Raw genomic sequence first — 139,674 nt, forward strand, 5'->3', positions numbered from 1 at the left:
CCCCCGCCCCCAACCCACCCACCCTGAGGGCTGGGGAATCCTCACCCGCCGCAGTGCGCATGGGGGCGGGGCGGGGAAACCGGCTCAAACCGGAGTGGGGTTTGCCGAGGAGGTGGCGGGGGAGGGAGCGAGAGCGGGGTCTTCCCGAGGTTCCCACTCCGGCCCCCGCCGTTGCCTTAGCAACCGGGCGCGCGGGCCGCAGTGCGCGGGCGGCGGCGGCCTCGGGGAAGCCGGGTGGCTCTGCGCCTGCGCGGGGCTCCGCGCCTGCAGCCGGGGTTCCCCCTCGAGCACCGGGGGGACGGCGGGGGAGTAGAGGATGGGCGCGGGGGAGCGGGTGCTGGGGAGGAAGAGACCGTGGGGGAAGAGACGGCGCGGGAGGAAAGAAGGGGAGGAGGGGTGGGTGCCGAGGAGGGGGCGGTGGGGGAAAACGCAATGGGTAGGGACTATAGGGAGGGGTGCAGGGAGAGGCGAGCCTGGGGATGCGCGCCAGGGAGGGGGTGACGGGGGAGAGCGTAGAGGGAGGGGGACGACAAAGGCGGAGGGGGATGGGAGGGGGAGCTTAGGGAGTAGAGAAGGGATATGGACAAGGAGAGGGGTACACTGGGCCAGTGGGGGCGATGGGAGGGGGAGCTGGGAGACACCTTAGGCACCTGCAGTCTCCCGCCCAGCAAATTGGTCTGCGAGGGTGGGGGTTGCTGTGCCAGAAAGTCAGGATCTTCGAGTCCGAGCTTAAGGTTTCCAGATTTAGAAAATAAAAAATAAAAAAACAGGGCGCCCACTTAAACTTGACTTTCAGATAAACGAGCAATTTTTTATTATAAGTATGTCCCATTCCGTGTCCTCTACTTTATCCCGCAGCCCTAATCTGGGCTATTGTCGTTCCCCCCCACCCCCCAATTTACACACCACCTGTCCCTATCCTTTTCGAAAGCTGTGCGGACCCTCGCGGAAGACGCCTTTGTCTCCCGCCTGCCTAGCGCCCCACAGCCCGGCATGTGGGGTGTACCCCCGGACCCCGTCATCCCCTCCCCCAGCCATCTGCCGTCCTCCTGGCCTTGAACAACAGCCTGAAGTCGAGTCCGGGCTAGGCGGGGGAAAGCGCAAAGGTGCAGCACGCACCCTCGGGGATTTTCTCAGCGCTCGTCACCCCCCACGACCTCCAAACCCTCCGCTATGGGCCTGGCCCTGCCAAGGCCACATCGCCCCGCGGGTCCCAGACACCCGCACCTTCTCCTTCTCCAGGAACCTCCAGGACTCTGCTTTCGGGCAGCCTCCCTCACTCTCTGGGCACAAAAGCACACAGGCACGTAGTAGGTGCTCATGAAAAAAAACATTTGAGGGTGATTTTACGGAGGCAAGTGCAGGTAAGGGAGTGTTGCATTTCTCGACACGGACAACTGCGTCCTCATCCCATGGGGACATATACCCTCTCTGGGCCTTTGTCCCCTCCAACAAAGCAATTTCCCTTTTATCCTTCCCTTTGGTTTCAAAAAGTGTAAGATAACAAAACACTTTGTTTTGTTATCAAAACGAAATCAAAGGGGGAAAGGTCAGCCCCCCAGGGGTCCCTGGCCCTGGGCTGCCCCCAGCGTCTCCCCCAACACTTCCCCAACTTGCCACGTTCGCTCCTTTTACTTATTCGCCATCGGAACAGTGGAACATTTGCGCCTCCGGCCTGGCTTCTGCTCAACCGGCCAGGAGCTCGGTCCCTGCGGATCATTTTCCCCAGGGGCATATTATTCCGGAAACGGGCTAAGCGGTCCCGGGTTGGGGACACGTCGGCTCCTGTGTTTTTAGTTTCGCTGGCCTAGGTGACCCCCCTGCAGAAGACGGCTGTGGATCTGCTGTGCCGTGTCTTGGAGGCATTTCTAGGGCGGCTAGCTGGGCAAAGGGTGGTGCTGTCCCTTTATTTGGAGCTAGGTAGCTCCTGGGGTGGTGCTGGGTCGGGAGCGGCCCTCTCCTCCCATCAGCCAGGACCAAGTTGCACCTGGCCCCTCATTCCCAGGGGCGGAGAGAGGAGAAGATGAAAGAGCAAGCAAGTTCACACCAGGGCTTGAGGGCAGTGAGAACAGTAAACCAGGGCGACGTGCCCAGAGAAGGGGCGACTCTAGGGAAGAGGCGACCTTGGATGGAGCCCTGAAGAGCCCTGTGGGAACAGGGGGTGAGGAGAGCCAGGGAAAGGCGATCCCGGCCCAAGAAACCGCAGATGCAAAGGCTCTGAGGCTGAACCGGTTAGGGGGAGACGCTGGGCGTGTCCAGAATGTGGTGGGCGGTCCAAGGAGACCGCGGAGGGATTGGAACAAAGGGTGGGCGTTGTGGGGGGCAGACCGCGTCGGCCTGTGAGGAGTCAGGGTGCTCCTCTTGGTTCAAGAAGAGAAGGGAGGTGGGGGGAGGGCGGTCATGCGGGACAGGGACGTGACCTGTCACACGGGTGAGGACTGAAGTCTGTGGCTGCGTCAGGGAGAAGGACTGTGGCGGGGACAGGAGGAGCCGCGGGAGTGGGGAGGATTTTCGGGCTCCACTGGGCGATTGTGGGGTCCACGGGGCGTGGGGGAATCCCCTGATCATGGGTGTCCTTGTCACCTCTGCAGCCTGACTCTCCTTCACTGTGTCTGACTAAAGCATGGGTCGCAGCCTTCCCCAACAGGGGCGGGAAGTCCCCCCCGGGGAGGGTGTTGGGTGGCACCCCTTGTCCTCGGCTCCTGCGAACCCACCGGCTCTCTGCCTCCACAGTGCAGACCCGAAGGCCTCCTCCCCTTTGTTCTTTTTCCCTCCACACGGTCACGGTCACACCGGCGGCTCCCTCTGAGCGCATCTCACACACAATGGGGGTGGGGGGTGCGCTCCCAGTTTCCCCTCCCCTCAGTATCGGCGTCCCCGAGCCCCGCCCGCGCCACGGAATCCCGGCCTCCAGACCCCGCCCGGGAAGCTCGTTACCTTTCCAGAGAGGCTCCCCGCCGGGGGGCTGGGGAGGGGGGAGGGCTATTTTTAGAATGAATGGAAGAAAAGAGAGGAAAAAAAACAAAAAACAAAAACCAGAATGGAGGTTTGTAGAAGCCTCCCTGCTTCCAAGAGGAACCCCCCTCCCTGTCCCCTGCCCCAGACCAAGGCTGAAGGTGGGTGGGGGTTCAGAGACGGGGCGGGGCAGGGGACTTCGAGGAGGAACACGGTGGTCTGAGCTGGAGCCACGCTTTCTGTTGGAGGGGGCAGCTGAAGGAGGACAGCAAGACATATCCGGCGGCCCTACGGACTCGGAGAGCTGGAGGGACCCCGGAGGTGGGCACTTGTCCGTTCGCTGAAGGGAAACTGAGGCTCAGAAAGGGGCTTGGCAGGGCCGAGGTCACGGGAAGGGCTTGCCCCTGGACTTCTCCCTCCCATCCCCTACCGAGCCAGACCCCGGGAGCCACATTGTTCTAAGGTGGCAGAGTGACCTTCACAACTCTGCCACCCAAGCCCGGGCCAGTCAGGCTCAAGAGGTTCCTAATCGCGCAGGTTGGGGGGAGGGTGTCACCAGCCCAACAATGAAATAGAGAAGTTTTCTGTGGTTTGGTTCTGGCCACCCAGGCTCCCCCTTCCTAGCTGGGACCTTCCAGCCCGGTCAACGTCGCCAGCTGCCCGAAGCCTCTGGGTCCCCCGATCCTCCCCAGTGGCGTGGTGGGGAGGCTTTAATTGTCTGCCTTCCTCTCTCCCTGACTCTCTTCTTTCCCGGAGCTGAGAGAGCGGCCCCCCAGAGTGAGGGGAGCAGCCCTGTTCCGTGCTGCTGGGACACTGGGCCCTGGCCAGGGGCTTCCGCTCTCCGGGCCTCAGTTTCCCCGTCTGTAAGATGAGCACCTTGGGCCAGAGGCGGCAGAGGGTCCTCCCATCTCTTTGACCGTTTTCTAAGATTTGCTGTCACGCCCCTGGGTGGAGGGGGGAGAGTGGGCTTTGGCGAGAGACCTGGAGGGGGATTCCATCCCTGCTTTAGAGGAGACGCCTTGCGGGGGGGAGAGCCCGGGCTGTGGCCGCGACGGACTGCCTCCCTCGGCCTGCGGGGTCCGCGCCCCCTCCCCGGGCGGCGGGGCGGGGCCCAGGTCGGCGGGGAGGGGGTCGGCTCTGCGGCGGCGCGCGCACACCCTCCCGGCTCACACGCCCTTGCCCGGCCGTGCACTTGTCTTCGCGCTCGGGCAGGGCGCAGGGACTCCGGCTGCGGCGGCCGACTCCGGCCGGTGAGTGGCAGTGGGGGGCACGGCGGGGAGCGTTCGGTCCCGGCGGCGGTCCCCTTCTCTTTGGTGGGCGGATTGGTCAAAGCTTGCCCGACTCCGGGAATTCAAAGGGGAGCTGCGGGAGGAGGGGGACATCCCTTCTTCAACCCCCGCCTCCAACACCGATCCCGGGAGTCAGCTCCTGACCCCACCCCCATGCCCTGTGAGGAGGGGGTTCCTGCTTCCAGGTCTGGGGATGCGCAGACATCCCCCTCCCTCCGCGAGGTGAAGGTGGGGACATGGGGATCCTCCACGCCTGCACCCTCCTCAGTGGTGGGGGGAAAGGACCGCTGGTTCCCGTTGCCCCCTCCTCCCTCTCTGTCCCCTCAGGTTTCTCCCTTTCTCCTTGCGTTGTGGCGGGGATTCCCTGTGCTGGCCAGGCTGCGCAGTAGGAGGGAACCCCCCACCTGCCAGCCTACTGTGCGCTGGGCTCCGGGTTCCTGTTCTTTTCCCTAAGCTCCCTCCCTTCCCCCCTCCCCTCTCCCGGACAGGAGGAGGGGCTGAGGCCCAGAGAGGGTTACCACTCGCCCAAGGTCACCCAGCTGGGCTGGGGCAGAGCAGGTTTCTGGTCAGATCCACGAATCCCGGGACCCAGCTGGTGAGGTCAGCTTTGGGATCCTCTGCCCCCGCCGCCGTTTAACCCTGAGCGTGGGGTGCCAGGGCCCCAGAACTGGGGGGATTCCTTACTTTCTCCAAGTTTCTCCTCCGGCTAGAGACCCAGACAGGACTGAGCCAAGAAGCCCCGGCCTCGCTCTCTTCCGGGGCTCCCAGATCTCACCTCCTCTTGTCCCCCGTGCGCCCCCCCTCCCAGCCTCCTCAGGCTGCCCAAGACCTCATCAAAGGAAATCCCTGGGGGGAGGGGGCTTATAGATGGGGAAGTCAAAGCTTCTGGAGCCACGGAGGAGATAATTTTTACTCCGACGCAGCAACCCGCTGAGTGACCTTGGACAAGGCCCTGCCCTCCCAAGGCTAGGGTCAGCACCAAGTCCCCCTGGCTGGAACAGGTGGCCCCTGAGCCATCCAAGGTGACCATTGCCCCGATCCCAGGTCCTGGTGAGAGAAAGGGCAGCTGAGGGTTTCCCCTTCAGTCCTGTTCTGGGGTCTGGCATTGCCCCTGCCCACCATGGGGTGTCCTTTTCTGCCCTCTTCTCCAGGATCGGACTTGGGTACCATGTGCTTCTATAAGCCCTCTGCAGACAGCACTAAATAGATGGAGGGAGTACGCCAAGGGAGCTACAGGCTCCCAGGGCAGCTTCAGAGCTGGGGAGCAAGAGTTCAGCTGGTCTGCCAAGCGAGGTGGTTCACAACTGTAATCCCAACACTTTGGAAGGGCGAGGCAAGCTCAGGAGTTCGAGACCAGCCTGGGCAACGTACTGAAACCCTGTCTCTACAAAAAATTAAAAAAATTAGCCAGGTGTAGTGGTGCACACTTGTAGTCCAAGCTACTTGGGGGCCGAAGGTGGGAGGATCGCTTGAGCCCGGGAAGTCAAGGCTGCAGTGAGCCATGTTCATGCGACTGCACTCCAGCCTGGATGACAAAATGTCACCTCCCTGAATGTCACCCACCTAGATCTCCCCATGGAGAAGGAACTAGGGGCAATGTGAGGGGGTGAGCAGGAACAGCATTGGGAAAGACAGATAAAGCATTCAGTGTCTAGCTTCTGGAGCCCAGTGAAAGGAGGAGTGGCCTTAGGGAGGGGACATGGAAGAGGTGGGGCTAGCCCAGGGCCCCATTGGAGTGATAAAGCCACTGATCTTAAGCTTCCTGAAAGCTTAGGAGATGACCCAGCTCAGCAACACCAAGCCAGAGTGCAGATCTGCTGTAAAGACCATTGTACGTAATAGGCTGAAGCAGGTGAATCACCTCTGGCCAGGAGTTCGAGTCCAGCCTGGCCAACACAGCAAAACCCCATCTCTACTAAAAATACAAAAAGTAGCCGGGCATGGTGGCAGGCACCTGTAATCCCAGATGCTTGGGAGGCTGAGGCAGGAGAATTGTTTGAACCCTGGAGGTGGCAGTTGCAGTGAGCTGAGATCACATCACTACACTCCAGCCTGGGTGACAGAGCAAGACTCTGTCTCAAAAAAATAAAAAATAAGAAAGACCACTGTAGTCCGGGAGCTGTCTGCACCCTACTCTTTTGGGTCCCCGCCTCCACCCCGCACCCCCTGTCTGATCATTACAGATCTCAAAGGGACAGGAAAGGCAGCAGCAGCCACCCTCTCTCCCAGTCAAGTGGTCACCAGCAGGACTGAAGGGGACAGCCCCTTTGCAGTGGCTCGGCGAGGAGACCCCTGCACCCTAGGGTGAGTGAATCCCAGACTTGGGTCGCCTTTGGGGGTGGGGGTGGCTCAGGGGTTGGATAGAAAAATTGGTAACTGGGCAGGCTAGGTGGCTCACGCCTGTAATCCCAGCACTTTGGGAGGCTGAGGCAGGTGGATCACTTGAGGTCAGGAGTTTGAGGCCAGTTTGGCCGACATGGCGAAACCCCGTGTCTACTAAAAATATAAAAATTACCCGGGGATGGTGGTGGGCACCTGCAATCCTAGCTACTTGGGAGGCTGAGGCAGGAGGACCACTTGAATCCGGGAGGCAGAGGTTGCAGTGAGCCAAGATCGCGCCACTGCACTCCAGCCTGGGCAACAGAGCAAAGCTCTGTTTCAAAAAAAAAAAAAAAGGTGACCTGAGGAAAAAGTGCTAGCTTTTGAAATAATAACAAGCTGGGTACAGTGGCGTGCACCTGTGGTCCTAGCTACTCGGAAGGCTAAGGTGGGAGTATCAAGAGTCCAGGAGTTCGAGGCTGCAGTGAGCTATGATCACGCTTGTGAATGGCCACTGCACTCCAGCCTAGGCGACAGAGTGAGACCCCCATCTCTTTAATTAAAAAAAAAAAAAAGAAAAAAGAAAAAGGGCCAGACGTGGTGGCTTACGCTTGTAATCCCAGCACTTTGGGAGGCCAAGGCAGGCAGATCACCTGAGGTCAGGAGTTCGAGACCAGCCTGGCCAACAGGGTGAAACCCCCATCTCTACTAAAAATACAAAATTAGCCAGGCATGGTGCTGCATGCCTGTAATCCCAGCTACTTGGGAGGCTAAGGCAGGAGAATCACTTGAACCCAGGAGGCAGAAGTTGCAGTGAGCCGAGATTGTGCCATTGCACTCCAGCCTGGGCAACAAGAGTGAAACTCCATCTCCAAAAAAAAAAAGAAAAGAAAAGAAAGAAAGAAAGAAAAAAAATAATAATATAATTATTATTATATCATATATATCATGATGATCATAGCAAGGACTATGCTTTCTAGAGCCTCCGGGGAGTTACTGTCCACTTTCTTTGATCACTGGAGTTGGGGAACCTATTCAGAGAGACCAGATGACCTAGAAGTGGGGTGTTGAGCCAGGTTGGAAGAGCTCTGTCCCACCACTCCCGCCCCCGCCCCCCACACACAGCCTCTACCTCCCGGCTCTCGTGGTCTCGCTGGAGACAGCCCCCAGGGTAGGCCAGCTCTGTGGAAGGCAGCTCCTGTGCTCCTTTCTCCAGTGAACTTTTTTTTTTTTAGTTTTGTTTTGTTTTGTTTTGTTTTGTTTGTTTGTTTTGAGACGGAGTCTGACTCTGTCGCCCAGGCTGGAGCGCAGTAGCATGATCTTGGCTCACTGCAACCTCCACCCTCCACCCCCCGGGTTCAAGCGATTCTCCTGCTTCAGCCTCCCAAGTAGCTGGGATTACAGGCATGCGTCACCACGCACAGCTAATTTTTGTGTTTTCAGTAGAGACGGGGTTTCCCCATGTTGGCCGGGCTGGTCTTGAACTCCTGACCTCAGGTGATCCACCTGTCTTGGCCTCCCAAAGTGCTGGGATTGCAGGCGTGAGCCACTGAGCCAGGCCTCCTTGGTGAACACTGACTGACATCCAGGGTCAGCACTAAGCTGCCCATGGGGGTGTGGAGAAAACAGAGGTGGTGGTCATTTAGTCAATCAACAAACACTGAGCAAGCTAGCTACTGTCTGCCAGGCCCTAGGCTGGATGCTGGGATGCAATAAGGACAAAGGCCAGCCCAGGTCAGCCCTTGTGGAATTTCATGGGGCATCAATTAAGCAAGTGTTTTGTGCTGGATACAGTGACTGATGCCTGTGATCCCAGAACTTTGGGAGGCCAAGACAGGAGGATCACTTGAGCTCAGGAGCTTGAGACCAGCCTGGGCAATGTAGCAAGAACCCATCTCTACAATTTTTTTTTTTTTAATTAACCAGTGGGGTGGTGCATGCGTGTGGTCCCAGCTACTCTGGAGGCTGAGATGGGGGGATCACTTGAGCCCAAGAGGTCGAGGATACAGTGGGCTATGATTGAACCACTGTACTGTAGTCTGGGTGGCAGTGAGACTCTGTCTCAGAAAGAAAGCGAGAAAGAGAGAAAGGGGGCCAGGTGTGGTGGCTCATGCCTGTAATCCCAGCACTTTGGGAGGCCGAGGTGGGCGGATAATGAGGTCTGGGGATAGAGACCATCCTGCATGGTGAAACCCCGTCTCTACTAAATACAAAAAATTAGCCAGGGGTGATGTCGGGAGTGCCCGTAATCCTAGCTACTCAGGAGGCTGAGGCAGGCAGGAGAATCGCTTGAACCAGGGAGTTGGAGGTTGCAGTGAGCCGAAATTGCAGCACTGCACTCCAGCCTGGCGACAAAGCGAGACTGTCTCAAAAAACAAAACAAAACAAAACAAAAAAACAAAAAACAGAGAAAGGGAGGGAGGGAGGGACAGAGGGAGGAAGGAAGGAAGGAAGGAAAGGATGGAGGGAGAGAGAGAAAAAAAGGAGAGGAGAGGAGAGGGGAGGAGAGGAGAGGGGAGGAAGGAAGGAAGGAAGGAAAGGATGGAGGGAGAGAGAGAAAAAAAGAGGAGAGGGGAGGAGAGGAGAGGGGAGGGGAGGGGATGAAGGGGAAAGGGAAAGGGAAAGGGGAAAGGGAAAGGGAGAAAAGAGAGAGAGGGAGGGTAGGAGGGAGGGAGAGAGAAAAAAAAGGAAGGAAAGAAGGAAGGAAGAAAAGAAAGAAGAAAGAGGAAGGGAGGGAGGGAAGGAAGAAAATTGTTTTGTATTAGGAAGAAAATAGAATATGAGGATGTATTAGTGACCAGAGGAGCAGGGAAGCCTCTTGTAAAAGTCAGAGAGGCCTCTCTAGGGCAGTGATCATGAGCTGAGACTTGAAGGAAGAGGAGGAACTGGCCTGCTGACAGCTGGGGGAACAGCATACCCAGCAGAGGGAACCACATGTGCAAAGGTCCTGAGGTGGGAATGAGCTTGGCGTGTTTGAGGAACAGTGAGGAGGCTGCTGTGGCTGGAACAGAGTGAGTGGGAGAGAGGAGGAAGATGAAGGCAAGATCAGCAGGTAGGAGCCAAGCTACAAGGAACTCAGGGGCTGCGGTGAGGGTGTGGACTTCACAGCAATGGGGAACCATGGCAGGTGTATGAGCAGGGGAGAGGCATGGTCTCAGGATTTTCAGAAGCCCTGTGGCTGCTGTGGAGAGCAGGGCAGGAGTGGAGGTGGCAGGAGCCCAGAGTGGAGGCCCAGGAGATGTCTGGTGGTTTCAGCTGGGTTGGTACCAGGGTAGAGCCTCAGATGGAAAAAAGTGGGCACATTCTGGGACTGGGTTGGGGATGGAGGATGAAATGTGGCCAGGTTTCCGTCTCATGCCAAGGAGCTACTGTGAGAGAAGGGAGCACTCATTGTGCTTGGGGAAACCTGGGAAGGCATCCTGGAGGAGGTGCTCTTTGGGCTGAGTCTGGAAGGTCAAGTAGAAGCTTGCCAGCAGATAAGGCTGGGGTCATGTGGGATCTAACTGCTCAAATGCCAGGGGATCACTGAGCACCCAGAATCTGGGGCAGTATAATCAGATTTGTAACCAAGAAAGATCCCTATAATCCCAGCACTTTGGGAGGCCAAGGTATGAGGATCACTTGAGGACAGGAGTTCAAGAACAGCCTCAGCAACATGGCAAGACCCCATCTCTACAAAAGGAAAAAAAATAGCTAGGCATGGTAGCACACACATGTAGCCCCAGCTACTCAGGAGGCTGAGGTGGGAGGATCACTTGAGGACAGGAGATCAAGGCTGCAGTGAGCTCTGACTGCATCACTGCACTCCAAACTGCTGCGAGACAACGGGAGACCCTGTCTCTTTTTTTTTTTTTTTTTTTTTTGATACAGGGTCTCACTCTGTCATCCAGCCTACAGTGCAGTGATGCAATCTCAGCTCACTGCAATCTCCACCTCCCAGGCTCAAGTGATTCTCGTGCCTTAACCTCCTGGGTAGCTTGGGACTATAGATAGGTGCCTGCCACCGTGCCCGGCTAATTTTTATTTTATTTATTTATATTTTCAATTGTATTTATTTGTTTATTTATTTATTTATTTATGAGACGGAGTCTTGCCTCGTCACCCAGGCTGGAGTGCAGTGGCGCGATCTCGGCTCACTGCAAGTTCTGCCTCCCAGGTTCACGCCACTCTCCTGCCTCAGCCTCCCGAGTAGCTGGGACTACAGGCGCCCGCCACCACGCCCAGCTAACTTTTTTTTTGTATTTTTAGTAGAGACGGGGTTTCACCGTGTTAACCAGGATGGTCTCGATATCCTGACTTCGTGATCCACCCGCCTCGGCCTCCTAAAGTGCTGGGATTACAGGCGTGAGCCACCACGTCCAGCCTTATTTATTTATTTATTTATTTATTTTGGAGACGGAGTCTTGCTCTGTCGCCCAGGCTGGAGTGCAATGACGTGATCTCGGCTCACTACAACCTCTGCTTCCCAGGTTCAAGCGATTCTCCTGCCTCCTGCCTCAGCCTCCCGAGTAGCTGGGATTATACGCGTGCGCCACCACGCCCAGCTAATTTTTTGTATTTTTAGTAGAGACGGGGTTTCACCATGTTGGCCACGCTGGTCTTGTTTTTTGTTTTGTTTTGTTTTGTTTTTTTTGAGACAGAGTCTCGCTCTGTCGCCCAGGCTGGAATGCAGTGGTGCGATCTCAGCTCACTACAACCTCCGCCTCCTAGGTTCAAGTGATTCTCTGCCTCAGGCTCCCAAGTAGCTGGGATTACAGGCACCTGCCACCACGCCTGGCTAATTTTTGTATTTTTAATAGAGACGGGGTTTCACCATGTTGGCCAGGCTGGTCTTGAACTCCTGACCTCATGATCCACCCACCTTGGCCTCCCAAAGTGCTGGGATTACAGGTGTGAGCCACCGCACCCGGTTATATTTTTTCAATTTATTCTTTATTTTAGTAGAGACAGGGTTTCATCATGTTGCCCAGGCTGGTCTTGAATCCCTGAGCTCAGGCAATCAGCCCAACTTGGCTTCCCAAAGTGCTAGGATTACAGGCATGAGCCATGGGACCCTGTCTCTTAAAAATAAAAAAAGATTCCCTCTAGGTGGGGGGCTCTGGGGGAGGTTACACCTGAGTGAAAGAGTTCAAGAGGTGCTTTTGAAATAGTCCAGGTCAGCTGGACGCGGTGGCTCAGGCCTATAATCCTAGCACTTTGGGAGGCTGAGGTGGGTGGATCATGAGGTCGGGAGTTTGAGACCAGCCTGGCCATCATGGTGAAACCCCGTCTGTACTAAAAATACAAAAATTAGCCGAGCGTGATGGTGGGCACCTGTAATCCCAGCTACTCAGGAGGCTGAGGCAGGAGAATCGCTTGAACCCAGGAGGTGGAGGTTGCAGTAAGCGGAGACTGTGCCACTGCACTCCAGCCTGGGCAACACAGTGAGACTCCATCTCAAAAAAACTAAACCAAACAAAAAAACAAAAAAAAAAAGAAATAGTTCAGGTAATGGTCAGGCCAGTTGCAGCTGTAAGCATTCATGGAGCACTAGTGCTGAACCTCATGCCACTGGCCTCCAATGAGGCCATATCATTGCCTTGCAGAGGAAATGGAGGCCTAGAGTTAGAAGTCCCTTGTCCACAATCACTGCCTTCATTCCTGTGGCTGCCACCACAAATGACCATGAGCTGGATGACTTACAACCACACAAAGTTGGTCAGGCGGGGTGGCTCACGGCTGTAATCCTAGCACTTTGGGAGGCCGAGGCGGGTGGATCACCTGAGGTCAGGAGTTTGAGACCAGCCTGGCCGACATGGTGAAACCCTGTCTTTACTAAAGATACAAAAATTAGCCAAGCGTGGTCGTGGGTGCCTATAATCCCAGCTACTCGGGAGGCTGAGGCAGGAGAATCGCTTGAACATGGGAGGCGGAGGTTGCAGAGAGCCAGGATCTCACCACTGCACTCCAGCCTGGGTGACAGGAGCGAAACTCTGTCTCAAAAAAGAGAAAAGAAAAGAAAAGAAAAAAGAAAAACACACAAAAAGTTGTGCTCTCACAGTTCTAGAGGCCAGAAGTCCAAAATCAAGGTGTTGGTGGTGTCGCCTTCCCTCCGGAGGCTCTCAGGAAGATCCTTTCCTGCCTCTTCCAGCCTCTGGTGGCTCCTGGTGTTCTTTGGCTGTGTCACCCCCACCTCTGTCTCTGTTTTCACATGACCTTCTCCCTGTTTGTCCATCTGTATCCTCATATGGGCTTCGTATTAAAAGAAACAGTTGTTAGATCAGAGCCCACCCTAATCTACCATGAGCCCCTCTTCATTGGGTGGGCCAAAGCAGGTAGATCACTTGAGGCCAGGAGTTGGAGACCAACCTGGTCAACATGGTGAAACCCCGTCTCTATTAAAAATATAAAAATTAGCCAGCTGTGGTGGTGCGCATCTGTAATCTCAGCTACTCAGGAGGCTGAGGTAGGAGAATTGCGTGAACCCAGGAGGCGGAGGTTGTAGTGAGCCGAGATCACACCACTGCACTCCAGCCTGGGCAACAGAGTGAGACTCTGACTCAAAAAAAAAAAAAAAAAACAAAACCCAGAAACCAGTTATTAGATCAGAGCCAGAACTAACCCACTATGACCCCCTCTTCATTTAACTACATCTGCAAAAACCTTATTTCCAGGCCAGGCACAGTGGTTCACGCTTATAATCCCAGCACTTTGGGAGGCTGAGATGGGAGCCTCACTTGAGTCCAGGAATACGAGAGCAGCCTGGGCAACATAATGAGACCTCGTCTCTACATTTAAAAACAAAAAGAAAAGAAAAAGAAACAGGAGAATCTCTTAAGCCCGAGAGATAGAGGCTGCAATGGGCGTGATCGTGCCACTGCACTCCAGTGTGGGTGAGAGAGTGAGACCCAGCTTCAAAAACAAAAGAAACAAAACCCTATTTTCTTTCTTTCTTTCTTTCTTTCTTTTTTTTTTTTTTTAGACGGAGTCTTGCTTTGTTGCCCAGGCTGGAGTGCAATGGCACAATCTTGGCTCACTGCAACCTCTGCCTCCCAGGTTCAAGCAATTCTCCTGCCTCAGCACCCCCTAGTAGCTGAGATTACAGGCGCGTGCTACCATGCTCAGCTAATTTTTATATTTTTAGTAGAAACAGGGTTTCACCATATTGGCTGGGCTGGTCCTGGTCTCTAATTCCTGACCTCAGGTGATCCACCCGCCTCGGCCTCCCAAAGTGCTGGGATTACAGGCATGAGCCACTGAGCCTGGCCAAAAAAACCCCTATTTTCAAATAAGGTCCAAGGTTCTGGGGAGGACTCAAATTTTGGGGGGTCACCATTCAAACCAGTCCACCTGCGTAGCAAGACATTGGGGTTTGGAGTCAAACCTTTGCTCCTCTATGGAGCTGCCACAGTGGGGAGAGAGGGGTTCCCTGGAGCAAATTTATGGGATCGGTTGGACCCACTGGATGTGGGGGTGGTAAAGGAAGGAGGCTAGAGCCTTCTAGCCTGAGCGTGAGGAGGGAGGGGTGCTCATGTCTGAATGGACAGGATGGGACAGTCCCAGGGTGGGGCCGCTGGTGGGCATGACAGGGGCTCCCTGACAGCCTTGGATGCTTTTTGGGGACTCCTTGCTTATGATGGAGCTGCTACCCTGCCTGCCTGTCACGCCCAGGCTCCCACCTCCTGCTCTAGGGCTGAGAACACAGCAGGCAGCCCATGGGGAGAACCGGGAAGGATCAGGCCCAGTCCCTCCCCTCCCATCCTGTGCCCCTTTTTCCTCCGTGTTCTGTCTGCAGGGCCCTTGTGTATTTATCATATCAAAGCCGGTCTTGTCTTCTGGCCTGAAACTGGGAGTCTGGGGGACTTTGTGTGTCTTTACCACCACAGTGTCCCTGCCTTAGAGTACAAGTCCTGCACACAGGAGGTGCTCAGTAGATGCTGATGGAAGGAATCCCAGGTCCCTGAATCCCGAGAGCTCAGGAACAAGCCCTCTGCGACACCTGCCCCAGCTCCCACCCTGGTATTCCCACTCCGCTTCCTGCCCCTGCAGTTCCCAGGAGCCCGAGGGAGCCAACACTCCAGATCTTGTTTTTTTTTTTTCTTTTTGAGATGGTGTCTTGCACTGTCACCCAGGCTGGAGTGCAGTGGCGTGACCTCGGCTCACTGCAACCTCTGCCTCCTGGGTTCAAGCGATCTTCTGCCTCAGCCTCCCGAGTAGGTGGGATTACAGCGCCACCACGCCCGGCTAATTTTTTGTATTTTTAGTAGAGATGGGGTTTCACTATGTTGGCCAGCCTGGTCTTGAACTCCTGACCTCATGATCCGCCTGTCTTGGCCTCCCAAAGTGCTGGGATTACAGGCGTGAGCCACCACGCCCAGGCTTTTTTTTTTTTTTTTTTTGAGACGGAGTCTTGCTCTGTCAAGCCCAGGCTGGAGTGCAGTGGCGCGATCTCGGTTCACTGCAAGCTCCGCCTCCTGGGTTCACGCCATTCTCCTGCCTCAGCCGCCAGAGTAGTTGGGATTACAGGCGCCCGCCACCACGCCACACCCGGCTAAGTTTTTTGTATTTTTAGTAAAGACGGGGTTTCACCGTGTTAGCCAGGATGGTCTCGATCTCCTGACCTCGTGATCCGCCTGCCTCAGCCTCCCAAAGTGCTGAGATTACAGGAGTGAGCCACTGCACCTGGCCACCTTTTTTTTTTTTGAGATAGAGTCTCACTCTGTCGCCCAGGCTGTAGTGCAGTGGCACAGTCTTGGCTCACTGCAACCTCCACCTCCCAAGTTCAAGCGATTCTCCTGCCTCTCAGCCTCCCAAGTAGCTGAGATTACAGTTGCCCACCAACACACCCGGCTAATTTTTTGTATTTTTGGTAGAGACAGGGTTTTGCCATGTTGGCCAGGTTGGTCTCGAACTCCTGACCTCAGGTGATCTGCCCTCTTTGTCCTCCCGAAGTGCTGAGATTATAGGCATGAGCCACCACACCCAGCTCAAATGATTTCTCTTCTAAGAGACTTCCCTGACCACCCTAACTCAAGTCTCCCTGTCCTCGTTCTTAGTTCTTTCAACTTTTTTGGATCTCTTCCTGATACTTCTGATACTTTTTTTTTTTTTTTGAGGTAGGGTCTTGCTTTGTTGCCCAGGCTGGAGGGCAGAGGCATGATCACAGCTCACTGTGGTCTCCACCTCCTGGGCTCAAGCGATCTTCCTGCCTCAGCCGCCCGAAGGAGCTGGGACTACGGGCACATGGCTCCATGCCTAGCTAATTTTAAAAAAATTTTTGTAGAGACAGGGTCTCGCTATGTTGCCTAGGCTGGACAGTACTTTTGTGTATCTAAAATTCTCAGTTTTATTTCCCTTTTTGGAGAGGGTTGTCCCCCTCTTCTAGAAAGCCAGCTTCAAGAGGGGCACGGTTTGTATCTCTCTAGGGTGCTGCATTCCCCAGCACCAGGCTCAGAGAAGGGGCTATGTGGATATGTGAATGAATGAATGAATTAGTGAATGAATGAATGAATCAGTGAATAAATAAATGGCTGAATGAGTGAATATCTTACCCTTGCCATCCTGACACTCACTGGGGCCCAGGTTCCAGCTTCCATCCAGGCAGCCCGGGCTGGGTCCAAGATTTCAGTGGATGCACCTGTGGAGGGGTGCTGGGGATGGAGGTGTAGGGAGATGCTCGTGTGGCCAGGCCACTCCCTGCTCAGGCCACTACCTTTGTGTCCCTGAGCTCCTGTGAACGTCTTCCAGTTCTCTTGCACCCAGACCCTTAGACACTGCCCAGAGACCAGAGGCCCAGCCCTCAGGCCCCCTGCGGAGGGGCTTCCTCTCCAGCCGCCTCCACCATGCTTGACGTTTGCAGAGGACACAGCCTGTGCGCAAGGCAGTTTCCCAGGGCATGAGTCCCGGGGGCGTCTTGGCTGCCTGACAGGCTCACTTGCAGGCTTCTTGGGTCTCTTCCAGCCAACCATGGGCTGATGAGAGGCTCTGCCTGGAACAGAGACCCAGACAGCCCCCACCAGAAGTCCCACCTCCATCCAACCTTGACTCCCATTCATGCTGCCAACCTTGTCTCTGAGGGGTGGGATTCCAGCAGGTGGCAGGACTGACTCAGGTGGGAGGCAAGGCCGTTGATCACCAGATTGATTGTCCAAGTTCCACTTCTTGATGGGGGCAGTCCCCGATCCCTCAGGGCAGGTGAATGCAAAGGAGAACAAGCACAGGTCTTTTCAGAGGGAGAAGGTGGGTACAGGGGCTTCAGGGCGTGGGCAGGGATGCAGGGGATTGGGGGCAGTGGAGTGCTGTGGCTGATGTTTTTGTGAATTTCGGGACAGTTACATGTTAGACTTGAATTCAAAAAGCATCTGGCCGGGCGCGGTGGCTCACGCCTGTAATCCCAGCACTTTGGGAGTGGATCGCTTGAGGTTAGGAGTTCGAGACCAGCCTGGCCAACATGGTGAAACCCCGTCTCTACTAAAATTACAAAAATTAGCCAGGTTTGGTGGTGCATGCCTGTAATCCCAGCTACATTGGAAGGCTGAGGCATGAGAATTGCTTGAACCCAGGAAGTGGAGGTTTAGAGGTTGCAATGAGTGGAGATCGTGCTGCTGCACTCCAGCCTGGGCGACAAAGTGAGACTCTGTCTCAAAAAAAAAAAGAAAGAAAGAAAAAAGCGTTCGATGCTACAGCCTGTGCAAGCAGACCAGGGTCAGCCCGTGGGCATGGTATGCTTCTCGTGGCTCAGGGACTCCTGCAAGGACTGGGTTGAGCTGTCAGGGGCCAGGAGCATTGAATGTGGTTCAGGGATGTGCCCAATCCTGAGGGAGCTGTGGGTGGCTCCAATGTTGTGCTTTAGAAAGGGGGGCTCCTGGTGGTCCAGGCAGGGGAACAGCAAGTGCAAAGGCCTGGAGATGGGAACTGTGGCGAGGGGAGACTGAGAAGGCTTGGCTGGAGGTTGGAGTGCTGGTGAGTCAGTGGAGAGATGCAAGAGGGGTGGCTGGTTCTCAGGTGTGGCTGAAAACCTGCCCCTTCGGGGTCCCCACAACCCCTTTCTTGCTCTGCAGTGACTCTCAAAGCTGCTTGTGTCTGGTCAGATCACTCGTAACAGCCCCCTGTTACAGATCCTATCCAACCCCGCCTGGTACCTCTGTGGATCTGACCGGGACCACCCAGGCCTCTATTTCCTGATTGTCTCAGCCCTGGGCATTGTCACCACGGCCGGGCCTTGTGCAGAGCAGTCTGGACAGGCTGGGATGAGGAACGGGCTCTCCAGGGGAGGGAACAAAGGTCCTGTCTGAGACTCTGAGCCATCACCTGGCCTCTCTGTGACTCACCGCCACCCTCAGCCCATGCAGCTATCCCTCATTCATGCCTGCCTGCCTGCCTGCCTGCCTGCCTGCCTTCCTTCCTTCCTTCCTTCCTTCCTTCCTTCCTTCCTTCCTTCAGTCCAACTGTTTTCTGAGCTCCGCAGAGGAAACACAGAAGACAGCCTCCCTCAGGAATAAACACTCAGATGTTCCTGACCTGGGCCAAAGCTCTGGGCTGGGAAGAAAACAGATGGAGGGTGTGGGAGAGAGATAGGAGGTGGGATCTGCTGGCTCCAGGAAGCCCCCAGGCTGGTGGGGGACAGAGCTGAACACAGTCACCCCAAGCCTGGTGGGAACAGGGTGAGGCAGAGGCAGAGGCAGTAAGACTGGAAGAGGAGGAAGGAAGAGCTCCCTACCCACTGGTCCCCAAAGCTCCCTGGAACCGCCATTAACTTTGAATGAATGAGTCGGCCAAGTTCAGCCTGGGTGCTGGGGGAAGGAGCACAGTTTTGGGGACCCCCAGCCCTGGTGATCCCAAACTCCCTGGGGCTCTAGCTTCCTGTCATCCTGGAAATGGGTGTTGGAGGTTAGGACTGGGTGGCCTGATCCAGACGGGCATCTCTCCTCCCACAGAAGGTGGCCTCTAACCGAGTGCCCCAGCATGTACCCAGTCCCACCCCTGGAAGGCCCTACACCTGGCTCCCAGACACCCCCCAACTTGCAATCACCCTAGTCCCCCTCAAGGCTCCCCTATGCAGAGCTAGACCCCGGAGGAGGTCGTTTGAGGGGCAGGCATTGAGTTGCTTTGCAAAGTTGTCTTTCAGCTGATGCTTACGGGGAGGACAGTCCCCAGGCGTGCAAAGGTTGACAGAGCGGCTGAAGTTTGGGACCTAATTTTGGGGAGGGGGTATAGTTAGGAGGTCCGGAGGGCTGTTGGGGGCGGGGGTTGGAGCTTCACCAAGGTCCTCCCCGTCGTATGGGGCAAGAGGGGGAGTTCGAAGACCAGCCGCATGCCGGGGGGTTGCAGGGGGCGCCGGGGAATGTGGGATCTTTAAATATGGGCGGGGCTTGCGGGGTCGTCGAAGGCGGTGCCAACCTGGGCTCGGCCAATCGGCGGCGGCTCCCGCGTCGCACCGCCCCCTTCTCTCCCGGCCCGGGCGGGCGCTCGCCCCCCGCCGGGCCCGTGGACTGGGCGGCGGGGGATGCGCCTGCCGCCGCCGCCCCCGGCCCCTCCGCCCCCGGGCCCCGCGCCCGCTCGCTGCTGCCCGCCCCGTCCGCGACCCCGGCTCCGGCTCCCGACTGGGGGTCTGCGGCCGCGCGGGACCCTCTCCCCTCCAGCCTTGTCCGCCCGCTCGGGCCGAGCCCCGCAGGTACAGGGTGGGATGGGTGAGGGTGCGGGAGGATCCAGGGTCTGCAGCTCAGGGAGCCCAAGGAGGGAGGCACGTCTCGGAGGGGGATGCGGTTTGGGGCAGGGGCCAAGAGGGAGGGTCTCCGTGCGGTCCGGAGCCTAGGAGACACAGGAAAGGTGGGGGGAATGAATGCATGTACATTGCCCGAGTGAGTGAGGATCCACGCACCCCCATCCTGGGAGGGGGAGGGTGCAGGGTTCACTTTGGGGGAGGGCAGAGCTGTGAGTCTCCAAACTCCATAGATAGGGTTGGAGGTCGGGGAGCTCTCAGGGATGGACAGTGACCCGCAATGACTTGGGAATGGGAGGGAGGTGACCCACCACTGGCCCCTGGATCCAGGGGTTGGGGCACTCAGGGAGGGGTCAGGAAACCGGGTCTTCCATCTGTCCCCGGACAGAAGTCCCGGACCCAGCTCGGGGCACTGCCCGTGCTGTTCTGGAGGGCTGGCCAGCAGATGGGAGTTCCCGAGGCTGGGGTCTGAGCGGAGAGGCTGATGGAGATGCATCAGAATGGAGGGCCCCCGAGGGAGGCAGCCTCCAGGAGAGCAGGCTAATTGCACCCTGCTGGCTGCTGGCAGGCTCCTGGCGGGTGGTGATGGGGGGATCGGGCGGGTAGCCAGCGCCTTGCTGCACTGGCTCCTGGGCGGCCCATGGGACGGGAGGGCAGGCAGTGTCTGTCTGCCCTGCAGAGCTAGGGCCCTATGATTATTGGGGGAGGGGAGGGGAAGGGAGGGGTGGGGGTGGTGGCGGGAAGGGGGATCCTCGGAGACCTTCCTCAACCTCAGCAGGGACACCCGGACTCTGGCTGCGCCCGCTGGGGACCCACAACAGGCCCACATGTCCCAGAAGTTTCTGCTGTGTGCTGATCTGGTTGTGGTACCCGGAAGCCCCTGGGTGTGCATCTGGGGAGCAGGGGCGGTCTGCCTTGGGGATTGAGGGGCAGGGAGCACCTTCTCTTGGTCCAGTTCTGAAGAACAGAAATCAATGGCATGAAGCTCTTACAGACTGCAAAGCATTTGCCATGCGAGATCTTACTCTGTTCTGGACACCAACCCTCGTAGTGGGGGGGTGGGGGGGAGGCACCATGAGGAATCTTTACAAAGCAGATGGCCAAGGAGTGGGCAGTAACTTGCTCCCTGGCAGGGGTACCTAGGGCCCCTTCTCAGTGGCTGCCTCAACCAACCTGTCATTTGTAAAAATGCTCACTGGAGGGCCCTGGGGGCCTGACTGGGATTCTGTCTCTTCCCATGTCCTGTTGGGTGGGGAATCTAAGGAGCCATCAGCCCTGCTCCCTGCTACCCTCATCCTCTCCTCAAGAGCTCTCTTGGGTCCCCCCAGGCACATGAGATTCCCCCAGAAGTGTGTGTCTCCAGGGAGGGTGTGGAAGTGGGTCTCTGCTCATCCCCCCCACCCCAGGCTTCAGGGAAGGGAGCTCTCATGACCAGACAGAGTAGTAAAAGTAAGGCAATATCAAAGACCTTCCAACCCAAATACACCCCGTAGGATGTTTGTTGTTTGTTAGAGATGGGATATTGCTAGTTGTCCAGGCTGGTCTCGAGCTCCTGGGCTGAAGTGATCTCCTGCCTTGGCCTCTTGAATAGCTGGAACTAGGTGTATACCTAGCTAATAGGGTGGTATTCCTCACTTGGCAAACCCAGGGCTGTTACCCAGAAAAACATACCCTTTCATGGGCATCCAAACCTTGGCTGAGGGTTCCCAGGGGCTCCTGGGTCTCTGGGAATCCCTGAGGGTCCCAGGGACTCCAGTGTTAGGCCCAGATTGCAGTGGGGGAGGGGATGTGTACCCAGGAATGGGGAAGGCCCAGGCACTCATCAGTTCTGTGCTCCAAGCTAGTGGCTTCTCGACGGCAGGACCAGGCCAGTTCCCCTCCCAGAAAGCAGACCCTGCCACCTGCCACGCCTGGATGGCACTAATTTAGTCCCTGCCTTTCCTGGCTGGGTGACCTTGGGCAAAAGGTGCTGAGCTTCTCTGAGCTCTGTCTCCCGTCTGTAAAATGGGAACGGGAATGCCACCTTGCTCACCGGTGGTGATAGGGATTAAATGTGATCACCCTGATCTCAGGCTCAAAGCATAGTAAGAGCCCGGTCCACAGTAATGTGGTGGGTGCCGGGAAAGCCCTCCACCCCTCCACCCCTCCACCCTCTTGGAAGCCACCTGCCATTTCTCTCCTCCTCCCCACCCCCTCCCTGCCCAGGGCACCTTAGGACGCGGCTGCCAGGCGAGGAGGAACATGGCAGACACACGGCTGAATTTGGCCCATGCGTCGGGTGGCTGAGTCACATCCCCAAATTGCATCTTCATTGGTGCGTTTCGGAAGGTCGTTTGCAGAGGCCCTCGGAGGCCTACACCCCCTCTGGGTTCTGTCTGCCAGGCCACCCGCTTCTCATCCCTGTGCCCCCCATCCCCAGCTGGGGAAGTTTTCCACCCTCGGGGATGGTGGAAGGGGTGCCTGGGTTTTCCTGGGCCCCCTGGAGGAGGGCAGGTTCTGGGGTTCCTGTGTGCACCCTAGTGCAAGCTCCCAGCCCCACCTGGTAGCCAGCGGATGTTCAGGCAGTGGGCAGGGGTTTGAGCCTCGGAGCAGAAGGCCCACCTAAGTATTTGTGAGGTTACGGAAAGATCAGGGCCAAGGTCAGCCTCATAAACTGTCAAATGCTGGGCCCACGAGGCCAGGCCTTATAGACCGTGAAGTGCTGGGCCAGCAGGAGGTCAGGCCTGATAAACTGGGAAGTACTAGGCCACATGAGGCTAGGCCTCATAAACTGGGAAGTGCTGGGCCTGCGGGAGGTCAGGCCTTACAAGCTGTGAAGTGCCTGGTCACAGGAAGCCACAGCCTGATTGATGTGATGGGTGAGGGTGGGAAGGGGTGGGACAAGTTCTGAGACTCATGAGGTCACCTGACCATAGAAGGAATGATTTTTTTTTTTTTTTTTTTTTTTTTGGAGACAGGGTCTCACTCTGTTATCCAGGCTGGAATGCAGTGGCATGATCTCAGCTCACTGCAACCTCCACTTCCCAGATTCAAGTGATTCTTGTGCCTCAGCCTCCCAAGTAGCTGGGATGACAGGTGCCCACTACCACGCCTGGCTAATTTTGTATTTTTAGTAGAGACAGGGTTTCACTATGTTGGCCAGGCTGGTCTTGAACTCTTGACTTCAGGTGATCCACCCACCTTGGCCTCCCAGAGTGCTGGGATTACAGGTGTGAGCCACCACGCCCAGCCAGTTTTGCCATGTTGGCCAAGCTGGTCTTGAACTCCTGACCTCAAGTGATCTACTCGCCTCAGCCTCCCAAAGTGCTGGAATTACAGGCATGAGCCACCGCGCCCGGCCACGAAGGAATGATTCTTGCACTCCTGTGTGCTGACACCAGTATCCGGAGACACATCGTGAGGGACAGACACAGTGTGGGGGGTGCCGGACAAAGGCATAGGTGGTCCTGCAATGTGTGCGGCGGCCAAAGTCACCCATGTCCAACCCAGCAGTGTAGCTCATTTTTTTTTTTTTTTTTGAGACAGAGTCTCACTCTGTTGCCCAGGCTGGAGTGCAGTGGCGTGATCTCAGCTCACTGCAGCCTCCACCTCCCGAGTTCAGGCGATTCTCCTGCCTCAGCCTCCCAAGTAGCTGGGATTACAGGTGCCCACCACCACACCTGGCTAATTTTTGTAGTTTTAGTAGAGACAGGATTTCGCCATGTTGGCCAGGCTGGCCTCAAACTCCTGACCTCAAGTGATCTGCCTACCTCAGCCTCCCAAAGTGCTGGGATTACAGGCGTGAGCCACTGCACCCAGCCACTGTGGCTCATCTTGCTGTGTCCTGGAATGACGATCTGTTAGTCTGTCACCCCCAGTGGGGGTGGGAAGTGTCCTGCCTGTGCACACAGCTGCCCCCCAACCCTTCTCCCAGGCCTGGCACATGGGGGACCCCTAGTGCATGCTGTTGTGACCATTTCAAAGGGGATAACACTTGGCCCTCCACCCACCCCTGCCCAGCTTGTTGGGAAAATCTCACAAAGGAGCCGGGTCCGGAATCTTCCCTGCAAGGAGAAGGTGTGTCTTCAGGCAGGTTTGTATTATTATTATTTTTTTTTTGAGACGGAGTTTTGCTCTTGTTGCCCAGGCTGGAGTGCAATGGCATGATCTCAGCTCACTGCAACCTCCGCCTCCCGGGTTCAAGCGATTCTCCTGTCTCAACCTCCTGAGTAGGTGGGATTACAGGCATGGGCCACCACGCCCGGCTAATTTTTTGTCTTTTTAGTAGAGACGGGGTTTCACCATGTTGGTCAGGCTGGTCTCGAACTCCGGACCTCAGATGATCTGCCCACCTTGGCCTCCCAAAGTGCTGGGATTCCAGGCGTGAGCCACCGTGCCCGGCCCAGGCAGATTCTTTCACAACATCATGCCACAGTTTCCCCATCTGTAAAACTGGCCAAATCCCAGGACCCACTTCTTGGCAGTATTAGGATTCAGGAGAACATTTACATAAAGAATGGAGCCTGGGACCGGGCACAGTGGCTCATGCCTGTAATCCCAACACTTTGGGAGGACGAGGAGGAAGGATCACTGGAGCCCAGGAGTTCCAGACCAGCCTGGGCAATGTAGCAAGGCCTGATCTCTACTAGAAATAAAAATAAATCATCTATGGCCATACCACCCTGAACACTCCCGATCTCATCTGATCTCGGAAAAATAAATCATTAGCTGGGGGTGGTGGCGCATACCTGTAGTCCTTGCTACTTGGGAGGCTGAGGTGGGAGGATCACTTGAGCCCAGGAGTCCGAGGCTGCAGTGAGCTAGGATTGCCCCACTGCACTCCAGCCTGGGCTACAGAGCAGGCAAGGAGTGCATTCGAGGGTCTGAGATACTGGGCTGGGCAGGGCAGGGGAGAATCTGACAAGTTGGATCCAGAGTCTCAGACAGCCTCTCAATGCCTTGGTGAGCATGATGACTGTGTCACCATCATTGAGGTCCCTGCTCTCACACATGATGCCACAGGACATTGCTCTGTAATCACACAGGGTGCTTTTCAAATAGCCTGGCAGGGAAACAGGCTAGCCTGAGATCATAGAGCCCAGCCAAGCATGTCTTATGTCTTACAAAGCCCTGCAGAATCGATTCTAGATCTTGGAGTTAAAGCCTGCATTGCCACACTGTTTGGAGATCATGGATCCCCTCCTGGAATCCATTTGGTTTCTGTTTGGAATCTGTTTGGAGATTATGGATCTCCTCCTGCCCAGGCAGGAGGGAGCCTCAGGATCTCTGTAGCCACAGCCAGGGTCCCTAATGTCCCATAGGGCACAGTGCTGGAGCCTACAAATGCAGGAGGCACGGTGAGGTGAGGTTAACTCATCCAAGAGTCTGAAGGTTGGAAGAGGATGAGCTCAGATGAAAACCACCTTCTAAGCATACCATTAGCCACCCTATCCTCCCAGGCAAGCCCGTTGGTAGATTTCATCTTCCAGCGTTCAGCAAGTGTTTCCTGAGCGTCATCTGTTTGCTAGGCATTGTTCTAGGTGCTTGGATACACATAAAGTCAGCAGGCAGGGCTCTGGTAGGGGGGCATTCCAGGCAGAGGGCACAGCCTGTGCAAGGTATCAGAGAAGGATGAACTTGTTGGAATCTGGTGATTGGGAGACCATTGTGGCTGGAGGGATTGGGTCTGGGGAGAGTAAGAAGGACGAGATAGGTGGGAACCAGATACAGACGGCCCCTTGGCCATAGTGAAGAGTTTGGTGTTTTATTTTATTTGTTTTTGTTTTTGTTTTTTTTAGAGATCGGCTCTAGTTATGTTGTCCAGGCTGGATTTAAACCCCCAGACTCAAGTGATCCTCCAGTCTCAGCCTCTGAGTAGCTGTGATTACAAGTGTGCACCACTGGGCCCAGCTCTGGAGTTTCTTTGTTCTTTTTCTGTTTTTTGAGACATAGTCTCACTCTGCCACCCAGGCTGGAGTGCAATGGCATGATCTTGGCTCACTACAGCCTCTGCTTCCTGGGTTCAAGCGATTCTTCTGCCTCAGCCTCCCAAGTAGCTGGGACTACAGGCATGCACCACTACGCCTGGCTAATTTTTGTATTTTTAGTAGAGACTGGTTTTCGCCATGTTGGCCAGGCCAGTTTCGAACTCCTGAACTCAAGCGGTCCTTCTGCCTTGGCCTCCTAAGTAGCTGCAATTACCAGAGCTGCACCACCATGCCCGGCTCTCTGGGGTTGATTTTTTCAATGAGATGGCACTGGGGAGCCATGGCAGGGCTTTGAGCAGGGGAGGGATTCAGGCTGACTCAGATGTTTCTGGGATGGTAAACCCACGTGTCAGCAATCTGGGCCACTCCCAAACTTAGAACGTTCTGGGTTGGCCGGGATGGTCCTTGCCTTTCTGGTCAGTAAGCTGGACCCTGCTGTGACCATGTCCCTCTGTGCCCTTGCAGGTCAGTGCAGGAGCCCAGCCGCTGAGCCATGCCGGGCCCCGGGCGGCCTGCAGCGAGCCCAACCCCTGCACCCAGGTAGTCATGAACAGCCATAGCTACAATGGCAGCGTGGGGCGGCCGCTGGGCAGCGGGCCGGGCGCCCTGGGACGAGACCCTCCGGACCCTGAGGCCGGCCACCCCCCACAACCCCCACACAGCCCGGGCCTCCAGGTGGTAGTGGCCAAGAGTGAGCCAGCCCGGCCCTCACCCGGCAGCCCCCGGGGGCAGCCCCAGGACCAGGACGATGACGAGGATGATGAGGAAGATGAGGCCGGCAGGCAGAGGGCCTCGGGGAAACCCTCAAATGTGGGCCACCGCCTGGGCCACCGGCGGGCGCTCTTCGAGAAGCGGAAGCGCCTCAGCGACTATGCCCTCATTTTCGGCATGTTTGGCATCGTCGTCATGGTGACGGAGACCGAGCTGTCCTGGGGGGTGTACACCAAGGTAGGCGTGGTCCTCCCCCAGGCACTCCAGGGAGGTTCTACCAAGCCCGCCTAGCTTTCTTGACATGGGGTTGGGGGTGGCAGGGCCCCCCGGGAGATAGGGAGTGTTAGGGGGCTCCCGGAGGTGAGGGCTCCCTGGCCTTCTGCATACCCACCTCCAGGAAGGTAGCAGGGAGGCTGCACATGGGGAAGGAAGGTTCCAGCCCATTCCCTGGCCAGGTGTCAAGGGGCTGCACCCTGGCTTAAGGCGGAGGGGGGCTTCCCCCCAGGACAGGGGTTCCCCAGAGTGGGCCTGCTCTGGGGAGCAACAGAAGATCTTCCTCCCCTTCCGAGAGTGAGTGCGTCCAGGTTACAAGCCTGGCTGTGGGTTCCCTCATGCCACCTAGAATGTGTGAGGATGGAGAGAGATCAGGGCTGTGTCAGCCTGTAAACTCTGAAGTGCCGAGGCTGGATGAGGTCCGGTCTTGTGAACTGTGAAGTGCTGTGCCCAAGTGAGGCCGGGCCTCATAAACTGTGAAGCACTGGACACATCTTGCTGTCAGCCCAGTCCCCAGGAATAAGGACAGGAGAGCACCGCTTCCTGAATACAGCACATGCTGCACGCCCAGCCCTGATAAGCTGTTTCACACACAGCAGCCCCAGGACTGGGGAACTAGCAGAAATTCAGGGTACAGTGGGAGAAGCCACTGGGAAGAGCCCCATTTGGCTGACTCCCATGCCCGGGAGCCAGGGTAAGGGGATGGGAGGGCCGCCGGCCCACCGCCTCCAGCGTCCATCCGGCTGTGTCCTCTCTCTTTACCAGGAGTCTCTGTACTCATTCGCACTCAAATGCCTCATCAGCCTCTCCACGGCCATCCTGCTGGGTCTCGTTGTCCTCTACCATGCCCGGGAGATCCAGGTCAGTGCTGAATACTGCAGGAAGCAGCTCCTCTCCTCAAACCCCAGATCCCCCCACACCAGCCCACCTTAGACCCCATCCCCTCAAAACATAAAAGGCTTCTGGTAGAAAAAAGATCTCCATAAAGACACACAGTTTCCATCATTCTAGATTTCCTTGAAACACACATCTGTGTTTTAATTTTCATTGATTATTTACAAAAAAGAACAGGTAGTGAGAAAGTGAGGGGCTGAGCTGGGACTCTGGGACACACAGGTTGTTTCCAGGCTGGAGTGCAGTGGTGCGATATTGGCTCGCTGCAACCTCTGCCTCCTGGGTTCAAGCGATTCTTCTGCCTCAGTCTCCCGAGTAGCTGGGATTACAGGCACATGGCACCACACCTTGCTAATTTTTGTATTTCTAGTAGAGATGGGATTTCACCATGTTGGCTAGGCTGGTCTCGAACTCCTGACCTCCAGGGATCCACCCATCTCAGCCTCCCAAAGTGCTAGGATTACAGGTGTCAGCCACTGCTCCTGGCCTATTTGTTTAGTTTTTGAGACAGGGTCTCACTCTGTTGCCCAGGCTGGAGTGCAGTGATGCAGTCATAGCTTTGACCTCTTGTGTTCAAGAGATTTTCCTGCCACAGCCTCCCGAATAGCTGGGACTACAGCTGCGCACCACCACACCTGGCTAATTTTTGTATTGTCTTGTCAGTGTCTCGCCATATTGCCCAGGCTGGCCTCAAACTCGTGGGCTCAAGTGATCGGCCCACCTCACCCTCCCAAAGTGTTGGGACTTTACAGGCATGAGCCACCATGCCCGGCTGCACACGCATGTTGATAACAGCACTGTTCAAAGTAGCCAAAAATCACACCTGTGATCCCAGCACTTTGGGAGGCCAAGGCGGGTGGATCACTTGGGGTCAGGAGTTCAAGACCAGCTTGGTCAACGTGGTGAAACTCCATCTCTACAAAAATTAGCCAGGCATGATATCGGGTGCACGTAATCCCAGCTATTTGGGAGGCTGAGGCGGGAGAATCACTTGAACCTGGGAGGCAGAGGTTGCAGTGAGCTGAGATCGAACCATTGCACTCCAGCCTGGGCAACAGAGCAAGACTCCGTCTCAAAAAAACAAAAATACAAAGTAGCCAAAAAGCAGAAACAACATCCAAATGTCCATCCAGGCATGAATGGATAAATAAAATGTAGTGCACCTGTACAATGGACAATTATTCAACCTTTTTTTTTTTTTGAGACGGAGTTTCACTGTTGTTGTCCAGGCTGGAGTGCAATGGCACGATCTCCAGCTCACCGCAACCTATGCCTCCTGGGTTCAAGCAATTCTCCTGCCTCAGCCTCCCGAGCAGCTGGGATTACAGGCATGTGCCACCACACCCAGCTAATTTTGTATTTTTAGTAGAGACGGGGTTTCTCCATGTTGGTCAGGGTGGTCTCGAACTCCCAACCTCAGGTGATCTGCCCTCCTCGGCCTCCCAAGGTGCTGGGATTACAGGTGTGAGCCACCGCGCCCAGCATAACCTTTTTTTTTTTGAGATGGAGTCTCACTCTGTTGCCCAGGCTGGAGTGCAGTGGCGTGATCTTGGCTCACTGCAACCTCCGCCTCCCAGGTTCAAGTGATTCTCCTGCCTCAGTCTCCTGAGTGGCTGGGATTACAGGTGCCCGCCACCACGCCTGGCTAATTTTTGTATTTTTAGTACAGATGGGGTTTCACCATATTGGCCAGGCTGGTCTCAAACTCCTGACCTCAGGGTGATCCTCCCACCTTGGCCTCTCAAAGTGCTGGGATTACAAGCGTGAGCCACCATGCCTGGCCTATTCAACCTTAACAAAAGAACGAAACACCGAAACAGCAGAAATGTATTGTCTGAAAGTTCTGGAGTATAGAAGTCTGAGATCAAGGTGTTAGCAGGGTTGGTTCCTTCTGAGAGCCATGAGAGATAATCCGTCCCAGGCCTCTCTCCTAGCTTTTGGTTGCTGCTGGCAATTTTGGGGGTTCTCAGCTTAGGAGATGTGTCACTCCAATCTCTGCCTTGAGGATCACATGATGTTCTCCCTTTGAGAGTGTCTGTGTCCAAATTTCCCCTTTTTAAAATAAGAACACCAGTCATTATTGGATTAGGGCCCACTGCAATTAGATGATTCCACTTTTTTTTTTTTTGAGACAGAGTTTCACTCTGTCACCCACACTGGAATGCCGTGGCTTGATCACAGATCACTGCAGCCTCGACATCCTGGGCTTACACAGTCCTCCCACCTCAGCCCCCAGGTAGCTGGGATTACAAGCACTTGCCACCATGCCCAGCTAATTTTTAAATTTTTTGCTTTTTTTGTAGAAAGGGGGTCTTACCATGTTGGCCAGGCTGGTCTTGAACTCCTGGGCTGAAGCGATCCTCCCACTTCAGCCTCCCAAAGTGCTGAGATTTCAGGCGTGAGCCACTATGCCTGGCCTGATTCCAGCTTAACTTCATTTTAGCTAGCCGACCTCGTTACAATGACCTCATTTAACGAGATGACCTCTATAAAGACCTTATCTCCATATAAGAGCACATTCAGAGGTACTAGAGGTCAGGATGCCAACATATCTTTTTCAGCAGAACACAAATCAACCTATAACAACTTCTGATACTGAACATGGATGAACCTCAGAAATACGACGCTCAGCAGAAGAACCCAGACATAAAAGGCCACAAATCGCATGCTTCCATTTATGTGAAATTTTCAGAAGATGCAAATCCGCAGAGACAGAAAGGAGATTAGTGGTTGCCGGGGGCTGGGAAAGGAGCGACTGCTAATGGGGACAGGGCTCCCTTTTGGGGTGATGGAAGTGTTCTGAAATTAGATAGAAGAGGTGTACTAAATCCCACTGAATTGTGCACTTTAAATGGGAGAATTATACGGTTTGTGAATTTCATATATGTATACTTGTTTTTTTTTTTTTTTTTTGAGATGGCGTCTTGCTCTGTCACCCAGGCTGGAGTACAGTGGTGCAATCTCAGCTCATTGCAACCTCCGCCTCCTGGGTTCAAGTCATTCTCCTGCCTCAGCCTCCCGAGTAGCTGGGATTACAGGTACCTGCCACCACACCTGGCCAATTTTTGTATTTTTCGTAGAGATGGGGTTTCACCATGTTGGCCAGGCTGGTCTTGAACTCCTGACCTCGTGTTCCACCCGCCTCAGCCTTCCAAAATGCTGGGATTACAGGCATGAGCCACCGCCCAGCCTGTTTTTTTTTTTTTTTTTTAAACACAGGATCTCGTTCTGTCGCCCAGGCTGGAGTACAGTGGTGCAGTCAGAGTTCACTGCAGCTTGTACCTCCTGGGATCAAGGAGTCCTGCCTCAGCCTTCCAAGTAGCTGGGACCACAGGCACAGACCACCATGCCCAGCTAAATGTAAAACCTTATATATACAGATATATAAAACCATACATATATAAAGACAGGATTTTCCTATGTTGCCCAGGCTGATCTCAAACTCCTGGGCTAGAGTGATCCTCCTGCCTCGGCCTCCTAAAGTGTTGGGATTATAGGTGTGAGCCACAGACCCGGCTTTTTTTTTTTTTTAACTGTAATTCAGGCTGGACACAGTGACTCACGCCTGTAATCCCAATACTTTGGAAGGCCGAGGCAGGAGGATCACTCGAGCACAGGAGTTCGAGATCAGCCTGGGCAACGTGGCGAAACACCGTCTCTACACAAAAAATTTTTAAACAGTTAGCCAGGCATGGTGGTACACATCTGTAGTTCCAGCTACTTGGGAGGTTGAGGTGGGAGGATCACCTGAGCCCAGGGAGGTCAAGGCTGCAGTGAGCCATGATCGCGCCACTGCACACCAACCTGGCGGACAGAATGAGACTCCCTCTCAAAACAAAAAACAAAAAACAAAACAAAACAAAACAAACAAACAACAAAATGGAGGCAGTATGGACGGTAACATAGCAAGACCCCCTCCTCTTAAAAAAAAAAAAAGGCCGGGCTCACGACTGTAATCCCAGCACTTTGGGAGGCCGAGGCGGGCGGATCACGAGGTCAGGAGATGGAGACCATCCTGGCTAACACGGTGAAACCCTGTCTCTACTAAAAATACAAAACATTAGCCAGGCGTGGTGGCGGGCGCCTGTAGTCCCAGCTACTCGGGAGGCTGAGGCAGGAGAATGGCGTGAACCCGGGAGTAGGAGCTTGCAGTGAGCCGAGATCGCGTCACTGCACTCCAGCCTGGGCAACGGAGCGAGACTCTGTCTCAAAAAAAAAAAAAAAAAAAAAAAAGGAAGGAGTTGGAGGCTCCAGTGAGCTATGATCCCGCCAGAGCAGGACCCGGTCTCAAAAAAAAAAGGGCGGGGGGTGGGGGAGGGGGCGTGGCCGCATTCCTGATGATACCTTTTGCCTCCAGCTCCAATATGATTGGTCCCGGCTCCATAACTGACAGATGTTATGTATCTTGGCGCTCCGCTCACCTCCCCTAGGACTGGCCCTGGACATGGCCAGGGTACCCCATGGAGGGCGAGCAATGGCGCTGCAGGGTGTCCTTTATGTCAACGCTTTGCCGATGTGCGAGCGGAGGAGGCCCCTAGAACGCGCGGCCGCCACATTTTAAGGAAGTGACTTTTTTTTCTTTTTCTTATTTTAGAATGACTTTATTGCTTCTTATTTTTAAAATGACACGTGAAAAAGGAAAAAAAAAGATACTTAAGAGTTATACACACGTTCAGAAAGAAGAGAAAAGTACAGTGAAGGGCTGGGCACCCACACCTGGAATCTCAGCACTTTGGGAGGCTGAGGTGGGAGGACTGCTGGAGCCCGGGAGTTCAAAACCAGCCTGGGCAACAGAGCGAGTCCCCATCTCTGCATTAATTTTCTTTTTCTTTTTCTTTTTTTTTTTTTTATCGAGACAGAGTCTCACTCTGTTGCCCAGGCTGGAGTGCAGTGGCGCAATCTTGGCTCACTGCAACCTCTGCCTCCCAGGTTCAAATGATTGTGCGTCAGCCTCTCAAGGCTGAGATTACAGGCACCCGCCACCACACCTAGCTAATTTTTTTTTTTTTGTATTTTTAGTAGAGACGGGGTTTTGCCATGTTGCCTGGGCTGGTCTCAAACTGCTGGCCTCAAGCAGTCCTCCTGCCTCCCAAAGCACTGGCATTACAGGCAGGAGCCACTGCACCCATTCTGTTTCCACTTTTGGAGGTTGTGAATAGTGCCGTTGTGAATGTGTCTGTCCAAGGGTTTGCTTAAACACTTGTTTTAGTTTCTCTTGAGTCTGTCTAGGAGTGGGATTGCTGGGTCATTAGTAACTCTATGTTGAACTTTTTGGGGAACACTCATCTGATATTTCGTTCGAATTGTGGCCAGTGCTGAGAACTAGAGAGTTTTGCATACGAGGTCACGTTTCTGACTTCTCTTGGAAAAATTTGAAGCTGGTGCGGTTGCTCACACCTGTGATTCCAGCACTCTGGGAGGCTGAGGCAGGAGGACACTTGAGGCCAGGAGTTTTAGACCAGCCTGGGCAAAACAGGGAGACCCCATCTCTACAGGAAATTTAAAAAATTAGCCAGGCATGGTGTTGCATGCCTGTAATCCCAGCTCCTCAGGAGACTGAGGCGGGAGGATCACTTGAGCCCAGGAGGTCAAGACTGCAGTGAGCTGTGATTGCACCACTGCACTCCAGCCCAGGCACAGAGCAAGACCTTGTCTCCAAAAAAAGGAAAAAGAAAAGAAAAATCCTCGCCAGGCACAGTGGCTCACACCTGTAATCCCAGCACTTTGGGAGGCCGAGGCATGTGGATCACTTGAAGTCAGGAGTTTGAGACCAGCCTGGCCAACATGGTGAAACCCCGTATCTACTAAAAATACAAAAATTAGCCGGGCATGGTGGCAGGCACCTGTAATCCCAGCTACTCGGGAGGCTGAGGCAGCAGAATTGCTTGAACCCGGGAGGCAGAGGTTGCCAAGATCGTCTTCATGGTGCATGAGCCAAGTGAACCAGGATTGCGCCACTGCACTACAACCTGTGCGACAGAGTGAGACCCTGTCTCAAGAAAAAGAAAAAGAAAGAAAAGAGGCTGGGCATGGTGGCTTACGCCTGTAATCCCTGCACTTTGGGAGGCCGAGGTGGGCAGATCACCTGAGGTCAGGAATTCGAGACTAGCCTGGCCAACATGATGAAACCCCATCTCTACTAAAAATACAAAAATTAGCCAGGTGTGGTGGGGCAAGCCTGTAATTCCAGCTACTCCGGAGGCTGAGGCAGGAGAATTGCTTTCACCCAGGAGGCGGAGATTGCAGTGAGCAGAGATCGTGCCACTGCACTCCAGCCTGGGCGATAAGAGCAAAACTCCATCTCAAAAAAAAAGAAAGAAAGAAAGAAAGAAAGAAAAATCCGAGCCTGTGGGGTTTCAGGCCAGGCTGACGTTACTCTCTGGGGGCGCGGTGGGGCTGGGCAGGGAGCGCGGCGCGTGTCTGACACCCATGGCTGGCTCCCTCCCGCCCTCCACAGCTGTTCATGGTGGACAATGGGGCTGATGACTGGCGCATTGCCATGACCTGCGAGCGCGTGTTCCTCATCTCGCTAGAGCTGGCGGTGTGCGCCATTCACCCGGTGCCCGGCCACTACCGCTTCACGTGGACGGCGCGGCTGGCCTTCACGTACGCGCCCTCGGTGGCCGAGGCCGACGTGGACGTGCTGCTGTCCATCCCCATGTTCCTGCGCCTCTACCTGCTGGGCCGGGTGATGCTACTGCACAGCAAAATCTTCACGGACGCCTCGAGCCGCAGCATCGGGGCCCTCAACAAGATCACCTTCAACACGCGCTTCGTCATGAAGACACTCATGACCATCTGCCCCGGCACCGTGCTGCTGGTCTTCAGCATCTCCTCCTGGATCATCGCAGCCTGGACCGTGCGCGTCTGCGAGAGGTGCGACCCCCGCCCCTGGAGCCCCCCCAGCCCCCAGCCCCCGTCTCCCTGGACCTCCATGCCCATTCATGATTTCACCGACCCTGGGCCCCTCCCGACCCTGGCCATTGCTTCTGTCTCCCCGACTGCAAGACACCCGTGGTGCCTCCTGTCTTCCAGTTTGTGGCTTCAGTAATCATCCTCCCTGGGGACCTAACCCTGTGTCCCCAGCTGCCCTCAACCAGGGAGGGACCCCAGCTCCCTCTCCCTCATCCTCCCTGCCAGGGTCTCCCAAGCTTCCTTCTCCCAGCCCCTCGGCTCCCTGGGAGGCTGACTCCCGATCTCTGGCCCCGGGGGGCGCAGGCAGCAGGCACAGGGATGCCTCCCCGTCCCCTCTGTCTCCCACCTCCCACGTTTAACCAGCTTTCATTTTCCCCTCTGCCCGCTCCACTGGACTTTAGGGAAAACATGTGAGTCCCACCCTCCGCTGAGCTGTGTGCGCAGAGCAGCCGCTGCCACCGCTGCCGCCATCCCCGACCCGCTAGGAATTTAAGATTAGCTGCCGCAAGGGGAGGGAGGCAGGGAGAACGGGTCCGGCGGGGTGGGTCGGGGTAAGTCACCCCGTCACGGGGGCAGGCCACTCCACTGGGCGTCCTTTCCGAGCCTCAGGACCCTTGTGTCCGAAGGGCGAGGGATTAAGGAAGGGCTTGGCTCTCATGTTGTGTTTGGGCAGCTGACCCCTGGGAGCTCCGATGTTTCCTCCCAAGACTTAAATGGATCTGGGGTGGGCTAGGTGCGGTGGTGGTGCCTGTGATCCCAGCTACTCGGGAGGCTGAGGCAGGAGAATCGCTTGAACCTGGGACGCGGAGGTTGCAGTGAGCTGAGATTGCGCCACTGCACTCCAGTCAAAAAAAAAAAAGACAAATAAATGGGTCTGGGATGAAGGAAAACCGGCCGTGCCTTTGGGACCTCCAAGCAGGAGGGAGTCTGTTGTAAATACCCCTAGGAGGTGGTGGGCCATCAACCCGATTTACAGAGAGGGAAACTGAGGCTCTGGGGGGCAAAGGGACTTGCCCGGAGGCTTGAGTCCTGGCAGTCTCAGAGGCAGGAGGGGCTCCGCCAGGCCTGGGGTGTGAGGGTGCCTTATCTGGGAGAGGGTCTCCCTGCCATGCGCCTAGCTGGTGGAGGCCCTGGAGGGGTCCCTGGCTGGACCCCTGCTTGCCCTCAGCACCCCATCCTCATCCCTCCACCCAGCCCCCACCCCCCATACTCCCACGGGCCCTGCCTGGGCATGAGGCCTGGCTCTCATGGATGAAAGGCCCAGTTTCTCCGGCTGTTAAGGCTTCCAGGGCTCTCCTTGGGCTCTTGATGTTCCCCCATGCAGCTCTCACACCCCTGATGGGTGGGGTCAGAACTAGGGTCAGGTATCCCTGAGGTCCAAGCTGGGTCCTTGCAGGGCTCTGGGGGGGTGGGGCACGGGGCAGGGCCGGCAGGCAGCCAATCCTAAATTCTGAGCCTGGTGACAATGCTTGAAGCCCCCTTGCCTGCCTCGCTCTGACCCACCCCCGCCTCCCGCATGTCCCCCAGCCGTGCTCCTGGGTGGTCCCGCAGCACCCCCAACCATCGCTCCATCTGGATCTGGGGCTCACCCACCCACCGACTAGAGGGCACCCCCCCGCCCCTCCTGCCCTCTGGGGGTCAGGCAGCTTGGGGCTCAGATGTTTTGGTGTAAGATGGGGGTCAGTCAGCTGGGCGCTGTGGCTCATGCCTGTAATCCCAGCACTTTGGGAGGCCAAGGCGGGTGGATCACCAGGTCAGGAGATTGAGACCATCCTGGCTAACATGGTGAAACCCTGTCTCTACTAAAAATACAAAAAAAAAAAAATTAGATGGGCATGGTGGCGGGCGCGTGTAGTCCCAGCTACTCGGGAGGCTGAAGCAGGAGAATCGCTTGAACCCGGGAGGTGTAGGTTGCAGTGAGCCAAGATCATGCCACTACACTCCAGCCTGGGCAACAGAGAGAGATATTGTCTCAAAAAAAAAAAAAGATAGGGTCAGTCCCTGGGCCTTTACCCAGCAAGTGTCCTAGAAGCCCAGACTGGAGGTGCCTGGAGTGGCATTCGACTTCCGCGGGAGTGAAGACCCCCAAATGCCAATATTTGGGGAGCCCCCATCTCCTTCCCTCTGGAGCCTGACCCCAGCCCTATCCTTGGGCTGTGTCACCCACTGTGCCTGGCACAGGCCTCCCCTGAAGATCCTGCTCTATCCAGGCCACTTCCTCGGTGCTACCCCAGTTGGCCTCTGACCTTGAACCCCCCAGAGGCTGGCTTGGGGCTCAGATGATCTAAGCCCTGGGAAGGAGTGGGTTAGCTGGAAGCCAGGTCAGAGGGGGCCCAGTCTCCAGAAAAAGGCCAAGGGGATTTGGGGACTGAGAGCTGAGTGGGAACAGATCCTAGAGCCACCCCCAGACCCAGAGAGCCAAGCCCTCGGCCCGCTGGCATGGCCACAGGCAGAACCTCTTTGCAGCCCCTCTGGCCGAAGTCCCAAGCCTGGCTGTGACCAGGACTAAGTTCTGTCAGTCTTGGGGCCTGTCTCCCTGGGTCCCAAATATAGCCCCAGGCATCTCCCCAGTGCCAAAGCCGATGCCCCTCTCTTCCCAACCCCCAGATGCAACATAGGCTGAGTTGGGGGACTCATGCTGTCCGCCAGTCTATGTCCTTCCTACATGGACGTCCCTTCTTCACTCGAGCCCCAGGTGGTGATCCTCCAGCCTCCCACCTCCTCCAGTCCTCCTCCTTCCTTGGGGCCTTGCTGGCTGAGGAAGTTCTTCCTGGTGTCTGACCTGAATTCTTGCCTCCACCTCCTGCCGCTTCTGGTGCTGTGGTCACCCATCCCCCTGTCTGTGTGTGTCGTTGAGAGGGGGATTGTATGTTCATACAACCTCACCTGGGCCCCTCTCTGCCCCATCCAGGGAAGCAGCTTGGGGGGCAGGCAAAGGGAATGTGGAAGGGCTGTAGGGGGGGAGAAGGTGCACCTGTCCTGTACCCACAGGACATGGCCCCAACGCAGCGAGGTGGACTCAGGGCCCTCCAGCCCTGGTGCTGCCCCAGGGGGTGTGATGGAGGCAAAGGGGATGGTATAGACTGAGCCCTCCCTCTTCCCACTCTGGCTCCCCCAGGTACCACGACAAGCAGGAAGTGACCAGCAACTTCCTGGGGGCCATGTGGCTGATTTCCATCACCTTCCTCTCCATTGGCTACGGCGACATGGTGCCCCACACCTACTGCGGGAAGGGTGTGTGCCTGCTCACTGGCATCATGGTAAGGGTGAGGGTCCATGTGTATGATCCTGGGAGGTCCAGCCAGCTGCCCGCTCCACCAGCCCTTGCATACCCCTTGCTGACAGGGTGCTCATCCCATCACGAGCTGTGCCTGATCAGCGTCCCTCCATCTGTCAGTCCACCCCTCCCCTGCTCTGCTCTTTTCCTCTGACGTCACGTGGAAGCCACACCCACAGGCTTCCTGGGACATCTCCCTGCGGTCCTTCCAGGCCTAGATATGCAGCTCCCACCATGCCTGCCCAGTAAGAAGCTGCGGTCCACTCTGACCAGAGAGTCACTGTCACCCCTTTATTCTCTACAGCCCGATTTATTCACAGCCTTTGGATCCAGGGCAAGGGGCTTGATGCTGATGTGCCTTAGTTTCCTCAGCTGTGACCAGTGCTGTATCCCAGCACTTTGGGAGGCCGAGGTGGGTGGCTCATTTGAGGCCAGGTGTCCGAGACCAGCCTGGGCAACATAGTGAGACCCCATATCTCTACCAAAAAAAAAAAAAAAAAAACCAGGGCCAGGCGCAGTGGCTTACACCTGTACTCCCAGCACTTTGGGAGGCCAAGGCGGGTGGATCACCTGTCAGGAGTTCGAGACCAGCCTGACCAACATGGTGAAACCCCCTCTTTACTAAACAAACACACACACACACACACACACACACACACACAATTAGCGGGATGTGGTGGTGCACGCTTCTAGTTCCAGCTACTCAGGAGGCTGAGGCAGGAGAATCGCTTGAACCTGGGAGGTGGAGGTTGCAGTCAGCTGAGATTGTGCCACTGCACTCCAGCCTGGGCGACAGAGCGAGACTCCATCTCAAAAAAAAAAAAAAAAAAAAAAAAAGAATCGTCCTACCTCCTGGAGTTGTTGGGGGTCGAATGAGCTAATGTGTGGGACATGGTTCCCTCTGACATTTGATGAATAGGAAACGAGTAGACCTGAAGTCAGTGAGCTCAGCAGATGGAATCCACTCACACTGCTGGCTCAGAGAATGGGGAGGCTGCAATCTGGGCAGGCTTCCTGGAGGAGGGAGTGACCTCAAGACAGGACGCTGATGTGCCCCCTCTGCCCTGCACACAGGGAGCTGGCTGTACCGCGCTCGTGGTGGCTGTGGTGGCTCGGAAGCTGGAGCTCACCAAGGCTGAGAAGCACGTGCACAACTTCATGATGGACACTCAGCTCACCAAGCGGGTGAGGACCGCGGTTCCCATGGAGGCCGCCTCCTGGCCTTGTCAGCGAGCGTAGAACTTCCCTGCTTTCCCTCTGTACGTGCCGGGCATGCTCACGTGCCCATGGGTTACCATGCAGCCCCGTGTCAAGACTGTGCTGGCTTTAGGAGGCCGAGGCAGGTGGATCACCTAAGGCCAGGAGTTCGAGACCAGCCTGGCCAACATGGCGAAATCCCATCTCTCTAAAAATACAAAAATTAGCCTGGCATGGTGACAGACGCCTGTAGTCCCATCCACTTGGGAGTCTGAGGCAGGAGAATCGCTTGAGCCTGGGAAGCAGAGGCTGCAATAAGCCAAGATGGCACCACTGCACTCGAACCTGGGTGACAGAGCAAGACTCCGTTTAAAAAAAAAAAAAAAGGACTGTGCTTGGCTCTGCCACCACGCACCCATCTGTGAGTAATGCACAGAGAGACATCGTGGCATCAACCCTCGTGCCCAGTCACGTCCAGCCATGAGCACTCAGTAAGAGGCTTGAGCCAGACCGCCATATGCAATTTGAGAGCTGCCTGACCCTAGCGGGTTGACTGCTCTGTACCTCAGCTTCCCCATATAGAAAATCAGGGAAATAAAAACACATGCCGATTCACTGAGTTAACATCTGCATCATGGCCGGGCGCGGTGGCTCACGCCTGTAATCCCAGCACTTTAGGAGGCCGAGGCGGGCGGATCACTTGAGGTCAGGAGTTCAAAACCAGCCTGGCCAACGTGATGAAACCCCATCTCTAGTAAAAATACAAAAATTAGCTGAGCGTGATCGCAGGCGCCTGTAATCCCAGCTACTAGGGAGAGTGAGGCAGAAGAATCACTTGAACCCGAGAGGTGGAGGTCGCAGTGAGGCAAGATCATGCCACTGCATTCCAGTCTGGGCCACAGAGCCTCAAAAAACAAACAAACAAACAAACAAACAAAAAACATTAAAAACATTTGCATGGTGCATAGAAGGGGCCTGGCCCATCATGAGTGATGTGTGTTAGGTATACACACACTGCACAGACGTTGTTGTACAAGCATGGCCCTGCCTTATAGCCCAGGGACCCTGAGAGGCATTTCCAGAAGTGTCTAGAGGTTTCTGGAAGATTCTAGACATTTCTGGAGCCTTTTGGAATTTCGCGCCAACCCTGAGGAATTGTTCTTTTTCTGGCCCCAGGTAAAAAACGCCGCTGCTAACGTTCTCAGGGAGACGTGGCTCATCTACAAACATACCAGGCTGGTGAAGAAGCCAGACCAAGCCCGGGTTCGGAAACACCAGCGTAAGTTCCTCCAAGCCATCCATCAGTAAGTCCAGCACCTTTCCAGCTCACGTTTCTGTGTCCACATGGTGCGGAGGCAGCCCTCGCAGCTCTGTGTGGCCTCTTCACGGCTCCCTGCCAGGGACGGGTGGTCAGTTGGTTGGGGCCTGCATCTTCTGAGCTGGGTGGATGGGAGGATCTTCAGAGGGAGGCAGATGATGGGGTCTGCTAAGTCATGGACACGACTCAGTAAGTGGCAGGATGTATATTTTATTCTCTGGAATAACCAGGATAATTCTTACCCCTTAGACTTTGAAGCGATTTCCTCTTTTTGCTTTGTCTGCCAGGAAGCTCATAGTTAAATCCATGGTCTGATCCATGGGATCATGTAGGATAACTAGAAATGAATTGGGCCAGGTGCGGGGGCTCATGCCTGTAATCCCAGCACTTTGGGAGGCAGGAAGATCGCTTGAGTCCAGGAGTTCAACACCATCCGTGGCAATACAGGGAGACCCCATCTCTACAAAAACTAAGAACTTAGCTGGGTGTGGTGGTGTGCCTCTGTGGTCCCAGATACTCGGGAGGCTGAGGTGGAAGGATCACTTGAGTCTGCAGGGTCAAGGCTGCAGTGAGCCATGATTGCACCACTGCACTCAGCTGGGTTACAAAGTGAGACCTTGTCTCAAAAAAAAAAAAAAGAAAAGAAAAAGAAAAAAAAGGCCGGGCGCGGTGGCTCACGCCTGTAATCCCAGCACTTTGGGAGGCCGAGGTGGGTGGATCACGAGGTCAGGAGATCAAGACAATCCTGGCTAACACAGTGAAACCTCGTCTCTACTAAAATTACAAAAAATTAGCCGGGCGTGGTGGCGGACGCCTGTAGTCCCAGCTACTCCGGAGGCTGAGGCAGGAGAATGGCATGAACCCAGGAGGCGGAGCTCGCAGTGAGCCGAGATTGTGCCGCTGCACTCCAGCCTGGGCGACAGAGACTCTGTCTCAAAAAAAAAAAAAAAGAAAAAAAAAAAGAAGAAAGAAATTGCTTGATTCCCTATGTTGTTTCTTTGCCCTGAGAACTATTTAATAAAGTAGCTCTAAATCCTTGGCTGCTCATTGAAGTCACCAGGGGGCTTTTTAAAAATCCCAAGAGCCACATCCAACATCAGTTACTTAGTAGAGTCTGGGTTGCAGTCTGGGTTTACATTTAAATTCCTCAAATGACTGCTTGGTTGGGCATGGTGGCTCACACTTATAATCCCTGCACTTTGGGAGGCCAAGGAGGGAAGTCTGATTGAGGCCAAGATTTGGAAACCAGCCTGGGCAACATAGTGAGACCCCACTCTATGTAAAAATTAAAAAATAAAGCGAGGCGTGGTGACTCACACCTCGTAATCCCAGCACTTTGGGAGGCTGAGCCAGGAGGATCGCTTGAGGCCAGGAGTTTGCAACCAGCCTGGGCAGCAAAGTGAGACCCCGTCTCTACAAAAATAAAAAAATTAGCCCAGTGTGGTGGCATGTGTCTATGGTCCCAGCTACCCAGGAGGTTGAGGTGGGAGGATAACTTGAGCCCAGAAGGTCAAGGTTGCAGTGAGCTGTGATTGCGCCACTGCACTCCAGCCTGGGCCACAGAGCAAGACCTTGCCTTAAAAAACTATATATGGCTGGGCGCAGTGGCTCACGCCTGTAATCCCAGCACTTTGAGAGGCCGAGGCAGGTGGATCCCCTGATGTCAGCCTGGCCAACATGGCGAAACCTTGTCTCTACTAAAAATATAAAAATTAGCCGGGCATGGTGGCACGTGCCTGTAGGTTGTACTGAGCTGAGATCGCACCACTGCACTCCAGCCTGGGTGACAGAGTAAGACTCAGTCTCAAAAAATCAAAAATAAAATATATTAAAATAAGTAAATAAATAAAATTTTCTCAGGTGAGTCCAATATGCAGCCAGTCAGCAAACTTTTTCTGTAAAGGGCCAGATGGTAAATCTTTCAGGTTTTATGGGCCAGACCGTTTCTGTCCCACTCTTCAACTCTCTGCTGCTGAGGCAGGGAAGCAGTGAGGATAACCTGGTGTGGCCATGTTCCAAAGAAACCTTATTTTCCAAGACAGGCGGCCGGCTAGATTTGACCCACAGGCCATAATATGCTGACGACAATGCTGTCCACTAGAATATCACGTGAACAACATATATAATTTTAAATTTGCTAACAGCCACATTAGAAAAAAGTACAAAAGGCTGGGCGCGGTGGCTCACGCTTGTAATCCCAGCACTTTGGGAGGCCGAGATGGGTGGATCATTTGAGGTCAGGAGTTCAAGACCAGCCTGACCAACATGGTGAAACCCCATCTCTACTAAAAATACAAAAAAATTAGCTGAGCGTGGTGGCACATGCCTGTAGTCCCAGCTACTCGGGAGGCTGAGGCAGGAGAATCACGTGAACCTGGGAAGCTGAAGTTGCAATGAGCCAAGATCACGTTGAGACAGTCCCCTGGACTGGCTTAGGTACAGAAGGGAGTGCCAGCAGGTGCAGTGGCTCATGCCTGTAATCCTTTTGGAGGCTGAGACGGGCGGATCACATGAGGTCAGGAGTTCGAGACCAGCCTGACCAACATGGTGAAACCCCATCTCTACTAAAAATACAAAAATTAAACCAGGTGTGCTGGTGAGCGCTTGTAATTCCAGCTACTCAGAAGGCTGAGCCAGGAGAATCGCTTGAACCGGGGAAGTGGAGGTTGCAGTGAGCTGAGACCATGCCACTGCACTCCCGCCTGGGTGACAGAGTGAGACTCCGTCTCAAAAAAAACAAAGGGATGGTCAAAAGGGGCGAGGGCATACACTAACCAACTCCCGCTGTGGCCAGCTGTCCAGAGACCAGGGTCACCAGTGCCAACACCAACACCAAGTAGCAAGTGTGGGTTCAAATCCTGCCGGGGTGCGGATGGGCAGTGGCTTTACCCCTCTGAGCCTCAGTTTCCCCCTCAGGAGATGATGTCGGCATAGTTTTCTGAATGAAACACCGCCTCCGGTGGTGGAGAGAGGACAGGTGTGCCCCTGAGGGGCTGGCACAGAACGCTCAGAGGCTGGGCACCTCCCCAGAGCAACGGCAGCCCCTCGGCCATCTGGGAACCCCGTGCGGGGCCCTAGGGTGGCATCCCCGGGAGGTGGGCAGGGTTGGGTACATGCCGAACAACTGTGCTGAGGTTAAAATTGCCTTGTGATTTTTCTCCTGCTCTGCCCGGTCCTGCCAGGGCTCAGAAGTAAGTGTTCTCCCAGGGGCTTGGTGGGGCTGGGAAATCGGGGGTGCATGGTGGTCACAGACAGGGGGTACACCCGGGGCATGCCAACCCCAGCCTCAGAGGCGGGCAGGGTTCACATCTGCCCCATGGATCCGTGCAGGCTTCACCTTGGTCTGGGATCCAACTTCCTGGGGCAGTCCTGAGTTGGGCCGGAGACAGGACCAGCCAATGGGTGGTGTGGGCGGTGGCCAGGCTGACTTCTGGCCCTGGCGCACCGGCTGTGTACTGGGAGGGAACAGACTACAGGGAATTGGCCTCCCAACTCCCACCTCATCCTCTGATGCATGTCCCATAGGTGACCCCGGGTGGGTGCATGAAAGTCCCTGCCCCCACTGCAGCCTCCACGGGAACCTGCCTAACCCCCTCCCCCAACCCCGTGTCCCCACAGGCTCCGGAGTGTGAAGATCGAGCAAGGGAAGCTGAACGACCAGGCTAACACGCTTACCGACCTAGCCAAGGTGAGTGGGTTGGGGCAGGGTGGGCCGGACAGGGCAGGTGGGGCCCCGGAGCAGATGGGATGGGGCTCAGCTCCTGCCGGAGGAGGGCACAAGGACCCGCTGTGGGCTGAGTGCAGTGGCAGGCAGATCGCTTGAGCTCAGGAGTTTGAGACCAGCCTGGGCAACATGGTGAAATCCCGTCTCTACAAAAAAAATACAACAATTAGCCAGGTTTGGTGGCGGGCGCCTTTAATCCCAGCTACTTGGGGGCTGAGGCAGGAGAATCGCTTGAACTTGGGGGGTTGAGGCTGCAGTGAGCCGAGATGGCACCACTGCAGTCCAGCCTGGGTGACAGAGTGACACCCTGTCTCAAAAAAATGATAATAATTTTTAAAATAATTTAAAAATTTAAAAAGAGTACACAATTAGGGGGCTAAATGGGTGAAGAGGTATTTCTAGATTTAGGCATACCACCTGAATTCAAGATCTGAAATGGAAGAGAAAAAATTCCTTTGCTATGGGTATAAATTCAAATGATAGCCTTGGGAGAAAGCTTATTTGTATAGCAATTAAACATCTGTCAGGAAATTTAAATTGATTGCAAGAGAAATTGGGGCCGGCTGGGTTCAATGGGTCATGCCTATAATCCCTGTACTTTGGGAGGCTGAGGCAGGCAGATCACTTGAGCCCAAGAGGTTGAGACCAGCCTGGGCAGCACAGAGAGACCCCATCTGTACAAAAAGAATAAAAAAATTAACCAGGCATGGTGGTGAGTGCCTGTAGTCCCAGCTATTAGGGAGGCTGAGGCGGGAGAATCACTTGAGCCCAGGAAGTCAAGGCTGCTATGAGGTATGATCACTCTGCTGCACTCTAGCCTGGGCAACAGAGCGAGACCCTGTCTCAAAAAAAAAAAAAAGCAAGAAAGAAATCAGTTTGTGTTATACATGGATCTGTGTGTTGATTCGAATATCAAGTCATCTCCCACTTTTTTTTTTTAGCTTTATTTATTTATTTTTTGAGACAGAGTCTTGCTCTGTCACCCAGGCTGGAGTGCAGTGGCGTGATCTCAGCTCACTGCAACTTCCGCCTCCCGGGTTCAAGCAATTCTTGTGCTTCAGCCTCCAGAGTAGCTGGGATTACAGGCATGCACCAGCATGCCCGGCTAATTTTTGTACTTTTAGTAGAGATGAGGTTTCGCCATGTTGGCCAGCCTGGTCTCGAACTCCTGACCTTAAGTGATCCACACCCCCCTCAGCCTCCCAAAGTGTTGGGATTACAGGCGTGGGCCACCGTGCTCAGCCCATTTCCCACTTTTTGAATTCTTCCACTGGAAGATGTGTCACTGGACCAGTTGCAATTAATCAAGTGCTTGAGATCTTTGCAACACTGATTTGAATTCCCTTCTGACCAATGACATAGTTTCAGAAAATAGCTTTTGCTCAGTGGCTACATCCCCTGATCTATCAGTCAGCTTGAGGCTAATTTCATGTTATCTTTAGAAAATGTTAAGTCCCATTCTATTTTATTTCTTGTCCCCAGTGCATTTTGGACTCACTTCCTCCATCACTAGGAAGAGAATGCAATCTAGCTTAATATTAACCTACAATAAATTTAATTTGGAAGGGAATCTTTTTTTTTTTTTTCTGAGACAGGGTCTTGCTCTGTGGTACAGGCTGGAGTGCAGTGGCAAAATCATGGCTCACCGCAGCCTCAACCTCCCCAGGCTCAAGCAATCCCCCCACCTCATCCTCTTGAGTAGCTGGGACTACAGGCGCACACCACCAGGTCCTGCTAATTTTTGTATTTTTTGTAGAGATGGGGTTTCACCATGTTGCCCAGGCTGGTCTCAAACTCCTGAGCTCAAGTGATCCTCCCGCCTTGGCCTCCCAAAGTGCTGGGATTACCGGCGTGAGCCACCGCACCCAGAAAAGAATCTTACAGAGAGAAAAACATATTCTAGACCCCTGAAGATATACAGTTAACTCTCAAACATGGGGGTTATGGGGTGCTGACCCCTTAAAAGTCAAATATTCCCATATAACTTCTTTTTTTCTTTTTGAGACAGAGTCTCACTCTGTTGCCCAGGCTGGAGTGCAGAGGTGCGATCTCAGCTCACTGCAGCCTCCATCTCCTAGGTTCAAGGTATTCTCCTGCCTCAGCCTCCTGAGTAGCTAGGATTACAGGTGTATGCCGCCACGCCTAGCTACTTTTTGTATTTTTAGTAGAGATGGGGTTTCACCATGTTGGCCAGGCTGGTCTCGAACTCCTGACTTCAAGTAATCCACCTGCCTTGGCCTCCCAAAGTGCTGGGATTACAGGCATAAGCCACTGTGCCCGGCCTCATATAAGTTTTGACGCCCCCTCACCCCAAATTTAACTACTGATAGCCTACCATTGACCGAAAGCCTTACTGATAAACAGTTGATTCACATATATTTTGTGTATATATACTGTATTCTTACAGTAAGGTATGGTAGAGAAAGGAAAATATTAAGAAAATCAGGCCAGATGCAGTGGCTCATGCCTGTAATCCTAGCACTTTGGGAAGTTGAGGAGGGGGGATCACTTGAGCTCAGGAATTCAAGACCAGCCTGGGCAACATGGCAAAACTCCATTGCTACAAAAAAAAAAAAAAAAAATACAAAAATTAGCAGGAGGCTGAGGTGGGAGGATCACTTGAGCCTGGGAGGTAAAAGCTGCAGTCAGCTGTGACTGTACCACTGCACTCCAGTCTGGGAGACAGAGCAAGACTCTGTCTCTAAAAAATAAAATTTTAAGCCTGGGTGTAGTGGCTCATCCCTGTAATCCCAGCACCTTGGGAGGCAAAGGTGGGCGGATCACCTGAGGTCAGGAGTTCAAGACCAGCCTGGCCAACATGGTGAAACTTTGTCTCCACTAAAAATACAAAAATTAGCCAGGTGTGGTAGCGGGCACCTGTAATCTCAGCTACTTGGGAGGCTGAGGCAGGAGAGTCGCTTGAACCCAGGAGGTGGAGGTTGCAGTGAGCCGAGATCATGCCTCTGCACTCCAGCCTAGACAACAAGAGCGAGACTCTGTCTCAAAAATAAAAATAAAAATAAAAATTTTAAACCTCAGAAAAGACTAAAAAGAACCACCCGAAGGCTGGACACTGCTCTGGCCTCCAGATGTCACCCTCTGGCTCTAGGGACTGTGGTGCCTGAGAGAGGCCAGGGTAAGGTCAGTGGTGCTAGGAGGGGAGGCCCCCACAAGGTGTTTGCACTCGGAGTGGGGTCTGCCTTGCAGTGATGGAAGGAAAAGGGTAGGAGGCACAGTGGAGGAAGCTGGGAGGAAGAGGCTGGGTGTGAGAGGACAGAGGAGCTGGGGTGGGCACCTCGTCCTGTCCTGTCTTCCTTCCACCACTGCCTCCATCCTCCCACGGAGGCCGCCGCGGGGTGGCAAACCAGTGTCCTGACCCAGCTGCGCTCAGAGCCGTAGAGTGACGTTCTAGTGCCACCTGGTGGCCAGAGTGGTGTCTCCACCCAGGACTGTCCCTGCCTGGCCGGCCTCCCCTGCCCATAGGGGGACAGTGCCAGAACCGGGCAGTTGAGGTGGTAGGGATGCCCCACTGGCTGCTGTAACAGTAATTGTGGCTGTCGTGTTCCCAGTCTGTGATTGCGTCAGATTCTCAGGGCAGTCACCTTCGTCATTAGACCCCTGTCCCCTCCCCAGCCTAATGGGAGGGGTGGCAGTTCACGACTGAACAGGGTCCCCCCTCCTCTTCTTCCTAGGCAGCCATGTCCCCACGCTCCTGCTGTTCCCCAGCCTGGAGCAACGTCAGCCCCAAACATCCCCCAGGTCTGTGGGTACCACTTGAGCACTGCCTGTGGCTATGTGTGCCCTGTGGCCACTAGACCCCCAGGGCAGCTCTGGGCATGTCCCCCCACCCCAGAACCTCACTAGGCCTTTCCCAGGCCTGCCAGCCCTGAGCTTGGCTTTCTTTCTTTCTTTTTCTTGAGACGGATTTTCCCTCTTGTCACTCAGGCGCACTGAAACCTCCACCTCCTGGGTTCAAGCGATTCTCCTGCCTCATCCCCCTGAGTAGCGGGGATTACAGGCGCCCACCACCACGGCCTGGCTAAATTTTGTATTTTTAGTAGAGACGGGGTTTCACCATGTTGACCAAACTGGTCTCAAACTCCTGACCTCAGGCGATTCGCCTGCCTCGGCCTCCCAAAGTGCTGGGATTACAGGCATGAGCCACCACAACCAGCTGAGCTTGGCATTTAAGACCTGTCTTTTAGGCTGGGCGCCTCCCGGGAAGAGGAGGTTGTAATGAGCCGAGATTGGGCCACTGCACTCCAGCATAGGTGACGGAGGGAGTCTCTGTCTCAAAGAAAAAAAAAAAAAAGAGAGAAAGAAAAGACCAGTCTCTCCCCTCATCCACTCTCCAATCCTTCCCTGGGCCCAGCAAGGGACCTCTGGGGCTGGGGGTATCCTCCCAGCCACCCCTCACATGGGCCCCATTAGTGGCTGCCACCCACCTGGAGCGTGTGGGCTGTCCCTCTCTGTCATTGGTGCCATGGTATCGTCCTTTCCTCTCTCACTCAGCGGCGCCTCTCTCCTGCCCCTCTCTGTCTCCGGCAGACCCAGACCGTCATGTACGACCTTGTATCGGAGCTGCACGCTCAGCACGAGGAGCTGGAGGCCCGCCTGGCCACCCTGGAAAGCCGCTTGGATGCGCTGGGTGCCTCTCTACAGGCCCTGCCTGGCCTCATCGCCCAAGCCATACGCCCACCCCCGCCTCCCCTGCCTCCCCGGCCCGGCCCCGGCCCCCAAGACCAGGCAGCCCGGAGCTCCCCCTGCCGGTGGACGCCCGTGGCCCCCTCGGACTGCGGGTGACGGCCCTGCCCGCCACCAGACCCCTAAATCTTGGCCATCGTGTGGCCACCACCTCCGGGAAGCCTTGTACAGTGGCGCCTCTTGGAGTTCAAGAAGCCGACGCTGAGTCAGGCTGAGTGGACTGAGGCCTGCCCCGCCCAGACTGCCCAGGCAGAGGGCAGGGCTGGACCATGGGTGAGGGCAGGGGAGCCCGGAGCTTCCTCTGGTCACCTGGTCCCCCGACTCTCCCCAGGCCCCCGGTGGGCATGGAGCAGCCCGGGGAGGGGTCCGTGCTGGTTCTGAATAAAGCAGGACCCGCCTAGTGGCTGCCTGTGTGCGTGGCTGGAAGGCACTGGTGATGTCCCAGGAGGTAGACCTCCAGCCCCGGGTACCAAGATGAATGTGGGAATCAGAAAAACCTGTTCCCATCACCGGCCTAGCCTAGAATCCTAGCCTAGAAGCCCTCTCTCCCTCTGGGCTGGAGCTCAGTGAGGGACAACTCTCTAGGGACACCTGTACCAGCCCCACCTGGCGCTGAGATCCCTCAGACAGCATGGCCCAGCCCTGGCCGGAAGCATCGCTCCCCTTCAACCAACCGCATTGATGGACACCCACTGTGTGCCAGGCCCCAGCGGGGCCCATGGGGGAGGTGACCTGGGTGAGGAAGGTCATTTGGGTTTTTGTGAGATTTGTATTGAGCACCTGCTGTCTACAGAGAATGTGATGATGTCAATTACCACACTGATTCCTCATCAGAACTTGACCATGGTGGGATGGGGGGGAAACTGAGGCCCAGAGAGGTGACTCTACCTACCTGGGACCACACTGCGAGGAAGGATGGTGCATTCAAACTGGAAATCCCCTAGGCCAAAGTAAAGAACCGGACTGGCTGGGCGCAGTGGCTCACACCTGTAATCCCAGCACTTTGGGAGGGTAAAGCGGGCGGATCACCTGAGGTCAGGAGTTCAAGACCAGCCTGGGCAACATGGTGAAACCCTGTCTCTACTAAAAATATAAAAATTAGCTGGGTGTGGTGGTGCACGCCTGTAATCCCAGCTACTTGGGAGGCTGAGGCAGGATAATCGCTTGAACCCAGGAGGTGGAGGTTGCAGTGAGAAAAAACCTAGACTTGGTGGAAGGGACTCCATGGAGGAGCCATGGGGACGTCAGGAGGAGGGGTTATTTGGTGACATCCAGGGGTCAGAGAGACCCTTCAGGGGTGGGCTAGAGGGGAGGGTTCCAGACACAAGTAGAATCAGAAAGGTCCCTGGAGGCCATGGGCTTGGGTGCTGGGAGCAACAGGCATTTACTTGGCAGATGCTGAGCCCTGGGTGGGGCGAGGAGGCCTGGCTCCTGGGGAGACGACGCTGTGCATAGCCGAGGAGCCCCAGGTCCTGGCAGCCTCTGATAAGGCCATCCATCGCCTGGCTCAACGAGATAACTAGGCCGTGGCTGGTGCATGAATGACCAGCTTGGGCCCAAGCACGAGAAGGGTATGAGGAGGTGCTGGTCAGACCCGGGTTCGAGTCCTGACTCTGCCACTGCTGGGTGACTCTGGGCAGTGGCTGCCCCTCTGGGGCCTTGGTTGTTTCATCTGTAAAATGGGGTGACAGTCTATTTAACCAGAACTCCCTAAAAAGGGCCAGGCAACTGGTAGGTGCTCAATAAATGCTCCTTCCCGCCTGAGGGATCACATTGGAGTCTTTGGCAGGACTCATCCTTTCTACCCTGTTGTCTGGCTGGGGAAACTAAGGCCTGAGAAGGAAAGGGGCTGTCCTTCGGGGTGAGAACCCAGGGTTCGGTTAAGGAACATCCGTGGGTGTACCTTCCGTGCCAGTGGTAGCTCCCAGGTCTGATGGCAGAGGCACAGTAAACCCACAGTACTTAAAAAAAAAAAAAAAAAAACCAAAGCCATAAAGTTATAAACAGGCCGGGCGTGGTGGCTCACGCCTGTAATCCCAATACTTCGGGAGGCTGAGGTGGGAGGATCACCTGAGGTCAGGAGTTGGAGACCAGCCTGGCCAACATGGTGAAACCCTATCTCTACTAAAAATACAAAAATTAGCTGGGCGTGGACGACTCCTGTCGTCCCAGGTACTCAGGAGACTGAGGCAGGAGAATTGCTAGAACCAGGGAGGTGGAGACTGCAGTGAGCCAGGATCACGCTACTGTGCCCTGGCCTGGGCGACAGAGCGAGACTCTGTCTTAAAAAAAGAGAGAGAGAGAAAAGTAAACAAGGCAAGAAAGAAAGAGAAAAAAAGAAAGAGAGGAAGGAGGGAAGGAAGGAAGGAAGGAAGGAAGGAAGGAAGGAAGGAAGGAAGGAAGGAAGGAAAAAACAGAGAAAAGTAAACAAGGCCAGAGGTGGCAAGGGGACTCTGAGGAAGTGGCATTTGGGCGTGGGCAGGATGGGTGGGAGAACGGATCTGGTAGCGGAACGGCCCAGTGCGGAGGCGAAGAGAGCTACTCGAGGTGGATTTTGTTTGGGGGACAGCCATGAAGTGACAATGACGGGGAGACTGAGGCGGTGCCGGGTTCTGGGCGGGGGGGGGGTAGTGGGGGGCGAATGAGACCATAGGGCTGAGATCTGCGGCTGCCTCGGTGCCTCCCCAGCCACCTCCGCCCCTGCCTGCTTCTGATTCAACAGCGCCGACCCTACAAAAACAGGGCCCGCCCATCTCCGAGGATGGCAAAGTCAACAGTGCGGGCACGCGGGCGGCCAGTCCCCGGCGGCCCGCGTGCGTCACGGGGGCGGATGCAGAGGACCAGGAAGTTCGCCGACGACGCGCCCGCCCTGGGCCACCGGCGCCGGCCCAAGTTCGCCGGGGGGGCCCAGAGGAAGCTTGGGGCACGCGACGGGGGAACGCGGAAACCCCGGGGATCTGCAGGCGCGCCCGGGCCGTGTGCCTTCTCTCCGCGTGTCCAAGCCGTGTCCCCAGCCGCGCGCCATGCGCTCTGGGGGCGTGCGCAGCTTCGCGCTGGAGCTGGCGCGGGGCCCGGGCGGCGCCTACCGCGGCGGGGAGCGGCTGTGCGGCCGGGTGCTGCTGGAGGCGGCGGCGCCGCTGCGGGTGCGAGCGCTCGAGGTGAAGGCGCGCGGCGGGGCGGCCACCCACTGGTTGGAGGGTCGCAGCGTGGGCGTCAACGCCGTATCCAGCGACTACGCGGCCGCGGAGACCTACCTGCGGCGTCGGCAGCTGCTGCTCCGAGGTGAGACACTCGTCGCGCCGCCCCCGCAGCAGCCGGGACCCCCTCGGCCGCGACCCTCTTCAGGGCCGGAAGCCTCTCAACTTAGAACCTCTGCGGTCGGGTGATCCTTTTCAAGGAGCGGGAACCCCTCTTCCCGGGGTCCTGACCCTCCCACAGGTCAGGAGTTCAAGACTAGCCTGGGCGACATGGTGAAACCCCATGTCTCCAAAAACTACAAAAATTAGCCAGGCTTAGTGGCGCGCGCCTGGAGTCCCAGCTACAGGCTGAAGTGGGAAGATCGCTTGAGCCTGGGAGGTAGAGGTTGTAATGGGCTGAGATCGCACCACTGCACTCCAGCCTGGACACCCACCCCGCCCTGGTCAGGACCCCCACTAACCGGGAGCGTCTACCCAGGGTCTGGGTGTTCCCTTCTCTGGAGCCAGACTCCCTCAACGTAGAGGCTGTGCGGTGGGGAGACCCCTTTCAAAGCAGGGGGACCCTCCTGTTAGAGTCCAGGAAACCCGTGGGAAATAGAGTGGGAGATCTCCCTGGTGGACCCCAGTGTCCCCGTTGATCCCAGGCCTGGAGTCCCTGATTCTCAGAGAAGGCCGCCAACTCGTGTTACCCAGGGCCCCACCTCAGTTTACCCCACAGGGTCTGCAGCGCTGAGTTCTTCCCTGGGGTAGGGTTGGGGGTCTGGTGGTATTTCCCGGTGAGGAGGTGGAAATGCATCCCAGAGGGGAAGAGATGAAGTGGGGTCACATTCTCCTGGGAGTCTGGGTCTTGGGCAGGTCCCTACTCTTCCCCAAACCTCAGTCCTTCTCGCACCCCAAGCGCCCCTAGGCCACGCAGCTGGTCACCAGCGAGCCAGGGGTTACAGAAGGAGGCAGTCCATACCCTCACACCCTACTGTGTGGCTGCGGGAGGGCTTCATCCTCTCTGGGCCGCCCTGGCTATTCCTCCGGGCCAAGCCAGACCTCACTATACCCGTCTGTAAAATGGGTCGGGAGGGAGGCAGCTCAGATTCTCGACAGCCCCACTTTTTTCCCAGCGCTGCGGGCAATAGAAGCTTTGGGCACACAAGAGCCACAGGTGTGGGGGACCCTTCCCTCCCCAGCGGTGGAAACAGAAGCAAGTGCGGTGGGGCAGGGCAGGAAGGGGCCCAGGAGGCACTTCCCTTCCCCGGCGACTCGGAGAACTATTGGGACCGCTTTCACCCGAAGGCCGGCCCAGACACTCAACGGCGACTTCCTCAAAACACTGGAGAGGCAGCCGGGTGCGGTGGCTCACGCCTGTAATCCCAGCACTTTGGGAGGCTGAGGCGGGCAGATCAGCTGAGGTCAGGAGTTCGAGACCAGCCTGGCCAACATGGTGAAACTTTGTCTCCACTAAAAATACAAAAATTAGCTGGGCGTGCTGGTGGGCGCCTGAAATCCCAGCAACTCCGGAGGCTGAGGCAGAAGAATTGCTTGAACCTGGCAGGCGGAGGTTGCAGTGAGCTGAGATGGCACCACTACACTCCAGCCTGGGCAACAGAGCGAAACTCCGTCTCAAAAACAAAAACAAAAACAAATAAACAAAAAACACTGGAGAGGCGAGCCTGGTGGGTCCACCTGTGGTCCCAGCTATCACAGAGGCTGAAGCGGAAGGATTGCTTGAGCTAAGTTAGAGGCCAGCCTGGGCAACATAATGAGACCTTCCACCCTCCACTCCGTTTTTGTGTTTGTTTTTGTTTTTGAGACAGGGTCTTACTCTGTTGCTCAGGCTGGAGTGCAGTGGCACGATCTCGGCTCACTGCAACCTCTGCCTCCCATGTTCAAGTGATTCTGCAACCTCAGACTCCTGAGTAGCTGGGACTACAGGTGCCCGCCACCACACCCGGCTAACTTTTTGTTTTGTTTTGTTTTGTTTTTCTGAGACAGAGTCTCACTCTGTCACCCAGGCTGAAGTGCAGTGGCGCCGGCGCAATCTTGGCTCACTGCAACCTCTGCCTCCCAGGTTCCAGTGATTCTCCTGCCTCAGCCTCCCGAGTAGCTGGGATTATAGGCGCCCGCCAACACGCTGGCTAATTTTTGTTTGTTTGTTTGTTTGTTTGGGGGACGGAGTCTCCCTCTGCTGCCCAGGCTGGAGTGCAGTGGCACCATCTCGGCTCACTGCAAGCTCTGCCTCCCGGGTTCACGCCATTCTCCTGCCTCAGCCTCCCGAGTAGCTGGGACTACAGGCACCCGCCACCACGCCCGGCTAATTTTTTGTATTTTCAGTAGAGACGGGGTTTCACCATGTTAGCCAGAATGGTCTCGATCTCCTGACCTCGTGATCTGCCCGCCTTGGCCTCCCAAAGTGCTGGGATTACAGGCATGAGCCACAGTGCCCGGCCAATTTTTGTATTTTTAGTAGAGACGGGTTTCACCATGTTGGCCAGGCTGGTCACGAAATCCTGACCTCAGGTGATCCATCCACCTCGGCCTTCCAAAATGCTTGGCTTACAGGCATGAGCCACCATGCCCGGCCCCCATCTCTTTAAATACATAAAAATTGGCTGGGCGCAGTGGCTTACGCCTGTAATCCCAGTACTTTGGGAGGCTGAGGCAGGAGGATCACTTGAGGTCAGGAGTTCAAGACCAGCCTGGCCAACATGGTGAAGCCCTGTCTCTACTAAAAATACAAAAATTAGCCGGGCTAACTTTTTTTTTTTTTTTTTTAGGCGGAATTTCACTCTTGTTGCCCGGGCTGGAGTGCAATGGCGTGATCTCGCCTCACTGCAACCTCCGCCTCCTGGGTTCAAGTGTTTCTCCTGCCTCAGCCTCCCAAGTAGCTGGGATTACAGGCATGCGCCACCACACCCAGTAAATTTTGTATTTTTAGTAGAGACGGGGTGTCTCCATGTTGGTCAGGCTGGTCTCGAACTCCTGACCTCAGGTGATCCGCCTGCCTCGGCCTCCCAAAGTGCTGGGATTACAGGCGTGAGCCACTGCGCCCGGCCAAGCTGGGCTAATTTTTAAATTCTCCCAGCTACTCAGGGGGCTAAGGCAGGAAAATCACTGGAACCCAGAAGGTGGAGGTTGCAGTGAGCCAAGATGGTGCCACTGCACTACAGCCTGGGTGTCAGAGCAGAGTGAGACTCTGTCTCAAAAAAAAAAAAAATTAAATTAAAATTTTGGCTGGGTGCAGTGGCTCACACCTGTAATCCCAGCACTTTGGGAGGCTGAGGCGGGCAAATCGCTTGAGCTCAAGAGTTCAAGACCAGCCTGGGCAACATGGTGAAACCCCATCTTTACAAAAAATACAAAAATTAGCGGGGCATGGTGGTACACACCTGTAATCCCGGCTACTCGGGAGGCTGAGGTGGAAGGATCGCTTCCTTCCACCTGAGGTGGAAGGGAGGCAGAGGTTGCAGTGAACCTAGATCGCGCCACTGCACTCCAGCCTGGGCAACAGAGTGAGATCCTGTCTCAAAAAAAAAAAAAAAGAAAAGAAAAGCAAATTTAAAAATTGTTAAATTGTTAAACATTTAAGGAAAAAAACAATGACACTGGAGGGGCGAGGCCAGTGGAGGTGCTGTGTGACCTCGGGCAGAGCCCCACCCCTCTCTGGGCCTTTGGGGTCCATCTGCGAAATGAATTGAGGGAGGCGCTGGCTCAGTAGTCCCTTCAGGGTTACCTAATCCCGCTTCTCCTCCCGGACTTAACGGCCTACTGTCTCCCCTCTAGAGTATCCATTGAAACCTGGCCTAAGGTCCCAGACCTTCCTTTCAACTCCAAAGACCCATCCTCCCAGGCAGCCTTCCAGGCTGATCACTGTGCCTCCAACTCCGTCGTTCCTGTTCTGATCCCCATCACGGGCTGAGGGTGACCGTGTTTGTTTATGACCGCCCCCTCCACCCACACACCTCACTGAGGTGGTGGAAGTCTCCTGAGCCAGGCTCAGAGGCGGACAGTCACGGCAGGGGATGGGTTCAGCGGCAGCGCATTACGCTGCCACGAGAGGGCGCCAGCGTCCCGCAGACGACGCAGAGGCAACTCCCGCTGGAGAAACTCCATGCGACTTTTCTTTGGGGAAACTGAAGCCCAGAGAGAGGTCACGCCGTCCCGAGGCCACACCGCAGCTGTGGACCTGGGGGTGCCCGAGCGTCCCCTGCATTCAGCTCTGTGGCGGGACGGGGGCTGAGGATGACTGGAGCAGGCACAAGGGCTGCGGGAAGGTAGGGTTTGCCAGAGGCTGAAAATTGGGAAGGGAACATCAGTTCGTAGGTACCGCTCCTGGGCGAATGCGCCGAGGCGCGACCGAGTTGACGGTATGTCAAGAGCAGGTTGATGACCCGGGAGCGAGGCTCTTGGAGGAGTCCAGCTGGGGCTGCACGATGATCCATGCACAACCTTCTGAGGTCAGGACTGATTTTTACTTTCTCCCGGCTCTACAGAGGTGGAAACTGAGGCTCCAAGAGGTTGTCATTTGCCCAGAGCCACCAGCTAAGCGGGACTTGAATCAGGGAAGGGGTGCAGCAGGCACCAGTGTGGAGAGCGGTCCCACCCACCTCCTCCGCTTCTCCCTTTGCATAGCGGGGGAAACAGGCCTGGAACAGTCATAGGCTCTCTGGCCCTCAACTGGGGCGAGAGTCCCCCGCCCCAAATCGGGCTGGACATGCCTCGAGTCACATCAACGAGGGGCGGCTGGTGAGCGATTAAGCCGAGAGGCTGAAGGCTCTGCTAGGTGACCACAGGCCTGGGCCCTGCCTCTGGACCTCTTTTTTCCCTCTTTACCCCCGGGGTCCGCGAGAGACCAGCTCTGGCAGCCTAAGGGCTTCAGTTTCTCCCCGGGGTCCGCGAGGGAAGGCGGCAGCCGGCGGTGAGCAGCGGCGTTTGTTATTTTGCTCCACGCCCGGGCAGAGCCACGCCCCTTGTCGCGCTATTGGTGGAGTCCCTTCCCGGGGCGGGGAAGAGACGGTGACCCCACCCCCCCGCCCTGCCGTATAAAAGCGGCGCCGACGCACGGCGCGGGGATTTTCTGCTCCGGTTGGTGAGCGCGCCTGCGCGTTGACGGCGATTTTGCGTTCTGAGGCTGCAGCGTCGGCATCTTGAGCTGCCGGTTCGCGAGTTCGAGGCCAGGTTCCGCGTGTCTTGGGTTCGCACCCCGGACGCGATGCTATTCGACAAGGTGAAAGCGTTCTCGGTGCAGTTGGACGGCGCGACCGCGGGCGTCGAGCCCGTGTTTAGCGGCGGCCAGGCCGTGGCGGGCCGGGTGCTGCTGGAGCTGGCAAGCGCCGCGCGTGTGGGTGCCCTGAGGCTGCGCGCGCGGGGCCGCGCCCACGTGCACTGGACCGAGTCGCGCAGCGCGGGCTCGAGCACGGCTTACACGCAGAGCTACAGTGAACGCGTGGAGGTCGTGAGCCACCGCGCCACGCTCCTGGCGCCAGGTACGGATGGAGGACCCCTGCTCCAACACCAGTTGTGTGCCTCCCACCACCTGGACGGCGGTACCTCCGTCAGCCCTGGGACCCCAGCGCAACCGCTCAGTCGCCTCCTTTTTCTCCTACCTGCAGATACCGGGGAGACCACGACGCTGCCTCCTGGGCGCCATGAGTTCCTGTTCAGCTTCCAGCTGCCCCCGTAAGTCCTCTGGGGTGCAGGGTTGCCCTAAGCCTGCAGCCCCTTCCAGATTGGTACCTCCAATACTGGATATCTGGGCACCTCTGAGCCCCAAGACTCTCCCCCTGGGAGGCCCCCGGAGTGTCTGTGTCTCCTTCTCCCTGCCTGCTTGTCTCTGTATCTTGCCCCCTGAAGTCCCATCCCTCCACCCTAGGACCCTGGTGACATCCTTCGAGGGCAAACACGGTAGTGTCCGCTACTGTATCAAGGCCACCCTGCACCGGCCCTGGGTCCCAGCACGCCGGGCAAGGAAGGTGTTCACTGTCATCGAGCCTGTGGACATCAACACGCCAGCCCTGCTGGTGAGTGGCCACCCTTGGGGAGGTAGGTTGGGAGTATTGTAGGAAGGGGCCTGCCTGACTGCTGGGCGACACCAACCAATAAGATGGAGGTCATAGGTGGGCCCTGGCAGGGAGGGAGGCAGGTGTGGGAATGCGTGTGGAATCCACTGGGATCTGCACCCATTTGCCGTGTGACTCTGGGCAAGTGTCTTGAAGCCCTCTCTGAGCCTCAGATGCCTCTTCTGTGAAATAGACCAGAGCTGCGGCTTACCAAGTGTGAATTACACACCAAACACTTGGCTTATGCATTTCGTTTCTGGCTTTATAAGATAGGTTGTGTTCCTGGCTCTATTTAACAGATAGTTCCTGGATTGTTAAAAAGAAACCAAGCCCTGCCCAAAGTCCTCCCTCAGCTGGGGGTGGTTTGGAAGCTCCACAGCGACTGTGGTTTGCACAAAGTGACTCATCCATGTCACTTTCCTCTACACCGACAGGCACCTCAAGCGGGGGCTCGGGAAAAGGTTGCCCGATCCTGGTACTGTAACCGTGGCCTAGTCTCTCTTTCGGCCAAGATCGACCGCAAGGGCTACACCCCAGGTAGCAGGTGGACCGGACTGGGTTGGGACGGGGGCTGGTGTTGGGGCTGCAGGAGGGGAAACTGAGGCCCCACTGCTCCTTGCTGCAGGAGAGGTCATCCCTGTCTTTGCCGAGATCGACAACGGCTCCACACGTCCTGTGCTGCCTCGGGCAGCCGTGGTGCAGACACAGACGTTCATGGCCCGAGGCGCCCGAAAGCAGAAACGGGCAGTGGTGGCCAGCCTCGCGGGCGAGCCGGTGGGCCCTGGGCAGCGGGCGCTGTGGCAGGGCCGGGCACTGCGGATTCCCCCAGTGGGTCCTTCCATCCTGCACTGCCGCGTTCTACACGTGGACTACGCACTCAAGGTAGGGCATCCTGCTGGCCCTGGGGGAAGCTGAGGCCTCAGTCTCCCCAGGCATAGGAGGGAGGTGGGGGCTGGGGAGGCTGCCTGGGCACCCTCCCTTATGGTTCCTTCCTCCAGGTCTGTGTGGATATCCCAGGAACGTCCAAGCTGCTGCTGGAGCTGCCACTGGTGATCGGCACCATTCCCTTGCACCCTTTTGGCAGCCGTTCCTCCAGCGTGGGCAGCCACGCCAGCTTCCTGCTGGACTGGAGGCTGGGGGCCTTGCCGGAGCGGCCTGAGGGTAAGCTCCCACCCTGCTTGCATGCAGAGGGTGGGTGGATACATGGAGAGGTGGATGCCGGGTCAACTCTCTCACCACGAGTCCCCCGGAATCCCAACCAAAGGACATACAGCCTGGCAGCCCCAGAGCTGGCACAAGCCAGCTCCTGGCCCCTGGTCCCTTGGAGCAGGGCTCTCTCCTGCCAACCTCACCCATCCTGTCTCTCACTTCCAGCTCCTCCTGAGTACTCGGAGGTCGTAGCCGACACCGAGGAGGCAGCCTTGGGGCAGAGCCCCTTCCCGCTTCCGCAGGACCCCGACATGAGCCTTGAAGGCCCGTTCTTCGCCTACATGCAAGAGTTCCGCTACCGCCCGCCACCCCTGTACTCTGAGGTGAGCTCAGGGGTCTGAGAACCACCCATGCCTCTCTGGGCCCTGGGAGCCTTGATGGGGTGGCAGACATAGTAGATGGGTTTTTTTTGTTTTTTTGTTTTTTTAGACAGGGTCTTGCTCTGTCACCCAGGCTGGAGTGCAGTGGCATAATCATAGCTCACTGCAGCCTCGACCTCCCGGGCTCAAGCAATCCTTTCGCCTCAGCCTCTTGAGTAGCTGGGACTACAGGCACACGCCACCACATCCTGCTAATTTTTGTGTTTTGTTTTGTTTTGCTTTGCTTTTTGAGATGGAGTTTCAGTCTTGTCACCCAGGCTGGAGTGCAATGGTGCGATCTCAGCTCACTTCAACCTCCGCATCCCTGGTACAAGCGATTCTCCTGCCTCAGCCTTCCGAGTAGCTGGGATTACAGGTGTTAGCCACCACACGCGGCTAATTTTTGTATTTTTAGTAGAGACGGGGTTTCACCATGTTGGTCAGGCTGGTCTTGAACTCCTGACCTCAGGTGATGGCCTGCCTCAGCATCCCAAAGTGCTGGGATTATATGCGTGAGCTACCACGCCCGGCCAATTTTTGTATTTTTTGTAGAAATGGGGTCTCACTGTGTTGCCCAGGCTGGTCTTGAACTCCTGGGCTCAAATGGTCCTCCCATCTTGGCCTCCCCAAAGTGCTGGGATTACAGGCGTCAGCCACTGCGCCCGGCTGGCAGAGGATTTTAATTGTTGACAGAATTTCGCTACATACAGTCGGCCCTCTGCGTTAGCAGGTTTGGAATCTGCAGATTCAACCAAACATGGGTCAGAGACATTTGAAAAATAAATACATACATGGATAATACAGATTAAAAATATGATAGGCTGGGTGCGGTGGCTCATGCCTGTAATCCCAGCACTTTGAGAGGCCAAGATGGGAGGACTGCTTGAGGCCAGAAGTATAAGACCAACCTGGGTAACATAGCAAGACCCCCATCTCTACTGCAAATAATACAAAATTACCCAGGCTTGGTGGAGTCCATCTATGATTGGGAGGCTGAGGCAGGAGGATCGCTTGAGCCCAGGAGTTTGAGGCTGCAGTGAGCAATGATTGTGCTATTACATACTCCAGTCTGGGAGACAAAACAAGACCTCATCTCAATACTACTACTAATAGTAATAATGCAGTATAACAGTGATTAAATAACATTTATATTTTGTGTGTGTATATGTGTGTGTGTATATATATATATATATATATTTTTTTTTTTTTTTTTTTTTTTTTTTGAGATGGAGTCTTGCTGTGTCACCTAGGCTGGAGTGAAGTGGCACAATCTCGGCTCACTGCAATCTCCACCTCCCGGGTTCAAGCAATTCTCCCTGTCTTAGCCTCCCGAGTAGCTGGGATTACAGGCATCTACCACCACGCCCAGCTAATTTTTGTATTTTTTAGTAGAGACGGGGTTTTGCCATGTTGGCCAGGCTGGTCTAGAATTCCTGACCTCAGGTGATCTGCCTGCCTTGACCTCCCAGAATGCTGGGATTACAGGCGTGAGCCACCACACCTGGCCATAAAGTATTATAGGTAATCTAGAAGAGATTTAAAGTACACGGGAGGGCTGGATGCAGTGGCTCATGCCTGTAATCCCAGCACTTTGGGAGGCTGAGGTGGGCAGATCACTTGAGGTCAGGAGTTTGAGACCAGCCTGGCCAACATGGCTAAGCCAGGTCTCTACCAAAAATACAAAAATTAGCTGGGTGTGGTGGCATCCACCTGTGATCCCAGCTACTCACGAGGCTGAGGCAGGAGAATCGCTTGAACCCAGGAGGTAGAGGTTGCAGTGAGCCGAGATTGCGCCACTGCATTCCAGCCTGGGTGACAAAGCGAGACTCTGTCTCGAAAAATAAAATGAAATAAAAATAAAGTACACAGGAGGATGGGCTTAGATTATCCGCAAATATTATGCCATTTTATATCAGGGACCTGAGCATCTGTGGATTTTGGTATCCACGGGGTTCCTGGAACCAATCCCCTGTGGATACCAAGGGATGGTATACACTCAGCTCCAAAACCCTCTTTGCACCCCAGTCTGCCCTAGACACCACCTCCCGATGGCCTCGTCCCTGGTCAAGGGCGGGAGTTGGGAGATGGCTAGATGGGGAGTGGTATTTCTGAATTTCTGTTTCCAGTGTCCTCTGAGGCTTAATGGGAACATTTCTCTTAGGAGGATCCAAACCCACCCTTGAGGGACATGAGGCCGCGCTGCATGACTTGCTGAACGGCACAGGGACCCCTCGAGGAACAAGATCGCACACCAGCTTTCAGCCACCATGACTGTGGGGAGTGGCTGGACCAAGGGCTGACCTCCCCGACTGCATCAAAGTTCGGGAACCAAGTCTCAGAGTGAGGCGGGGGCCTTTTGGATATCACATGGGACAGAGGAAGAGCCCGGCTGGAATCTGACTTATCTGGACCGCTGTCCTTGTGAGGCATTGAATGCCCAGTGCAGTATCCGAGAGACTGTTTAATAACCTGTCTTCCCAGCCTGTTGGTGGTGCTGGAATCCCCTAGGAGCCTTCAGTCTGGGAGAAACAGAGCCAGACATAGACAGTTCCAGCATCACAGAACCAGAAGAAGAGACCTGCAACTGTGAGAGTCCAGACAGGAAGCAGAGAAGGCGTCCTTGTGGAAAGGGCATTTTAGCTGAGGCTTTGGAGTACGAATAGGAGCTCAGCAGGCAGACGAATGAGGAATAAAGGTCAGAGAAGGTCAGAGCTGAGTGACGTTTGGAATCCACCCCATTTATTGTAGAATTGGGGGTTCAGAGGGCAGGTGCCTCAGAGTTGAGGCCACACAGTGAGGTCTGGTGGGTGAAAGGACCCAGGAACGAGGCGTTCAGGAAAGCAGGTTGTCAGAGCTATGTGGAGTCTTTGGGTGGCAGGGGCAGCCGCTCCAGCCTTTGAAGACTTTGAAAACCAGAGATTCCTGGCGCAGGCTTGGACTTCCTGGGAGCTCCTCCAAGTACCCAGGGGCATCAGAGCTGCCTGGGTGTTACATGGCCCAGGGAACCCAGGTTCAGGGTAGGACAGGCAAGACCAGATACCCAACGTGCAAAGTGAAAACACTGGGCTCCCTGTTAAACGATGAGGAATTCAAGACAGTGACAGCATTACGTCACCCCTGGGGACAGAGGTCAGCCTAAGATGACACACGGGGACTACTGTGCTTCCGGAGGCTCCCTGTGTCCTGGAGGAGAAGAGCATTAGAGGGGGCAGCTGGACAAGCTCCCAACTGCAGAGTCCCAGCCCTGGCTGGGGCAGGGCCCCGGCCTGGGACTCAGCATTTCTGATATGCCTTAAGAATTCATTCTGTTTTGTACAATTATTTTTTAAAAGTAAACGTGTGGAGAAAGAATCCGGGCTTCTTGGTTTATTTCCGCCCCCCATCTGGCTGCTGAGGGAACTGGGACTGCCATCCCTGGTCACTATCTTGGAGACTAAATTCCTGGCCAAGGAAGGCAAAGGGGCTCATGATTGAGAAGGGGAAACTGAGGCCCAGGACTGGGAGGGGGTTGGTCCAAGGACATATGAGGAGGCTGAGCTGGGGTGGGAGCCGAGCCCTGGGTCCCATACCTGCACCCCCTATGGGAGTCTCAGAGGCTGGCGGGGGCTGAACAGTGGAGGACAAGCAGAGAACTCTATCCTCAGAGAGTGGGGAGCAGGGGGCTGGGGCTGGGAGGAGCCGCCTGAGTACGGGAACATCCTGTCATCTGAGTCTAGGTTTGGTTTTTGTGGGGTTTTTTCTGTTTGTTTTTGTTTTTCAGAAGGAGTCTTGCTGTGTCGCTCAGGCATGGTGTAGAGTGTAGTGGTGTGATCTCAGCTCACTATAACCTCCACCTCCTGGGTTCAAGCGATTCTCCTGCCTCAGCCTCCAAGTAACTGGGATTACAGGTGCCTGCCACCACACCCGGCTAATTTTTGAATTTTTAGTAGAGACGGGGTTTATTTTTTTCTTTCTTTCTTTCTTTTTTTTTTTTAAGACAGAGTTTCGCTGTGTCACCCAGGCTGGAGTGCAATGGCTTGGTCTTGGCTCACTGCAACCTCCGCCTCCCGGGTTCAAATGATTCTCCTGTTTCAGCCTCGAAAGTAGCTGGAATTACAGGCATGTGCCACCACGCCTGGCTAATTTTTCTATTTTTTAAATAGAGACAGGGTTTTACCATGTTGGCCAGGCTGGTCTCAAACTCCTGACCTCAGGTGATCTGCCTGCCTCAGCCTCCCAAAGTGCTGGGATTACAGGTGTGAGCCACCATGCCTAGCCCTGGATTTGTTTTTATTGAGGTGAAATTCACATATTGTAAAATTCACCACTTGAAAGTATTCAATTTAGTGCACTTTACAATGTAGCATTTAATACTCATAATGTTTCTTTGGTTTGGTTTTGAGATGGTCTCACTCTGTTGCCCAGGCTGGAGTGCAATGGCCCGATCACAGCAGCCTCAAGAGATCCTGGGCTCAAGAGATCCACTTGCCTCAGCTCCTCGAGTGGTTGGGACCACAAGTGTGTACCACCACACCCAGCTAATTATTTTTTTGTAGAGACACGATCTCCCTTTGTTTCTCAGGTGGGTCTTAAACTCCTGGGCTCCAGCAGTCCTCCCGCCTCAGCCTCCCAAAGTGCTGGGATTACAGATGTGAACCATCACAACCGACCTGGCTATTTACGATGTTATGCAACCATCACCACCATCTATTTCCAGAACATTTCTATCCCTGCCAAAGGAAACCCTGTCCCCACTAGTGATCAATCCCCATTCCCCTTCCCCCACCTCCAGCAACCACTTTCTGTCTCTGGATTTGCCTATTTTGAACATTTCATATCAATGGAATCATGCGGCCTTTTGTGTCTGGCTTTTATCACTCAGCATGTTTTCCGGGTTCATCCACATTGTACCATGTATCAGAACTTCATTCCTTTTTCTGGTTGAATAATATTCCATTGTGTGCGTAGACCACATTGTGTTTAGCCATTCATCCGCGGATGGACATCTGGGTTGTTTCCACGGCTTGGCTATAGTGAATCTTGCTGCTAAGAACACGCGTGTTCAAGGATTACTTTGAAAACCCACGGAGCTGTTAGGTGGCCCTAGTGGCGTGGGGCTGTTATTCTTCTGGAGTTACAGGTGGGGATAGTGAGCTCAAGAGAAAGAGACTAGCCTGGCCGACATGGTGAAATCCTGTCTCTTCTAAAAAGAATACAAAAATCAGTGAGACGTGGTGCAGGCACCTGTAATCTCGGCTACGTCGGAGGCTGAGGCAGAAGAATCACTTGGACCCGGGAGGTAGAGGCTGCAGTGAGCTGAGATCATGCCACTGCACTCCAGCCTGGGTGACAGAGTAGTGAGACCCTTTCTCAAAAAAAAAAAAAGGAAAAAAAAAGGAAGTAAAGAAGGAAGGGAGGGAGGGAGGAGAAAAGAGAAGAGAAAAAAAGAAAAGAAAAGAAAAGAAAGGGGGGAGGGAGGGAGGGAGAGAGAAAGAGAAACAAAGGGAAGAGGAAGGAAGGGAGGGAGGGAGGGAGAGAGAAAGAGAAACAAAGGGAAGAGGAAGGAAGGGAGGGAGGGAGGGAGGGAGGGAGATGCTCCACTCAGGGTCCCACAGTCAGGACTGAGACGGCCAGCACTCAAAACTGCCCCTTGGGCCAGGCACAGTGGCTCACACCTGTAAATCCCAGCACTTTGGGAGGCCGAAGCAGGAGAATCGCTTGAGCCTAGGAGTTTGAGACCAGCCTGGGCAACATAGCAAGATCCCGACTCTACAAAAAAAATATATAAAAAATTAACCAGGTGTGGCAGTGTGGACCTCTAGTTCTAGCTACTCAGGGGGATGAGGTTAGGAGGATCACCTGAGCCTGGGAAATCGCGGCTGCAGTGAGCTATGATCGCACCACTGCACTCTAGCCTTGGCGACAGAGTGAGATCCTGTCTCAAAAAAATATATAAACACTGCCTCTTAGACTCCAGAGTCCATGCCGCCCTCAGGCCACATGATACTGTGCCCCTCAAGCTCCCGCTGAAGCTCCGCCTGTCTCACCTAAGCCCTCGTGCCCCTCCAAGGTTGGGCAAGGCCCCATTGAAACCCTAGTCTGGGCCGGGCGCGGTGGCTCACGCCTGTAATTCCAGCACTTTGGGAGGCTGAGGTGGGTGGATCACGAGGTCAGGAGACCAAGACCATCCTGGCTAATACGGTAAAACCCCGTCTCTACTACAAATAGAAAAAAATTAGCCGGGCGTGGTGGTGCGTGCCTGTAGTCCCAGCTACTCGGGAGGCTGAAGCAGGAGAATGGTGTGAACCCAGGAGGTGGAGATTGCAGTGAGCCGAGATCGTGCCACTGCACTCCAGCCTGGGTGACAGAGCAAGACTCTGTATCAAAAAAACAAAAACAAAAACAAAAAGAAACCCTAGTCTGATAGCCCAGGCTGTCCCAGCCAGCCTGCCCAAGGCAGCAGAAATTAACTGGCAGGCTGGAGGCTGGAGTGGCCATTGTCAGGGCTAGGAGCCAGGGATGAGGACAGGGGGACCCAGGGGCTGGACATGAGGAGATCTGGGTTAGGGCTTGGCTCTCTGTGTGACTGCAGGCAGGTCACCTTGTGTCTGAGCCTGTTTTGTCATCTGAGACTCTGGGAGACAGGCCATCCCCACACCCTACCACAGTCCTCAATCACGTCCTTCCTCTGGCCTGAGGGTGAGCCCTCCTTTCCTGCTACCCCTGGTTCTAAGGTCTACCAAGACCTCCTTTGACCTGGCATCAAGCTTGGAGCATGCCATACATGGGAGGTCCCTGGGGCCAGCAGAGAGGAAGCATTCCCACAGCACAGTCACTAGAAGCCGAACTGACAGTCTCAGTAGGAAATGAGTTATTTGTCATGAGGGGTGTGCAAGACATATCAGTTTCCAGATCCATGTTCCCAAACAGAGGAGAGTCTAAGGTATTTATTCCAGCAAGGGATGTGGGTACAGTGCGACAAAAAGATTCCACCCAGCGGGGGTGGGAGGACAAGACGCCCCGTGTCCTCAGGACTCCTGAGTCTGCAACTATGGGGAACTTGATCCCGACAGAAGGAGAACTTTCCGGTTCAGATGATCAACAACCAGGATTAAGCTGGCCCAGGTAGTCCCAATTCAGGAAACTTCCTGAACATGGGGAGGGGCCTAGGGAGCCCAAAGGCAGGTGGTCAACTTCTATCAAACATGAAATGAGGCCGGGCGCGGTGGCTCACGCCTGTGATCCAGCACTTTGAGAGGCTGAGGTGGGAGGATCACGTAAGGCCAGGAGTTTGAGACCAGCCTGGGCAACAGAGCGAGACCCCATCTCTACAAAAAAAAAAAAAAAATGTAAACATTAGCTGGGCCTGGTGGCATGTGCCTATGGTCCCAGCTACTCAGGAGGCTGAGGTGGGAGAATCACTTGGCCCAGGAGGTCTAGCCTGCAGTGAGCGATGATCAAACCACTGTACTCCAGCCTGGGTGACGTGGCAAGAATTTTTCTCCAATAATAATAATAATAACAACAACAACAGCAGGCCAGGCACAGTAATCCCAGCACTTTGGGAGGCCGAGGCGGGTGGATCACGAGGTCAGGAGATCAAGACCATCCTGGCTAACACAGTGAAACCCCATCTCCACTAAAAATACAAAAAATTCTCCGGGCGTGGTGGCGGGCACCTGTAGTCCCAGCTACTCCGGAGGCTGAGGCAGGAGAACGGTGTGAGCCCGGGAGGCGGAGCTTGCAGTGAGTGAGTGGAGATTGCGCCACCGCACTCCAGCCTGGGCGACAGAGCGACACTCTGTCTCAAATAAATAAATAAATAAATAAATAAATAAATAAATAAATAACAAAATAACAAAAACCCCAACCCTCTCCAGGCCTGTAAGACCCCCTGCCCACCTCTCCCTCCAGATCCCCCTCCCTCCCCGTCTGCTACTCAAACACTCCAAGCTGATTTTTATTTTTATTATTTTTATCTTTTAGACAGAGCCTCACTCTGTTGCCCAGGCTGGAGTGCAGTGGCTCGATCTCGGCTCACTGCAATCTCCACCTCCCAGGTTCAAGTGATTCTGCCTCAGCCTCCCAAGTAGCTGCGACTACAGGTGCCCACCACCATGCTCAGCTAATTTTTGTATTTTTAATAAAGACAGGGTTTCACCATACTGGCCAGGCTGGTCTTGAACACCTGACCTCAAATGATCCACCTGCCTCGGCCTCCCAAAGTGCTGGGATTACAGGTTTGAGCCACCACGCCCGGCCCTCCAAGCTGATTTTTACCTTGGGGACTTCTCATATACTATTCCCCCTGCGAAAAGGCTCTTCCCCCATTGGTGGTTTCTCTTTACCCCCTGGCCTCACTTTTTCAGAGCCATTCCAACCTCCTGGCCAAAGTTGCCACCCCCTCCATCACTCCCTCTCCTATCTCTCTGTTCTGTAGTCTTCCTAGCCCTCATCACGCTCTGAAATTACTACTTAGATGTTCATTTATTTGTCTGACCCTCTGTGGGCAGGGCCAGATCCAGGCTCTGACCCCCGCCCCAGCATGCAGCAGGCATGAGGGTGGTTGACTAAGTGACTGGGGGACCACTGCTCTGCCTACTTTGATGTGGATGAAGACTCCTCTTTTTTTTTTTTTTTTTTTTTTTGAGACAGAGTCTCACTCTGTTGCCCAGGCTGGAGTGCAGTGGGGTGATCTCTGCTCACTGCAAGCTCCGCCCCCCGGGTTCATGCCATTCTCCTGCCTCAGCCTCCCAAGTAGCTGGGACTACGGGCGCCCACCACTACGCCTGGCTAATTTTTTTTTGTATTTTTAGTAGAGACGGGGTTTCACAGTGTTCGCCAGGATGGTCTCGATCTCCTGACCTCGTGATCTGCCCACCTCGGCCTCCCAAAGTGCTGAGATTACAGGCATGAGCCACCGTGCCCGGCCTTTTTCTTTTTTTTTTTTTGAGACAGCATTGCCCAAGCTGGAGTGGAGAGCCTCGATCTCGGCTCACTGCAAACTCTGCCACCCGAGTTCAAGCAATTCTCATGCCTTGGCCTCCTGACTAGCTGGGATTACAGGCACCCATCACCACGCCCAGCTAATTTTTGTATTTTTAGTAGAGACAGGGTTTCACCATGTTGCCCAGGCTGGTCTTGAACTTCCGACCTCAGGTGATCTGCCCATCTTGGCCTCCCAAAGTGCTGGGATTACAGGCGTGAGCCACCATGCCCAGCTCAGATGAAGATTCTGATGGGGGTGGAAGTGTCACCCCTTGCACTTGCTCCCAAGACCTCCTAGAGTCAGACGTGTCCCCCATGCAGAGTCAAATGCTAGGTCTCTATCTCTCAGTGTCTCTGTCTGTTTCATTCTGACTCTCACCATCTTTTCTTTCCCATCTCTGTCTCTCTCTCAATGTCTGTCTTGCTTACTGTCTCTGTCTCTGTCTCTCAGTCTTATTGCCTCTGTACTTCTGTCTCTTTCTCCCTGTCTCTGTCTCCCTCTGCCTCTGATTCTCTCACTATCTCTCTTGGCTACCATCTCTCTGTCTCTTTGGGTCCCTGACTCTCTCACCATCTCTGCCTCCTGCCCTGGCCCGGCCAGCTGGGGGACAAGGGGTGACAAGCAGTCAGGGCGCCCGCTGCTTGTTTTCCCACCCACGCTGGCAGAGAGCCCAGCCCAGCCGGGCCACTGTTCAGGAATCCTCCAGCCTCCCCGCTCCAGCCACCAGGCGCGGCCACCGCCAGCCTCTCCTCCCAGCACATTCTGTCCCAAGCAAAGAGCGCCAGGGGTGGGGTGGGGTGGGGGTGGGGGTGGGAGGGGGACGCATTCCTGCTGAGCTCCAGTTACAGGACAGCTTGTCCTGGTGGCCCCACCAGCACAACCTCCTGATGGCTCCCCGTCCTGCTGTGGGGTTAGACCTTCCTGAATGAAGCCAAAGCCCCTCTGCCAGTTCGTGCCCACCTCAGGGCCTTTGCACCAGCCATACCTTCCACCTGGCACTCTGTCTCCCTAGATCTCCCCAAGACCTCCTCCACCTGCACATCTGAGACCTCACATCACCTTCTCAGCAAGTCCCCTCTGTCCCTAGGCCCGGGCACCCCGAATTCCCCTCCTGCTGCCCCAGTGCATTTAATTTCCTGGTCCTCCCCATGTCCCTGGGGTTACATATTCACTTGTTTGTTGATGTGGTGTCTATTACACCAGGTCCCCACTGTGTCCCAGCACCCTGAACACACAGTAGGTGGCTTAGTGAAGGTTTTTACAATTGACATCTATTCCTCCCAAAGCTCAGCCCTCCCAGGCTCATCCATGTGGATCCACAGTTCTGACCACCCCACCTCTGCCTCGCCCTGCCTCCGCCACCCCTGCACCCTAATGCACCAGGATTTCCCAAGCCCCCCTGCCTTGGCCCAGAGAGTTCTCTCCACCAGATCCACCTTTCTGAGTGAGGGGCTGGGTGCATTGAGGGGCAGGGGCGGCTGGAGTTCAGATGCACCTTTTGAGCGAGGGGCTGGGCCTCTCTGTCGCTGGGCTCCAGGCACAGGGCAGTCATGATGTACACACACACGTGCAAACACACACGCACACACATAAGCCTGTCAGCAGCATAGAAACACCAGCCAGTGAACTCGGGCACAAGCAGCCGGGCACATAGTGTTCACCAGGTGCTCACATGTGGAGTACCCCAACTCCTAGGAGGATGCGGTTATGGCCTGGATCCTACAGGTGGGGCCCAGACATGGGCTTTGAACCCACGCCAGGGTATGCACAAACCTATCCAAACACACGCGTGTCTGCCCTAGCTTCCCTCACCCGGGAGTCACCCCCCCCCCACCTTGTTTTTGATGTTCAGGAAAGTCCCCAGAAAGCACTGGGCCCGGGCAAGGGGCCAGGAGGAAATGGTGACTCAGCCGGTGGCCATCAGTGCCTGCCACGCTGGGCTGGGTGGACTGCGCGGCCCGATCTGGGAGGATCCACAGAAAACAACAATAAAAGATGAGGGCGTGGGTGCGGGGTAAAAAGGACTCAGCCCAAGAATGATCAGAGAGGGGATGGATCCCCCTGTGCTCCAACACTTCAACCCTGCTGGGCCTGACTGACAAGTGGGGAAACTGAGACACAGGGAACAAGTGACTTGGCCAAGGCCCACCAGCCAAGATGGTACAGGCAAGGGGATCCCTAAGTCCTTAACACAGGGGTCTGGAGGAATGTCTACCTGCCCTGCCCTTTTTTTTTGGAGACAGGGTCTCACTCTGTCCGTCAGGCTGGAATGCAGTGGCATGATCTCAGCTGACTGCAATCTCCGCCTCCTGCCTCAGCCTCCCAAGTAGCTGGGATTACCAGCGCCTGTCCCTATGCCCAGGTAATTTTTGTATTTTTAGTAGAGATGGGGTTTCACCATGTTGGCCAGGCTGGTCTCAAACTCCTGACCTCAGGTGATCTGCCCACCTCGGCCTGCCAAAGTGCTGGGATTACAGGCGTGAGCCACAGTGCCCGGCTCCCTGCCCCACTTTCTGAGACCCAGATCCACTTCCTGGTTTCCTGTGTGGTCATGTGACCACACTTGGCCAATTGGAGCCTTTTGTTATCACAGACACAAGGATTGGGTCAGGGCTGGGCACGTGATCCTGCCTGGGCCAATCATGCTACGAGTTTGGAGACTCCCTGGAAGAAGGCCTAGAAGTAAGGAAAACCATCTTGGACGCATGATGAGGGCAGTGGATCAGAGTCCCAAGGACACTGGTGAAGAGCAGAGCAGGACTCACACAACCTCAGATCCCTGTGGAGTCAGGGTGGAACCAGAGGGAAGGCTGAAGGCTGGAGGGTCCTGAGAGGCCTTGCAGAAAGAGAGGACATTGGAGCTGGGGCTTTGATGGATGAAGAGGAACTAGGGAAAGGCATTTCAAGCAGAGGGAACAGCCTGTGCAACCACAGCAGGCAGGTGGGAGCTAGGCGTGTCCTCAGCCACCCCAGTGGCCCCATGGGGCTGGAGCATAGAGAGGCATCTGCAAATGTGTTTATTTGTTTATTGAGACGGAGTTTTGCTCTTGTTGCCCAGGCTGGAGTGCAGTGGCGCGATCTTGGCTCACTGCAACCTCCGCCTCCCGGGTTCAAGCGATTCTCCTGTCTCAGTCTCCTGAGTAGCTGGGATTACAGGCGCACGCCACCACGCCCACCTAATTTTTTGTATTTTTAGTAGAGACGGGGTTTCACCATGTTGGCCAAGCTGATCTTGAACTCCTGACCTCAGGTGATCCACCCGCCCTGGCCTCCCAAAGTGCTGGGATTACAGGCGTGAGCCACTGCGCCTGACTATTTATTTATTTTTTTAGATGGAGTCTCACTCTATTGCCCAGGCTAGAGTGCAGTGGCATGATCTTGGCTCACTGCATCCTCCGCCTCTCAGGTTCAAGTGATTCTTCTGCCTCAGCCTCCCGAGTAGCTGGGATTACAGGTGCCTGCCACCACGCCCGGCTAATTTTTGTATTTTAATAGAGACGAGGTTTCACCATGTTGGCCAGGCTGGTCTTGAACTCCTGACCTCAAGTGAGCTGCCCGCCTCAGCCTCCCAAAGTGCTGGGATTACAGACGTGAGCCACCGTGCCCGGTTTAAATGTGTTTATTTGTCTCTGTGCTCAATTCTCCCACCTACAAGTCCCCTAAGGGCAGGACCCGGTTTGCTTTGTTGGTGGCCAGCAGTTGTCCATTAATGTTTGTGATACAGGTGAACCAGGCCACGTGAAGCCTTGAACCGGGGCTGAGAGCCAGCGCTTTCTTTTGGGGACACAAAACAGGCAGGATGGGCAGGGGGTGGTGAATAGAAAAGATTGGGTACATAAGGCAGAAGAGCCTGGGGCTTTATGGGGGTGGCCCCTGAAGCCTGTGACCCAGGAGGGACCAGGCCCAGGCCACAGTCCAGGCAGGAGAGGGCGTGTCCCCATCTGTGAACCCCCACCCCCAGACCCCGGCCATGGTGCTTAGGAGGGAGGCAGCATGGAGCTCCGGGTCTGGGCTCTGGGACCACCTCTTCCTCCCTGTGTGACCGTGGGCAAACGACAGCGCCCCTCTGAGCCTCAGTTTCCTCATCTGGAGCTTGACTTCACTGTACGTCAGTGTCAGGACTGGGCACAGAGTGGGTGCAGCGTCTGTGGGGCAGCATGGGGGTGCTGAGGCAGTGGGTGAGGGGTAGGCTCGTCTGGAACATGCCGTTAGCAGTTCCCAGCCTCTTTGAAAACAGGAAACCGGCTCTCGTGGGAGCCCCCAGCTGTGCTTCCTGAGTCTCCGTGTGACGTGCGCGTGCTGGGGCAGTGTGGGCAGGCATGTGTGTGTTTGCGTGTTTGCAGGCGGCCTGGAATATAGGTGGACCCACCTGCGTGTGCATATGTGTGTGTGTGTGTGTGTCGGGCCGCACGTGGCATTGCCCAGAGGCGTGTACACACACAACCGTTACCTGTGCTCGCATGTGGAGCTATGGATCTCAGCCAGTGTGGGAAGCAGACAGTGGGTTGGTTGGGGCACTTTTGAGTCTGGGTCTAAGTGTTAAGTCTGTGTGTCCATCAGCAGCGGTGACTGGTGTGTGCTGGGACTGACTTGGGCCGGCAGAGCCTGTATGGTGGCCCTAAGGCCTCCGAAACCCCAGGTCAGCCCTGATTCAGCTGCTGATGTTGGCTTTATTTATTTATTTATTTTGAGACAGGGTCTTGCTGTGTTGTCCAGGCTGGAGTGCAGTGGTGCCCTGTTAGCCCACTGTGGTCTCGACCTCCTAGGCTCAAGCTATCCTTCCACCTCATCCTCCTGAGTAGCTGGGACTACAGACACACACCACCACACCCAGCTAATTTTTGTATTTTTTGTAGACATGGAATCTTACTATGTTGCCCAGGCTGGTCTCCAACTCCTGAACTCAAGCGATCTGCCTGTCTCAGGCTCCAAAAGCACTGAGATTACAGACATGAGCAGTGGCCACTTTTTTTTTTTTTTGAGACAGTCTCACTCTGTTGCCCAGACTGGAGTGCAGTGGTACAATCATATCTCACTGCAGCCTCGACCTCCCAAGCTCAAGTGGTCCTCCTCCTTCAGCCTCCCAACCATCTGGGACCACAGACACAAGCCACCATGCCCGGCTAACTATTTTTTTTTTTTTTTTGAGATGGAGTCTCACTCTGTCACCCAGGCTGCAGTGCAGTGGCAAGATCTCGGCTCCCTGCAACCTCTGCCTCCCAGGTTCAAGTGATTCTCCCGCCTCAGCCTCCAGAGTAGCTGGGATTACAGGCATGCACCACCACATCTGGCCAATTTTTTATATTTTTGGTAGAGATGGGGTTTCACCATGTTGGCCAGGCTGGTCTCAAACTCTTGGAGTGATCATCCTGCCTCAGTTTCCCAAAGTGCTGGGATTACAGGCATGAGCCACCATGCCTGTAATTTTATTTTTTTTATTATTTTTATTTTTGTAGAGAAACATAGGTTTCCCTATGTTTCCAGGGCTGATCTCAAAATGAGATCCTCCTGCCTCAGCTTCCCAAAGTACTGGGATTATAGGAGTGAGCCACCATGCCTGGTCTACAACAGGTTCATTGTCACCTCAGGGCCTTTTTTTTTTTTTTTCTTTTTTTTGAGACAGAGTTTTGCTCTTGTTGCCCAGGCTGGAGTGCAATGGCACAATCTTGGCTCACCACAACCTCTGCCTCCAGGGTTCAAGCGATTCTCCTGCCTCAGCCTCCCAAGTAGCTAGGATTACAGGCATGCGCCACCACTCCCGGCTAATTTTGTATTTTTAGTAGAGATGGTTGTTCTCCATGTTGGTCAGGCTGGTCTCGAACTCCTGACCTCGGTGATCTGCCCGCCTCGGCCTCCCAAAGTGCTGGGATTACAGGTGTGAGCCACCACGCCCGGCACCTCAGGGCCTTTCTACGTGTTGTTCTTTCTGCCCAGATAGCTCTTCCTCTCGCTCATTACAAAGCCTGCACTTTCTCTTCCTGAAGATGTCAGTTTAAGCATCCACTCCTTAGAGACCTTTCCACCTCTTCTTGTTTCTTGTTTTTTTGTTTTAATTTTTTGACAAGAGTCTTGCAGGCTGGAGTGCAGTGGCGTGATCTTGGCTCACTGCAGCGTCTGCCTCCCAGGTTCAAGCAATTCTCCTGCCTCAGCCTCCCCAAGTAGCTGGGACTACAGGCATGTGCCACCACAGCCAGCTAATTTTTGTGGTGGTGTTTTTTTTTTTTTCCCGAGGCGGAGTGTTGCTCTGTCGCCCAGGCTGGAGTGCAGTGGCACAATCTCGGCTCACTGCAAGCTCCGCCTCCCGGGTTCACGCCATTGTCCGGCCTCAGCCTCCCGAGTAGCTGGGACTACAGGCACCCGCCACCACGCCCGGCTAATTTTTTGTATTTTTTTGTAGAGACGGGATTTCACCGTGTTAGCCAGGATGGTCTCAATCTCCTGACCTCGTGATCCGCCCGCCTCGGTCTCCCAAAGTGCTGGGATTACAGGTGTGAGCCACCGCGCCCAGCCTAATTTTTGTGTTTTTAGTAGAGACGGGGTTTCAACATGTTGGCCAGGCTGGTCTTGAACTCCTGACCTCCAGTGATCCACCCACCTCAGCCTCCCAAAGTGCTAGGATTACAGGTGTGAACCACTGTGCTTGGCTCCTTTCACCTCTTTCACAAAAGCTGCCCTATTCTCCCTCTCAGTTCCTTCCAATTCCTTGCTTTGCCTTTCTCACAGTTTGTGATTACAATGTATTGACAGGTTCACGGCCTGTCTTCCACCTCCCCTCGGTACTGGGAGCTCCAAGAGGGCGGGTCATAGCATGCAGTAGGTGCTCAATAAATTTACTGGCTGGGTGTGGTGGCTCATGCCTGTATAAAGCACTTTGGGAGGCTGAGATGGGAGGATCGCTTGAGGCCAGGACTTTGAGACCAGCCTGAGCAACATGGTGAAGCCCCATCTCTACTAAAAATAAAAATAAAAAAAATTAGCCAGGCATGGTGGGACACACCTGTAGTCCTAGCTACTGGGGAGATTGAGGTGGGAGGATTGTTTGAGCCCAAGAGGTTGAGGCTGCAGTGAGCCGTGATTGCACCACTGCACTCCAGCAGAATGGGACCCTATCTCTAAAATAAATAAATAATATAAAAATAAATGCAGTATGCTAAATGAGAGTGCGGAGCCTGCACAAGATGCAGAGAGCCAGGAATGGGGAGGTGGAAGACAAGGGCCCTCCCTCAGTAGCTGCTCAATTAGTGTATGATGGATTAATGAAGCTCAGAGTGAGACCTTGACCCACTGGTCCTGGCCTCCTAAAGAGGAGTCTTCTGGCCTCATCCCTAGCCTCCTGGCCCCAGATCACACTGTGTGAGCAGCCCCTGGAGCCTGCTTGGCAGGGGAGGAACAGAAGTCCCTGCTCAGTTATTTGCACACTGGCTTCTCCCACGAAGTCCTAACATCACAACTTCAAGTGCCCTTTCCTTTCAGACCCCAGGCCTGGAAAGGTCTTTATTTTGGCCACCTCAGCCCATTGCATGGAAGGGATATCCAAGGTCAGAAGCAATCCCGTCCCTGTGTCCAGGTTGAGCATGTCCCTCCTCTGCTCACACACCCTCCGTGGTTCCCTATTACCCTCAGGAGAAAGTCCAGCTCCTCAGCTCAGCAGTCACAGTCCAGCCTGAGTGTGGCAAGATCATTTTTCCTTTGTCTAATTCTCAGTCACTCTTTGGGTCTCATCTTGGTTATGTTTCCCAGTATTGACCATTGACACAGTCCCAGGACACACTAACTGCTGTCAGAAACCAAATGTTCGTTGCATTAATCATGTCAGAACATCAGGCTGAATACGACTTTTATTGTTGTTGTTAAGAGACTGTGTCTGGCTCTTTCACCCAGGCTGGAGTACAGTGGTGCAATCATGGTTCACTGCAGCCTCAACCTCCGGGCTCAAGCGATCCTCCCACCTTAGCCTCCTGAGTAGCTGGGACTATGCACACTACCACACTCAGCTAATTTATTTATTTTTTATAGAGATGAGGTCTCACTCTGTCGCCCAAGTTGGAGTGCAGTGGTACAGTCATGGCTCACGCAGCCTCGACCTTTGGGCTCATGCGATCCTCCTACCTCAGTCTCCTGAGTAGCTGGGACTACAGGCACACAGCACCACACCTGGCTAAGTTTGTTTTTTTAAAAATTTTTTGTAGAGACAGGTCTCACCATGTTGACCAGCCTGGTCTCGAACTCCTGGACTCAAACGATTCCTCCCCACTCTGCCTCCCAACGTGTTGGATTACAGGCATGAGCCGCCACGCCCATTAGGATATGACTTTTTTTGTTTGTCGTTTTGTTTTTTGAGACGGAGTTTCGCTCTTGTTGCCCAGGCTGGAGTGCAATGGCACGATCTCAGCTCACTGCAACCTCTGCCTCCTGGGTTCAAGTGATTCTCCTGTCTCAGCCTCCCTAGTAGCTGGGATTACAGGCATGTGCCACCACACCCATCTAATTTTGTATTTATTTTTAATAGAGATGGGGTTTCTCCATGTTGATCAGGCTGGTCTCAAAGTCCCGACCTCAGGTGATCCACCCGCCTTGGCCTCCCAAAGTGCTGGGATTACAGGCGTGAGCCACCGTGCCCGGTCTAGGATATGACTTTTACAGAGTAAAAAGACTCACAGTTTGCATTGCATGTGAACACTGTGGACCATTGACTATTAACAGAGTATTAAATTCAATATAAAGAACAGTGACTGCCCAAGAGCTTAGATCAGGAATTGGCAAACATTTTCTATAAAGGGCCAGATAGGAAATATTTGAAGCTTTGCCGGCTACACAGTCTCTTTTGCAATTACTCTACGCTGCGGCTGTTTGAAAGCATTCATATACACAAATAAGTGAGCATGGCTGTATCCCAGGAAAACTTTGTTCATGGACACTCAAGTGTGAATTTCATGTAATTTTCACATGTCATCAAATAGTCTTCCTCTGGTAGTTTTTCAGTCATTTTAAAATGTAGGCCACGTATGGTGGTTCTTGCCTGTAATCCCAGTGCTTGGGGAAGCTGAAGTGAGAGGACCGTTTGAGGCCAGGAGTTCAAGACCAGCCTGGGCAACATAGGGAGACCCCCCCGCCTCCATCCTTACAAAAAGTTTTAAAAATTAGCTGGGATGCCTGTAGTCTCAGCTATTCAGTAGGCTGAGGTGGGAGGATCACTTAAGCCTGGGAGTTCGAAGCTGCAGTGAGCTATGATCCCGCCACTGCATTCTAGCTTGGGTGACTGAGAGAGATCTTGTCTCTAAAAAAAAGGAGGGAGCCAGGGCCGGTCATGGAGACCATCCTGGCCAACATGGTGAAATCCTGTCTCCACTGAAAATACAAAAAAGAAAGAAAGAAAGAAAGAAAAAAAAACCCAAACTAGCTGGGCGTGGTGGCAGGTGCCTATAATCCCAGCTACTCGGGAGGGTGAGGCAGGAGAATCGCTTGAACCCAGGAGGTGGAGGTTGCAGTGAACCGAGATGAAGGCACTGCATTCCAGCCTGGGGGATAAGAGTGAAACCCATCTCAAAAAAAAAAAAAAAAAAAGGAGCCAGGAGCGGTGGCTCACACCTATAATCCTAGCAGCACTTTGGGAGGCTGGGGCAGGCGGATCACTTGAGACCAGGAGTTCTAGACCAGCCTGGCCAACGTGGTGAAACCCTGTCTCTACTAAAAATACAGTAATTATCTGGGTGTGGTCCCAGCTACTCGGGAGGCTGAGGTGGGAGATTAGCTTGAACCTGGGAGGCAGAGGTTGCAGTGAGCCGAGATTACGCTGCTGCATTCCAGCCTGGGCGACAGAGTGAGACTCTGTCTCAAAAAAAAAAAAAAAAAAAGGGAAAAAAAAGTGAATACTGTTTTGGGGTCATGGTTAAAGCTGAAGTTTGCCAACCCCTGATGGGTCATAAGTGTCATGATTTGTGTTTACAGAGTATCAGAACTTTGTTTAAAGTTACCAGCTGATAAAATATGAGGACAGGTTTATGGCTAACAGGGTTTCATCATTGACAGATAGCAAGTATCAGGATTAGTCTTTTTTCACAAAGTATCAGAACACAGCAAGCTCTGATGGCTAATCAGGTGTCAGGACCTGGGTTTAAGTCCAACCCTGCCTTGGGGCCCACGGCACCGCGGTAACCACCAACTACTGTCCACTCTCAGGATACTGTTTACTAAGTATCGAGTGACAGGCTGATGGCAAAGTATCAGGTCATGGATAAGTCACACTGCGAGTTGGGCACTGTGACAGCGTCTCTAGATGCCAGCTGTTTACAGTGACAGGAGACTGGCTGTTTACAGGGGATGAGTCAGCCCCACTTCCAGATACCCAAGTCCAGATGGCGGGTAGGATTGGCACCTCTCCAGGTGTTTACAGGGTACTGAGGTCCTGGCAAGCTGGGCTTCTCTCCTGCGGCCACCTCTAGCCAGGGTGGGGAATGAGTCCCCTGAAGGCTGTGGGACCCATGATCCTGGTTAGATTCTCCTTCTGCTCGTCCCTGGCTGTGCTGCCTCAGGCACATTACTTAACCTTTCTGGGCCTCTGCCTCATCTGTAAAATGGGCATGATGATGAAGCTAGGTTGCCAGATAAAATATAGGCTACTCAGCTAAATGTGAAGTTCAGATCGATATTGAATTTGGTTTTACTGTAAGTATATCCCATGCAACATTTGGGATATACTTATACTAAAAAAAAATTATTCATTGATGCTGTGGTTTGAATGGTCCCCCAAAGTTCATATGTTTGAAACTTAATCCTCAAAGCAGTCCTTTCAACCTTGTCAACCCGTCGGCGCGGCCTCTGGTGCAGCGGCGGCGGCTCCTGTTCCTGCCGCAGCTCTCTCCCCTTACCTCCCCACTAGATCCCGGAGATCGCCCGCCATGGCTTTACTTACTGCGGCCGCCCGGCTCTTGGGAACCAAGAATGCATCTTGTCTTGTTCTTGCAGCCCTGCATGCCAGTGCTTCCTCCACGAATTTGAAAGACATATTGGCTGACCTGATACCTAAGGAGCAGGCCAGAATTAAGACCTTCAGGCAGCAACATGGCAAGAAGGTGGTGGGCCAAATCACTGTGGACATGATGTATGGTGGCATGAGAGGCATGAAGGGATTCGTCTATGAAACATCAGTTCTTGATCCTGATGAGGGCATCCGTTTCTGAGGCTTTAGTATGCCTGAATGCCAGAAACTGCTACCCAAGGCTAAGGGTGGGGAAGAACCCCTGCCTGAGGGCTTATTTTGGCTGCCGGTAACTGGACGTATCCCAACAGAGGAACAGGTATCTTGGCTCTCAAAAGAGTGGGCAAAGAGGGCAGCTCTGCCTTCCCATGTGGTCACCATGCTGGACAACTTTCCCACCAGTCTACACCCCATGTCTCAGCTCAGTGCAGCCATTACAGCCCTCAACAGTGAAAGTAACTTTGCCCAAGCATATGCACGGGGTATCAGCCGAACCAAGTACTGGGAGTTGATTTATGAAGACTCTATGGATCTAATCACAAAGCTACCTTGTGTCGCAGCAAAGATCTACCGAAATCTCTACGGAGAAGGCAGTGGTACTGGGGCCATTGACTCTAACCTGGACTGGTCTCACAATTTCACCAACATGTTAGGCTATACTGATCATCAGTTCCCTGAGCTCATGCACCTGTACCTCACTATCCACAGTGACCATGAGGGCGGCAATGTAAGTGCCCATACCAGCCACTTGGTGGGCAGTGCCCTTTCAGACCCTTACCTGTCCTTTGCAGCAGCCATGAACGGGCTGGCAGGGCCTCTCCATGGACTGGCAAATCAGGAAGTGCTTGTCTGGCTAACACAGCTGCAGAAGGAAGTTGGCAAAGATGTGTCAGATGAGAAGTTACGAGACTACATCTGGAACACACTCAACTCAGGACGGGCTGTTCCAGGCTATGGCCATGCAGTACTAAGGAAGACTGATCCATGATATACCTGTCAGCGAGAGTTTGTTCTGAAACACCTGCCTAGTGACCCCATGTTTAAGTTGGTTGCTCAGCTATGCAAGATTGTGCCCAATGTCCTCTTAGAGCAGGGTAAGGCCAAGAATCCTTGGCCCAATGTAGATGCTCACAGTGGGGTGCTGCTCCAGTATTATGGCATGACGGAGATGAATTACTACACAGTCCTGTTTGGGGTGTCACGAGCATTGGGTGTACTGGCACAGCTCATCTGGAGCCGAGCCTTAGGCTTCCCTCTAGAAAGGCCCAAGTCCATGAGCACAGAGGGTCTGATGAAGTTTGTGGACTCTAAGTCAGGGTAAAACTGGAGACTGGGGGAAAGTGACTACCAGAAAGTGAGGAAGCCTAAATAAAAAGTATACTTTTGTTTCAGGGGGCCTTTAAAGACTTAAGATTAAATTATATCTGAGGCACTGATAATATGTTTGAGGTTAAAATATAAATTAAGACTTTAAAAGATGAAAAATGGTCCCTTCTTCCCTAATCAGCTCCTTTCCCCTGCCTGGTATGAGTTGCCCATCACAGGCATGGTCCTGGAGGATGACCAGGACTAATGCATGTGGTATGAGTAGGTTTGGCCCCCTCACTATCTCTAGAGTGAGAATCTGGCTCCTGTTTCCATGGCTCAAAGCCGGTTGCAGAGAATCTGCAGTCACTTCGGAGCTTTAGCTTCTTCTCTGCCAAGCCCTCAATAAGCCAGCAAACCAGGACTCTGCCCCTTCTGTTTCCATAGCAATCATGTTGGATAGTCAGCTGTACCAAGCCCCTTGGCCCTCCCATGCACACAAACACCTCCTAGCAAGACCTGTTGGTTAGCTGGACATGCTTTGGCAATTTTTTTATACTACCAAGTGACCATAAAGGCATGGCATTTGTTGTGACTGGCACCCAATGTTTGATTTTTTTTTTAAACTATCCAATTAAAATTAAGGTCTGGGAGTGTTCTGTTTCCCATTACTTTAATACTCACCCCCCTCCCAGACTTTCTACACCTGTTTCACCTCAGGCTGAGGATGTTCTGGACCTCCCCCTCTTAGTCCCTACTAGAGACCTCTCAACAGATCTGTGGGCCCAGTCATTGGGTTTTATCAGTGCTTAATGTGAACTAAGTTTTTTACTTCCAACAGAATACAAGCCACTACCTTCTGACCTCCCCACCCCCCACCAACCCCCAGCTTTTAATATGCTGTGGGGCATAGAACAGGGACTCCGGAACGACCAGCATGATATTTTCAGAGTCTTGTCCCTGGGGTATTAGCACCTCTTTTTGAACAGAGAATTGATTCAAGATTGGACATGGTCTCCTCTGATTATCAGGTACTGGGGCTGAGGGCATTAAAAATAGTAAGCCTCCTTCCTCGTCCCCTGCCTCAAGAAATCGCCTCCTAATTTATCAACATCTTTTTCCTCCCTTTCCCTGAGAGCTCACAGTACAATGTTTGTTTCAGAAGCCCCATTTGCACAGGTTTTCAGCAACTCAGAATGCTCTACTTCTTTTTCTTTGAGAAAGGATTGAGATACGCTCCTGCTGTGCCCCCATCTTTCCTCCAAACTCCTGCCTGTGTTTGTGTGGATACCCAGTCCCAGAACCACACTGTTGAGTTGGACACACTGTAAACCCCTGGCTAACTGTCAAGTCATGATGCAGACTTCAGGTTGTTCTGTATAAAATGCAAAATAAATGTTTTAATTAACAATGAAAAAAAATCCTCAAAGCAATAGTGTTGAGAGGTGGGACTTTTAAGAGGTGATTCGATCACTGGAGTGGGTTCGTCATTGTGGGAATGGATTTGTTATAAAAGTGAGATTGGAGGCCAGGCATGGTGGCTCACACCTGTAATCCTAGCACTTTGAGAGGCTGAGGTGGGTGGATCACTTGAGGTCAGGAGGTTGAGACCAGCTTGGCCAACATGGTGAAACCCCGTCTCTACTAAAAATACAAAAATGAGCTGGGCGCGGTGGCGGACGCCTGTAATCCCAGCTACCTGGGAAGCTGAGGCAGGAGAATTGCTTGAGCCTAGGAGGCAGAGGTTGTAGTGAACCAAGATCGCGCCATTGCACTCCAGCCTGGGGGACAGAGTGGGACTCTGTCTCAAAAAAAAAAAAAAAAAAAAAAGTGAGCTTGGATGCCGGGCACAGTGGCTCATGTCTGTAATCCCAGCACTTTGGGAGGCCAAGGCAAGCAGATCACCTGAGGTCAGGAGTTCAAGACCAGCCTGGCCAACATAGTGAAACCCCGCCTCTACTAAAAAAAAAAAAAAAAAAATTACCCAGGCATGGTGGCACATGCCTTTAATCCTAGTTACTCAGGAGGCTGAGGCAGGAGAATTGTCTGAGCCAGGGAGGCGGAGGTTGCAATGAGCCGAGATCGTGCCACTGCACTCCAGCCTAGGTGACAGGACGAGACTCCGTCTCAAAAAAAAAAAAAAAGAAAAGTGAGATTGGGCTGGACACAGTGGCTCACACCAGTAACCCCAGCGCAAGGCAGGAGGATCCTTGAGCCCAGGGGTTTGAGAACAGCCTGGGCAACATAGTGAGACTCCATCTCTACAAAAAATTTAAAAATTAGTTCAGTGTGGTGGTATGCACCTGTAGTCCCAGCTACTCAGGAGGCTGATGCGGGAGGATCGCTTGAGCCTAGGAGTTCAAGGCTGCAGTGAGTTATGATTGCACCACTGCACCCCAGCCTGAGAGACAGAGCAAGACCCTGTCTCTGTTTTAGAGACAAATACATGTCTCTAATATATATATATAATATATGAAAATATATATCATATATAGATACATACATGAATATATATTGTATATTTATAATATATCTATGTATAGTGAGACCCCATCTCTACAAAAAAGAACAAAATTAGCTGGGTGTGGTTGTGTGGGCCTATGGTCCCAGCTACTCAAGAGGCTGAGGCGGGAGGATTGCTTGAGCCCGGGAGGAAGTCAAGGCTGCAGTGAGCCGAGATTGCACCACTGCACTCCAGCCTGGGCAACAAGAGTAATAACCTGTCTTTAAATTGTTTTAATGTGAAAATAAATAAAAATTTAAAAGAAAAGGCTGGCCAGGTGCCATGGCTCATGCCTGTAATCCCAGCACTTTGGAAGGCCAAGGCGGGTGGATCGCGAGGTCAGGAGATCGAGACCATCCTGGTTAACACGGTGAAACCCTGTCTCTACTAAAAATACAAAAAATTAGCTGAGCATGGTGGCACGTGCCTGTAATCCCAGCTACTCGGGAGGCTGAGGCAAGAGAGTAGCTTGAACCCAGGAGGCGGAGGTTGCAGTGAGCCAAGATCATACCACTGCACTCCTGGGTGACAGAGCAAGACTCTGTCTGAAAAAAAAAGGCAAGGCAAGGCAGGGCAGGGCAGGGCAGGGCAGGGCAAGGCAGGGCAAGGCAGGGCTGTTTGGGGCTTCCCTTGCTCTCTGGCGTGTTTCTCTTACCAGATGATGCCTGCACCACGTGATAACACAGCAAGGAGACCCTCGCCGGATATGGCCCAATCTTGGACTTCCCAGCCTCCAGAACCACAAGCCAAATAAACTTCAATTGTTTATAGATTACCCAGCCTGTGGTATTCTGTTACTGCAAAGCAGAAAGCTAAGACAGTTGTTTCTCTGAAATTTGAAGTTAACGGGCTGCCTGGATGTGTATTTGCTAAACCTGATCCCCCTGTGATGAAGCCTCCCACATCACAAAAAAAACTTAGAAATTTAAAACTTAGCCAGGTATGGTGGTGCACACCTATAGTCCCAAACTCAGGAGGCTGAGGCAGGAGAATCCCTTGAGCACAGAAGGTCAAGGCTGCAGTGAGCCATGATCACACCACTGCATTCCAGCCTGAGTGACAGAACAAGACCTTGTCTCTGTCTTTTTTTTTTTTTCAGACACAATCTTGTTCTGTCGCCCAGGCTGGAGTACAGTGGTGCGATCTCGGCTGATTGCAACCTCTGCTTCCTGGGTTCAAATGATTCTCCTGCCTCAGCCTCCCGAGTGGCTGGGATTATAGGCGTGTGCCACCATACCTGGCTAATTTTTGTATTTTTAGTAGAGACAGGGTTTCACCATGTTGAGCAGGCTGGTCTTGAACTCCTGGCCTCAAGTGATCAGCCCGCCTCAGCCTCCCAAAGTGCTGGGGTGACAGGCGTGAGCCACTGCGTCTGGCCTTCACCTTTCTCTTTTATCCTTACTTTTATTTTTTTTTAGACCGGATCTTGCTCTGTCGCCCAGGCTGGAGTGCAGTGGTGCGATCGCAGCTCACTGCAACCTGGACTTCCCAGGTGCAAGTGATCCTCCTGCCTCAGCCTCTTGAGTAGCTGGGACTATAGGTGCATGTCACCGTGGAAGGCTAAAACTTTTTTTTTAAAGAGATGGGATCTTGCCATGTTGCCCAGGCTGGTCTCAAACTCCTGGGCTCAAGCGATCCTCCTGCCTCGGCTTCCCAAAGTGTTGAGATTACAAGTGCGAGCCAATGCGCCTGGCCTTATCGTTGCTTTTGAGGTGAGAATATGGAGGTCCAGCATCCAGGGCCAGATTTGAGCCCACTGGGTCCTTTGTCTCTAGCCTTAGTAGCACTGGCCATGAAATGGGACTTTAGCCAACTGCAGGTGACCAAGAGCCAACCTTCCATCTCAGGCTGCTGGGCCCCTCTGAGCTGAGCCCCGGGGGCTTGTTGCAGGAAGGCCCCTCACTTTTATTTATCCCCCCACCCCCACTGTATATGTAACTGTCTGAAACTCACTGTTAACCCCATAAGGAAAAATGTGCTGGCTGGGCACCATGGCTTATGCCTGTAATCCCAGCACTTTGAGAGGCCGAGGTGGGAGGATCACTTGAGGTCAGGAGTTCGAGACCAGCCTGGGCAATATGGTGAAACCCCGTCTCTACTGAAAATACCAAAATCAGCCGTACATGGTGGCATGTGCCTGTAATCCCAGCGTCTCAGGAGGCTCAGGCAGGAGAATCGCTTGAACCTAGGAGGCAGGGGTTGCAGTGAGCCGCGATCACACGACTGCACTCCAGCGTGGGTGACAGAGTGAGACCCCGTCTCAAAAAAAAACAAAACTCATTCAACTGTACTTTATTGGATATAAGTTACACCTTAATACACTTGACTCAAAATTTATGTATTTAATATTTTATTTTGAGAACGTGAGAAAAAAAAAAGTAACATAAGAATAAAATCCAGGCCAGGAGTGGTGGTTCACGCCTGTAATCCCAGCACTTTGGGAGGTGGAAGGATCACTTGAGCCCAGGAGTTTGAGACCAGCCTGGGCAATGTAGGGAGACCCCCCATCTCTACAAAAAAATTTTTTTTTAATTAACCAGGTGTGGCGGTGGACACTCAGAATGTTACAGAATGGTTCTTGTGACTAGGCCTTTAGTCACAGCTACCTGAGAGGCTGAGATGGAAGGATCACTTGAGCCCCGAAAGCTGAGCCTGCAGTGAGCCATGATGGTGCCACTGCCCTCCAGCCTGGGCAACGGAGTGAGACCGTCTCAAGAAAAAAAAAAAAAAGAAGACCAGGCGTGGTGGCTCACGCCTGTAATCCCAGCACTTTGGGAGGCCGAGGCAGGTGGATCACCTAAGGTCAGGAGTTTGAGACCAGCCTGGCCTTCATGGTGAAACCCCATCTCTACTAAAAATACAAAAATTAGCCGGACATGGTGGTGGGCGCCTGTCCTACCAGCTACTTGGGAGGCTGAGGCAGGAGAATCGCTTGAACCCAGGAGGTGGAGGTTGCAGTGAGCCGAGATCACGCCATTGCACTCCAGCCTGGGTGACAGAGTGAAACTCTGTCTCAAAAAAAACAAAAAGAAAAAGAAAAAGAAAAAAAAATTCAAATGCTTTATACAAAGTCTTCTGTTTTGGAAAACTCGTGTTATTAGTTCCAGCTCTGGAATGATGAAGAGTGGTCTCTTGCTACATACCCTAGCTATCCAGATGTGTCTGTTCATGTTCTTTTTCTTGCTTCAAAATAAAACACATCTGTGTTTTAAGTTACAAGTATTAACTTGCTATATTCAAAGCATTCATGAAACATATGTGAGCATACCATTAAAGAAACACAGAAAAAAAGGAGAAAGCAGTCAATTTATTTATTTATTATGGAGACAGGGTCTCAGTCTGTCACCCAGGCTGGAGGGCAGCGATGCAATCATGACTCACTGCAGCCTCGACTTCCTGTCCTCAAGCGATCCTCCCACCTTAGCCTCCCAAAGTGCTGGGATTACAGGAATGAGCCACCACACACAGCCTTAAAGCAGTCAGTTTAGAAGTGGAGATAGTATGGGTTACAGCCATACCGAATCAGGCACCATGGCTCCGGTTCCATGCGTAATAGCCCTGGAACTATCAATCTGGATAAAACAGTCCTTTTTATTTATTTTTTTTGGTAGAGATGAGATCTTGCTATGTTGCCCAGGCTGGTCTTTTTTTTTTTTTTTTGAGATGGAGTCTCGCTCTGTCGCCCAGGCTGGAGTGCAGTGGCATGATCTCGGCTCACTGCAAGCTCCGCCTCCCAGGTTCACGCCATTCTCCTGCCTCAGCCGCCCCAGCAGCTGGGACTACAGGTGCCCACCACCACGCCCGGCTAATTTTTTGTATTTTTAGTAGAGACGGGGTTTCACCATGGTCTCGATCTCCTGACCTTGTGATCCGCCTGCCTCAGCCTCCCAAAGTGCTGGGATTACAAGCGTGAGCCACTGCGCCTGGCCTGCCCAGGCTGGTCTTGAACTCATGGGCTCATGCAATCCTCCTGCCTCAGCCTCCCAAAGAGCTGGGATTACAGGTGTGAGCCATGGTGCCCATCAGTCTGAGACATACAGATGTGTGCCTCAGTTTCCTCACCTGTACAATGAGGTTCATCACCCCCTTGCACATGGGGTCATTGTGAGGACAGGGTGGGTTGGGCCTGGTGCAGTGGGCATTGTCAGAGCGGGAGAAATAAGTCCCAGGTTGGATTTAGTGTCTTTTGTCTTCTCAGCTGCGTTCATTTGTTTTACGCTGGTGTGAGCCAACCTAAAGTCTCACTCTGACATCTTGTCATCATCCAAATGGCCAACTGCTAATCATCAAGCACTTCCCTGCCAGCGCAGCGAGGCAGCTGCAGTGATGTCCCAGGATCAGCCAGTTCCTGGTCATATCTCATTGCACACCTGCCCCTTTGAAATGTCCGGTCCTGGGGCTGCTTAGATTCTAGAACAATCTTGGGAGCGAGGAGCCCAGGCCAGGGTGGCATCCGGTGGTCTTGATCCCAATACCATGCTGTTCCAGGGTCACTTGGAAGCTGGACTCAGTATCCCAGTCGGGGAGCTGGTGGCTCAGGCAAAGGGACGCAGAGGAGCCCTGTTGCAGACTCAGCAATGTGGCCCTAAGGGAGCTGGGTGCAGCGCAGTGGCCCACGCCTGTCATCTCAGCACTTTAGGAGGCCAAGTGGGAGGATCACTTGAGCCCAGGAGTTCGAGACTAGCCTGGGCAACATGGCGAAACCTCGTTGCTACAAAAATACAAAATAGAGCCGCGTGTCATGGTTCACCCCTGTAATCCCAGCACTTTGGGAGGCTGAGGAGGGTGGATCGCCTGAGGTCAGGAGTTCGACACCAGCCTGGCCAACATAGTGAAACCCCCTCTCTAATAAAAATACAAAATATTAGTTGGGTGTGGTGGTGGGTGCCTGTACTTTCAGCTACTTGGGTGGCTGAGGCAGGAGAATTGCTTGAACCCAGGAGGCGGAGGTTGCAGTGATCCAAGATCATGCCACTGCACTCCAGTCTGGGTGACAAAGCGAGACTCCGTCTCAAAAAAAAAAAAAAATTAGCCAAGCATGGTGGCGTGCACCTGTGATCCTAGCTACTCAGGAGGCTGAGGCAGGAGAATAGCTTGAACCTAGGAGGTGGAGGCTGCAGTGAGCCATGATTGCACCACTGCACTCCAGCCTGGGAGACAGAGTGAGACCATGTCTTTAAAAAAAAAAAAAAAAAAAAAAGCAGAAATAGCAGCTGTGAGAAAATATAGTAGAATCAGGAACGTAGTGGAGAAGAAATCATCTGGTGCCATGGAAGTTCAGGACAGACCCCTGCATCAAGAAAGAGGAGACTGTGCCACTGCACTCCAGCCTGGGCGACAGAGTGAGACTCCATCTAAGTAAAAAAAAAAGGCTGGGCACGGTGGCTCATGCCTGTAATCCCAGCACTCTGGGAGGCTGAGGTGGACGGATCATGAGGTCAGGAGATCGAGACCATCCTGGCTAACACGGTGAAACCCCATCTCTACTAAAAATACAAAAAATTAGCCGGGCGTGGTGGCGGGTGCCTGTAGTCCCAGCTACTCGGGAGGCTGAGGTGGGAGAATGGCGTGAACCCAGGAGGCAGAGCTTGCAGTGAGCCGAGATTGTGCCACTGCACTCCAGTCTGGGCGACAGAGCAAGACTCTGTCTCAAAAGAAAAAAAAAGAAAAGAAAAGAAAGAAGAATAAAGGAATCAAAAAGTGTTTCCAACTCTGCAGGGAAAGACACAAACTGTATTAAGAGAGATTAATGATGCAAGATGGATGTCCAGGACACACCTGCTGGGAGCCACAGTGGCTTAACTCCACTGTCTGTGGGGACTTGGAGGTCATGGCAAGCACAGCAGTGAAATTCCTGCACCAGGAGGGGGCCTGGGCCATGGATGAGGAGTTGTTTCATGAGTACCAGCATGGCCCAACTTACAGAACTGGCTGGACTCAGCTGTTCCACCGTCATTGCCAAGGCATATCCTCCCATATCCATGTCCCGATCATCCATGGCCCAGGGAATAATGGAGAAGGTAGCCTGCTCTGTGCTTGACACCCCAAACATTTTGGTCACCAGCCAATCATCTTTGACCCCAAAAGACCCAACAGGCCACTCTACACTATGCTGGTGACCCACCGTCAGGAAAGGGGCATTCTTTTGCTTGGTGAAGTGCCCCCAGAGCCCACGCTGATCAATGAGCTGTATGAGCTGGGGGTGGATGCCATCTTTGGCTTCAGCTTCAAGGGCAATGTTTGCAAGCCATTCTGTAACATTCTGAGTGTCCTGAATAGACTCACTGTGCCACTGCCAATGCTGACATTCCCTTGGGATGGGACATGGAGAAGGAAAACTCCGGAGGGATCCAGCCAGACCTGCTTCTCTCCCTGATAGCACCCCAAAAGTCTGAAACCTAGTTTACAGATTGCTACCACTACTTGAGGGGTTGTTGACTACCACCTGCTTGGGAAAAGAAGTACCAGCTAAAACCTGCCATTGTACCCTAACCCTGAGTATGTCTCATCATCTGCAGTGAGGGAAGGTGGATGGACATTCTTCCCAATAAAGACTTAGTGCCTCTGTCTCCCAGAAGGCACACACACGCATACACACACACACACACAATGCGGAGAGAGACTACTGAGGCTAAAGAGATGGTAGGCATACCATGTTCATGGACAGGAAGGCTGAGGTTCATAAAGATGCTGATTAACTCATTTAACAGTCCCAACCCACCAGAAGGAACCAATCTTGCAGATACCTTGATTTCAGACTTCTAGCTTCCAAAGCTGTGACAGAATAAACATATTAAATTAATTTCCCCCTCTGTAGTTTCAACACAGTCCCAATGAAAGTCATGTCAGAGCTTTCCCTGGAACTCAATATGATAACCGAAACATTTAACTGGAGCAGCAGAGGGTTGCAAATAGTTGGGACATTACTGCAGAAGAACAGGGCAGTCCTACCTGACATACCAGATATTGGAACCATGACAAAGCCTGTAATTAAGTCAGCAAAATACTGGCACAGAAAGAAGCACATTGAACAATGGATTAGAATTAAATGCCCACAGACAGCCCTATGCAGGTCAGGAATTTTGCTTCAAGAAGGAGAGAGTCTTTCCCAGCAGTGGGGAGGGGAGGCTATCCCATAAAAGGATCTGGGAAATGGGAGACCATGTTGAAAACAATATTGGTTCTCTACTTCACACAATATGCAAAACAAAACTCCACATGGGTTAAAGAGTTACACACAAAAATATAACAAAATTAACCTTTTTATTTTATTTTTTTAGACAGGGTCTTGCTTGGTCACCCAGGCTGGAGTACACTCACTGCAGCCTCAAACTTACAGGCGCACATTACCACGCCTGACTATTCTTTTTAAATTTTTTTTTGTAGAGACAGGGTCTTGCTATGTTGCACAAGCTAGTCTTGAACTCCTGGTCTCAAGCGATGCTCCTGCCTCAGCCTCCCAAAGTGCTGGATTACAGGCATGAGCCACTGTGCCTGGCCCAAAAGAAAGCTTTAATGTCTTGGTGGTAAATATAGGTGAACTTGAGGGCAAGGCTTGGTGGCTCATGCCTGCAATCCCAACATTTTGAGAGGCCAAGAGGGGAGGATCAATTGAGCCTAGGAGTTTGAGACCAGCCTGGGCAACATAGGGAGACTCCATCTCTACAAAATAAAATTTAAAAATTAGCTGAGTGTGGTGGTGCATCCTGTAGTCCCAGCTACTAGAGAGGGTAAGGTGAGAGGACTGCTTGAGCTTGGAAGGTTGAGGCTGCAGTCACCCATGGTCACACCACTCTACTCCAGGCTGGGCAACAAAGTGAGACCCTGTCTCATAGAAAAAAAAAAAAAAGAGAGAGAGAGAAAAGAAAATATTGGCGAACTTGGGGTAAGAAAAGACTTTCCACATAAGAGCCAATGGGCATTGTCTATATAAAGAAAAGATTGGTTAATTTGCATATATTAAGGGTAGGACTTTGTATTCATCAAAAGGCACATTGAAGGAAGTGAAAAGACAAGTTACCAGCCAGCCACAGTGGTCCACATATGTAATCTCAGAGCTTTGGGAGGCTGAGGCTGGAGGAATGCTTGAGCCCAGGAGTTCTAGACCAGCCTGGGCAACATAGGGAGACCCCATCTCTACAAATTAAAAAATTAGCTGGACATGGAAGTGTGTACCTGTAGTCTCAGCTACTCAGGAGGCTGAGGCAGGAGAATTGCTTGAGCACAGGAGTTTGAGGCCGCAGTGAGCTATGATCATGCCACTACACTCCAGCCTGGGCCATAGAGTGAGACCCTGTCTCCAAAAAAAAAAAAAAAAAAAGGCCAGGTGCAGTGGCTTACACCTCTAATCCCAGTACTTTAGGAGGCTGAGGCAGGCAGATCTCTTGAGTTCAGTAGTTCAAGACCAGCCTGGCCAACATGGTGAAACCCCATCTCTACTAAAAATACAAAATTTAGCTGGGCATGATGGCGGGCACCTGTAATCCCAGCTACTCGGGAGGCTGAAGCAGGAGAATCTCTTGAATCTGGGAGGCGGAGGTTGCAGCGAGCCAAGATCGCGCCACTGCCCTCCAGCTGGACCACAGAGGGAGTTTTCACCTCAAAACAAAACAAAAAGACTAGTTACAAATTAGGGGAAGATATTTGCAATATACTCAACAGATGGAGGAATACTATCAAACCTACATAAATAATTCCTATAATGCCATCCAGGCACGGTGGCTCACGTCTGTAATCCCAGCGCTTTGGGAGGCTGAGGTGGGTGAATCACCTGAGGTCAGGAGTTCGGGACCAGCCTGGCCGACATGGTGAAACCCCATCTCTACTAAAAATACAAAAATTAGCCAGGCATGATGTCAGGCACCTGTAATCCCAACTACTCAGGTGGCTGAGGAAAGAGAATCACTTGAACCCGGGAAGCAGAGATTGCAGTAAGCTGAGATCATGCCACTGCACTCCAGCCTGGGTGACAGAGTGAGACTCAGTCTCAAAACAAAACAAAAAGACAAGTTACAAATTAGGGGAAGATATGTGCAATATACTCAATGGATGGAGGAATACTATCAAACATATATAAAGAATTCCTATAATGAACACCACAAAGAACACAGAGTAGGAATTCACGAAGGAGGAAGCACAAGTGGCAAAGAGATGATCAACATTTACTGGGGATCAGGAAGATGCAAATTAAAACACCAGGTAGATGCCATTTGATTGGCAAAAGCTACAAAATCCACCAATACCAAGTGCTTCCCCAAGAAGTATTCATGAGAAACTCACAAATGGCTGTGGGAGGGTGCATGGTGCTGACACTTGGGAAAAACCTCTGGAGTTTCCAAGTGTCTCTGAGTCCACAACCCATATGCTCCAGAAATCCACAAAGAGAAATACACACCTTCCTGCTCCTGGCCAGAGTGCCGGAGGTAAGCACTACCCTCTCAGACCTGGAAGACCTGCAGGAGGACAGGTGAGTTTTTACTTGGGGTTGGAGAGGGGGCTGTGTAAGTTTCCTGGGGCTCATGTAACAAATTTGCACAACCTGGGGGGCTCCAGACAACAGAAATTTATTCTCTCCCAGTTTTGGAGAGAAGTCTGAAATCAAGATAATTGCCTGGGTTGATTCTTTCCAGTGGTTTGAGATGTTTAAATGAGCTAATAGCTGGTACACACTAAACACTTAGTACCAGTGTACTGGGAGAATAATAAAATGCAGGAATACAGCAAAGCATAAAATAAGCATTGATTGTTGATTGGATGAGTGATTAAGACTAAGTGAAGGGCCAGGTGCTGTGGCTGATGCCTATAATCCCAGGGCTTTTGGAGGCCGAGGAGAGCGGTTCAGCTGAGGTCAGGGGTTCGAGACCAGCCTGGCCAACATGGCAAAACCCCATCTCTACCAAAAATACAAAAATTAGCTGGGCGTAGTGGCGCATGCCTGTAATCCCAGCTACTCAGGAGGCTGAGGCAGGAGAATTGCTTGAACCCTGGGAGGCGGAGGTTATAGTGAGCCGAGATCACGCCACTGCACTCCAGCCTGGGTGATGGAGTGAGACTGTTTCAAAAAAAATAAAATAAAATAAAATAAAAAATAAGTGGAGGCTGGGCGCAGTGGTTCATGTCTGTAATCCTGGCACTTTGGGAGGCTGAGGCAGGCGGATCACTTGAGGTCAGGAGTTTGAGACCAGCCTGGGCAACATGGTGAAACCCTGTCTCTACTAAAAATACAAAAATTAGCCAAGCGTGGTGGCGTGTGCCTGTAGTCCTAGCTACTTTGGAGGCTGAGGCTGCAGTGAGTTTGAACCTGGGAGGCAGAGGTTGCAGTGAGCTGAGATCACGCCACTGTACTCCAGCCTGAGCGACAGAGCAAGACTCTTCTCAAAAAAAAAAAAAAAAAAAAAAGACTAAGTGGAGATGAGGGTTCAGTGCACCCCCATCTCCTGGCCCTGCTGCCCATGAGCCAGACCCTGAGCTGACAGATTGGTGCCCATTTCCTCTTATGGATTGATACGGGGCTCTTACCTCTGGGTTTGCTCAGCCCAGCAGCAGGCAGTCAGAGCCAGAAGTTGTTTGCAAACCGAAACCGGTCTGCGGCTTGGTCCACCTACTTGTGAAACCAGCTGTCGCTGTTTCCTCCCTGTGAGAAAGTCCCCCAGTAAAGCTGCGCGGGGGAGGAGAAGGAGGGTGGAGGAGGGCCGAGTAGCTTCCTGGGAGACCTTGGGGTGTGGCGGCGCTGCTCTGGACTTTGGTTTGCCCACCTGCAACTGGGCACCATGGGGAAAGGGGATTGCAGGCTCCTGGCTGGGGAGTTTGGATTTGGGGATGCTGGACAAGTGACTTCACCTCTCTGAGCCTCAGTTTCCTTATCTGTGAACTAGTGAGAAACACATGGCCACCAGAGCTGCTGCAAAGGGGCATGTCCCTCTCTTCATTCAGGCCTTGGCCCCAAATGTCGCCTATTCCAGGAAGCCCTCCAGCACTGCCTGATCAGGAAACACCCTCCCTCTGCTGCATCTGGTCATGTATTCTACTTTATTCATCACACTTTTCAACACCTGATTCCACATTACAGATGCATCGCTTCAGGTGCATAATGTCCTCTGGGTCCCACCTTTGTCCCCAGACCATGAGTCCTACAAGGGCAAGATTGCTCTCAGTTGTCCCCGGCTGTGTCCCCAGACCACAGCCCAGGGCCTAAAGCACAGCAGGCATCTGGGGAAACATTTCTTTTTATCAGCATATGATTATTATCTGTGAGCACACTCATTAAGCCCCGGCTGTGTACAGGAGCCAGCGACACCATCATGAATGAGATACAAATTCTCTTTTTTTCTTTCTTTCTTTTTTTTTTTTTAGACGGAGTCTCATTCTGTTGCCCAAGCTGGAGTGCAGTGTGGCACAATCTCAGCTCACTGCAACCTCCACCTCCCAGGCTCAAGTGATTCTCCTGCCTCAGCCTCCCAAGTAGCTGGGATTGGTAGCTGGGACTACAGGCTCCCACCACCACACAGTTAATTTTTGTATTTTCAGCAGAGATGAGATTTCACCATGTTGGCCAGGCTGGTCTTGAACTCCTGACCTCAAGTGATTCGCTCACCTCAGCCTCCCAAAGTGCTGGGATTACAGGCATGAGTCACCGCGCCTGGCAGAGATACAAATTCCTGATGGCAGAGGAGGGAGAGAGAGTGTGGGTGACGATGATAATTGAACTGAGACCCAAAGGAGGTAGGGGAGACATATGGGCGTCTCTGGGAAGATGGTCCCCGGGAAAGCACAGCCTTTAGACAGGCCCCGAGGCAGGAGCCTGTCTGACTCACCGGAGGAGCTTGGAGGAGGCTGAGGCGGCCTAAGTTGATTAAGCAGGGTGGGGAGGGAAGAGGCGATGGTGCCGTGAGACCAGGCAGGGCCTTGAGGTCTGGGGGGAGAACTTTGGCTTTTACTCTGAGGAAGGTGGGAGCCACAGAGGCTTCTAGACAGAAGAAGGACAAGCCGGACTCAGGATACCAGGGTGGGGGTATCTGTGGGGGATAAAGGGAGAAGCGAGGAGACCACAGAGGGGTGCCACTGCTGGTCCTAAGGAGCAATGATAGTCTGGACCAGGGAGAAGGGACCTTCATGAGAAGGGATCGGATGTGGGAGCAATTTTGATGGTGGATGGGTGGAGGAAGAAGATTCAGGGGCGCCAGTGTGAGCCCATCTCACAAGGGAGGAAACTGAGACTCTGGGGACAGAGGGATCTCAGTAAAGGAGAAACTGGAAGAAACCGGTGGAACGTTCAGAGGTGACCAGGGTCCAGGAGGGAGCCCCCGCACCTCCCTGAGTCACAGAGATTGCCAGCTTCCTCCTGATGCAACCTGACCTTCCATCTCTCTCTCTCTTTGTTTGTTTGTTTGTTTGTTTTGAGACAGAGTCTCACTCTGTCACCCAGGCTGGGGTGCAGTGGCACGATCCCTGCTCACTGCAACCTCTGCCTCCCATGTTCAAGCAATTCTACTGCTTCAGCCTCCAAAGTAGCTGGGATTACAGAAGCACACCACCACACTGGGCTAATTTTTGTATTTTTAGTAGAGACGGGGTTTCGCCATGTTGGCCAGGGTGATCTTGAACCCCTGACCTCAAGTGATCTGCCTGTCTTGGCCTCCCAAAGTGCTGGGATTACAGGCGTGAGCCACCGCACCCGGCCTCTCTTTGATTTTATCTCTATAATTTCCATCCCTGTCAGAGGGAAGAGGCTCCACCACCTACAAACACCGATAGGCCTGACTCGGCTTCCCACAGATTCATTTACTAACCCCAAACCCCAAGACATGGGTACCAACACTGTTTTACAGATGGGGAAACTGAGGCTCATATAGGCGAAGTGGTTTTCCAGGTTGACTAACGGCAGAGGCAGGATTAGAACCCCGAGCCTTGGCTCTAGACCCCTGCTATTGAGATGGCACTCTGCTGGGGGTCATCAAACATTCCACCCCGAGATGCATTATTCCTTTCCCAGCTTCTGAGAACTTGGGCTTGGGTGGGAGCCCCCTGCAACGTGCTAAAAATCCAGGTTTAGGCATTTTTTTAATTTAAAAAAATATTTACTTATCATCCAGGCACGGTGGCTTACGCCTGTAATCCCAGCACTTTGGGAGGCCGAGGTGGGCAGATCATTTGAGGTCAGGAGTTCAAGACCAGTCTGGACAACATGGTGAAACCTCGTCTCTACTAAAAATACAAAAATTAGCCAGGTGTGGTGGCGCACGCCTGTAATCTCAGCTACTACAGAGGCTGAGGCAGGAGAAATCGCTTGAACCCAGGAGGAAGAGGTTACGGTGAGCGGAGATCCTGCCACTGCACTCCAGCCTGGGCAACAGAGCAAGACTTCATCACAAACAAATGAACAAACAAAACTTATTTATTTATTTTCTAGAAACAGGGTCTCGCTCTATCACCCAGGCTGGAGTACATTGGCATGATCATAGCTCATTGCAGCCTCAAACTCCTGGACTCAAGCGATCCTCCCACCTCAGCCTCCCTGAGTAGCTGGGACTACAGGCACCTGCCACCATGCCCAGCTACATTTTTTCAATTTTTTGGAGAGACAGGATCTTACTACATTGCCCAGGCTAGTCTCGAACTCCTGGGCTCAAGCAATCCTACAGCCTCGGCCTCCCAAACTGCTGGGATTACAGCCTTGAGCCACCAATCTTGGCCAGATTTAGATTTGTATGGCCTTACGTTTCTGAGTTTGTAAGATTATATACGATTCATTTGTTCATTCACGTTCATTCATTCCTGGCCACCTCCAGGTGCCTGCCTTATTTGGGGTAATGCTCGAGGCCCCAGCTTGGGAAGGTCCAGGCTGGATAGAGATATTCTTGTTCCCATAGGGTCAAGGCTAGGCTGGAGGGAGGTACCCAGGGCTGGGGGTCCCCAGCGATCCAGGAAGTGGGGGGCTTGCTGAAGAAGGGAACCTCATGCCAAAGGCCTGGGTCCCTTCCTCCTCATGCCCACCACCCCCATGACGAAAGCCAGAGAGGATGAGGGCAATGTGGGGCTTCCAGACCCCAAATCTGATCCTGGTGCCTGGTATGGAACCCCAGAGCCTGCCACCGTGTCTCTAGTGATCCTTGAAAAGTTCCAGCATATTTTGGGAGTACTCAACACCAACATCGATGGGTGGCGGAAAACAGCCTTTGCTATCACTGCCATTAAAGGTGTGGATGGAAGATACGCTTATGTGGTGTTGAGGAAAGCAGACATTGACCTCACCAAGAGGGCGGGAGACTCACGGAGGATGAGATGGAATGAGTGATCACCATTGTGCAGAATCCACAGCAGTACAAGATCCCAGACTGGCTCTTGAACAGACAGAAGGATGTAAAGGATGGAAAATATAGCCAGGTCCTAGCCAATGGTCTGGACAACAAGCTCCGTGAAGACCTGGAGCAACCGAAGAAGATTCCGGCCCACAGAGGGATGCACCACTTCTGGGGCCTTCGTGTCTGAGGCCAGCACACCGAGACCATTGGCCGCCATGGCCGTACCCGTACCGTGGGTGTGTCCAAGAAGAAATAAGTCTGTAGGCCTTATCTGTTAATAAATAGTTTATGGCCGGGTGCGGTGGCTCACGCCTGTAATCCCAGCACTTTGGGAGGCCGAGGTGGGCGGATCATGAGGTCAGGAGATTGAGACCATCCTGCTAACACGGTGAAACCCTGTCTCTACTAAAAATACAAATAATTAGCCAGGCGTGGTGGCACACGCCTGTAGACCCAGCTACTCTGGAGGCTGAGGCAGGAGAATCTCTTGAACCCGGAAGGCAGACGTTGCAGTGAGCTGAGATCATGCCACTGCACTCCAGCCTGGGCGAAAGAGCAAGACTGTCGCAAAAAAACAAATAGTTTATATACCAAAAAAAAAAAGGAAGAGGAAAAAAACCTGAGCCCAAAGCCTAGCCCTAAACGTCACCTCCGGTCCCCATTCCCGGCTTGCACCGGGCAGCAGCCAACACCACGGGGACGTGGCCTGGGCTTCCCGCCAGACTGCCTGCTGGAAAACCAGCTCTGGGAGGTGGGGGTGTCACCGTCCAGTATGTGAGGGTGGAACCTTCTGGGCTGACCATTTATGGGACAGGCCCCTAGAATGGGAGGCCCAGGACAGCCGGAGAGCCACAGAGCCCAGCAGCTGGACCAGGGTGACCATGATGCCACTGGGGCTGGGACACCTGCACGAGACTCTTCAGGAATAAGCCCCTATTTCCCCACCTAAAAATGGAAGTGGGGCCGGGCACAGTGGCTCACGCCTGTAATCCCAGCACTTTGGGAGGCCGAGGCGGGTGGATCACTTGAGGTCAGGAGTTTGAGACCAGCCTGACCAACATGGTGAAACCCCGTGTCTACAAAAATACAAAAATTAGCCAGGCATCATGGTGGGGGGCCTGTAATCCCAGCTACTCAGGAAGCTGAGGGAGGAGAATCACTTGAACTGGGAAACAGAGGTTGCAGTGAGCAGAGATTGTGCCCCTGCCCTTCAGCCTGGGCCACAGAGCGAGACTCTGTCTCCAAAAGTAAAAAAAGAGACAAACAGAGAAACAAGGAGAGACAGAGGCAGTGAGAGACAGAGACACAGAGAGATACACAGGGAGACACAGAGACAGGTGAAACAGAGACAGAGAGAGATGAGACAGAAACACACAGAGAGACAGACACAGAGAAACAGGGAAAGAGAGAAAGGGAGACACAGGGAGACAGAGACAGAGAGACAGAGACAGAGACAGAAGTGAGACAGAGAGATGAGACAAAGAGACAGAGAGAGAGACAGGGAGAGAGATGAGAAATGAGATAGACAAAGAGAAAGATGACACAAATATTTTGGGAGGCTGAGGGGGGAGGATTGCTGGAGGCCAGGAATTAGAGACCAGCCTGGGCAACATAATGAGACCCTTATCTCTACAAAAAGAAAAAGAAAAAAAAAAGATGGCAAAGAAAGAGACAAGGAGAGAGACAGAGAGACAAGACACAAAGATAGAGAGAGAGGGGCACAGGGAGAAAGAGACAAAGAGGGGCAAGACAAGCCAGGTGCGATGGCTCATTCGTGTAATCCCAGCACTTTGGGAGGCCGAGGAGGGCGGATTACCTGAGGCCAGGAGTTCAAGATCAGCCTGACCAACATGGTGAAACCCCGTCTTTACTAAAAATACAAAATTTAGCATAGTAGGGTGGTGCACGCCTGTGATCTCAGCTACTTGGGAGGTTGAGGCAGGAGAATCTCTTGAACCTGGGAGGTGGAGGTTGCAGTGAGCCAAGATCACGCCATTGCACTCCAGCCTGGGCAATAGAGTGAGACTCTGTCTCAAAAAATTAAAAAAAAAAAAAATTAAAAAAAAAATAAAAGCAAGTCAGAGAAATAGAGACAGAGAGACAGGAAGAGATGAGAAATGAGAGATAGGGAGAGACAGGGAGGGAGGAAGGAAATAGGAAGCTGGGGGTGGGGCCAGGACACAGTGGCTCATGCTTGTAATCCCAGCACTTTGGGAGGCTGAGATGGGAGGACTGCTTGAGGCCAGGAATCTGAGACCAGCCTGAGCAGCAGAGTGAGTGCTCTTTCTACAAAAAATACAAAAATTAGCTGGGCTTGGTGGCACACACCTGCAGTCTCAGCTACTTGGGAGGCTGAGGTGGGAGGATTGTTTGAGCCCAGGAGGCTGCAGTGAGCTATGATCACACCACTGCACTCCAGCCTGGGTGACAGACAGAGACAGTGTCTCAAAATAAAACAAAATGAAAATTAGCCAGGCATGGTGGCGGGCACTTATAATCCCAGCAACTTGGAAAGCTGAGGCAGGAGAATCGCTTGAACCTGGGAGGTGGAGATTGCAGTGAGCCGAGATCGCACCAGCCTGGGAAAGGAGAGCAAAACTCCGTCTCAGAGTAATAATAAAATAAAATAAAGATCACTCCTGTTTAGTTGGTTAAGAAGAAAAGAAAAAAGAGGTTAGGGGTACAAGACCAGCCACTGGGAGAAGAGGGCCCTCCTACCCGGCCAGAGGAGCCCCCTGCCTGGAGCTCCTGATCCCAGCACATAAGATTTAATATTATTAAAGGTGATGATATCTTGGAGGGTTGGGCACCTCGTTCACCTAGCTCCTTCTCACCTCTCATAGGCCTCCCCGGGGGGTTAACTACCCCATTGCACCGATGGGGAAACTGAGGCTCGGAGAAGCCCTGGCTGCACAGGCAGTTGGAAGCAGAGCCAGGACTCGGCTGGATCCTTGAGATGTTTGTCGACTGACTGTGTGACCCTTGGCCCCTCCAGTCTCCAACCCGGAGGAGAAACCCGCCCCTCTTCCCGTCCCCCACCCCCAGCCCGCCCGGCGGGTGTTCTTTTTTTCCCTCCTCCTGGGTATTTTGGTTTCGGCAGGAACCGCCCTGGGGAGCAGGCGGTTCCCGCTGGCAGGGTCAGCCCAGGGCGGGGACGGGAGCCAGGAGCAGCTCCAGGCCAGGGAAGGTGGGGAGGACTCGGGGAGGAAGCCTGGCCGTGGCCCCGACCACTGGGACCAGGCAGTCGCGTCCCCATCCCAATCTTCCGGTGCCTCAGTTTCCCCACCTGGAAAGCGGGGCTCTGCGTGATCGCGGCACAGCCCGTGGAGGCGCGTCGCGCATGGGGCCGGGCGGGGTTTCCACGTCTCCGCCAAGGTTCTGTCCGCTCAGTTATTAAACATTGATGGATCGGGGACAGAGCCAGAGGCCAGTGCCCCAAACCGGGGCGGGAGGTGGGGAGGGGAGGAGGGGGGAGGGACAGGCCAGAGGTGGGGGCTGGGGGCGGGGAGGATGGGGAGAGGTGCCCGCAAGAGGGGTTTATCAAGATCAGGAGGATTCTTAGGTAGCACACCCAAAGCACAAGCCAGCAAAGGAAAATAGATCAACCCGACTCCACACAATGCAAGACTTTTCTTCTGCAAAGGCCACTATTAAAAGAGGCCTGGCACAGTGGCTCACACCTGTAATCCCAGCACTTTGGGAGGTTGAGGCAGGAGGATCGCTTGAGTCCAGGAGTTCAGGATCAGTCTGGACAACATAGTGAGATGAGACCTTGTCTATACAAAAAATATTTAAAAATTAGCCAGGTGTGGTGGTGTGTGCTTGTATAGTCCCAGCTACTGGGGAGGCTGAGGTGGGTGGATCGCTTGAACCCAGGAGTTCGAGGCTGCAGTGAGCTATGATTGCGTCACTGCACTCCAGCCTGGGCAAAAGAGGGAGACTATCTCAAAAAAAAAAAAAAAAAAAAAAGGAAAAAATGACAACCCACAGAATGGGAGAATATATGTGCAAATTTTGTATCTGATAAGGGTCAAAAAGATAAATAATCCAGCCAGACATGGTGGCTCACGCCTGTAATCCCAGCACTTTGGAAGGCTGAAGCGGGCAGATCACTCAAGGTCAGGAGTTCAAGACCAGCCTGGCCAACACGGTGAAACACTGTTTCTACTAAAAATACAAAAATTATCCGGGCATGGTGGCTAACGCCTGTAATCCCAGCTACTTGGGAGGCTGAGGCAGGAGAATCGCTTGAATCTGGGAGACAGAGATTGTGGTGAGCCAAGATAACGCCACTGTACTCCAGCCTTGGCATCAGAACATCAAAAAGAAGAAGAAGGAGGAGGAGGAGAAGGAGAAGGAGAAGAAGAAAAAGGAGGCCAGGCGCAGTGGCTCACGTCTGTAATCTCAACACTTTGGGAGGCTGAGGTGGGAGTGTTACTTGAGCTCAGGAGTTCCAGAACAGCCTGGCCAACATGGTGAAACTCTGTCTCTAGTAAACATACAAAAATTAGCCGGGCATGGTGGCAAGAGCCTGTAATCCCAGCTACTTGGGAAGCTGAAGCACGAGGATGATCGCTTGAACCCGGGAGGCAGAGGTTGCAGTGATCCGAGATCACGCCACTGCACTGCAGCCTGGGTGACAGAGTGAGATCCTGTCTCAAAAAAAAAAAAAAAAAGAAAAGAAAAAGGAAAATAGCAAGTGTTGATGAGGATGTGGAGAAATTTGAACCCTCATGCCTTGCTGGAGGGAATGTGAAATGGTACAGCTGACGTGGAAAGTTTTGGCAGATCTTCCGGAAGTTAAACACAGAATTACCATATGACTCTGTGTATACGGAGAAAACTGAAAACAGGTGTTTACGCCAAAACTTGTACACAAACTCTCAGAGCTGCGCTATCCACAATAGCCAGAAAATGGAAACTACCCAAATGTCCATTGATGGCTGAGTGGATAAATAAATAGTGACACATCCACACAATGGAATGCTATTCAGCCATCAAAAAGAACGAAACCCTGACACACACTATAACGAGGATGCGTTTCAAACACATCTGAGTTTCTTTCACAAAAGAACAGACAGAAAGGCCACATATTGTATGATTTCATTGATATGAAATGCCCAGAACAGGCAAATCCATAGAGACAGGAAGCAGATTAGTGGCTGCCAGGGGCTGGGGGAGGGGAACGGGGAGTGGCTACTGATGGCACAAGGTTTTCTTTTTGGGGAGATGAAAATGTTCTAGAATTAGGTATGAGTGATGGCTGCACAACCTTGTGATTGTACAAAAACCACTGAATTGTACTTTTTTTTTTTTTTTTTTTGAGACAGGGTCTCACTCTGTCACTCAGGCTGGAGTGCAGTGGTGCAATTACGGTTCACTGCAGCCTCAACCTCTTGGGCTCAAGTGATCCTCCTGCCTCGGCTTCTCAAAATGCTGGGATTGCAGGCATGAGCCACCACGCTCAGTGTCAACTGTACACTTTAAGAGGGTGAATCGTATGGTGTGTGAATGTATCTTAAAAAAGGAGGAATGGCCGGGCGCAGTGACTCACGCCTGTAATCCCATCACTTTGGGAGGCCAAGGTGGGCAGATCGCCTGAGGTCAGGAGTTTGAGACCAGCCTGGCCAACATGGTGAAACTCCGTCCCTAGCAAAAATACAAAAATTAGCCATGCATGCTTGGTGGTGGGTGCCTGCAGTCCCAGCTACTCCAGAGGCTGAGGCAGAAGAATTGCTTGAACCCAGGAGGTGGGGTTGCAGTGAGCCAAGATCACGCCACTGCACTCCAGCCTCCTGGGCGACAGAGTGAGATTCCATCTAAAAAAAAAAAAAAAAAGAGGAATAAGGCTGGGGCTCAGTGGCTCGTGCCTGTAATCTCAACAGTTTGGGAGGCTGAGACAGGAGGATTGCTTGAGCCCAGGAGTTCAAGATTGGTCTGGACAACATAGCAAGACTCTGTTTCTACTTTAAAATTTTTTTTTAAATGAAAGAAATGAGTTAAAAAAGAGAGAGAGAGAAATGGGCAGAGGGCAGAGTTGGAAGAAGGGCCTTCCTGGGCAGAGGGCCTGGCATCTGGGGCACAGATAATAAAGTATCAGGGGCCAGGCCAGGGGCTACCCTGAGTCCAGGGGTCATCTCCTGCAGCTCATGGTTCCCAGAAACCTGACACCTCAGTCCCATCCCGGCTGAAGGGCAGAGGCAGAGACAACATCTGTTTCTGACCAAACCCAGAGGCTACTGGAGAGATAGAGAAGGAAGGTACCTGGGAAGGTAAACTGAGACAGCCTATCTCCCTGATGGAGACACGCTTCCCACCCAGTAGGTGGGAGCCATGGAGAAGGGAAAAGATGGATCAGGAAAGACAGAGACAGAGGAGGGGAGGTGGGAAGAGGGGCAGGGGCTCTGGAGAGGCTGCCTGACCACATCTATTTTATGGACCAGAAAACTGAGGCCCACAAGATGAATCACTTACTCCCAGCTGAACTGCAGCCAGAATAAACTCTGAACCTCTCACCCGTCAGGACCTGACTCTCCAGCTCCAGGACCCCACAACCCAAGAATAAAACCCTAGCCCGCCGGGCGCGGTGGCTCATGCCTGTAATCCCAGCACTTTGGGAGGCCGAGGCAGGCGGATCACGAGGTCAGGAGATCGAGACCATCCTGGCCAACATGGTGAAACACCATCTCTACTAAAAACAGAAAAAGATTAGCCGGGCATGGTGGCGGGCGCCTGTAGTCCTAGCTACTCGGGAGGCTGAGGCAGGAGAATGGCGTGAACCCGGAAGGCAGAGCTTGCAGTGAGCCTAGATCGCGCCACTGCACTCCAGCCCGGGCAACAGAGCGAGACTCCATCTCAAAAAAAAAAAAAAACCTAGCCCACGGGTACAGTGGCTCACGCCTGTAATCCCAGCACATTGAGAGGCCAAGACAGGAGGATCACCTGAGCCTAGGAGTTTGAGATCAGCCCAGGCAATATGGTGAGACTCTGTCTCTACAAATAATCAAATAAACTAAGCTGAGCGTGGTGGCACGTGCCTGTGGTTCTAGCTGCACAGGAGGCTGAGGAAGGAGGAACAGTTGAGCCCGAGAGGTCGAGGCTGCAGTGCGCTATGGTCACGCCACTGCACTCCAGCCTGGGCGACAGAACGAGACCCCATCTCAAAAGAAAAAAAAACAGCTCTGGCCCATATGCCCCCAGCCTCACGTGGGCTACAACCTCTTCCCCCATCCCCCATCCATTCCCCACCAGCAACCTCAGGGCCTTTGCACTCCCTCTTCTGGCCCCTCTTTAGCACCTTGGTCCTAGCATTGCCTCCTCCAGGAAGCCCTCCCTCACTGGCTACTCCTCACATCCCCATTCATCACTCTTACAGTTTCTCATAACTCTCTGAGTGATAATTAGATTAGTGTCTGCCTTCCCCACCCAGCTAAGAGCCCCTTATGACCAGGAAGATCCTGACTTGTGCAAGATGGGGCCTGGTATACAGTAGGCACTCAATGCTGGCTTTTTTTTTTTTTTTTTGAGACAGGGTCTCACCTTGTCACCCAGGCTGGAGTGCAGTGGCGCGATCTCAGCTCACTGCAACCTTGACCTCCCCAGGCTCAGGTGATTCTCCCACCTCAGCCCTCAGCCTCCCAAGTAGCTGAGACTACAGGCATGTGCCACCAAACCTGGCTAATTTTTGTATTTTTAGTAGAGACGGGGTTTCACCATGTTGGCCAGGCTGGCCTCGAACTCCTGAGCTCAAGCGATCGGCCCGCCTTGGCCTCCCAAAGTGCTGGGATTACAGGTGTGAGCCACCGCGCTGGACCCTGATTTCTTAAATGAATGAATGAAACTGAGCTGTGAAATGGGGGCTAACACCATCCTGACTCCTGGAGCTGCTGGGAGAAGCTGAGGCAATGGCTGCTCTGAGGAGCCCTGGAGTAATAGTTGCATAGCAGTTGCTCAATAAATACCAGGCCAGGGCCCTGCTAAGCAAACTTGCTGGGCCCATTGAGAAAAGGACTCCAAACCCCTTCCTATTTTATAGACGGGTAAGCAGAGGCCCAGAAAGAACCTCCTGTTGGTCATTTTCTAGGGACAGAAGAAGGACTCAAAGTGGCTTCATCAAACAGGGAACTGAGGCCGGGTGCAGTGGCTCATGCCTGTAATCCCAGCACTTTGGGAGGCCAAGGCAGGTGGATCATTTGAGCTCAGCAGTTCGAGACCAGCCTGGGCAACATGGCAAAACCTTGGCAACAAGGCTTGAGCCTGAGGCTGAGGCTGGAGGATCACTCGATCCTAGGAAGTGGAGGTTGCAGTGAGCCAAGATGGCGCTACTGCACTCCAGCCTGGGCAACAGAGTGAGACCCTGTCTCAAAAAAGAAACAAAAAATAAAAAATAAAAATAAAATATTTATTTATTTATTTTTTGAGACGGAGTCTCGCTCTGTCGCCCAGGCTGGAGTGTAGTGGCACAATCTCGGCTCACTGCAACCACCCCCTTCCAGGTTCAAGCGATTCTCCCGCCTCAGCCTACCAAGTAGCTGGGATTATAGGCGCTTGCCACCACGCCCAGCTAATTTTTGTATTTTTAGTAGAGACGGGGTTTCACCATGTTGGCCGGGCTAGTCTCAAACTCCTGACCTCAGGTGATCAGCCCGCCTCTGCCTCCCAAAGTGCTGGGATTACAAGCGTGAGCCACCATGCCCGGCCTAAAATATTTTTTAAAAAGAGGAACCAGATGGAAAAATATTGGGTTTCAGGTATGGCTGGATCCAGGAACTAATGCTTCATCTCGGTGCTGCTGTCCTCCCTGCAGGCTCCCCTCTCAGACAGGCATCCCCACGGTAGGAAGGAAAGAGGCTCCAAGCTCCAGGCTTCCCTCTGTCCAGCTCAGTCTCCCGCTAGTGGAAGCAGGGTGTGCATCTTCCCCATGCACTCTGGCAAAAGTCCCAGCTGCTGCCAGTAAACATTGCCTATCTCCTACTTCTCGCACCCAAGGGACTGTGCATAGGGGTGGGTTTGCGGCCAACTCCAGGGGCCTCCAGGGCTCACACCTGCAATCCCAGCACTTTGGGAGGCCGAGGCGGGTGGATCACTTGAGGTCTGGAATTCAAGACGAGCCTGGCCAACATGGTGAAACCCTGTTTCTACTAAAAATACAAACACATTTTAGCTGGTCAGGGTGGCGGGCGCCTGTAATCCCAGCTACTTGGGAGGCTGAGGCAGGAGAATCGCTTGAACCCGGGAGGTTGCCGTGAGCCAAGATCGCGCCATTGCACTCCAGCAACAAGAGCCAAACTCCGTCTCAGAAAAAAGAAAGGAGGATAAACGCTCAAGGGAGGGCATGCCTGGTGGAGGGAACGGCTTGAGCAGAAGCTGGGATGTGGCAGATCCGGAGCGGGGCGGGGGGCATTTGCAGAACTCTGACCAGCCACCGTGTGGCTGGGGCACCGAGATCCAGGCCTCTGTTTCCCTATCTAGATGCATCGATGGGGAAAGGGAGGCCCCCAGACCAAAGGGGCGGGGCCTGGGCCTCTTGCCTCCTGGCCCTATTGGCTGCCAGGGGTCTCTCCCCGAGAGGTCTCATCCTTTTTTTGCCACAAAATTCAGTAGTTCTGGGCTTTTTAACTCCCCTCCTCTGTCTGAAACCGGAGAAGTCTGTTTAGCAAACGCGGTGGGAGGAGGCAGGGCGGGCCCGGCCGGGGAAACGCGCGCCGCTGTTGCCACCTGGTGGCCATGGGGAGAATCTGGACTACCCGCTAATCGCTAGGGCTGGGGTGGGATTTCAGGAGCGCCCCCCCCCCTACACCTCGGCTCAGACCGCAGTGGGGATCAGGGGGAGGCGGCTGCAGAACGCGAGGGAGGTGGGGCAGTGTGGGCAGAAAGAGGGAGGATTCAGGGTGTGTAAGGGGGGCAAGGGTCCTGCTGCGAGTTGGTGGGCGTGAGGAGGAAGGAGCGTGGGGGCAAACCACGGTTCCTGTTACCGGAGTGCCCGGCTGCTCCACTCCCCCAAGGCCGTCCCTTCCCCTGCTCAGTCCTAACTTAGTAGGGTTCCAAGCTCTCATCCGGCTCTGTCTCCCCCAGATTAGGTGCTCCTGGAGGAGACCTAGAGGAAGAGATTAATAAATATATGTGGAATGAATGAATGAATGAATGAATGAATTCCAAGGCTCGTGTTTTGAGATTTTGAGCAGGACATTCAAGCTTCAAACAGGAAAAAAATACCCCAGAGGAGGCTCATTTACGATGATTTTGAACAGCTGTGTAAGGTCATTATCACCACCCCCATTTTATAGGGGGGTGAGGGTGGGGTGGGGGGTGGGATGGGAGGGCCGTCATTTTTCCCGCAATGTTTACAGCCCCCTTCCCTATATGCCTGGATCCTCCAAGCTACAAGACCCCGCAATGCTGCAGGGAGCCCTTGAGTCCAGACTCCCCATCCAGTGCTCCTGGGGGTGGATGCCCAGCCCAGGGTCCAGGGATCCATCTGAGCCCCCCTTGCCCCCATTCCCAGTCCATTCTACGCCAGAACAGGTAAATGGCAGGGTCTGCTCCTGCCCCACGGATGCCAGGCCCAGCAGGGTGCAGCAGCTTCCATTTCATGGCAGCATCTAGGATTCCCCCCGCAGGATGGGTGGCAACAGGCGCGGGGCAGAGAGGAGGCAGGTGCACTGGAGCCTGGAGGAGCTCTGGGTTATTTGGGTCCAAATGTGACTCCTGTGTGTGCTACGTAGCCTCAGGCGAGTCACTCACCCTCTCTGAGCCTCAACGATCACATCTGTAAAGTACAACAGTCATGGTTCCTTTCAGGGGGTGGTTGTAGGGATTTGGTAGGGAATCATGTGAGTGGATGGAATGGGCTGGGTATGCCATAAGTGCTTAATAACCAGCCGTTGTGATTGAGATAGTCGCTCTTCGTGTCTGTAAGACAAAGTGGATGTTTTCGTTTCTCCCTCAGGCCTCCAGGCCCTGATATCCCAGGAGCGATGGACGTCTAGCCCCCCCACCCCCCGAGCAGGGTTGCACCCTTGACCGTCTGGCCCACTGGGCCCCAGGACCTTGGCCTTGCACCTGTCTCCATCCTCCAAGGACAACTCTGTATCCAGGGCCAGCTCAGGGGCACCCTCAGGTAGCTCTGTCTTCTCGAGAGGCTCAGTCCTCTCGCCTTTGTCCCAGGACATCTCTACCACCAGGGCCTGCTGCAGGGATGCCTCTTCCTGGAAGTCCACTGGGTTGATCCACTGCCAAGTCTGCAGAGGGAGGGTAGGGCCACAGCTGTGAGCAGAGCTCTACTTCCCATCCACAGCAGGATGGAACGGACCAGGTCACTGCTGGTTAAATTCTCTAACATCCTGAGACCTGGACGGGTGCAGTGGCTCACACCTGTCATCCCAGCACTTTGGGAGGCTGAGGCGGGTGGATCACTTGAGGTCAGCAGTTTGAGACCAGCCTGGAGAACATGGCCAAACCCCATCTCTACTAAAAATACAAAAATTAGCTGAGCTCGGTTGCGCACGCCTGTAATCCCAGCTACTTGGGAGGCTGAAGCAGGAGAATCGTTTGAACCCGGGAATCAGAGGTTGCAGTGAGCCGAGATGGCGCCACTGCACTCCAGGCTGGGTGACAGAGCGAGACTCCATATATCCTGAGACCGATTTGAGGATGGAGTCTGCCGCACTGACTCCCATTCAGCCCCTCTTAGGAAGAGCACTCCCATCTGTCTTTGGGAAATTTCCCTCCCTCTTTTCACAGATGGTGTGGTTGACAGTGCGGTGACCCCACCTCAGCTCTAGCAATGGTCATGTGACCCTGGCCAGCCCACCCATCAGACCCTTTCCTACCCCTCTGGTTCTAGCCATAGGCTCAGGGAATGGCATGTGACCCAAGCTGGACCAATCAGTGATGGCTCTGAGACTTTTGCCCCAGTTAATGGGGAAAATGGACACCCTGCTTCCAATCAGAGAAGGCTCAGCCTGCCTGCGGAAGAACCCTGAACTGGCAGCTCCGAGGTAGACCCCAATCGCTGGATTCAGGCATATCTGAAGCCCATTCCCTTGGGATTTTTTCCATCAGGTGCCCTTTATAATAAAGCCACTTTGAGTTCTGTTTCTAGTGCCAGGAAATGGACCTCTGCCTGCCTGTCTTTAAAATGGGAAGGGGTATGGAGCACTGGTTTTGGAGTCCTTACCTTGATGAATTGGGAGAGAATAAAATGAGCGTAACCCTTGTCCAGCGTGTGCACCCAATAAAAAGACTTGGAATCAGAAAAGGCATCCTTACCTCCTTCCCTCCAGGGAACTCAATGGCGGAGCTGGCACAGGGTGTGGGCAGCGGTGGGCACAGGTGCCGTGCGGCCCTGGGGAGGAAAGGGGACCAGTGAGAGGAGCTGAGGTTTTTTTTTTTTTTGGAGACGGAGTCTTGCTCTGTTGCCCAGGCTGGAGTGCAGTGGTGCGATCTCGGCTCACTGCAACCTCTGCCTCCTGGGTTCAATCGATTCTCCTGGCTCAGCCTCCTGAGTAGCTGAGATTACAAACGTGTGCCACCACACCCGGCTAATTTTTGTAGTTTTGGTAGAGAGAGGTTTCGCCATGTTGGCCAGGCTGGTGTCCAACTCCTGGCCTAAAGCGATCTGCCTGCCTCAGCCTCCCAAAGTGCTGGGATTACAGGCGCGAGCCACCGTGCCCGGCTTGAAAGCAGCTTTCAATCAGACATGCCCACCAGTGTCACCGCCCCTTTCCATGGGAATGACCAAGGACCCAAAAGTTACTATCCCTTCCCTAGAAATTTCTGCATAGGATCACCTGAGGTCAGGAGTTCAAGACCAGCCTGGCCAACATGGTGAAACCCTGTCTCTACTGAAAATACAAAATAAATAGCTGGGTGTGATGGCACGCACCTGTAGTCCCAGCTACTTGGGAGGCTGAGACAGGAGAATGGCTTGAACCCGGGAGGGGGAGGTTGCAGTAAGCCAAGATCGTGCCACTGCACTCTAGCCTGGGTAACGGAGTAAGACTCCATCTCAAAAAAAAAAAAAAAGAAAGAAAGAAAGAAAGAAATTTTGCATAAACTGCCTCCCTTAATCTGCATGCAATTAAAAGTAAGTATAAATCTGACTGCAAAACCGCTCTCAGCGGCTACTCTCCGCCTACAGGGAAGCCCTGCTCTGCAGAGGCAGTCACGGAGCTATAATTGCTGCTTCAATAAAGCTGTTTTCTTCTACCTCTGGCTTGCCCTTGAATTATTTCCTGGGCAAAGCCAAGGACCCAATCTGTGGGCTAAGCTCCACTTTAGGGCTCCCCTGCCCAGCATCATTACCATCGCTATGGTAACGGTAAGAGGTGTCAGTTACCTGTTCAGGCCAAGGTAGCCAAGGACGCCCACGAGAAGGATGCTCAGGAAGCTCCCCAGGGAGGCGAAGAAGATGAGCCAATCAGAAACCTGCACTTCTGAGGTGGGAGAGCTTGGGTTGGCAGAGGGCTACCTCCTGCCTCTTCCTCAGGGAAGGAGCTAGGAGGGCTTGGTTTCTCCATGAACTTGCTGCTGATCCTGGTGCACATGCCACGGGCTTCTCACTGGGAGACCACAGAACCCACCTGCCCGGTAGCTGTCAAGGAATAAAGGCCTGGCATGCAGGAAGTGTTCAAGACTCTGTAATTCCAGGCCGGGCACAGTGACTCATGACTGTTATCCCAGCACTTTGGGAGGCCAACGCGGGCTGATCACCTGAGGTCAGGAGTTTGAGACCAGCCTGACCAATATGATGAAACCTGTCTCTACTAAAAACACAAAAATTAGCTGGGCGTGGTGGTGTGCGCCGGTAATCCCAGCTACTTGGGAGGGTGAGACAGAAGAATCGCTTGAACCCGGGAGGCGGAGGTTGCAGTGAGCCGAGATCGCATCATTGCACTCCAGCCTGGGCAATAAGAGGGAAAATCTGTCTCAAAAAGAAAAAAAAGACTCCGTAATTCCAGGAGCCTCCACATAGGGCACATGTGGCTGCCCCTGGACCCAGGCCTGCCTGCCCCCCACCAACCCTGACTCTTTTGTTCTCTGGGTTCCAGTTGGTTCTCTTGGAACTGAAAGGACACCGTGGCATGAACAGGGATCATTTGATCTCTGAATCTCTTATAACCATGCACCCCAGACAACAGAGCCTGTGTTATTCTCTTCCTCCTCCTCCTCCTCCTCCCTCTTCTTCTATTCCTCTTCCTCTTCTTCTTTCTTCTCCTTCTTCTTCTATTTTTTTTTTTTTTTTTTTTGAGACAGGGTCTTGCTCCATCGCCCAGGCCAGAGTGCAGTGGTGCAGTCACGGCTCACTGCAACCTTGAACTCCTGGTCTCAAGCCATCCTCCCACCCTCAGCCTCCTGAGCAGCTGAGACTACAGGTGTGCACCACCACACCCCACTATTTTTAAAATATTTTTTGTAGAGATGAGGTCTCACCATGTTGCCCAGGCTGGTCTTGAACTCCTCGGCTCAAGCAATCCTCCAGCCTCAGCCTCCCAAAGTGCTGGGATTACAGGCGTGAGCCACCACACCGGGCTTTGCCTGTGTCCTCCTTATTTTTGCATTCATTTATTTGTCACTCAATGAACAGATTCCTGCATCTTCCTCCTCCCCAAGAGCCCCCAGATACCTTGACACATCTACCCCAACCCCGCAGTGTCAGACCAGGGAGGAGGGACAGTTGTAAACAAGGGCATGGCCAGAAGGAGGCAGAGAAGTCTTGCTGGAGGAGGGAACTTTTGAGCTGAGTTTTGAAGGATGAATAGGAGTTGGACCGTGTGGAAAACAAACATTCCAGGCAGGAGGCAGGGAAGGGCCTGCATGGGCAAGGCTCCTGGAGTGTGAGAGGAAGCTGCAAGAGAAGGCAATGGGAGCAGTTTGAGCTGCTACTTTCTCCTGAGGGCAGTAGGGAGCCATGGAGGGAGTGAGAGTGAGGGCAGGGCTACTAAGATCATTGTGGGAAGCGCAGTGCAGTGCATGCTGGGTAAATAACTGGGTCCTACCCCCTCCACTCACCAATGCTGAAGCGCTGGGGCTGGCTCCAGACACCCCTCAGCCACGCTGTGTCTGCTCGCACCTGCACCGTGTAGGCTACACCAGCCCGCAGGCCACTGAGGGTAACTTGGGTCTCTGTGGGCTGCACGGGATGCTCTGCAGTGGGAGAGGCAACCGTGAGTCCTGGGACCTCTTTACTCCTCAGAGGCCAGGCTGGGCTACCACAGCTTGTGGGTGGGCTGGGGATTCATAGGCATTTTGCTAAAATCTCTACTCTTTCTTTTTTTTTTTTTTTTTTGAGACGGAGTCTTGCTCTGTCGCCCAGGCTGGAGTGCAGTGGCGCCATCTCGGCTCACTGCAAGCTCTGCCTCCTGGGTTCACGCCATTCTCCTGCCTCAGCCTCCCGAGTAGCTGAGACTACAGGCGCCCGCCACCACGCCTGGCTAATTTTTTGTATTTTTAGTAGAGACGGGGTTTCACTGTGTTGGCCAGGATGGTCTCGATCTCCTGACCTCGTGATCCGCCCACCTCGGCCTCCAAAGTGCTGGGATTATAGGCGTGAGCCACCGAGCCCAGCCTAAAATCTCTTCTCTTAATGCGCCCATTCATCTCAAGATTTTTTTTTTTTTTTTGAGATGGAGTCTCACTCTGTTGCCCAGGCTGGAGTGCAGTGGCACAATCTCAGCTCACTGCAACCTCCACCTCCCAGGTTCAAGCGATTCTTGTGCCTCAGCCTCCTGAGTAGCCGGGATTACAGGCGCCCACCACCACAGCCAGCTAATTTTTTGTATTTTTAATATACATGAGGTTTCACCATGTTGGCCGGGCTGGTCTGGAACTCCTGGCCTCAAGTGATCCGCCCGCCTCAGCCTCCCAAAGTGCTGGGATTACAGGCATGAGCCACCACGTCCAGCTGACTTGTTGGATCTTTGGGCAGGTGGATCTGAGGTTGGAGGCAGGGTTGGATTCTGGAGGCAGGGCTTGGACACAGGACCAAATTGAGGACTAGCTAAAGCAGGTCCTGGGCTTTCCATAAGACACACCCACCAGTGTGCCATGTCAGTTTACCATTACCATGGCAACACCCGGAAATTACCGCCCCGTCCATGGCAATGATCCCACAACCTGGAAGTTACCACCTTCATCCTAGATATTTCTGCATAAACCGCCCCTTCATTTGCATATAATTAAAAGCGGGTATAAATATGAGAGGTAGCTGCCCTGCCTGTGGGGCGTCCCCGCTCTGCAAGGAGCAGGACTTCTGCTGCTGCTCTACACGGCCACTTCAGTAAAAGTTTCTGTCTAACACCACCGACATGCACTTGAACTCTTTCCTGGGGAAAGCCAAAAACCCTCCTGGCTAAACCCTGTTTTGTGGGCTTTCCTGTCCCTCATCAGATCCCCCCTCCAGGCCTCGGTTTCCTCATCTGTGGAGTGGAGACAGTCATCCCTGCTTGATGAGAGTTCAGCTGCTGCTACATGTGAGGGGCAGCTTCCCATGGATGAACCCAATACACCATAAGCACTTGGCTGGTGCCCACCCAGCCTTCTCCAGGGTCTGCAAGGGGTGATCAAGACCCTCAAGTTCAGCTGGGTGCTCATGACTAATCCCAGCACTTTGGGAGGCCAAGGTGGGAGGATAGTTTGAGGCCAGAAGTTTGAAACCAGCCTGAGCGAGGCCGGACACGGTGGCTCACACCTGTAATCCCAGCCTTTTGGGAGGCCAAGGTGGGTGACTCACCTGAGGTCAAGAGTTTGAGACCAGCCTGGTCAACATGGTGAAACTCCGTCTCTGCTAAAAATACAAAAATTTGCCAGGCATGGTGGTGGGTGCCTGTAATTCCAGCTACTTGGGAGGCTGAGGCAAGAGAATTGCCTGAACCCGGGAGGCAGAGGTTGCAGTGAGCTGAGATGGCGCCACTGCACTCCAGCCTGGGTGACAGAGCCAGACTCCCTCTCAAAAAGAAAAAAAAGAAAAAATTCCAGCCTGGGCAATATAGCAAGGCCTCATTTCTACAAAAAATAAAATATTAACTGTGCATGGTGGTGTGCACATGTGTTTCCAGCTACTAGGGAGGCTGAGGTGGGAGGATCGCTTGAGCCCAGGAGGTTGAGGCTGCTGTGAGCTGTGATGGCACCACTGCACTCCAGCCTGGGCACAGAGCGAGTCCCTGTCTATAAAATTAAAAAAAAAAAAAGACCCTCAAGTCTAATTCTCTTGTTTTTGTTTTTTGTTTGTTTGTTTTTGTTTTTGTTTTTTCTGAGACAGAGTCTCACTCTGTCACCCAGGCTGGAGTGCAGTGGTACAATCTCGGCTCACTGCAATCTCCGCCTCCTGGGTTCAAGCGATTCTCCTGCCTCAGCCTCCCATGTAGCTAGAATTACAGGCATGTGCCACCATGCCCGGCTAATTTTGTATTTTTAGGAGAGACGGGGTTTCTCCAAGTTGGTCAGGCTGGTCTTGAACTCCTGACCTCAGGTGATCCGCCCGCCTTGGCCTCCCAAAGTGCTGGGATTACAGGCGTGAGCCACTGCGCCCAGCCAATTCTCTTGTTTTAAGGGTTTGATAACCAAGGCCCAGAGAAGGACGGCAAGGTGCCCAGGGTCACACAGCAAGAGAGATCACAGGCCAGGATCCTCCCTTCCTCCCCAAGCCAGGTCTGCACTGCCTCACGTACCTGACACCTGTTTGCTGTCTTCATCTCGGCAGCGGACAACATACTCCTTTAGGACTCCGGGACAGGTGCTCAGCAGGGATGGTGCCCAGTCCACAGACACAGAGTCCAAGCTATGATTCTTCACCGAGACGTGGTGCGGTGTCCCAGCCGCTGAGGCTGCAACCAGTACCATTGTCATAGTCAACGCCGAGAAAATTTGGGAGGCCGAGGTTGGTAAGTCATTTGAGGCCAGGAGTTCGAGACCAGCCTGGCCAACATGGCAAAACCCCTTCTCTACTAAAAATACAAAAATTAGCCAGGCATGGTGGCAGACAACTGTAATCCCAGCTACTCAGGAGGCTGAGGCAGGAGAATCACTTGAGCCCAGGAGGCAGAGGTTGCAGTGAGCCAAGATGGCACCACTGCACTCCAGCCTGGGCAACAGAGCAAGACCCTGTCTTTAAAAAATAAAAAAGCCCAGCCACGATGGCTCATGCCTGCAATCCCAGCATATTGGGAGGCCAAGGTGGGTAGATCACTTAAGGTCAGGAGTTCGAGACTAGCCTGAGGAACATGGGGAAACCCTGTTTCTACTAAAACTACAAAAATTAGCCAGGCATGGTGGTGGGCGCCTGTAATCCCAGCTACTCGGCAGGCTGAGGCACGAGAATCGCTTGAACCCAGGATGCAGAGGTTTCAGTGAGCCAAGATCGTGCCACTGCACTCCAGCCTGGGCCACAGAGAGTGACTCTGTCTCAAGAAAAAAAAAAAAAAAAAAAAAAGGAGTGCTGGTTGAGCACTTCCTGAATGCCCAGCCTCCCACTGTCCAGAGACGGAGGTAACATTGGCCACAGAGTCAGGTGAGCTGGGTTTTAATTCTGGTTCTGCCACTCAGTCACTGTCATTTCCCTTCCCTGGGCCTCAGTTTTCTTATCTATAAAATGGACAATGCTGGCCGGGCGCAGTGGCTCACACCTGTAATCCCAGCACTTTGGGAGGCCAAGGCAGGTGGATCACGAGGTTAGGCATTTGAGACCAGCCTGGCCAACATGCTAAAACCCTGTCTCTACTAAAGATACAAAAAATTATCCAGGCATGGTAGTGCACACCTATAATCCCAGCTACTCAGGAGGCTGAGGCAGGAGAATGGCTTGAACACGGGAGGCAGAGGTTGTATGATTGCAGTGGTGCAATCATAGCTCACTGCAGCCTCAAACTCCTGGGATCAAGTGATCTTCCCACCTCAGCCTCCTGAGTAGTTGGGACTACAGGCACATGCCACCGTGGCTGGCAAATTTTTTTCTTTCTGTAGAGACGGGGTCTTGCTATGTTGCCCAGGCTGTTCTTGAACTCCTGGGTTCAAGTGATCCACAAGCCTCAGCCTCCCAAAGTGCCAAAGTGCTGGGATTACAGGGGTGAGCCATTCTGTCTGCCTTAACAGCATTGTCCTTTTTTTTTTTTTTTTTTTTTTTTTGAGACAGAGTCTTGCTCTGTCACCCAGACTGGAGTACAGTGGCATGATCTCGGCTCACTGCAACCTCCGCCTCCTGGGTTCAAGCGATTCTCCTGCCTCAGCCTCCCAAGTATCTGGAATTACAGGCACCCGCCACCACATCCGGCTAATTTTTGTATTTTTAGTAGAGACAGGGTTTCGCCATGTTGGCCAGGCTGGTTTCAAACTCCCGACCTCAGGTGATCCACCCACCTTGGCCTCCCAAAGTGCTGGGATTACATGCGTGAGTCACTGTGCCCAGCCTCTATTTTTTAAAATTATTTAAAAAGAAAAAATAATGTAAACCTGCAGGTTTGGGTCACTTACCATTGCCCCCAAAGTGGTAGGTGGACAGGACCGTAGACCACAAGGTGAGCTTCTCGGGGTGCGCAGAGGCAAAGATGGTAATGTAGTAACACTTTTCCTGCCCCATTGCCCCAGACTCTCGACTCCAGCTGTAGGTTGCTGGAAGGATAAGCAAAGGCCAGGCCATTCAGTAGATTGTGTTCCCACCTCTGCACCTTTGCACTGGCTGTGCCATCTGCCAGGAACCCCCAGAAAACTCCTACTCATGTTTCAAAGCCCTTGCACCAATATCCCCTCCTCCAAGATCTCTTCCCTATGCAACGCCCCCAACCCCATCCCCATCCCCCTCTAACCCAGCCCTTATTCCATGGAACCAGGGCTTCTTTTTTTTTTTTTTTTTGAGATGGAGTCTCGCTGTGTCACCCAGGCTGGAGTGCAATAGCGCAATCTTGACTCACTGCAATCCCTGCCTCCCGGGTTCAAGCGATTCTCCTGCCTCAGCCTCCTGAGTAGCTGGGATTTACAGGTGCACACCATCATGCCTGGCTAATTTTTATATTTTTAGTAGAGACAGGGTTTCTCCATGTTGGCCAGGCTGGTCTCGAACTCCTGACCTCTGTTGATCCACCTGCCTCAGCCTCCCAAAGTGCTGGGATTACAGGTGTTAGCCACCTTGCCCGGACAATGGGGTCAGGGGTTCCGTGTCCAGTTCTGTCTCCTCAGGCTGTGTATTCTTCAAGGAACAGGCTGAGGCTGAGGCTTTCTGGGGCTCTGGCAAGGCCCAGAGCAGGAAGCGGGAGAGTGAGAGGCCACCCGAGCCTCACAGCCCCCCTTTCCCTAAAGACTGCTCATTAATTTGCCACCAGCATCTCACGAACTGCCACCTTCCCTGGCGCGGCTGAATATTTAACAAACACCTTGGGATGTGAGATTCATTACCTGTATGTGTGTGATCTGCCTGGAACTGAGCTCAGGATGCAAGCAAGAGGTTCCAGACCCATATGGGTGAGAGGCTCCGAACCTCACCCTGTCCCTACCTCTGTATGACATTGAGTAAGCAGCAACACCTCTCTGGGCCTTAGACACCCGCTGTGTGCCTTCCCTGCAGGTTTGAACCCACCAGGACCTAAAAGGGAGGGTACAGAGGAGGGGTAGAGGCAGGCCATTCCAGGCCATTACCCATTCCAGCCGGATCCGGGTCTTGCGGTGCAGTCAGGTTGCAGGTGGCAAGGCCCCCGTCCTGGCCCACGGGCTGCCATTCAATGCAATACGTCGTGCTCTGAGCCCGGGCTGGCCAATACATGGTGGTCCCGTTGGTTCCGACGCTGATATTCAGAGCCACTGGTTCTGGAAGGAGAGGGGAGAGACGCATCGAGACAGTTGCCATCTCTCTCCCCAGCCCCCTTCTCTGGCTCCTGCAGCCTCTCTCCCACCCTCTTGTCTATACCCCTGACCCTACAGGGCCAGGGGTGTCTGTGTTTGGCTTTCCCTGCACTGGAGGCTGCCTTGGGGCCAGGCACAAAGTGGGTAGCAGATGGCGTTTGTTTTTTTGTTTTTTCTTTGGAGACGGATTCTTGCTCTGTCGCCCAGACTGGAGTGCAGTGGCATGATCTCGGCTCCCTGCAACCTCAGCCTCCCGGGTTCAAATGAGTCTCCTGCCTCAGCCTCCTGAGTAGCTGGGACTACAGGCATGGGCCACCATTTCGTGGCTAATTTATTATTATTATTTTTTGGTGGAGATGGGGTTTCACCGTGTTGCCCAGGCTGGTCTCGAACTCCTGACCTCCAGTGATCCACCTGCCTTGGCCTCCCAAAGTGCTGGGATTACAGGCGTAATCCGCCGCATCCAGTCAGCAGGTGGTGTTTGAATGATCTGAGTCCTCCTCCAGCCTAACTGCTGTCTCCTTGCCAGGATATTCACCATGAGAGCTTCCTGTACTGCCATTACACCCACTTCCAGCCTTGTAGGCGTCTCCGGCTGTGGCAGATACCTGGCTGCCCACCACTTGCCTCGCCTAGGCGGAGAGTGTGATGCAAGACCAGGCCTCCCCAGCCTGACCGGCGCCACTGGTGGTCTCATGCCAAACTCAGAAGCACGAGCACACACCCACTCAGTCCCTGGGCAAATCTCTCCCACTCCCTCCCGCCAGGGCGTCTGCATGAATGTCAGAGAAATGGATACTGCTTGCAATTCTGGGGATAGCAACTGCCGTTTATTGAGTACCGACTGCATGTGCCAAGCCAATGCTGAGAGCTTTATAGGCACCATTTCACTATGATATGGGACCAGGCTGGGTACGGTGGCTCACGCCTATAATCCTAGCACTTTGGGAGGTGGAGATGGGTAGATCGCTTGAGCCCAGGAGTTCGAGACCAGCCTGGGCAACGTAGGGAGACCCCTGTCTCTACAAAAAATAAAAACAAAAAATTAACCAGGTGTGGTGGTGCATGTCTGTAGTCCCAGCTACTCCAGAGGCTGAGGTGGAAGGATCACTTGAGTCTGGGAGTTCAAGGCTGCAGTGAGCCATGATTGCACTCCAGTCTGCCAACAGACTGAGAACCTAGCTCAAAAATAATAAAAATAGTAGGTCGGCCACAGTGGCTCACACCTGTAATCCCAGCACTTTGAGAGGCTGAGGTGGGTGGATCACCTGAGGGCAGGAGTTTGAGACCAGCCTGGGCAACATGGTGAAACTCCATCTCTACTAAAAATACAAAAATTAGGCTGGGCATGGTGGCTCACACTTATAATCCCAACACTTTGGGAGGCCAAGGCAGGTGGATCACTTGAGGTCAGGAGTTCGAGACCAGCCTGGCCAACGTGGTGAAACCCCGTCTGTACTAAAAATACAAAATTAGCCGGTTATGGTGGCAGATGCCTGTAATCTCAGCTACTCGGGAGGCTGAAGCAGGAGAATCTCTTGAATCTGGAAGGCGGAGGTTGCAGTGAGCTGAGATCATGCCATCTGTCACAAGAAAAAAAAGAAATTAGATCTTAAATAAACACAGGGTCAACTCTAGCCTTTTTTCTTTCTTTCTCTCTTTTTTCTTTTTTGAAACAGAGTGTAGCTCTATCACCCAGGGTGGAGTGCAGTGGCTCAGCTAGTTTTTGTTGTTGTTGTTTAATATTGCATAATAGCCAGGTATGATGGCACATGCCTATATTCCCAGCTATTTGGGAGGCTGAGGGAGAAAGATTGCTTGAGCCCAGAAGTTCAAGTCCAGCCTGGGCAACATAGCAAAACTCTGTCTCTTAAAACAAACAAACAAACAAACAAACCAATAACAACAAAAAACTGCATTATGGATCTTGATTATTGAATTTTTTTTTTTTTTTTTTTGACACAGTCTCGCTCTTTGTTGCCCAGGCTGGAGTGCAATGGTACAATTTCGGCTCACTGCAACCTCTGGCTCCTGGGTTCAAGCGATTCTCCTGCCTCAGCCTTCCAAGTAGCTGGGACTACAGCCACCACACTCAGCTAATTTTTGTATTTTTAGTAGAGACTGGGTTTCACCACGTTGGCCAGACTGGTCTCGAACTGCTGACCTCAGGTGATTCACCTGCCTTGGCCTCCCAAAGTGCTGGGATTACAGGTGTGGGCCACCGTGCCTGGCTGATTACTGAATTTTTGATACACCCCTAAATCAGGCACTCCTTTAAAATTTTCTGCCTCACTCCTCTCACCCTGGTCTAGCTGAGGCTCAGAGTAGGTGCTCAGCTCTGAGGGGCCCTCATACCGCCCTCCCCACCCAGAGGAGGCACCTGTGTGGCTGTCGGCAGGAATGTGCCACGTCTGGTTCAGGCCAGGACCAAATTGGTTCGAGGAGATGACAGCCACGTTGTAGGCAGCACCCGAGAGATAGGGCATCTTCCCCAGGTGCAGGGTCCTGGTGGCCTTGGCCTTACACGGGCAGGACAGCATGTGGAGCTGCAGTCGGTAAGTGACCTCCGTGCCAGGTGCCAGCCCTTGACAGCCTTCTGGAAGCTCCAGCTGGGTTGGCTGTCAGGAGTATGAAAGACAGCTTGTGGGTACCTGATCACACTCATCATCCCATAGGCAGACAGCAGGGCACAGCCTATGAAGACAGACTTGGACAAAGGCCACAGCCAATAACATGCATCAAAAATTAAAAAAATAATAAACCTCAATGCTGGCAAAGCTGCTGTGAGACAGGCATTCACCTCCCGCACACATCTAGCTTGAGGGAGGTGGGAAATTGACAAAACCCACTGACATTCAGGAAAACAAAAATGTTTCCATCTTTTAACCCAGTTACCTCAAGCAGAAAATTTTTCCTTAGAAAAGGAATTTGAGAGGCTGGGCACAGGGGCTCACGCCTCTAATCCCAGCACTTTGGGAGGCCGAGACGGGTGGATCATGAGGTCAGGAGATTGAGACCATCCGGGCTAACACGGTGAAACCCCGTCTCTACTAAAAATACAAAAAATTAGCCCGGCATGGTTGTGGGCGCCTGTAGTCCCAGCTACTCGGGAGGCTGAGGCAGGAGAATGGCGTGAACCCGGGAGGCGGAGCTTGTAGTGAGCCAAGATGGCGCCACTGCACTCCAGCCTGGGCGACAGAGCAAGACTCCATCTCAAAAAAAAAAAAAAAAAAAGAAAGAAAAAGAAGAGGAATTTGAGTTAGAGGAACATAGGAAGTAAAGGATTTTTGCTACAGCCTTATAGTAACAGCCCATTAGGGACCTGACTAAGATGACTATGGTAAAGTCAATGAGTGGAGTATTTGTCAGTTTTGTCTCAACAGAGATACTCCCTCTATGCCTCAGTTTCCCTCTCTGTAAACTAATCAGACTGCACTTAATGGGTTGTTTTGGGACTTAAAGCAATAATCTGCTACCCAGGCAAATGCAGTCACCATTATCTCCTTCCTGGCCTTCTGGCTTCTGTGCAATTCCCCCACACTCTCTTTCTCACACAGGAGCCAGGGAAAGTCTGTGAACATCTGAGTCCAGTCATGTGCCTCCCCTGCTCACAGACACTCCATGGCTCCCTATTACCTTCGGAGTTAAACCCACAATTTGCCCACTTCCTGCCACCTCTACATCTCATCTCCCTCCATCTACCACTTGCTCATCCCCCGCCTAGCCTTTTGCCTCCTGCTCCCCATCCCAGGCCACCCCACAGCCCTGTGACAGCCCCGTTACCTGCTCTTTCAGGGTCAGCCGCCTCCTCCCATCCTGGCCCAGCTGCTCCACCGAGAATCTCACCTGAGGCTGTGGGGGGTTTTCTGCAATCAGAACCAAACCAACCAGACGAATTGGAAGGAGAGAAAGACTGATGGATGTTTTCTTTGTAAATGATGGGTTCTCCACATTTACAAAGTGAAAATCCCTTGCTGCCCCAAATTGCAGAAAAGAGAAAAAACTGAAGGAAGAAAAATTAACACAATTTGCATCCCCAGGGATAACTGCCACCTGTAATCTCATGTTGCCTAAGGTTTTTTTGTTTGTTTGTTTGTTCGTTTGTTTTTTGAGATGAAGTCTCACTCTATTACCTAGGCTGGAGTGCACTGGTGTGATCTCGGCTCACTGCAACCTCTGCCTTCTGGGTTCAAGCGATTCTCCTGCCTCAGCCTTCCAAGTAGCTGAGATTACAGGCATGCACCACCATGTCCGGCTAATTTTTGTATTTTTAGTAGAGACGGGGTTTCACCATGTTGGTCAGGCTGTTCTTGAACTCCTGACCTTGTGATCCACTTGCCTCGGCCTCCCAAACTGCTGGAATTATAGGCGTGAGCCACCGCGCCTGGCCTCTAAGTTCCTTTTTGAATGCAAATGTATTTCTCTGCATGGTTTTGTTGTTGCTGTTGTTTTATAGACTAGAGACAGAGTCTCGTTTTGATTCCCAGGCTTGTCTCAAACTCCTGGCCTCAAACAATCCTCTGGCCTCGGCCTCCCAAAGTGCTGGGATTACAGGCATAAACCACAGCGCCAGGCCTTTCTGCATGGTTTGAAACCCTCTCACTCATTTTCCTGTTGCCCAGGCTCAGGGCAGCAGCCGTTTAGTACACCCTGCCACCTGCAGGTGACATTGTCCTTGAGACACCGTGAGGTTCAGCCTGATGATTCTCACTTGATAAAGCCCTGTAGTGGGCTGAGTGCAGTGGCTCATACCTGGAATTCCAGCACTTTGGGAGACTGTGGTGGGAGGATGACTTGAGGCCAGGAGTTCGAGACCAGCCGGGCAAACATGGCGAAACCCCATCTCTACTAAAAATACAAAATTAGCTGGTCGTGGTGGTGCATGCCTGTAAATCCCAGCTACTCGGGAGGCTGAGGCAGGAGAATCGCTTGAACCCGTGAGGCGGAGGTTGCAGTGAGCCAAGATCGCACCACTGCACTCCAGCCAGGGTGACAGAGCAAGACAGTCTCAAAACAAAACAAAAAATAGCAGTAGGCCGGGCGCGGTGGCTCACGCCTGTAATCCCAGCACTTTGGGAGGCCGAGGAGGGCAGATCACGAGGTCAGGAGATTGAGACCATCCTGGCTAACATGGTGAAACCCCGTCTCTACTAAAAAATACAAAAACTTAACCGGGTGTGGTTGCAGACATCTGTAGTCCCAGCTACTTGGGAGGCTGAGGCAGGACAATGGTGTGAACCCGGGAGGCGGAGCTTGCAGGGAGCTGAGATGGCGCCACTGCACTCCAGCCTGGGCGACAGAGCGAGACTCCGTCTCAAAAAAAAAAACAAAAAACAAAAAACAACAAACAAACAAACAAAAAAAACAGCAGCAAAAAACCCTAAAGTGGGTGCAGCAAGACCAGATGCCACATTGTCAGGGTTCGAGCACCCATTTCTCCCTCTGCTTTATTTCTAACACTCACCACCTTGTTTCTAATACCTGCTGCCTTATTTCTTTTTCCATTTTATTTTATTATTATTATTATTTTTTTTTTTTACTTTTTTTGAGACAGAGTCTGGCCCTGTCACCCAGGCTGGAGTGCAGTGGTGTGATCTTGGATCCCTGCAACCTCCACCTCCCGGGTTCAAGCGATTCTCCTGCCTCAGCCTCCCAAGTAGCTGGGATTACAGGCTCCCACCACCACGCCCAGCTAATTTTCATATTTTTAGTAGAGAGGGGGTTTCACCATGTTGGCCAGGCTGGTCTCGAACTCCTGACCTCAAGTGATCTGCCCGCCTCAGCCTCCCAAAGTGCTGGGATTACAGGCATCAGCCACCACGCCCGGCCCCATTTTATTTTATTTTTTTAGAGATGGGGTCTCACTATGTTGCCCGGGCTGGTCTCAAACCACTGGCCTCAAGTGATCCTCCCGCCTCAGCCTTCTGAGCAGCTGGAACTACAGGTGTGCACCACCACCTCCGGCTGTTGCCTTATTTCTAATGCTTGCCCCTGTTCCTGTACTCAGAGTGATCTTACCAGGGGGAACACACACGGGGCTGCTCCATTTGCTCCAGGAACTTCCTTGGCTCCCCAGCCGCCGTCGTCGGAGCTGGAATTCCTGGGCCACATTCATCTCCAGGGGGCAGAGGCAGGACTCTGGGGAGAGGCAGGTCGAACATCAGGCCGTAAGAATTGTCCAGGACTTGGCACCAGTCACTTAACCATCATGCGCTTATTGAGCTCCAACTGTGTACAGAGCCACGTGCTGGGTCCTGGGGGCTCAGCAGAAGCAGGCCAGGCCTTGTCCTCTTAGGGCCTCCAGGATCACCCACGTCCATCCCTGCCCCTCAGTTCAAGTCCTGGCTGCGGCCATCCCTTGGGTCGTGACCTTGGCCAAAGGCTTCTCACCCCCTCCAAGTCGTGATTTGTTTCCCCACCTGCAATTTGGAAAGAATCCAATACTGAACTATGGGGCAGGGTAAGAGGCATACAAAAAAATTCAGCATTGGACCTGGCATACAGTAGGTGCTCAATTAATGCCAATTTGCTGCAGCTGTTGTTGTCATTACTATTATTATTCTCACCAGTATCATCATCCTGAGGTCCGCAGTCGCCCTACAATAAGAACATATTCATATATCGTTTTGCATTTTGGTGCTGAAAAATATTTGCTGTTTTACAATTAGTTATTTATTTACTTATTTATCTGAGACACGGTCTCACTCTGTCATCTAGGCTGGAGTGCAGTGGTGCAATCACGGCTTATTGAAGCCTCAACCTCCCAGGGCTCAGGTGATCCTCCCGCCTCAGTCTCCTGAGTAGTTGGGACTACAGGCATGCATCATCACACTCAGCTAATTTTTGCATTTTTGGTAGAGACGGGATTTCACCATGTTGCCCAGGCTGGTCTCAAACTCCTGGCCTCAAGCAATCCCACCCCAACTCGGCCTCCCAAAGCACTGGGATTACAGGCGTGAGCCACTGCACCTCGCTAAATTTTTTTAAATTAAAGACCATACTTCCAGGGATTATTTCTATCCTTAATTACTAGAGAACTTTCTCTAGGTTCAAACCTTCTTTAGGAACATATAAAGCAGTAAAAAATTATTATAACTAAATTTTAAAAATTAATAATTATTTTACTAAACACAGTGTGGGATCCTGGATTGAATCTGGGAACAGAAAAAAGACATTCCTGGAAAAACTGGTGACATTCAAATAATGCCTGGAGTTTATGTAAGACGTTAACATTAGAGGTGTTTGGGTAAAGGGTATATGGGCGTTCTCTGCACCAGTTTATATAGTAACTTTTCTGAAAATCGAAGGTTATTCCAAAAGAAAAAATTTATTTTAAAAAATTTTAGTGAGAGCCAGGCGTGGTGGTTCATGCCTGTATTCCCAGCACTTTGGAAGGCCAAGGTGGGCGGATCACCTGAGGAGTTTGAGACCAGCCTGGCCCACATGGCGAAACCCCGTCTCTACTAAAAATACAAAAATTAGCTGCGTGTGGTGGTGGGCGCATGCCTGTAATCCCAGCTACTCGGGAGGCTGACAATCGCTTGAACCCGGGAGGCAGAGGTTGCAGCGAGCTGAGATCATGCCACTGCACTCCAGCCTGGGCGACAGAGCAAGGCTCCGCCTCAGAAAAAAAAAAAGAAAAAGAAAAAAACCACCTCAGGGGCTAGAGTGGGGGCTGGTTGGGAGCGGGGACAGATGCAGAGATGGTGAGACTGATTTGGGGGTGAAGGTGCCCTGGAGAGGCCTGTGTCCACCCTGGACTTGGGAAACAAACTCACCAACTTCCATGGGCTGCTGGGTGTCCGGTGCCGGAACTGCACCTCAGCACCAACCTGGTTATCCGGGGTCTCCCACTCCATACGCAGCTGCCCGGCCAACTTGGACACCTTGATGTCTCCCAGAGGAGGCTCATATTTAACTGGAAGCAGAGGTAGGGATTAGCGAGGGGCAGCCCACACGTATGTGAGTTAATGGGCCCTGAAAATCCACCCTGTCCAGGGTAAGCAACTGAATCCCTAAATATGAATTAGGGGACACCTTGCAGGTCCCAGCTAAGCCTGGTATATTATGATCAAAAAGTCAAGATTTATACACAAGCCACATACGGTGGCTCACCCTGTAATTCCAGTATTTTGGGAGGCCAAGGCAGGAAGATCACTTAAGCCCAGGAGTTTGAGACCAGCCTGGGCAACATAGTGAGACCGCCCCCCATCTCTACATAAAAATTAGCCAGGCATGGTAGTTCATGACTGTGGTTCCAGCTACTTAGGAGAGTGAGATGGGAGGATCACTTGAGCCTAGGAGGCTGAGGCTGAAGTGAGCCCTGATCACACCACTGCTCTCCAGTCTAGGAGACAGAGGGAGACCTTGTCTCTAAAAAAACAACAAATATGGCCAGGAGCAGTGGCTCATAGCTGTAATCCTAGCACTTTGGGAAGCCAAGGTGGGTGGATCATCTGAGGTCAGGAGTTTAAGACCAACCTGGCCAACACGGTGAAACACTGTCTCTACTAAATACAAAAATTAGCCAGGCATGGTGGTGGGCACCTGTAATCCCAGCTACTTGGGAGGCTGAGGCAGGAGAATCGCTTGAACCCAGGAGGCGGAGGTTGTAGTTAGACCAGATCCCACCACTGCCCTCCGGCCTGGGTGACAGAGCAAGACTCTGTCTCAAAACAGATTAAAATTAAATTAAAATTTAAAAATAAATAATTTTTAATAAAGATTTATACACAGGATCCTGTTAGTGAAGATATCTTTAAAATATTAACACCCATTGCTGGCAAGGCTGTGAAGAGATGGGCACTTTTGTAAATTGCTTGCCAGAGGATAATCAACTCTGGTAAGCAATTTACAAAAGTGCCTGTCTCTTGGGGGTGATCCGCCCGCCTTGGGCTCCCAAAGTGCTGGGATTATAGGCATGAGCCACTGTGTCCAGCCAATTCTTTTTTTGTTTGTTTGTTTGTTTAGAACTATCAGGGAAATCGTACTTAGTTTTTAGATCTATTTCAAGGAACCTGACCTAAGGAGAGACATAAATTAGCATAAAATAGTCTTGCTGCACCATGGTCATACCCGGCCTGATTCTTTTTTTATATCATTGTATAAATTTAAGAGGTATGATGGTTTGATATACATATCCATAGTGAAATGATTACTACAGTAAGGAATTTAACATATCCATGGCCAGGCACAGGGGCCCACGCCTGTACTCGAAGCATTTTGGGAGGCCAAGACAGGAGGATCATTTGAGCCCAGGAGTTCAAGACCACCCCGGCCAACATAGCAAGTCCCCATCTCTTAAAAATATATATACATATCCATCACCTTCTATAATTACTTTTTTGGTGTGTGGTGAGAACACTTGAAATTTTTTTTTTTTTTTTTTTTTTTTTTGAGATGGAGTCTCGCTCTGTCACCCAGGCTGGAGTGCAGTGGTGTGATCTCGGTTCACTGTAACCTCCATACCCCAGGTTCACGTGATTCTCCTGCCTCAGCATCCCGAGTAGCTGGAATTACAGGCGCCCGCCACCACACTCGGCTAATTTTTGTATTTTTAGTAGAGATGGGGTTTCACCATGTTGGTCAGGCTGGTCTCAAACTCCTGACCTCAGGTGATCCTCCCACCTCGGCCTCTCGAAGTGCTAGGATTACAGGCGTGAACCACCGCACCCAGCCCTTAAATCTATTCTTTTAGCAAATTTTCAATATACATTATTTTTAATTATAGTTCTCTACTGTACATTGGAACTCTAGATTTATTTGTGCTGCGTAACTACAAATTGTATTCCTTTGACCTACATCTCCCCCATTTCCTCCTTCTCTCCATCCCCGGTAACCACATTTCTACTTTCGGTGCCTAGATATTCGACTTTTTTTTTAAGATTATACATGTAAGTGGGATGGGCGCGGTGGCTCACGCCTGTAATCCCAGCACTTTGGGAGGCCGAGGCGGGTGGATCATGAGGTCAGGAGATCGAGACCACGGTGAAACCCCGTCTCTACTAAAAATACAAAAACTTAGCCGGGCGCGGTGGCGGGCGCCTGTAGTCCCAGCTACTGGGGAGGCTGAGGCAGGAGAATGGTGTGAACCTAGGAGGCAGAGCTTGCAGTGAGCCGAGATCGCGCCACTGCACTCCAGCCTGAGCGACAGAGCGAAACTCCATCTCAAAAAAAAGAAAAAAGAAAAAAAGATTATACATGTAAGTGAGATCATGAAATATTTTTGTTTCTGTGCCTGGCTTACTTCACTCAGCGTAATGTCCTCCAGCTTTGTCCATGTTGTGGCAAATGACATGATTTCCTTCATTCTTTTCTTTTCTTTTTTCTTTTTTTTTTTTTTTTTTTTTTGAGACAGTGTCTTGCTCTGTCACCCAGGCTGGAATGCAGTGACTTGATCTTAGCTCACTGCAACATCTGCCTCCTGGATTCAAGCCATTCTCCCGCCTCAGCCTCCTGGGTAGCTGGGATTGCAGGCATGCACCACCACACCAGGCAAATTTTTTTGGCTTTTTTGTGTGTTGCTGTTGTTTTTTAGATGGAGTCCTGCTCTGTTGCCAGGCAGGAGTGCAGTGGCTCAATCTCAGCTCACTGTAACCTCCACCTCCCGGGTTCAAGTGATTCTCCTGCCTCAGTCTCCCCAGTAGCTGGGACTACAGGTGCGCGTGGCCACTCCTGGCTAATTTTTGTATTTTTAATAGAGATGGGGTTTCACCATGTTGACCAGGATGGTCTCGATCTCTTGACCTTGTGATCCGCCCACCTCAGCCTCCCAAAGTGCTGGGATTACAGGCGTGATCCACCGCACCCGGCAAAATACATGATGTCGAGTCATGAGAACAGATAATAAGAACCCAACCAGGTCTTGGCAGCATTATGGCTAGCAGAGAGAAACCATAAGCAATCTAAGTGCCCAGGAATAGGGGATTGGTAAGGGGACCATGAAAGACTGCTTTGTCACAATAGTGTTTGTGTGACACTACGTGAAGTGACAATGGCTAGTAGTATCAAGTCCCTTGCCAGGGGCCAGGAATCCTCTCTAGCTCCAGCCTTGCAGCCTGATGGCATCTCTGGGTAAAAAACGGACGGGGGGAGAACAAGGTGCTAACCTGAGTTGTAGAGCTGCAGGGTCACCTCAGGAGACTTCTCTGTCTGGTTCCTGGCCCAGGATTCCACCCAGAGTGTGACAGTGTACAGCACAGACACCCCAGCCTGGTCGGAGAACTGCAGCCTGGTGGCTGAGCCGGCGGCGAAGTAGCAGCAGCGCCCGGAGCTAAGGCTGCAGCAGGAAGGAGGGTGTCAGTGCCGAGTCTGGGGTCCTAGTGGACCCGACAGCCGACTTTGTGCATCACATCCCAGCATCGTTTTTTTGGTGTTTGTTTGTTTGTTTGGAGATGGAGTTTCATTCTGTCACCCAGGCTGGAGTGCAGTGGCGCAATCTCGGCTCACTGCAACCTCCACCTCCCTGGTTCAAGCAATTCTCCCACCTCAGCCTCCCTAGTAGCTGGGATTACAGGCACATGCCACCACATGCATCTAAGTTTTGTATTTTTAGTAGAGATGGGGTTTCACCATGTTGGCCAGGCTGGTCTCCAATTTCTGGTCTCAAGTGATGCGCCCACCTCAGCCTCCCAAAGTGCTGGGATTACAAGCGTGAGCCACCGTGCCCAGCCCCCAGCATCCTTTTCTGTCCCTTGTACACCTCCTCCCCCAGCCTGGGGGTTCCTTGGAGATCAGTCTGGGACTGGAGGGGTTTGAGGGACCCCGGTATCTCCCAGCAAGGACTGCACCACACAGCGAAGAAACGAATGAAAGTGCTGGGCGCAGTGCCTCACGCTTGTAATCCCAGCACTTTGGGAGGCCAAGGGGGGGTGGATCACCTGAGGCCAGGAGTTCAAGACCAGCCTGGCCAACATGGTGAGGCTCTGTCTCTACTAAAAATACAAAAATTAGCAGGAGTGGTGGTGTGTGCCTATAGTCCCAGCTACTCAGGAGGCTGAGGCAGGAAAATCACTCTAACTCAGGAGGCAGAGGTTGCAGTGAGCTGACATCATGCCACTGCACTCCAGCCTGGGCAACAGAGCAAGACTCCATCTCAAAAAAAGAAAAAAGAAAAAAGAAAAAATGGATGGATGGATGGATGGATGGATGGATGGTTGGATGGATGGATGGATGGATGGATGGATGGTTGGATGGATGGATAAGTGAAAGGGTGAAGAAGAAAAAAGGACTAGAGAGACCCTCATGGCCACCCACCCTGGGATGCCTACCTTCACTGACCAACCCCCCACCACAATCCTCCAACTCTCTCTTCTTAGATGAGAAACTGAAGCCCAGGAAGGAGTGTTGACCCAGCCAAGATCACGCATCCGAGAGTAGGGGCACCAGAGGGGGTTGGAGCAAGAGTGGGATGGTGGGTGAGGGTTTGGGAATGGTAGAGGGGTCCTCACCAACACCGCAGGAAGTGGCTGACCCCAGCTGTGGGACCCTCATACTGCCAGGAGCACTCGTAACGATCACTGGATATCCGATAGCATCTCAGGTCCCTAGGGCCCGAGGCCGAGCCTGGAAGAGATCCTGTAGGCTTGGGAACAGACCAGAGTCTGGAGGGTCTTCGTGCCTAAGACAAATCTTTGTGATGCTTACATCTTTCAGCGTCACCTCAGCCTAAACCCTCCCTGCGTCCTTCCTACCTCATCCCCTGCCGTCTCTCACCTCAACCTATTCCGAATCCTCAGCCTCCTAACTTGTCCTCACAGAGGCCGGATGTCCTGCCACCTCTCTCTCTATCCCTCACCCTCCTCTGGTGTTTTTTTTTGGGGGGTCCCCCGGGTCCCAACTTTCCTCCTCTGGTTCTTCAAAACACATCATCACATTTGTGATAGACATTTGTTTGCCTGTTGTCTATCTCTTCCACTAGGCTGTGGTTTTGGGAAGTCAGTTGAGCTCACAGCCAGTTCCCTATGTCTAGAACTGTGTCCGCACATAGAAGATGCTCAGTAAATCGTTATCAAACAAAAGAATGGACAGCGTGTCTGCTTAGTGTCAGACCCTTTTCAGGGTACATTAGGAGCATAAATGTTCCGACAATATGGCCGGGCGCGGTGGCTCATTCCTGGAATCCCAGCACTTTGGGAGGTTGAGGCAGGTGGCTCACCATCACCTGAGCTCAGGAGTTCAAGACCAGCCTGGGCGACATGGTGAAACCTCGTCTCTACTAAAAATACAAAATTTAGCCGGGTGTGGTGGCGGGCGCCTGTAATCCCAGCTACTTGGAAGGCTGAGGCTGGAGAATAGCTTGAACCTGGAAGGCGGAGGTGGCAGTGAGCTGTGATCAGGCCACTGCACTCCAACCTGGGCAGCAGAACAAGACTCCATCTCAAAAATAAATAAATAAAATAAATGTTCCAATAATTTATCAGGTTGGGGGGGCTTCAAAGTGCTTAACAGGTACTTTCTCCCATGTACCGACCAATCTGAACGGACACAGACACCAGCCCTGAGACCATGCTAGGGAAGTGATAATGTTCAGAGAGGCGGCTGGCTACTCCAGGGCACCTTGAACCTGGTAAGAATGGGCCAGCAGGTGGTGGGGTGGGGGCTCACAAGAACACAGGCGGGGCTGGGTCTTTGGCCTGGTGGTGGAGGCCATGGGAGGGGCTGCTGTGGATGGGGTCAGGCAGAGCCCTACATAATCCTCAGCCAACAATGAGGAACTGCCCCGAACCTGAGTCTGCATCCGGATATGGCGGGTCCTGAAAACAGCACTCACTGGTTCTGCAGGCAGCTGCAAAGGCAATGAAGACATAATGACATCCCTGGCCTTGCACTGTGTGGGGAGAAGGGCTCAGCCTTGGGGTCTACACCCAAGTGATCATCAGCCCTCACACCCACCCACTTTCCCATCTATGCACCCTCCTACCACCACCCATCCATCCATCTGCCCATGTATTTATCTGCCCATCTACCCATCCATCCATGTATTTATTCATCCGTCCACCATCTACCCGTCCATCCACCCATGAATTCATCCATTCACCCATCCATCCATCCATCCATCCATCCATGTATTCATCCATCATCCATCCACCCCACCATCCACCCATCTATCCATCCATCCATCCATGTACTCATCCATCCATCCACTCATCTACCCATCCATCTATCCAACCATCCATGTATTCATTCATTCATCCACCCATCTATCCATTCATCCATCCACCTCACCATCCACCCATTCACCCATCCATCCATGTATTCATCCATCCATGTATTCATCCATCCATCCACCCATCTACCCATCCATCCATCCATCCATCCATCCACCCCACCATCCACTCATTCACCCATCCATCCATGTATTTATCCATCCATGTATTCATCCATCCATCCACCCATCTACCCATCCATCTATCCATCCATGTATTCATCCATCCATCCACCCATCTACCCATCCATCTATCCATCCATATATTCATTCATCCATCTACTCATCCATCCATCCACCCCACCATCCATCCATCCATCCATCCATCCATCCATCCATCCATCCATCCATCAATCCATGTATTAATCCATCCATCCACCCCACCATCCACCCATTTATCCATCCATTCATCCATTCATCCATCCATCCATGTATTCATCCATCCATCCATCCATCCACCCCACCATCCACCCATTCACCCATCCATCCATGTATTCATTAGTCCATCCATCCATCCATCCATCCATCCATGTATTTATCCATGCATCCATGCATTCATTCATCCATTATCCATTCACCCAACCATCCATCTATCCATCTAGTCACCAATCTATCCATCCATCCATCCACATATTCATTCATCCATACACCCACCCATCCATCCATTTATCTACCTACCGATATATCCATCCATCCATCCATCCATCCATCCATCCATACATACATACATACATGTATTTATTAATTCATCCATCCATTCATTTACCCACCCATCCACCTGTCTATCCATTCATCCACCACCCTTTAGTCCTCAGAGGTTGAGATGCATATTTGGGAGACACTCTCGGGAGGTACCCCCGCAGGAAAGAACAGTAAGACCAACAGTCTGGAGGGCAGAGAGAAGTGGGGGTGTGCCTGGGGTGGCACCAGTGTCTGAAGCCAGCATGGGGAGAGACAGTAGAGGGTGCATGGCAGGGAGAGGCCTGCCAGGGCTGGCCCAGGCAAGCACGCTTGGCCCACTAGCAGTCAGGGCAATTATTAATAACATTTCTCCAGGAGGCAGCGACCTCCCTCAGCCACTGAGATCCCCGTGCCCTTTGGGATTGCCACAGTCTGCTAGATGTGGAACTGGGTGAGAGAAGGAGGGGGATGCCACCATGGATGGGTCAGGAAGACCCCGGCGCCCTCACTCCCACAAGAAGGACCTGTCCTGAGCCTTGCAGGCAGATTGGAAGCCTTGGGGGAGAAGGCGGCACCCCAGGAAACGGCCCCAAGTGTCCAACCTTGAAGGGGGAAAGATGTTTAACACACAAGGCTCTCCATCCTTCCATCTCTCTCTGTGATGACGCAGAACCCCCACCCACCCACCCACCCCTGACAGCCTAAAGCCCATCCTCCTTCCCTTTCCCTGGACTGACCACTCACTGCCACTATCTCCAGGATACCTCGTGGGCTGCCCCTCGCCCCCTCCCTGCTGCTGGTCTCCAGCCATGCCTGGCCCCTGAAGGCGCTGGGACCTTGAGGTGTGGCCAGCACTGCTGTGGGCATTCTACAGGCACTCAGTGCTTCTCAAGAGCCATCAAAAAAGTCAGCACCCCGCTGATCCCCAGTGTACAGAGAGGGAAAGTTTATTTATTATTATTATTATTGAGATAGAGTCTTGCTCTGCCACACAGGCTGGAATGCAGTGCTGCAATCTCGGCTCACTGCAACCTCTGCCTCCTGGGTTCAAGCGATCCTCCCACCTCAGCTACTAAGTAGCTGGGAGTACAGGTGCCCATCATCAAGCCTGGCTAATTTTTGCATTTTTAGTAGAGATGGGGTTTCACCATGTTGGCCAGGCTGGTCTCGAACTCCTGACCTCAAGTGATCCACCCATCTTGGCCTCCCATAGTGCTGGATTTTCAGGAGTGAGCCACCGTGCAGGGCCTGAGATTATTTAAAGTATATGGGAAGGCTGGGCATGGTGGCTCATGCCTGTAATCTGAGCACTTTGGGAGGCCGAGGTGAGGGGATCATTTGAGCCCAGGAGTTCGAGACCAGCCTGGGCAACACAGCGAGACACTGTCTCTGTAAAAAGTATACACCAAAAAAATTAACTAGGCATGGTAGTGTGCGCCTGCAGTCCCAGCTACTCAAGGGGCTAAGGCAGGAGGATCACTTGAGCCCAGGTGGTCAAGGCTGCAGTGAGTTATGATTAGACCACTGCACTCCAGCCTGGGCAACAGAGTGAGACCCTATCTCAGTAAGTAAGTAAGTAAGTAAATAAATAAATAAATAAGTAAAGTATACGGAAGGATGTGCATAGGTTATATGCAAATACTTTACCATTTTATATCAGGAATTTGAGCATCTTTGGATTTTGGTATCTGCAGAGGGTCCTGGAACCATTGCCCCATGAATATGGAAATGACTGTATATATTATATTATGTATGTCTATCTATTGTAAACTACATACATAAGATACTATACTATGTATACCTACTAGATACATACTTGCTTTTTATTCCTTCCTTAGTTTTTTTTCTCATTGAACTCCCCGAGGTGGAAAAAATTTAGTGCATTTCACAGAAGAGAAAATCTAGACCGGAGGAAAGATGTCTAAGTTCGATCCCAGAAGCCATGACTGCCCATCTCCCATTTGACAGCAGGAAAGACTGAGGCACAGAGAGATGAAACCAACCCACACAGCAGGCCCACAGCTCTCCACACATACATGTGCCTCCACCCAGCAAGAGGAACCGCCATGCCAGGGTCAGGGGACTCACCACCCTGCCTGGACAGCAGGAAGAGGAAGAGGAGGGGGACCACCCAGGTCACCAGCGGCCCCATCGGATCCACGTAGAGCCCCACAGCCCCAGGGGAGCCTCTCTGCCACCTGCGAGGTTCAGCCACCCCGTCCCCACTCCGGAACACATTGAAGCTGAACAAGGAGAAAAGACCGAAAAAAAAGAAAAAAGAAAAAAAGTAAAGTGTCACAGCCCATCCCTAGGGCAAGTCAAAGTGAAAGAGAAACCCAGGAAGTCAGCTCCGTGGTGGTGGTGATGGTGGCGGCCACAGACTCTGGAGCAAGTCTGACTTTGGAGCAAGTCAGAGTTCTAGGGGGTTCTGCCCTGCTGGCCCCAGACCTGAACTGAACACCCAGATGCCAGCCCCATGGGCCACTTGTGGTTCCATGCACTTGGCCAGATCCCTGGCCCTCTCTAGCCAATTTTTTTTTTTTTTTTTTTTTTTTGAGATGGAGGCCCGCTCTGTCGCCCGGGCTGGAGTGTGGTGGCATGATCTCCACTCACTGCAACTTCTGCCTCCCGGGTTCAAGCAATTCTCCTGCCTCAGCCTCCCGAGTAGCTGGAATTACAGGCAACTGCCACAACATCGAGCTAATTTTTGTATTTTTAGTAGAGACGGGGTTTCACCATGCTGGCCAGGCTGGTCTCGAACTCCTAACCCTAAGTGATCCACCCACCTTAGCCTCCTGAAGTGCTGGGATGACAGGCGTGAGCTACCGTGCCTGGCTGCCAAATTCTTTTTTCCTTCTTTTGAGATAGGGTCTTGATCTGTGGCCCAGCTGTAGTGCAGTGGTGCAATCACGGCTCACTGCAACATCAACCTCCCCAGGCCCAGGCCATCCTCCTACCTGAGCCTCCCCAGGAACTGGGACTACAGGCATGCACCACCACGCCCAGCTAATTTTTGCATTTTTTTTTTTTTTAGAGAGGGGGTTTTGCCATGTTGCCCAGGCTGGTCTCAAACTCCTGGGTTCAAATGATCCGTCCGCCTTGGCCTAGCAAAATGCTGGGATCACAGGCGTGAGCCACCGCACCGGGCCATCTCGCCAGCTTCTGAATCTGAGACTCAAGAGCTGAAGGAGGGCAGTGTTCTCGGATGGCCTAATTTCATCCTTCCAACAAATTGTTACAAAGAGCTTGCAGCATGCTGGCCCTCCACAATGCCCACCTCCCCACATGCCAAGCTCCAGCCTTGTGCACCTGGGCTCACCCCTCTAATCCCAGCACTTTGAGAGGTCGAGGTGGGAGGATCACTTGACCCCAGGAGTTTGGGACTAGCCTGAACAACATAGCAAGACCCCATCTCTATAAAAAATAAAGAATTAGGCCAGGCGCGGTGGCTCACGCCTGTAATCCCAGCACTTTGGGAGGCCAAGGCAGGTGGATCACGAGGTCAGGAGTTTGAGACCAGCCTGACCAAAATGGTGAAACCCTGTCTCTACTGAAAATACAAAAATTAACCGGGTGTGGTGGCAGGCACCTGTAATCCCAGCTACTGAGGAGGCTGAGGCAGGAGAATCGTTTGAACCCAGGAGGTGGAGGTTGCAGTGAGCCGAGATCGCGCCACTGCACTCCAGCCTGGGCAACAGAGTGACATTCCATCTCAAAAAATACATATATATAAAAATTAAAAGTTAGCCAGGCGTGGTGGCACACATCTGTATTCTCAGCTACTCAGGAGGCTGAGGTGGGAGAATGGCTTGAACCCAGGAGGTTGAGGCTGCAGTGAATCGTGATTGCGCCACTGCACTCCAACCTGGGTAACAGAGCAAGATCCTGTCTCTTAAAAAAAAAAAAAAAAAATTTAAGAGATGCAACTTAGTTTTTCCCCCATGTTCCATTTCTTAGCCTCTGAGTATTTTGTTTCCTGTCCCTCCCTCCCCACTGTCGGCAAAGCCTCTAAATGTCAGTGGAGAAGCTTTGATCCAAGCTACCATGTGGATGAACCCTCAAAAACATCATGCTGGGATGGGCGCGGTGGTTCACATCTGTAATTCCAACACTTTGGGAGGCCGAGGTGGGCGGATCACCTGAGGTCAGGAGTTCGAGACCAGCCTGGTCAACAAGGCGAAACCCTGTCTCTACTAAAAATACAAAAATTCGCCGGGCCTGGTGACATGTGCCTGTAATTCCAGCTATTCGGAAGGCTGAGGCAGAGAGAATTACTTGAACCTGGGAGGTAGAGGTTGCAGTGAGCTGAGATCGTGCCACTGCACTCCAGCCTGGGTGACAGAGTGAGACTCCATCTCAAAAAAAAAAAAAAAACATACGCAAAAAAAAACCCCATCATGCTGGGTGGACGAAGATGGACAGGAAAGGCACACACTGTATGATTCCACTTATATAAAATATCCAAAATAGGCAAATGTACAGAGGCAGACAGTAGCTGAGTGGTTGTCAGGGGCTGGGGGGAGGCGGGAGTGAGAAGTGACTGCTGATGTATGCGGGGTTTCCTTTTGGGGTGATGCAAATGTTCTGGAACCAGATAGAGGTGGTGGTTGCACAACACTGAATGTGCTAAATGTCACTGAATCGTTTGCTTTAAAATGATGAATTTCCGGCCCGGGCACGGTGGCTCACTCCTGCAATCCCAGCACTTGGGAGGCCGAGCCAGGTGGATCATTTGAGGTCAGGAGTTCGAGACCAGCCTGGACAACACAGTGAAACCCAGTCTCTACTAAAAATACAAAAATTAGCTGGGTGTGATGGCATGCGCCTGTAATCCCAGCTACTCAGGAGGCTGAGGCAGGAGAATCGCTTGAACCCGGGAGGCAGAGGTTGCAGTGAGCCGAGATCACACCACTGCACTCCCGCCTGGGTGAGAGAGTGAGACTCTGTCTCAAAAAAAAAAGATGAATTTTAGGTTACGTGAGATGCATCTACAGAAAAAAGAAATATTCTTAGAGTCCAGGGGCACTGAGGAGGGAGAGGGAGAGGGTCTCTCCTGGGGATGAGCATCTGTGGAAACTGAGGCCCAAGTGGCCAGGGTTGTGCAATGCGGTTCAGCTTCCTGGGAGGAGGTCCCTCCTTTAAGAAGCCTGGCTCCGAGGGGCAGCTGAGCTGGCCAGGGTCAGGCGCCCAGCAGGCTATGAGGTCAGTGAGTTAGGGACAAAGACTCAGTGTCCTGGGCCTGGCACAGTGGGGACGGGGGCCCTGTGACCCCATACAGGACAGCCTTCTCTGGCCCCGGGGCCCAGGCCAGGGTCAGCTGGGGGATGGATGTGTGAGGCCTGGGGGAGGGGCAGAGACAGAGAAAGGGACAGAGATAGAGAGATACATAAAGATGGAGGAGGCCAGGCAGGGTGGATTATGCCTGTAATCCAGCACTTTGTGAGGCCAAGGCAGGAGGATTGCTGTAGGCTAGGAGTTCAAGAGCAGCCTGGGCAACATGGTGAGACTCCATCTCTACAAAAAATAATTTGCTGGGCATGGTGGCAGGTGCCTGTAGTCCCAGCTACTTGGGAGGCTGAGGCTTAAGCCAGGGAGGTCGAGACTGCAGTGAGCTCTAATTGCGCCACTGCACTCCAGCCTGGGCCACAGAGCAAGACCCTGCTCAAAAAATAACAAGAAAGGTGGAGGAAATAGGTAGAGATCAGAGGAAAGTCATGGCCCCCTCCTGACCATCCTGAGACCCTCCCAACTCCACCAATTCCTGGAGAGTCCCTCACTTGCCTTATTTCACAGATTGGGAAACTGAGTCTAGGGGCACTCAGACCACCTGAGGCCCCAGCTGGAGATGAAGAGATGGATTCAAACCACCCCTTGTGGAGTATAGTTTTGCCCCTTCCAGAGTGGAGACCGTGCCTCAGGGCTTCCCCCACCCGCACCAAGGTTGGCCCTCTCAGGCCTCATCTTTCCCACCTGCAAAATGGGCTTTTGTGAGTATGAAGGAAGGCTTGGCTTGCAGTGAGCGCTGTCCACCCGCTGGCCAGTGTGATTAGTCATTGTTGTTGTTCCCCAGTGGCCTCTGCCTGGCAGCTGCTGGAAAAACATCGAGGGAGGGAGATACAGGGCTGGGGAGGTGAAAAGCTGGACACAGACGCCCCTAGCCCCTTGGGATCAGGAACGGATGGAGGCCAGGTGCCCTGAAGTGGAGCAGGGAGGGCTGCCTGGAGGAGGGACACTTGAGCTAGAATTTATAGAATTACAGGGCATCTCTGGCAGAGGCCACAGCAGAGGCAAAAGTCCAGAGGAGGTGCTTTGGGGACCACCAAGATGGACACAGTGGGTCTGGGGTTCTGTAGGGTGATGGGCTGGGGCCTCGAGCGCCAGGCTAAAGGGCCTGGCTTTCTCCGAGGGCAGTAGGGAGCCATGGCAGTTGTGTGAGCTGGAGGGGTACCCCAGACAAAGGTGAAGTGGTATTTTTCCCCTTATTGAAGTCACAACCTGACACTCCCTCTGAAGTTTGCCACATCCCACCTTCCCCTTGCCACATCTTGGCAAGCCCACCTCCTTCCCTCCCTCTCTAGGCCTGCCAAGAGGCCCTGTGGGCCCCTTATGGCCCCACCCAGCTGCCCCAGAAGCTCTCTGAGATAAGTTCCCAGGGCTGCCCCACTTTCAGGTGCCCCACAGACTCGGGGGCGGGTGAAGCAGGAAGGATCGAGTCACGGGGGCCCCAGAAAACATGACGGGAGGAACCACAGCACTTCCCCACCTCCTCAGCTTCCGCCTTCTCAGGGAGAGAGACCTTCAGCCCAAGGAGGAGGGCCGAGCTTCCCTCCATGTAGCAAGAGACCCT

General features: G+C 53.2%; 4 protein-coding genes and 1 pseudogene across 12 annotated transcripts; 4 read left to right on the forward strand and 1 right to left on the reverse strand.

Moving 5' to 3' along the window:
* Positions 1-2,905: 2,905 nt before the first annotated feature.
* On the forward strand, positions 2,906-49,059 carry KCNN1 (potassium calcium-activated channel subfamily N member 1). 6 transcript variants are annotated; one of them, XM_055104430.2, is made up of 10 exons: positions 2,906-3,276; positions 6,428-6,548; positions 25,695-26,177; positions 26,979-27,074; positions 33,565-33,983; positions 37,141-37,282; positions 38,374-38,484; positions 39,673-39,800; positions 43,433-43,502; positions 48,051-49,059. In XM_055104430.2, exons 3-10 carry the CDS (start codon positions 25,776-25,778, stop codon positions 48,339-48,341), a joined length of 1,659 nt encoding a protein of 552 aa, XP_054960405.1. In that variant the 5' UTR covers positions 2,906-3,276; positions 6,428-6,548; positions 25,695-25,775; the 3' UTR covers positions 48,342-49,059. The 6 variants fall into 6 exon arrangements, 4 of the variants coding, with proteins under 4 accessions (XP_054960405.1, XP_054960404.1, XP_014198064.3 ...); XM_055104429.2 differs by lacking the exon at positions 2,906-3,276 and adding an exon at positions 4,074-4,205; XM_014342578.5 differs by lacking the exons at positions 2,906-3,276; positions 6,428-6,548 and adding an exon at positions 19,004-19,215 and having other exon boundaries at positions 48,087-49,059.
* Positions 49,060-49,206: 147 nt separating this feature from the next.
* ARRDC2 (arrestin domain containing 2) lies at positions 49,207-62,408 on the forward strand. 2 transcript variants are annotated; one of them, XM_034944795.4, is made up of 8 exons: positions 49,207-51,524; positions 57,043-57,109; positions 57,303-57,450; positions 57,924-58,026; positions 58,115-58,371; positions 58,488-58,650; positions 58,864-59,021; positions 61,219-62,408. In XM_034944795.4, the coding sequence occupies exons 1-8, from the start codon at positions 51,266-51,268 to the stop codon at positions 61,270-61,272; spliced, it is 1,209 nt and encodes a 402-aa protein (XP_034800686.1). In that variant the 5' UTR covers positions 49,207-51,265; the 3' UTR covers positions 61,273-62,408. The 2 variants fall into 2 exon arrangements, with proteins under 2 accessions (XP_034800686.1, XP_003817832.1); XM_003817784.6 differs by lacking the exon at positions 49,207-51,524 and adding an exon at positions 54,556-56,916.
* Positions 62,409-78,820: 16,412 nt separating this feature from the next.
* Positions 78,821-80,442, forward strand: LOC100980059 (citrate synthase, mitochondrial-like). The gene is given in 1 exon segment (XM_063600782.1): positions 78,821-80,442. A coding segment is annotated over 1 exon segment (1,401 nt). The 5' UTR covers positions 78,821-78,923; the 3' UTR covers positions 80,325-80,442.
* A 15,958-nt stretch (positions 80,443-96,400) lies between these two features.
* On the forward strand, positions 96,401-97,690 carry LOC100970677 (small ribosomal subunit protein uS13-like; annotated as a pseudogene).
* A 9,569-nt stretch (positions 97,691-107,259) lies between these two features.
* Positions 107,260-138,183, reverse strand: IL12RB1 (interleukin 12 receptor subunit beta 1). Of its 3 annotated transcripts, none has more exons than XM_055104432.2 (17): positions 134,916-138,178; positions 131,667-131,726; positions 130,390-130,504; positions 129,049-129,218; positions 125,719-125,858; positions 124,507-124,537; positions 123,959-124,078; positions 121,724-121,806; positions 120,321-120,558; positions 117,737-117,904; positions 116,579-116,716; positions 114,781-114,936; positions 112,124-112,258; positions 110,451-110,547; positions 109,382-109,457; positions 108,173-108,351; positions 107,260-107,879 (listed from the first exon to the last, which is right to left on the reverse strand). In XM_055104432.2, exons 1-17 carry the CDS (start codon positions 134,977-134,979, stop codon positions 107,867-107,869), a joined length of 1,983 nt encoding a protein of 660 aa, XP_054960407.1. In that variant the 5' UTR covers positions 134,980-138,178; the 3' UTR covers positions 107,260-107,866. The 3 variants fall into 3 exon arrangements, with proteins under 3 accessions (XP_054960407.1, XP_054960406.1, XP_054960408.1); XM_055104431.2 differs by having other exon boundaries at positions 108,160-108,351; positions 134,916-138,176; XM_055104433.2 differs by lacking the exons at positions 107,260-107,879; positions 108,173-108,351; positions 109,382-109,457; ... (2 more) ...; positions 114,781-114,936; positions 116,579-116,716 and having other exon boundaries at positions 117,777-119,523; positions 134,916-138,183.
* Positions 138,184-139,674: the final 1,491 nt, after the last annotated feature.

Source organism: Pan paniscus, chromosome 20 (assembly GCF_029289425.2).
Source record: "Pan paniscus chromosome 20, NHGRI_mPanPan1-v2.0_pri, whole genome shotgun sequence".
Classification (NCBI taxonomy): domain Eukaryota; kingdom Metazoa; phylum Chordata; class Mammalia; order Primates; family Hominidae; genus Pan; species Pan paniscus.

Excerpts from the sequence above, each read along its gene's own strand:
- IL12RB1 (XM_055104431.2), bottom strand. The coding sequence starts at position 134,979 with ATGGGGCCGCTGGTGACCTGGGTGGTCCCCCTCCTCTTCCTCTTCCTG. Across the intron at positions 131,727-134,915 it reads CCTGCTGTCCAGGCAGGGTG|CTGCCTGCAGAACCAGTGAG; the intron begins GTGAGTCCCCTG and ends TTGCCTTTGCAG. Across the intron at positions 116,717-117,736 it reads CCCGGATCCGGCTGGAATGG|CAACCTACAGCTGGAGTCGA; the intron begins GTAATGGCCTGG and ends TTATCCTTCCAG.
- KCNN1 (XM_055104428.2), top strand. The coding sequence starts at position 19,048 with ATGCGCCTGCCGCCGCCGCCCCCGGCCCCTCCGCCCCCGGGCCCCGCG. Across the intron at positions 26,178-26,978 it reads CCTGGGGGGTGTACACCAAG|GAGTCTCTGTACTCATTCGC; the intron begins GTAGGCGTGGTC and ends TCTCTTTACCAG. Across the intron at positions 38,485-39,672 it reads ACACTCAGCTCACCAAGCGG|GTAAAAAACGCCGCTGCTAA; the intron begins GTGAGGACCGCG and ends TTCTGGCCCCAG.
- ARRDC2 (XM_003817784.6), top strand. The coding sequence starts at position 56,643 with ATGCTATTCGACAAGGTGAAAGCGTTCTCGGTGCAGTTGGACGGCGCG. Across the intron at positions 56,917-57,042 it reads CGCCACGCTCCTGGCGCCAG|ATACCGGGGAGACCACGACG; the intron begins GTACGGATGGAG and ends TCCTACCTGCAG. Across the intron at positions 58,372-58,487 it reads ACGTGGACTACGCACTCAAG|GTCTGTGTGGATATCCCAGG; the intron begins GTAGGGCATCCT and ends TCCTTCCTCCAG.